General features: G+C 37.0%; 5 protein-coding genes across 6 annotated transcripts; 2 read left to right on the plus strand and 3 right to left on the minus strand.

The window, feature by feature from the left end:
- Positions 1-7636: 7636 nt before the first annotated feature.
- PPP1R15 (Protein phosphatase 1 regulatory subunit 15) lies at positions 7637-13146 on the minus strand. The gene is made up of 3 exons (XM_071591545.1): positions 11281-13146; positions 10832-10963; positions 7637-8446 (listed from the first exon to the last, which is right to left on the minus strand). The coding sequence occupies exons 1-3, from the start codon at positions 12754-12756 to the stop codon at positions 8231-8233; spliced, it is 1824 nt and encodes a 607-aa protein (XP_071447646.1). The 5' UTR covers positions 12757-13146; the 3' UTR covers positions 7637-8230.
- Positions 13147-18685: 5539 nt separating this feature from the next.
- On the minus strand, positions 18686-30615 carry LOC139693424 (transmembrane protein 185B). The gene is made up of 6 exons (XM_071591562.1): positions 30335-30615; positions 29856-30032; positions 29568-29775; positions 25262-25522; positions 24996-25119; positions 18686-20163 (listed from the first exon to the last, which is right to left on the minus strand). Exons 1-6 carry the CDS (start codon positions 30370-30372, stop codon positions 19916-19918), a joined length of 1056 nt encoding a protein of 351 aa, XP_071447663.1. The 5' UTR covers positions 30373-30615; the 3' UTR covers positions 18686-19915.
- Positions 30616-30743: 128 nt separating this feature from the next.
- RpS3A (ribosomal protein S3A) lies at positions 30744-38393 on the plus strand. Its single transcript, XM_071591563.1, has 6 exons — positions 30744-30859; positions 31127-31230; positions 31580-31776; positions 32500-32625; positions 37925-38086; positions 38214-38393. The coding sequence occupies exons 1-6, from the start codon at positions 30798-30800 to the stop codon at positions 38352-38354; spliced, it is 792 nt and encodes a 263-aa protein (XP_071447664.1). The 5' UTR covers positions 30744-30797; the 3' UTR covers positions 38355-38393.
- A 4081-nt stretch (positions 38394-42474) lies between these two features.
- Positions 42475-55502, plus strand: LOC139693405 (F-box/LRR-repeat protein 3-like). Its single transcript, XM_071591535.1, has 6 exons — positions 42475-42589; positions 46370-46571; positions 47954-48254; positions 48373-48508; positions 50388-50640; positions 53224-55502. The coding sequence occupies exons 2-6, from the start codon at positions 46379-46381 to the stop codon at positions 53979-53981; spliced, it is 1641 nt and encodes a 546-aa protein (XP_071447636.1). The 5' UTR covers positions 42475-42589; positions 46370-46378; the 3' UTR covers positions 53982-55502.
- Positions 55503-56688: 1186 nt separating this feature from the next.
- LOC139693406 (uncharacterized) lies at positions 56689-70414 on the minus strand. Of its 2 annotated transcripts, XM_071591536.1 has the most exons (7): positions 70150-70414; positions 69459-69583; positions 62191-62357; positions 61137-61334; positions 59130-59325; positions 57264-57371; positions 56689-57181 (listed from the first exon to the last, which is right to left on the minus strand). In XM_071591536.1, exons 1-7 carry the CDS (start codon positions 70297-70299, stop codon positions 57070-57072), a joined length of 1056 nt encoding a protein of 351 aa, XP_071447637.1. In that variant the 5' UTR covers positions 70300-70414; the 3' UTR covers positions 56689-57069. The 2 variants fall into 2 exon arrangements, with proteins under 2 accessions (XP_071447637.1, XP_071447638.1); XM_071591537.1 differs by lacking the exon at positions 61137-61334.
- Between the last annotated feature and the right edge of the window lie 73765 nt (positions 70415-144179).

Below are 144179 nucleotides of genomic sequence, written 5' to 3' on the forward strand. Positions count from 1 at the left end.
GCAGTAAATTACAGATATACGTGTATTCCTGAGGATAAAGTGGCTGTAGCAGATGAACTTAATGCTATACAACGTTAGTGCGACACTTGGCAATTATAATTAAACTTAAAAAAGTGCGTAGTGATGACTTTTTGGAAAAAGAGCAGTTCCCTCCCGAAAGCCTAGTGCATCAGGAGTACCAAATAGAAATAGTAGACTCGATTAAATACTTAGGCGTTACCCTCACTCACTCTCCTAGGTGTTACAAATACGGATGATATGTGAGCAAGCAAAAAAAAGATGTACATTAAAAAGATTTAGGATTGATAAGAAGAGTATTGGAAGAATGTGAGGAAAATGCTTAAAATAAATGTTATCTACGCTGATTAGGCCTCATTTAGAATACGCTGCTAATATTTGGGGTCCTTATGAAGTTGGATTGATCACCTAATTAGATCGCGTGCAGCGTAGAGGACCTACAAGGGACGGATGAAAATTTCTTGGCCTGACAATAAAAAACTGCGATCTTGAGTTAAAAAATGATATTGTTTTTCTACATAATCTCCCTCGACTTCAAAATACTTGGTCCAGCGTTTCTCCAACATCAGTATTCCTTCCCGTAAGTGAGAGCCTGGAAGACTGTGAATATGTCCATCCACGGTCCTCTCAACTCCGCTTTGTAATAATAATGATGTCGACCAACAATGTACGCATATTTTCATTAGATATCAATTACGCTTCAGATAATGCGGTAGCCCAGCGCATGGAGTGCAGGGCTATTGCCCGATGGACCCTGGTTTGATGCATCTGGACCCATCTGAGCACCCTCAGCTTTACCCAAGTCTGGTACATTTTTGGGTACCAGAACTTCCTGAGAAACCATAAATGGCTTTTGGTATAAGAAACTTTTTGACAAACTGAACTAGAACATTAAGGACTCGTAGAGCTACATAATCTAAAGGAAAGAGGTGTAAGGCAGGGTTGCGCATTATCACCATTGTTGTTCAACGTATATGTGGAGGAAATGATTAAAGAGGCACGGGAAGAACTGGAGGTAGGAATGAAAGTCGGCGGGGAATTCGTAAAATCAGTTAGGTTTGCTGATGATCAAGCTCTACTATAATTTGTCAGTTAGGCAAGGGATTGCAAGCATTGCTGAGTTGATTGGTAACTAAGTGCGATTGATATGAGATAAGAATCAATATATAACGATAAAACAAAGATTATACAATTTTAAAGAAAGATAAAGGCAACGCTAAACATTAAATATGAGGACAAAAACTAGAACGGGTAGAACAGTTTACGTATCTCGGTAGTGTTTTGGACCAACACGGTCAAAGTAGTAGGGGCGTACGGAGAAGAATTGCGCTAGGCAAAGAGGCTTTCACAAGGAGGACGGAGTTGATGACAGGAACGTTGAGTAAGGATATTAAGAAAAGACCTGTAAAAACTTTGATATGGAGCGTAGCTATGTACGGCGCGGAAACATGGTCATTGAAGCAGGAGGATAGACTTAGATTGGAGGCTTTTGAAATGTGAGTGTGGAGAAGAATGGAGAAGGTGAAATGGACCAAAAGAAAAACAAATGAGGAAGTAATTGGTATGGTGGGCGAAGAGTGGGGTTTGTTGGGAGAAATCCTATGGAGGCAGGAAAAATGGATGAAGGGCGTTTTGACTGGCTCTGGGATGTTGAAGACTGTAATAGAGAGGAGAATATAAGGCATACGAGAAAAGGGTAGGAACAGGATAGGGATGTTGGACGGGGTGAGGGGAGGAAGGAAGTACTCAGAGATGAAGAGGGACCTGATGTAGAATAGGTTGCTGGATTGTGTTTTGTTAGTAGTCACAAAATAATTATTTGGTAGTTGTGTATATCCAAAAACCTAACTTAATCGGTGGATTACCTTATAATAATAATCTAAAGGAGACTGAAAAGAACTACAATGAAATGAGATTGGTATACGCTCAGCATATTAGGAGACGGAAATGATCAATCGTTAGTGAAGTAGATGTGCTAAAATAAGAGGGTAGCGGGGCATGAATTCTTACCATCGCTTTCAGTATATTATGAATTTATTGAGGTAGCAATAAAAGATGCATAGAGAAAGAAAAAAGGCGATTGATTTCTCGATACACGGTGAAGAAAAATAACCCATCGGATCGAGGACGAATAATTGACGGGATCTAATCTCCTGTGCTTGCAGAGAATAAAGGAGACTTGCAATTCAAGTCTTGGTGGAGAAAAGGTTGACAAAGTACAACCTCAAAATAAACGAATAAAACACGATGATGACGGTTTGAAATCAAAGCAAAGAAGATAATATTCTAATAAAACTACGAAAGGTCACACGTACACAAGTGGTAGAATTCCGCTATGACGGCAGCAGGCTTAACAGCGACTGAGGTATCGAGATGGAAATACAAATATATGCAGAATAACTCATGCGAAGAAGACTATAGGAGAAAATGGCACTAACTTTCCGCCAATTTAACAATTTTCAAAGGATGATATTCATGCATGGCACAACAACTTCTCCAGGAGTCAAAAAGCTCCTCAAAACAGTTCTTCTTCTATTTATAACAAGCTGCCAAAAGTCTTAGTCCCACTCGAATTTTTAAACAATTTAGAAAAACTGAAACACTCAGTGAAATTGCAAGCGTTCGAAAATATTCCGGAGAACATTCGAATTGCTGTCCAAGTAGCCGATCAAAACCGCAAACTGCTGGACGAATACTTTCAACCTTTCGACCATGCAGCACAGAGACTGGGAGTGGAAGATAGGAGGATCGTATTTGAGGCAGAGCAAAGCGTCAATGCAATCACCTACTCTCCCCTAGATCCACTACAGGCGAAAGACTGGGCAGCATTATTATTAAGTTCTAAGCGTTTGAACAAAGCAAAAACTCGTTTGTAATTCGTGAATAGGCAATGAAATATTTGGAAACCGGACGCCGAAGGCCGTGGGTATTCCAAATCCTCCAATAGACATTAAAGATATTACTAACAACTGGCTAATGGAAAGCTTTTATGGAATCGATAATAGCATAGAGGATACGCCATAAGCTTGGAAAGTATTCTCAAAAATGGAACGGGGCCATACGAATTCCTCTTCGCGAAAGGTGTGAAGAAATGCACATTGCTGTCTAAACTCAATGATCGTCTCGTAATTAAGACGGAGAAATTTTTTAAGTGTATACAATGCTTTCTAAAGCTGTAAATGCGATTAATAATAATTGTTACCATTAGACGAAGAAATCCGCATGTGCGGTAAAAAACTGCAAAATTAAAAAGTGGATCCAGGTGCCTAGTGATAAATGGGACAAAATGTTGAAGTGTTTTTTTCAATAAAATATTTGAAACGCTCGTGTTGTGAAAACATGAGTGAAAAAAGTATGAAACTTTTATGCTTTTTTGCCTTATTTTCTTTATTGTTTCTTGTTATGTATAATGTTAAGTCATGAATCAATACACATTACACCCTATACCGTTGGAAATAAATTTGAATTTTTTTTTTAATTTTCAAACACACTTTGAGTACGATGAGAATAGAGGTTAAAATTCCCACGTGTGAATATTTCAATAGGAGCGGGGTGTGGAAGCAAAAGACTAGCGAAGGGAAATGCACTTGCGCAATGGAAAAGTCAAAATGGAGGTTGGAGGAAGATTTGAAAAGTGGAATGAAATATACATCTACTATATACTCCGGTGTAACATTTTCAGAACACATATCCAAACCTTAAATAAGGGCATTTTTTATTCCCCAAAAAATGAAAAGAATCATTCAAAAGATTGTGAAAAGTATGTTCGTTAATCCAACGGACTGTGAATTCAAAGCTCGTTTGAACAGACGGAAGAGATCATACTGATGAAGTATTTTTTCAACTAATATAGTACGCTGCAAATCAACGCTACGGTGTATGGTAGGGGTTGATTTGTGACACAAAATATACGTAATTTTCCCTCCTAACGCAGTCGGATAAAGTTACTTTGATCCCTCATCTTTCCTGGAAAAAATGACATGTTAAATCTATCTGTTCTAAACTTAATTTCTATAACTTTATTTGCATGATCTCTCCTACCGTAGTATGATGGGACTAATAATAATGCATTTTCAACATCATCACTAAAGAGACATCCTTCCAATTTATGCAAGGGGTTTACTCTTTAATATTACCTTCACTCATTTTTTCCGTGATTCTTGAGGAGATACCTGTACGCACGCGAACCCAAAAATTAAGCTGTCGACAAGTGGCAAGAAAAATGAACAATTGATGAAGTCAATTTTGCAGGGGGAAGCAATTATCTCCCCAATCACAATTTATCGACCTCTAAACAATTGAGATATACATTCATTTGTGGTAAATAGAGGCCTTGAAGAAAAGTAGAAGAGATAAATACCTGCTACTCTTAAGCCTATGTCAGCTCTTTCATGAAATTCCTACTCGAGACCAATATTCTTTCGTACGCCAGGTGGTTTTTTCAACCCAGTTGCAGGTGCACCATAACGCCTGTGGAGAATGGGAGTTTCCGCGTGAAACGGAGGCGTACAAGAAGTCCGTTGGAAAGCGAATGTGATTTATCGTCATTAACGTTTCAAGAACATTTCGTCCTCGCCATTGCAGAAAGTAGGCGAAGGGGATAACCGAAGTGTCCGTTTGTGAGCCACTAGCGAGGTCAGCGTTGGAACGGAGAAGCTGTAACCCATATAACACTAATATATAATACGCAACAATCCAAAACAAAATAACTATCTTGTCAAAAGTCTTGCAAATGAGATATATTGTAGATAAGATAAAAGAGAGGCTGATTGACATTAAGTAATCAACTAATATTTGTACGTATTAATTACCTGCATTTGCTAGACAATGACAACATGCAAGTAGATTATGAATTTAACCACTAATATTTCACTGACAATAGACACAATTGGGAAAGGATTATGATTCTGTACTAATTGGTTTAGAGCTGAGAATGATGTTTCTGTGCTGAATTTGGACACAAACAAATCTGCTTTGTTGCTATGCATTTTGACAATTTCGTGCACCACATTACAGGTGTCACATGCAGATTCCTTTTGTCAATAAAAATATATGGTCATAATCGCCATAATTTCCAGTATTTTTAAAGAGAATATATTGTTGGAATAAACATACACATATGCACTCTTGTTCACTATTTACATATAACCTTTAGCTTCATTACTTTCTTTGAAGCAAAATTGATCCAAATGCCATGCATTCTCCTCCGAGAGAATTGTCTGACTGGTGATTTCAACTTGCTACTGAAATTATGACCCTAAGGTGACAGAATGGTAGACGATAACTCAGGCTGGCCTTACCTCTTGCATTGAAAACATTTGTGGCATAATTTAAGCAGATCTGACCCAACAAAAATGCTAAATTTTCTCGAGGACTATGGATTCTCTCTTAGGCTTAAAGGAGTATAAGTTGTTTATCAGTTCAAATTCAACCCCTCCCTCCCTAGCCACCACTCCACACTGCAACACCAGAATCCAAGTAAAAAACTTATGGATGCATCTCTATTACTTGACCAACATTCTCCAAGTATTTTTAAAACTATCCATTTGGAATAGTTTTCCCAAGAAGGTAATTGATTATCTAGACTGACTATCTTTAGTGAATAAACAAAATTTATCATGGTTTTCATACTACATGCATATGTGAAACAAGCTTTTTTCACAGAAACATTGTTTAAAATCCAGAAATGTCATTGAATACACACGCTGCTTTTCTGTTCAGCAAACACTTAGGTGAATATAAGAATATTTGAACCAATGAAAATAAATGAAGATTAATATTAAAATAAAATTCACAATATCTCAGGTCATATAGCTCACCTAATATTAAGTTCTACAAAATGTAGAAGATGGCAATTTGTTGCAAAAGCAATAAAGAATAGAAAAGCTCAGAGGCTAGTCTGAAATCATAATGGGATTAGCCGCAGTTAACCATTCTTTGGATAAATAACTATTAATAACTTATCTGCATCAAGTTAGTAAATCCAATGCATTAAAATTGTCATTTAACCATATCCATAATGTAAGCCTGAGGGACATAACTAATTTTGTAAATGACAAACTGGGTTTTGAATGTTTTACAAATAAATTGGTGTTGTCTCTCAACAAATCACAATTATTTTCGATATTATTCAGACATTTCAGCAGCAAGTCAACAATTTTTTTAGGAACTCTTTGATTAAAATTAACTATTTTAATCTTCTAACATTGTCATTTCTTTGATTTATCTATTCTTCAAACCCTTTTATTATGATAAATGTGCTGTTGATTGAAAATAATTCCATACTTAAAAGAATGAATAAGTTTTAAAGCATCATATATTATTGGAATGCCTCATGAACCCTCCAATATTCCACCCTGCATTTCGTGGAATTATTACCATGTCAAATAGGATTGTCTCTCCCCTGAATTTGCTTAGTTTAAAGTTATTTGCAAAAGGAAATTGCAGTCATGCATTATGCAACCATTTTGATACTGGATGATACTCCTCTGTAATTTATTAGCCAACACTGTGACAAATGTTATAATGTGCATTTTCGATTCATAATAACAACCAAAGAAAAACCCATTGGGCAAGAATAACACCTAAAAAGTGAACACAAAAGACATTTCATAGCCAAATAATACATTATTAACACTTGCATTATATTACAGCCACAAAGCTTACGCATCTGATTGAAAGTGATTCACAAAACGTATGAAGGTACACAGCCATATTTTACAGGCAAATAAATTAAAAGTGGAATCACATATGGTCCAAATCATTGGCATTGGAAGATTCTACTCTTTAAAATTTCAGAATTTTTATCTGTTGCAAGAATTTTATTGAACACCCAGGTTTGCCAGGACTTGATTTTAAATAGCCTGAATTTCCTGCCAGACTGGTAGCAAGTTAGAAATAAGCAATTAACTTGGATTCTGAAGAGCTTATCAAAATGTACTCCTGCCATTTTTTAGCTTAATTACAAAGATACATTCAGAGAAACTGCGGGAGATGAGGCAACAGTAACTTTTTATGAAATCATCCGATAAGTGTACATTACAATGCAATAATTTCAGTGTGTAAAAATAATTCACCTTCACCAGGATCCCAGTCAAAGCGAATGATTTTTAGACTCTGAAATTGTTGCATTGTACCAAGATATAATTCAATTAGAAGTTCAATTGCTTGATTCCATGATTCACTGCGGTAAATTATTTAGATTTTCGTTGTTTCATTTTGAATCAATGTACCGCTTAGTGAAGAATTGGTAGAATGGGGATATTCCTCACATGGTAATATTTCTATGGTGTACAATTTTAATTTGGCAAAGTTTCATATAAAAAAACTGATCAGTCAATTAGCTGAGCAAAAAAGTTAGAACTTGTTAATCTGCCTAGGGGACATTAGCTCTTCGGGAAGTCCTTGTTCCAAATACACAGGCGCATGGAAGAGTATACATCTGAAAAATCAACCTGATTTCTTTATGATACTAACTTTGAGACAACTGCAACACAATGATTGCAGAACATTATAAAATCCAATTGAATTACTATCCATAACATCATAACAATAAGAACAAATATTCCTTTAAATGATGGTAAATCATTGAAGTCATGTAACCAATTAAAGTCTTGTCAATATTATTTATTTAAAATGTTTACTTGCATCATTTCTATTGCATACACAATAAGTTTCACAAGTAATCCATCTATGGTAACCATAAAATATATTAATTGATACTTTGCATAAATACATATAATATCTGGCGGAAGTGAATATCACAGGTAAAACCCAGCACACTGCTTTGAAAAACTTCACCAATTAATCAAAATAGCCCATCTCACAGCCCATAAGATATTGAATCAAACACTAGGTGCGGAATAAAAAATATCATTTTCAAAACTATTGCATTTTACTTTCAATCACTAGCTATGTACAATAAAATCATTTTTCATTTATATAATGAGGAAAAACTTTAAAGAAGCAAGAACTGTATTTGTCAAAATGCAGCTTCCCCCTACTCCCTAAGTCAAATATTGTGACACTGCTAATATTTTCAGTTCAACTAAGCCGCCAACACTTTAGCAAAGTATGGAGAATGTTTATACCAATATGGTATCCTCAACCATGGCAAAACAATTTAAAGTTACAATGAAATAAACAAATATATCAAAAAACAAAGAAAATGTATCCTTTTCAAGCACCCAGGTTTGAAATGAGGTATATCAGTTTAAAGATCGTAGAGACGTGATGCCATGACTTTGCTTCTGTGTACCGGATCCAGGATTGCATTCAGCACTGGTGCCACAGATGCAATTCGACCACTAAACCGAGCTCTATCTCTGGCATGTACTTCCCATGGCCCTCGACGAGACTCCCGGTAAGCATAGCCCCAGGCTATCATTGGTCTTATGACAGCCAAATCAGATCCCTCAGCAAAGTGGACCTAGAGAATTAAACACACAACACAATTACATGTTGGCCTATAATTCAACAATGCTAAATTAATGAATCAATTTTCCAAATACTTTAAATGTCTTAGGTACCAGGCAAAGGCTAATTGGTGAAACTGAAATATTATAATCAATTAGAAACCACAAGAGCATCAATTTTGCAAAAATGCCACTTCCCTACAGAATAGGTGTGGTCAGATGAACATGACATGAGGAAGGGATTGCATAAGGTGTGGTATGCCTTGGATAACAACCAAATTTGGCATAATAGCCACAAAAGAAACCATAACAATTTAACTTTCATTCTTCAGCATATGGAAGTCACATTCAAAATTTCAAAACTACTTATGCAGTCCTGGGAAAATTTTGTCATCATATTACTGCAGTAGGGAAGAAACTAGGGTGGCATTGTGACATGGGGAATTTATTATTATTAGACAATATTATATACAGTCAGCGAGTTCTTAAGTTTATACAATGCATTATCTTTCTAAGAAAAGATATACTATCAAATGTGTGAAAAACAAACATATGTACATCAAAATATTTAAAATTCTGAGACCTTATGTGATATGGGCTAATTAGATATTGATTTCATATCCAAATAAAATATAACTTAACTTGGCTGAAATTGGTTATAGTAAGATTGTTATCAGTATAAGTGTGTCCACTAATACCCAAGTATGTTTGTATAAGCAGTTATCCAAACTTTCATTTAACACACTTGATGAATTCATTCTTCTTCCAGGAATTTCCGTGACGTAGGTGAGTTGATGGGCAACTGTTTCGCCCCAAGTCCTTGAGGCATCTTCAGGTCAAAGTGATTTGCCGAGCCAACAGAGCTCCCGGCCAGCCAGCGTCTCCTATATATGGCAGCCAAATTGCAACGTAAATCACTTCGACCTGAAGATGCCTCCAGGACTGAGGGCGAAACAGTTGTCCATCAACTCACCTATGCCACGGAAATTCCCGGGAGAAGAATGAATTCATCAAATAGATGTTGCAGAAACCTTAGGATTAATTTAACACACTTGTGACCTACGTTTTTCTTACACTAAAAACTTGAATGAAAAGAGGCAAAAAATTCAGCCATTTCACCATTACTCATGTTTAAATGTTATTTTATGAGAAAAATAATGAAGCATTGGATAATAAAACTTCAGATTTCCTGAATTATCTCAATAAAAATTTTACATTATACCATTCAAAACTTAAATATCCTTAGTGATCAACTTGACAATGCATCTGAATATTAAATTGGATTGATTTATGGTTCAATTGCATGTTTTGGCTTGTTGTTGTTATTTGGTATCATGCGGAAACACATTCTAAAATGGATACAAAAATTTTACAGATACAAGTCAATCAAAAATGTGAAAAGCACTGTGGTGAATTATGAGTGAATTGTTTGTAAAAAGTCCAATTATCCATTTCATAGAATGCATAAGTATACTGAAATACTATCCTGCCATTAATCACATTTTTTTCCACTTAAAATGTTCTTATTAAATAATTTAGCAGCCCATTACTACCATTATCAATATGCATTGTTGCACGTTTACATGAAATACATTGTATTAATGTCTGGAATTGTACATTGTAAATAATTTACATCCATTCCTTAAATTGATATTTTATGGTAATACTTGTGGAGTATGCATTTATAATGGTAACTGTTTCATGAAAAACTTTTCTCAGTTCCTTTTGTTTGGTTCAATGATGACAACCAGGTAAACATTAGGGAATGAGCATTTATAATTTCATTTTAACCTTAACACTACCAGCTTGATGGCATGATTGTGACATTATTGAAGAACAACTGTGTGTGCTGATGCGGCACGATTAGACCTATGTGAACAGGGGCTACATAGCATCATTTTATTTAAAAGCCTAACTAAATGGAATTTCACAAAAGGAGATTGTTACATATTCTTAAGAATTCTGTACATTATTATTTAACATATAATAGAGTGACATTTAATGAAAATGAGATGTCATAATTATGAAATTCCTCAGTAATTCCACCATTTTAACTACTGCTATAATCAATAGTTTTACTTCAATGTCTCCTTCAACTTCCTTTACTTGTACTCAAATCAATTGCAGATTAATTTCAGAAAGCAAATGACAATAACAAATGTGAATGAAAGGATGAAGACAAATATGAATAATGGCTCAGCTGAAAAATTGGAATGTTTTCAAAGGTAGAGTACTTTCTTAATAGTAAATACAGCTGCTTCTATAAAAGTATAATGCAACATTACCCACTAGAAGTGAATGATAATAATGGATTTAATTTATGGCATATCGAAAGAAATTATATACGTTACAAGTAGCTCATTACTTTGAGTTAAGTAATGAGAACACAAGAAGCTCACCGTTTTCTTTTTTATCCTTGGCGATTTTTCAGGTGCACTTTGAGTAAAACATGCAGTCCAATTGCAGTCTTCTTTCACACACAAATTGGTAGCAAGACAATCAAATCTCAAGGGTCGTTCCACACCATCGAGCTGTTAATTACAAATAAAAATATTATACACAAAATTGAATATTTTGCACTTTAACACTAAATTGTGTCCCTGATTAATTAACTGTATCTCTCTTATTCCAATAACATGTACACATGAAAGTTATTTCCAGAAGTAAACAACGAATTTGAAAATTTTCCACTAAAAGCTTACATGTCATAGATGCAATATTTACATCAATGCCAGGAAAAAAATGACGCAAGACAATAGTTGAGGGCACTAGATTCACACAGACGGATAAAAGAATATGCACATATTTAAAGATTATGATAAAGTAAATTTCATAATAACTTAAATACCTCATAATCGCTGTTGTCACTCGAACTACTGTCATCATCTTCGGTTTCACTTTCTTCCAAAGAGGAATTATAATCGACGGGCAAAGGCGACGATGCAGCCAAAGCAGTATCTGGACATTCCTCAAAAATTACGAAGCTGTCCTCACTATCCAGGGAACACTCAGAAGGGTGCCTTCCTCTCAACCCTTCTTTCAAGCAACCCAAACGAATTGGATCTCTCTCTTCCATGGTCCAGGTGCATTCTGAACCTGTGTCAGTTTTCAATTCTTTGGTCAAACTGTCTTTTATACTGCTTTCTTCTGATGTATCACTACTCACACTGCTATGCATATTAGACGGTGTAGCTGATGGTCGACTCTTTTGAAATTTGACTCTCTTAGATCTCCAGTTTCCCTTCCACCTGGTGTCACCGTTTGATACAATATCGTCCGCCGATGTATTTATGCACTCTACATTGCCCTGACAACTCGCAACCTTTTTGCCTGGAATGATCTTGTTCCTCTTCATTCTAGTGTTCCACATACTCTTCAAATTTTGCACTGCTTCACAGCCAGATTTGTTTGGTCGTGCCATTCGTTTGTTTGGAATTATCTTGGCAACATCAGCATAAGATCGCAATTGGCCGCACTGCAAATTAGTCTGAAAACCTTCAGGAAGATCCGTCTTCGGGCTTGAAATTACCATTGTGCATGATCCAGTCCGAGCACTTTCCACTTTAAGTGCCCCACCAACTACAGAACTATACGTCCCCTTCAGAGATGGTAAGATATTCTCGCATGAATTTAAGGTCCCTTTTTCAGGTTCGGGTATCACAGCCTTGCACTCAATAGGGGCAACACACCGAGTGTTTTGGGGAATTCTGTCTGTAGCATCTACTAAGCTGCTAACTCTAAGATAAGGAGGAGCACACTTGGTAGAACTGGAGCAAGGAACACTTTCTGAGCCACACACACTTTCTTTAAACTTTTCAGGCTGCGCGTTCTTAGCAACTGTACTTGAAATGCAGCCATCAGAGAAATTTAATTTGCTTTTGGGTTCAACCAAATTAGGTTTTTCTTTAACTAGACTCATCAGTTCTACAAATTTACACACGACAGCATCCCAAATCTGGCTCGTGTCTCCAAACATTGACCTTCCTGCATGAGTTTTACTTCCGACAAATCCACCGACGATGGTTTGCTGACTTATGGATATAGCTACTGTGGGTCCTTTAGGAAGCATTATTTTAGCGGTACCTCCTTTGCTGAGATGCGCTGACTTTTGTACTAAATTGCAATTGGAGTTATACTGAGAACATACCCATCGTGTGAAGCGGCAACTACTAGGAGTAGCATCAAACATACTGGATGATTCACTTTCCATCGGAATATGAATGGGCACAGAATTGTCATACGCTTTACTTTTATATACAGATAAAGGCAGGTCCATTTTAGAATTTCGCCGCACAGGCGAGGTTAAACTAAGTGCGAAATCCATATTGGAAACTTGGTTACATCCAATTATATGTAAAACCTAATTTCAAAAGATGCCATATAACATATGTATCATAAATTTACCTCTAGAACAAAACAGTGATAATTATATGTCATCTTCAAGAATTAGTCTTCGACACAAAGTGGCAGTAGTTTCCCTCCCAAACTTGTCAGGCCTTCTAACGAATGAACATGATGAATTAACGTCCGTCAAGTTGGTTAATTCACCAAACACAAAAATGCGTTTGCCATTATCTCCTGTTGTGAGGGGAAGATCACAACTACTTCGATGAACCTTATTATCCGCAATAAACACAGACTTCTCCATTTCACACTGTAAAATCTCAACACAATTCAATATACAAGTCAGCCATTTTCACAAGTAGATCGAATCAAGCAAATCAACGTAACAGCATGAATCACACTCCTATGTCACAATGTATACTTCATAATTATCACATTTATTTGAAATTGTCGCTTTAAAAAATAAAATAATAATTTTTATATTAAAAGTAAATTTTAAATACAGGTATCTTAGAAGTATGAATATAGGATTTTTAGTTTGTTGCATCAGATCGAAGTCCTATTTAGGGTTGAGAATAAACGACAAATATAGCATTAGGTGACATCTAACGGGCTGTAAGGAAACCGATTGTAAGATGGTGTACGCGTGCTTCGAAGGTGTTTAATTTAAATCCAAGAAATGAATACACAATTATAAAGGCAATTCAGGGAGATCATGGGATTCTTTCAAATCAGAAAACAAATATATATTGAGGAAATTTATTAATTTTTATCCTACTTAATAAAACTTAGTCTTTAGGTTTAATATTTAGAAATATCTCGAGCCGATAAGCAAAGCGTATACATTTCGTCAACAACTATTTAGGACCATTATATTCCTCTACTAAATCCACGATAGGGGTCAACGGAAAACAAAAACCCTCCACCAAGTCAAGCCAGTAACCCATATGTTGCGAAACTGACTTTAAAACAAATTTGTTATAACTTGGCTATCTGACGAATGTGCCCTGTTAAGTTTCATGGGGGGGTCAACATTTGGCCACGAGAAGTCCTCTAGTTCATAAAATGCGAACACAATATGACGCATTTCCTAGCATATCGGTGGTGTTATGAATCCTCCTCAAGGCACAACTTTAGTATGCGAGGAGTGTAATTTTTCTAAGTTGAGACAAAAATATCTGCAATCATCTGTGGCTGATTTTGCTTGCGGAGTTGTGTGAAGTCCACTTATCATGTACTTTTCTTTTATGGATATCCATTAAATATCAATGCATTGTTCTACATAATGTGGAAAAACTAATCTAATAATGAAGTAATTCATCAAACATGTGAGGGAGTTAATTATAGAATGAATACACCTAGTAATTGCTCCTTGCGATGCACCATGTAAACCTCTGTTCAAAAGACTTGGTTTATTCCCAGTACCTTGCATATTTATATTTAATATCATCTTGCATGCAACGGGTAATATTTCTCAGTACAAGTCCAACCACAATTACCATAGTCACCAGACAAGGACCTGCAATGACCTGCACCAGCCATTGGTCAGAACACACAATACTGCTCATAGGCCCAAAGCAATGGGCTTAAGGTTATTCAATAAAGTTCCCCATGAAATCCAATATGAAACAAAAGTACCTATCTTCAAGAAAAAGCTGTTCTACCTATTAAAAAATAATATGTTCTATTCTGTAACTGAATACCTGGAATAGTCGCTAGTCATTCCTTGGCAGAACTCTAATAGCTGAGTTTTGCAAGAGTACCCTTTTCTAAAACCATATTGGTGACTGAAAAACCAAGTCTCACTCTCCCACAAATCCCAGAGATAATCAGCCATTATCTTTTCTAATAGCTTGCATTCAACTGACGTCAAGCTTACCGGTCTATAATTATCAATTAGTGCCTTATCTCCTCCTTTGAAAAGTGGTGTAATATATGCCTCCTTCCAAGCATTTGGCAGGGTATTATTGTTTAAGGTAACATTGAATAAATGATTAATATAATTTGAAACTAAGCTACCACCCAATCCCAATTTAAGCAAGTCAATTGAGATACCATCTGGCCCTTTTGATTTATTTGCCCTCATTTTCAGATTTTTTAAATAAATTTCTGCGCTCGTCGTTATAATACTTTTGGTATTTAATATTTTTTCGCCTCCTTGTTGACTCAGAGATGTATCTACTGAATCCCTTTTGTTTACCATCACCTTAAATGCACTTGCATACCAATTATTAAATGCATTAGCCTTTTCCTTATCGCCAACGATTAGTGTTCCATCCTCTTTTTTTAAAGCTGTTATGTTTTCCCTGTTGCCTTTCCTCCTCCAGAGGTACTTATAAAATTTATTTCCATTATCTATCCCAATTATGTCCTGTAGGAAACTTTCTTTGGCTATTTTCTTTTCCCTATTTAATTCAAGAACTAATTTTTTTTAAATATGAGCCATTCCAAGCTCTTGTTCCGTTTTTGTGAATCAATCTTAGTTTTTTCTTCAAGGATCTGATTATTTGTGTATGTATGAATATGCAAAAAATCTCTGGACAAATAAATGTATTATTATTGGCTAGACTGGAATATCATCAATCCATCATACATTTATGGTTTTTGGGTTGTAACATTTCAGTCTTTTCTTGGTGACATTACAGTTACAGACAATCATGGAGCTCCTAATTGATTTGTATTTAGAGAACTCATTTTATTATCTTTGAAAGGTAAAGTTTTCTGTAATTAAAAATAGAGAAATATTCATTAACAAAATTAGCTAATGCATTCGAATTATTTATCCTGCCACCATTTCCATCCTTTTAATGTTAAAAATTCATTGGCTGGCTGAACTCTTGTCAAGTTCTTAATTCAGTATATACCATATTGCTTTATTTTATTGACAGAATAAGGAATTAGGTTATTGTAATGTGAGGATTTTTAGTATCTTGAGTAATGTCTTATAATCAGCTTGGTAGCCCAATGAAGTCTCTTACTACTCTTTATTGTCTATATACATACCTGAAGGATAAATAACTTGGAAATCTTCATAGAAAATTTGGCATTGCCTGGGAAACATACCTGATTGGAATTACAAAAATATTATTTCATCCAATAAAATGATGCAAAAATATATTTTCGATTTCTGTAATCAAGTGACAGGACTTTCATGACTAAATTTTCTTTCAATGTCTATGCCAAAGCTTTGTCTCTACATTTTTATTTAATATATTTTCACCCAAAGTCCATTTGAATTTATAAAATACATAAGAAATTATACAATTTTAGAACAAAATTAACAGCTTAAGCAGAATTGTACGCCAAATATTAGGAAGTCAGGAACACCCATGCATATTCAATAATTTTTCTAAAAAAGCATGCTTATATGGCAGCACATTGACACACAACAATCATACAATTAATAATTTACCAAATATTTGGGTTTCCACATCAATTCTAAAATCTCTTGGGATGAACACATGAGTACTTAAACCAGTAAGCTAAGCTCGGCCTGCTTTTTAATAAGGTCCATTAGATCCACAGTTTCAGTGGCTATTCTTTGTGCACTAGACTATGGTGAATTTTATTCTCACGCAGCCTATAGTATCCTTTACTGGGGTTCATCATCTAAGGCCTTGGCTATTTTCAGGGTCCAAAAAAGAGCTATTCGGCTAATGAGTTTTGCAAAACACAATGCCCCTTGCCGTCCCGTTTAAAAAATTGGATGTATTGCCAGAGCCATGTATTTATATTTTTCATGTAGTAGTACTTGCAAAAAGAAATATGAGTATGTGAAAAATTGTGATAACCACAAATATTCTAGTAGGTAGAATGAGCACATTTTATATGTACATACATAACATGCAGGTGCTGGCCCAAATTTTACGGGCCTTCAACTTTATAATTAACTCCCAGCTGAGATTAAGGCCCAAAAGAGTGTGGCTGCATTTAAAGTCAATCTACTTAGGTTCTTAAAATTGAAAATGTTTTATTCATTTGATGAATTTCTTGATAATGCCTGATATGTGTCTTGTATCCATGTATGTGTTTTGCTACTTTCCCCAGACGTGTCTTATATCAAGTGTAACAGTTGCAATAACTTGATTGCTGGACAATTAAAATGGATTATTATTACCACTATTAGTACAAATTGAAATAAATCTTTTTTAAATATCCAATGTATGTCCCTTGAGGCAGCTAAGTACTTTAGAGTAGTATAGTGTTTCAATTTCACAGTTAATGAATAATGTTTCTCCATAAAAAAATAGCCTTAACAGAGCAAGAATTTGAATTGTAATTGATGTTATTTCATGTATTGAGGGATACATTGATCAGTTATTTGTCACCTATTTCATTAAACCCACCTCACCTATCACAAGTGATCTCCAGTATTACCACCACACCATGAAGAAATTCTACATAAATAATTGTACTTATCAAATTGGACCCTCAATAGTTGATTTTTTTAGTCTTCTATTTTATAAAATAACCCAACTTCAAATAAAGTATCATGAAAACGTTCACATTTTATTCCATAACTTTATAATTGATAACAGTTGCCCAGTTTTTCCTCGGGTGCCACTCACGAGACAGAAGTGCACACAAGATGTTTGTATGATGGGTTTGAGAATGCTCAACCCCATATAATGTTGTTCGTGAGCAGGTTCGTTCACCGTTGAAGTTACAGTATGAAGATTTTCTTTTGCAGGTTATTTCTGTAGATGAAATTTGGCTACATCATTTTGATCCTGAGAGCGAACAACAAAGCTTTACGCGCAGTTCTCTGGCATTGCTAACTTAAAAAACAACCAGAGAGGTGGATTCTGCTGGTCGTATCATTCTTTGATACTCAGGGAATGGTGTATCAGCATACTGTACCAACACAATACAAGACTGTAAATGGAGCATACTCTTAAGGATGTTCTGAAAATTTTCCTAAGCCATACCATCACTAAAGGCCACATTTCATAACAACAAGCTGGATCCTGCACCACGGAAATGCACAACTGCACATTAGCGAGGTTATCACTGAAAATCTCACAACATTCAATGCGAAGTGCATTTCTCATTCTCCTTGTAGCCTCCTGGGACTTTTTCGTTTTCCAATAAGAGTTAACATTCATTGAAAGCATTTTTCATCAACAAAACCAGCTATGAAGGCTACTGAGGGGATTTTGGACTCGTCAAGTAATGGCTTCCAGCATATCTTTGAAGACGGGAAAAAAGGAAGAGAATTACATTGGATCTGATGGGGACTAGTTTTAGAAAAAACACCAACTTTGGAGGGTGAGTAAAGTTGTCCCCACAACAATATTGATCATTCATTACTGAACAGTAATGGTTTTTGGTGGATCGCAGGGTGCTAGGTGTATGAAGAAATAGAGTGAATGTAAGTAAGAATGGCTGGTGACCAACCATGCATCCTTGCGACGCCTTGCGGGGTATCGTGTAGATGTAAACAGTCCTTGTATTTGCATGCAGTACAATATATTTTGCCCGTGTAGCATCCTAAAATGCATGCATCTGATATTTCCAAATATGACTAACACCTCATTTTTCTTAGCAGAGGGGGAGAGCGTATTGGGGAAATAGACAACTGTGAGGAGTAGGGTAAGAGAGGGCATAAGTGAGGTTTTCCTGGCGGGAGAAAAAAAGGAGGGAAGAGGTGGTTTGGGAAAACCTTTAACATTGCTAGTGGGAAGGGTGGGGGGAGAGTAAGGGTAAAGGATTCTGCTGATTTGGGAGAAGTTTTTCATTCATTCAACCTGAAAGTAATTGGAGGAGCAACATATATGTTTGATATTAGGGGATACTAAAATGGCTTTCTAAGATGACTTGGGATTCATTCATGGCATTTGAAAATAGTACGTGGACATGAAGTAAATTCTGATCAAATTTAAGTGTGTAACACAAAGTTACATGTTTATTTCACATAAAAGTTATCATTACACAACAATATTATTATAAATCTTAGATTTTCTCAGTTCTGGATCATATATTGACATCTACAAAAAAGATGTATAAAAAGAATGTTACTTTAAAATCACCATTACACAAGTTAATGCAGATACAGAACTCAACTGTATTAAAGTAAAATCATGTCAGAATAATTCGACAAAGCATACTGACATCTAAAAAATTCATCTACTCACATTGCCATAATAAATATGGAAATAATCAGGGATAAAAAATAGTACATAGTAGAAGATAATGAAATGCAGTGGACCACAAAGGGTGCCAATTAATGTATAACAGATATCAAACAATGGTTGATGACCCACAGTTGTCACACTCTTAAATATTTCACAGATACAATAATTGCTATATATTTATTGATTTCAAATGCTGGCTTTTTATTTCTTATACTTCATAGACAGATCTTTGAAATTCAAGAGTTTTTTACCAATCTTTGAAATTATCTATATCAGCATTTTATCAACATAGTAAGAGGGAATCTGGCAACTGCAAGTGAACTCAACTATCATAAAATTAAAAGATGATATATAAAAATTGAGCCATTGAAATATGAACAAGTAGGACAAATCATGTATTTAATCACCTTTACTGTTATGTCATAAACTTTTTGCTATGTACACATTGAAACAAGTATCTAAAACTAACAGAGTCATTGGATTATGAAGATGAGTCATGAGAATTATTTGGTGATACATGTATGTCAATTACATCAAATTTACACCGCATTAAAATTCAAATACAAAATAATTTTCAATGTTTTATGAATTTGGAACACATTATTATGATTATAAAAATATTCGTGCAATATTTGCAGCAAAAATTATGTAAATTAGCTGCAAATCACATGATAAAAATACTTGTTAATTATCACAAATACATTATAGCAAATTATTAAATCAATTGCCAACATGGATGAAAACTACTACTCTTCAAACATACAAAGAAATATCTGCTTAAAACATAGCAAATAATTAGCGTTTGATGTGTTCATCTGCAATAAAAACATTCATTCATATTAGCATAGCACCCAATAAGCATAAACCCTGTATTCAAGGTCTAGACACAATATCATTCAACCATATTTTCACACCGACAAAAATCTTGCAAACTCTCACGTTGTAAACACAATAAAACGAAAATTTCATTAAAGGTAATCCTAATTCACAGAATAAATATATTAACTAATCAGGCATATCTATTGAAAGGACAGGCACCACAGGTTTTAGGTCAGCTTTCTTCACCCTCTTCTCAGATTTTCTACTAATTTGACCAGGAACATCTTGTCCATTAGAAGTAATGCTACCATTGGCACCTGCTCTTCTTGCAGCCTCATTGCTCTGAACATTGTAAGCGATATTGCCATACTCTTGAAGACAAGGGCATACTCCAAGCAGGAACTGACAGAAATCCTTTCTAATACCGAACCACCCTGATAAAGTATTGAAAAGCTTAATTAGAGCATATAAATCAGACTATACAAAAAACAACAATATTACCTCACAAATTAACTAATTATTTCAGAAAGATCTTTCCTAAAATTTTCCCCAAATGAAAATACGCAGAAACATTTTTATGTACAATAGATTTTGACAATATTTTTGACTCTCTCATGATAAAAACATGGCATAAATTGAACTACTCAAACTTTTGCATATTATTCATGGGCAACTAAAGCGATGTTCATTGTTTATGATGGTAGTAAGATATTAGTCGGTTTTATTCCCAAAACACTCTACAATTATTCATTGGGTGTTGACTATTATGTATACCTCATACATATAACCAAATTATTACAGTGGAGTTTGGATAGTGTTACTAGAATATTTGAAAAATATTTGATAGTCTGGTAGTTCCTAAATTTTTTTGTGACTCCAATATAAAATAGCTTTCAAGTATGCCATATCAAAAGCTATTGAATACTTGTATTAATGACTCTTCTTTTAAACAACTGGTTACAAAATGCACCCAACACTTTATATGATGACACTATAATCAATGTCTAATAATTAAGACTGTAATTGTCTTTTGAAATGTTTAGAAAACCATCACATTCAGAGCTTTACAACCTTATAACCCTACAAAAACAAAAATTCCCCAAAAACCATATTCTATTGATCGTACTTGATAAACTTGCCTTTTACTAAAGGACTTCAACAAATAGAAAATTATAATTTTTTTACAACACCAAGCTGACACTGAAACCTCTACATATAAATCATATCAACCACACAAATCTATTTCTTCCTTGAACAAATTCAAATTACAAAACCTGCTTTCCTTAGGCATAGATACTATCCCAACCCTTCAGAAATCTGGTATATACCATAATCAATAACCCACACTCTGCAACAAAATATAAATTTGACTAATAAAACGTCGACTCCTCGTAAACTTCAAGGAATACATAGCACTAGCACAATAAACCAGAAAAATCAAACATCGCCAAACATCTTATAGAAAAAAACCACACCATATCTCCTGCAGACTTACATCTTTTAAAAAAAAGCCCCTCCCCCCAGACCATATCCTTGACCCATATGAATGAATTTTCATATGCAAATCCGACAATAGTTTAGATTCAGATGTAAGCACCAGTGTTTCTCCCTTTTTCAATTATTCTCACTATTTAAATCTCCCCTACCTCCTAATGATCACCTTCTGCCTTTTTTCACTGTGATCTGTAGAGCAGTCATTCCAAAATCACTCTTTGCTTCATGATGATGGCCTTGCAATTGAAATGGCATTGCAACTCTTGCTTCTCCCTCTTTCCACTTTGATCCATCCTTAAACACCTGGCCATTACAACCTATCCTTACTTTCCATTACATCACATCCCTACCCTGGTGATATATCTTGTGTCCTTCCCTTTCACACACCATTTTCCATTTCAATCCTCACCTTTCCCTCATTCTACTCCTTGTCTCTTCCCACTTCGCTACCGTTAGCCAATGAAAACCCATCTACGTAATCCTATACCTGATTTAGTTGCCACAAACATGTAACATTGGGTGTGAAACAATGACAGCTCTAACGTTCCATATAACAGTAGTCTTAAGAGCCGGTGTTGTGCTTCTCTATTATGGCCTCAGATAAGTTAAATACCTAATTAAATTAGTTTCAAGAAAAGCTTAAAAACTTTTCAGAAGAATGTTAATCAAGTAACATTACTTTTTTGGCCTATGAAGTTTAAGATACAAGGCATATTCATTAAGTAAGGGCCGTTTGCTTATAGTTAAATATTGGCGCCTCAGAACACAGTTTTACTCCTGCAACGCCATCTGTTTGCTTTGTTTCGGTAGTTGTTTGCTCGTCCATGCATGCAAACAATGTCTGCAACAATTGTTGATCCCACCAGCTGTGAAGTGCGTTCTGTCATACGATTGATTCTTGTATGCAAAAGGATTGTCGGCTGCTGAAATTCATTGGGAGTTATGCCTAGTTTATGGACCTACAGTTATGAGTGAAGGAAAGGTAAGACAATGGTGCCGTGATTTTAACAATTGACAAACAAATGTCTATGACGAAGAGCGAAGTGGCAGGCCCAGTATTCTGACCAATGAAATTGTTTTGCAAGTGGAACAAAAACTGCAATAAGATCATCGATTGACGATTAATGGCCTAGCTGAACAATTTCTTCAACTTGGACTCACTACTGTCTACAATAATGTCACGGAAAACCTCGGATACCACAAATTGTGTACAAGGTGGGTACCAAATAAACTCACCGACCACCACAAAGAGCAAAGAATGTCCAGTGGACAGAGCTTTTGGGCCCCCCACCGTACAGTCCTGACCTTGCACCTAGCAACTACTTCCTCTTCTTTCACTTGAAACAGTGGCTCACTGGACAACGTTTTGAAACCGAAGAGGAACTCAAGAACGGCATTGTCAATTGGTTCAACTCTCAGGCAGCAAGCTTCTATGCAGAGGGGTTAAAGAAGCTGGTGCAGCGGTACGAAAAATGCTTAGAAGTGAATGGCGATTATTTAGAGAAGTGAAGTAGGTTTGTAGCTAACTCAAAGTGCCAATAAAATGTGTTCCATATGAGTATATTTTTTCCTGTGACCAAATGGTCCTTACTTCATGATAATGCCTTGGAGTATAATAACTCTCAAAAATTTGACATGCTTGAAATGTACACTTAACAATTGCCATATTTAATTGTTACCATTAAACTCATTCCCTTTGAACTTAAGTAATTGAATAATCACAACCTTCAGCTGAAAATTTGATGTCCCATTATTTTGCATCCAATATTTAGTAAATGGTCATAATAGTACACAATCAAGTATAATTGTCATTTGGCTTATCTGACAACTGGCTAAATGAGATGATTCACAAAGAGTCGTTATACCAACCCCATATCGCTTCCCCTATATAGGTGAAAAAAATCACACACTATGAGTTTCAAGTTGCAAAATACTGATAGATATATGCTGTTAATGCTTAATCCTGAAACAAAATAAACTGAGTGTTTAACTGTACAAAGGGTACTAACAGGGTCATAACACCAGACTTTAGGCAAAGATAGAAACATTAAATAGTTTCCATCTATTCAATAAAATCTATCATACCAATATGAGTAATGATTAATAGAAAATTAGTTTGATGAACATATGCAATACATTACTGAAAAATAAAATTGCAAAGAAAATACAGCATGGGTCATCCATCAGATATTTCCAATCTGCACCTTCTGGAATTTTCCTCGGTTTGAATCTTTTTCTGGCAATAACATGAAACCCATCATTACATGTGATGATTAATGATGCTACATGAAATTGAAATAGTAGCTCAAAAGACCACATAATTGGAGAAGACACTAAATAATATTTACAATATTTCGAATGGACATGGCATGATTATTATTTCAAAGAAAACAAAGATGATGATGATTGGAAAAGGAATACACCCAAAATATGAAATTAGTATTAATAAATAAAGTAAATTACTAAAAAAATAAATTATTAAATTAGTTAGTTGAACAAGTACAGTGGAACCTCATAAAATGAGCATAATCTGTTCCCTGATCTTTCTTGTTAAGCTAAACATTCATTTGGTGAACCATACCAACGTATTATGAGCAATGCTCCATGCAAACCTCTCTTCAAAAGACTTGGTTGTTCACCAGTACCTTGCATACATATATTTAAGGTCATCTTGCATGCAAAGAGTAATATTTCTCAGAACAAGTCCAACCATGATTACCATAGTCACTATACATGGGCAGGCCCAGAAGTACCCGACCTTACCTAGAGATGGCAGTAGTTGTTTAAACAATATCACTGTATTAGAAAGTATACAACTTATAAAGCATACATTTCAAGTTGGAGTTGGTTAGTATTTGTTTGGCAGCCATCAATAGTGAACGTTTTCAGTGAATTTGTGAAAATGGAGAAAATTGGTCATCGTTATTTGATACAATACTTTTATTTGATAGGCTTCAGCCGGACCAATATAATAGCTGAACTGGATTCTACTCTGCGTGAGTCTGCTCCTTTATTTACAACAGTCAAATATTGGGTAGCAGAGTTTAAACGAAGCCATACGACCTGTCAACACAAGCATCTCATTGGTTGACCAAATGAGGTGACGACTACAGAAATGGTGAAGAAATTCCACCAAGTGATAATGGATGATGGTCGACTGAAAGTACGCGAGCTAGCAGATATAGTAGGCATTTCAAAAAGTGTGGTACATCGCATATTAACTGAAATTTTGGACATGAGAAAGCTGTGTGCAAGATGGGCTCCACGTTTGCTCATTGGGAAGTGGGCAAAAGCAAGATTTTAAATTCACTCTCATAATACCTTAAACTTCAAAAGTGAACCTTGCCATTAGGCAGATAATCAAGCTGTATGCAATATGACTTGATTCAATGGAGCACTAAAACTCATAATCAATGCTACACCTGAAATTCAACATTATTAGAAAACCTAGATATTGACCTTGCTAAAAGAATCTTACTTAATTTTTCCAAGCATGACAGTATGAAACTGAGAGCAAATTCACATAGGCAGTGCATTTATAGATTAAAAAGACATAAGAGTGTGCAAATTATAATCTGGTTCATTTAGTATACAAGCAAGTAAACAATTTAGTTACGTATAATACTTGAATTCTTTAATAATATCATTATTTCTTGAAACCATACAAAGTCAGTATGATAGTCGAGAAATCATAATGCTCTAAATGATTATTGACTGACTGACACCTATTTGCAACCCAATCTCATCCATTAAGCCGAGTACCATTACTTACATCTATTTCCTCCTTTGGCTGCAAAGGACATGATAATGAGTGTGAAGTATGATATAAATAAAGGTGAAACAACAGCACAGTAACTCAAAGAAATGTCTTCATCCATTTTGTTAGCCAACAGGACCTGAAAGACAATGCAAGGCTTAATTCAAACATGTAACGTAGCCTAAAAATCAAGAATACAATATGTAAACATCCTGCTGCTGTATGGAGAATATGCTCAACAATTATAATTATCATAATGGTACCGAGTTTCATACACCCACCTGAAACACCAAAATGGGAACAACAAGGAACGTGTAGGCAAGGGCTGAATGAAGAGAAGCAGAACGCTGTGCTGGTGATGCATGAGGAGTCCTAAGTAAAATGGCTGCAAATACAAGCGAGTAGAGAACACCCACCAGGCAGAGGCACATGAGAACCCAGAGAGGCACCAAGGTCACCTCCCATCTCCAGCTTACCAAGCCATCAAGCCGCAATGCACCAAATATGAACTGTAATACATTGACAGAGCAGAACAACTCGAGCTGAAAGAAGAAAAAAACTAAATTATAACATCAGGAAGTATATTATAGGAACATGCATTAACATGAAATTCAGAACAATTATCATTACACATTTATTCTTCCCTCTAGCACACCCAATCACTAAGGTTTCTCTGATGACGTTAGCAGAGCATTTTTCATCATAAACGCACAATTCATAATACAAATTTCAAGGACAAGGAGGCTTTTAAAATATGCCAGCCAATGGACTAGCTGGTTCAGCACATTTCACTGTCAAAATGATAGTTTAATTTATAGTTTTTATATTAAAAACATGATGAGTAAACTTCGTGGGCATTTCCTTAGCAGTAGCTTGTAGCTACGTTGAACCAAGATGCAACTCTAATAGATTTTTAAGTTTAGTATGATTCCCTTCAAATCCATTTGTTTATCACAACCACTGCATTTTGAAAGCCTTCATATTCCAGTAGCACTATGGCTTTCACCTCCATCTTTGTCACTAGATATTCATATCAATCTGGGAAGATATGAACTTAATACTATGACCGTGGTCCTTAAATTAACATTCATTGTCAGCTTTCCTGAGTATTAAATGGTGATAAAGAAGTCTAGTGATGTTTGTTAAAAATAGAAAAATAAGATTAAGTGCCTGATAGTATGTAGATTATATAGTGATGTATATTTTTTGCATTAGTAATTAATTACAAACGGAAATAGATATGAGGAAAATAGATAGGATCACACATATAAAATGAACATAGGAATGATGGGGAAGGTGCCATCGAGCAGATCACAAGTGCAAAAGTTTCCTTGACCGTGAGTTGAGCCACAGATCTTTTCGACTTGCTGAGCCGATGATCTTAACCGCTTCAGCTATCGAGGAAACATAAATTACACTGAAATCTGTGGTAGGTTTATGCAACCAACTCCCTGATTCTTTGGTCAGGAGATGGCATTAGGGAGCTATTTCAACCACCAAAGGAGAAATGGATGAGAACACAAGAGGAAAGGTAGTAGAGAAAGCAATTTCAGTTTCTTTGATGGGACTTATTTGCACTCGTGATCTGCTAGATTCCACCTTCCTCACCATTCCTACGTTTGTCTCTTATGTGTGTTCTTATTCCTTTTCCTCATATCTATAGCCATGTGAATGCATAATTGTTCACCATTTGGAGGGTTTTTGTGCTTGAATGTGCAAACTTTGAAGTCTCTTGTGTTTCTGTCATTACTAATCTTGAAATTTCAACTTTCTTTTTTGATTATCCTTACTTCACAAAATAATATTCTTCAAATGTAGAAAAGAATTTGAAATTTTCAAACTAATTTCGAATGTGCTTCCTCTTCACACCTTCCAATTGGTTTTTCTGAAGACGTTTTCAAGGTTTAAAACTAGAAAAATGATATGTAGACAGCTTTAGTCATCATGTGACAACAGAGAAACGTCAGACAACTAACTTCACTTCTTGAAATATCTGATTAAAATGCACAAGATATAAAGATAGGTGACTGAGGAAACATTAATTAAATTGCTATCTGCCGATGAAGTATCATAAATCCAAAGTATTACATGTCGTAGAAGGATCTCATGATTCTCTGTTTATTAATATCACTGTACAAAATGGTTTTTGCATGTTTTTTCATGATGATTGGGGCTGTTTAATTTTCCACATGGACGGATGCAGTATCACTGATGATTTACTACCTGTGGCTAGAGAAGCTGGGAGAATTCATAATCTGGAGGTTGTCAATGTTTCAAGTGAGACAGGAGAGGATAAGCAAGTGAACATCTAGTCTAATGCCAAAGATGAGTTCATTATGACTTCAGAAATCGGGGTACTTAAAACATGCAAGCCATGATTGAGTTGAAAGTATTGGCACATTGTACCATTCTACCAGTACAGCATGTATGTTGCACCCCATTCACAACCATAAACATGAGCAGAACTCTATTATTAAGCAGTAAATCAAGAGTTAACTGTATGTTCAAGTTGTATGCTCCTGGTCAGAAGAGGCAAAAACTAGACCCACAGTGTAAGAAAATGAAATGCATATGCTGGTTATTGTAATATGATAAATGAATTGTCTCAAGGATCTCAGAGCTCTAGAAAAGTTAATGACACTTAAATGTTGTTTACTCTAAGTACATCTTTCCAGGCAGTGAGAAAAAGCATACAGCTTCAGTAGGTGGTGATGCCAACTTAGAGACAGTCTTAGAGGAGGTCACTAATGGTCAGAATGGGAATTGCAAATCTAAAATATCCAACTCATAGGCTAGTACATTTACCTTTGAAAAAGAAACTAGAACAGAAGACTTTAGTTTTAGATTAAAGGAAACACTGGAGAGAATGCAGTATGCAAGACCAGATTAGTGGCAAAATATTTTAAGCACAAGTAAGGCGTGGATTTCTTAATACATGAAGATAGTGCAATGTTAAATTCATAGTTGAGCCCATAGTAATAAGTCAAGGAAAAATGACGGCAGAAACAATTTACAATAGGAATCATTTTTTCCTTCTACAATTCAACATAACAATCATAGGAAACATAATTAATGACACATTGATCAATAATAACTCTAATTCAGTTTGAACTAACACCCCCTCCCTCATGCTTTCTAGGTGGCTTGAATGGTACATCGTTCATATTCCTAATCATGAGTGCTTTTTAAATTTGCACTCATTTTGAATAGGGAATGGACCATTGGAATATTACAACAGCAATCCTAAAAGCTGAACAAAACACAGGACACAATGAGAGTATGGAAATTCTTGAAAAAGAAAGTAGATGCCATAAAAGGCATTGTGTAAAATGATACAAGCAGGTAGATTATGCTCTGAGTGGTTGAATAATTTTTTTATTGCGCAAGATAAGCAATTAACAGTGTGACACTGACCCACGAGGGTATGCAGAATCAATGAGGACCGGTAATTTCTCACATATGTACTCATTAATGAATTTTTTGGCACATTAAATGATTTAGGTGATGAAGAAATGCTCCAATGCAAGCCAATGACTATGTTTAATGTAAAAGATCTCATAGCCGGAAGAAATGTAGGTGTCAATTATTAAGCTAAAATAGCACCTAAACAAAGGTGCCTCCAGTCTGTAAAATAACATCTTGTCTCCCAAATTTTGGAGTGTAAGAGGAAGCCTTGGTAACTTAACTGGCTAAAGCACTAGGCCAGACATCAAGGTATCCAGGATTGTATCTTGGGTGAGGAAAATTTCTACACTTTGAAATTGTTGCATTTTAATGCATACAAGCGGATGGCTCCATTAAAAGTTACTGTCACCACATCTCCCAAAAGTTATTAGAATGAGAATAATGAGGGCAGTGCAGGGGGTACTTGCTGCAAGGGTGTCATCAGCCTTGCTTTCACTTGCTTCTTGTTCTTTTAGTTTAAGTTCTTAGAGCTAAGACTTAGAGGGGAAAATCTTCAAAGAAGAATGGATTAGTGGGGATTAGGTGTCACATCGACCATGTATCTAATTGCAATTACACTTTAAAAAGTAATTAATGATGCTGACGGTGCTATTGAAGGATAAGTTAAACTTCAATATAATGAGAAATAATATATGACCAATCAAAATTACTTAATACATGATAACACAGCACTAACAGTTGTCTAGCACAATTCATCTACACCTAACACCACCATATTCTTCAACACACATTGTTATTTTTGTAGATAATATAGACTGACATCTACAAATTACGAATCTTAACAAAACCACAATTACAAATACAATAACATTTCACATATGAAAAGAACCTAAAAATGTACGCGACTATTATTACCATTTATAGTTACATTAATAGCCATTTTTAAATTTTATTCATAAATTTAAGCTCTCAAGACTAGAGAGAAAACGAAAGAAAAACATTTTGTCAAATAATGTTAGATATTAGGTTTGATGACAACATGTTTTTACCAAGAATTAAAGATAGGTCATTGCGGAGGAAGCAACAAGAAATCAATAATGGAAAAAAGAAATAACAAAACCACTTGGGTGATCCGTCAGTTACCATTTTGAATGCGCCATAATTAGTAATTTAAAAACTTACCTCAAATGATCTGTCATGTTTCACTGCCCAAATACACACTGCGATTGACACTATTGAAATAAATATCAATGGAATAAATACTAAAATCCATAGATGCCTGCCGGATTCCAATTTATCACAAACTAGAAGTTCAAACATAAGCAATATGAGATGAAGGGCAAGGCTAATCAACATAGCCTTATAATGGACGTACGCTTCCCCTTCCAAGCTGTAAATAAATACAAAGTTTGTCAATTGCAGTCTTGGTAAAAACAGAAATAGAGGGGATGAACTTCAACCAGGAATTACCGGAAATGAGGATGTCTCCACCATACGTAACTTCCAACCGTAGCTCCGGTAATGACCATAAATTTCCAAAACCATATTGGAATAAAAATTGTCCAGTAACTCCAATGAATCGTACCGTCTAGTCTCAAAGCGAACAACGCAGTAAATATCATCAAGCAGACATATACGAGGAACTTGCTGAAGAAAATGGAAAAGTAAAACACGCTATTAATTTCTAGAGGGTTGAGATTTCGTCACACAAAATCATCAGACCATATAATAATTAAAGGAGATCCATAGCCATTGGACAACGAAAAATCCAATACCGTTAACTTGATTTGTTTAAAGGGGTAGGTAAAAAATAAGGTCACAAGTCAAAGGAAACCCAATGCCACACAATTTTACGGTCTTGGGTTTTTCGTTTCCCATTGTTTCACGACCGTAGGTACGCTCATAATTAGTTTACATTCATTACTTGGTCATTCTCACGCAGGTCTTACCTAGGATTAAAATCCTGGAATAAAGTTTGCAAATTCATATCGATTATTCTAAGGAAATCCTTTAGAGAAATACAGCATTCCCATTGGAATGTAGGGAAGTGGTAAATAATTCTTCATGTGCACTGTATATGCCATTTAAGCTTGACGTTCATGCTCAGCGACAACATTAAATGAATGCCATATCACAACTGGTCTGCACCATTACATACATTTGTCTCCGAAAGAAGTCAAAAACGTTCACCCATAATTTTATTAGCAAACACTACCGTACTTCACTCATCACTAATACCTCAAAATCGCATATAATCCAACCGATGTCCGACCATTACGATACTATCACTCATCATTCGATTGTATCGATTCCCGTTGAGTGGTTTTGGGATCGTACTTGTTCGATATACATTGGACTAATCGATTACAGAATCTTTGACGTGCACCACCTCTCCATATTGAAAACGTGACAATGGCGGTAGGAAAGAATAAGGGCCTTTCAAAAGGAGGAAAGAAGGGTGTTAAAAAGAAGATGTAAGTAAAGTAAATTGTCATTCTAGAGTTTCAAAGGTGCTTGATTTTAACTGAGAATGGCTGATGGTTTTCATGAAGGATGGCTGAGGAAACTTAGGATACGATTTTTGATTCCGGCGTGGCCGTTGAGTTTTGATTTCTGTTATGTGTGATATTTCAATACTTTTTATTGAATATTACGTGTGTAGATGCATACGAATTTTTGCAATTTACACGCTTGAGATTATTGATGAACTTTGGTCTCATTTAAACATACATATATTTCAGTGTGGATCCCTTCACAAGAAAAGACTGGTATGATGTTAAGGCACCATCAATGTTTGCGACAAGGCAAATAGGGAAAACATTAGTTAACAGAACTACTGGAACAAGTAAGTGGGCGACCAATATGGTAATGATTTTGAAAACATATATTTGTCCAATGTTGGGCCAGGCTCTATGTTAATTGAAATCTTAATTCAACGACCCTAAGCTTGATATGATTTGATGTATCGTAATTTAATGTGGTGTCATAATCCTGGATGGAATTATGATGGGCCAACATGGCATGTCATGTTCACTTAATTCATGACCCAGCCATTACAATAACCTAAGGTCATCTTTCGCTCTGAACGGCCCTAAAGGCTGGAAAGTCCGCACGTTGTGGATTTTGATGAAGCTTTCACTTTGCTCCCTCATTTTAAGTGGTTATCTGTATTAGACATATTTTTCTTTCTTCAGAAATTGCTTCAGAGGGCTTGAAAAATCGAGTATTTGAGGTTTCTTTAGCCGATCTTCAAAATGAAAATGATGCCGAGAGGTCCTTCAGAAAATTTAGGCTCATTGGGGAATACGTGCAGGGCCGCAACGTCCTTACGAATTTTCATGGAATGGACCTCACAACTGACAAACTTAGAAGCGTGGTGAAGAAGTGGCAGGTATGTTTTTTGTCTAATTGTTTAATAGGCTTAGTTTATGACAAATTCTATTTTTTTGGCTTGTGGAAGTCTAAAGAGTGCACTATTACTATCATGGGTCATTCATGAATGTAATGTATGTTGAAGAAATTGGGTTGGGAACCTCTTCAGGCACAAATTTTTCACTCAACTTAATACTTAGATATGCAGAACAGCACTCGCATCCATGAAGGAAGTATATTAGTGCAATACATAGAGTTTTTAAATTGTTTTGAATTGTACTCGATAGGAAGGTATTTAAAAATATTTCTGCCGTGCATTAAAATATCAATTTAATGGTTCAATAAAATTTTGAAATTATGGGACAGAATTTTCGATTTTCGCAGATAACGTTTCACAATGTAATACAGTAATCCTAACGGTTTAACATTCACTTGCTCATATTTGTCATGAACCACTAATTGAACCCCTGATTAAATAATGAGAGATTGGGTGTACTTTGGTAGACCAAAACTGGCAAAAAATGATGGGCCGTCATGTATGTAACCTTTATTAGGTTTTACATATTTGTGGAATTAAGAAAATAATATGTCCATGTCCCTAATGGTCTCATGGCATGTAGAGTAAGGGAATAATTAAGGCCGTTAAAGTTTTTTTTTAAAGTTCAAGTATGTCATTGTTTTTTTGTATATTTGAAATGTTCTTTTTTGTGTTAATAATTAATTTTTCTTTCAATTTGATCAGACATTAATTGAAGCTAATGTTGATGTGAAAACCACCGATGGATACCTTCTGCGTGTGTTTTGCATTGGCTTTACATTGAAGGATTCAATGTCACAAAGGAAGACTTGCTATGCGCAGCATACACAAGTAAGTAGTTCAAGCTAAGCATCATTGATTCAAATGACCTCATGGTTTGCCCCAATCTGTTTTCTTATGAATAAAAATGGGAGCATCTTAAAGGCAACTGATAACAAGTATTTGCTGCTGGTTGTTTGAAACTATGCATTTCTCAACAACTTAAAGTTTTTGATATTATCAAGCATTTTTTTCATTATACATATATGCACTTTTTGATGCAAGTATGCTATTGTTATAATTTCTACCATGCCTTATTTTATGAAACTTTTATCATTTCATTCTTTTGCATCTTGAAATGTATTGGTCCAACCAGTTGCAGAAAGTGGTGGTGCATATTTGATTAAGGAGTTATTCTATTTGATTAAGTTGTAGGCATTTTTTCAAGTCTATGGATAAAGTAATTGAACAATTGATGAATATATTTTCCCTCTATGCCATTAAATATTCTTTTCTTTTGAAATTTAGAAACAAACTGAAATTAATAAAGCATAGCGATGCAAGAACAAGACCAGTATTTTTTTTCTCGTGAGGGCTCAAGCAAGGCAGCAATTTTTTTTAATCCTAAGATTAATCTTCTAGGAACTCAATTTCATAATCACAAATTGGCAATTTTTTATTCTGTATTAACATGCATTTGACTTATATCCACTCCGTTACCCAAAAGAGGCCAAGCCAAATATACCAGAAGTTTTATTCCAAAACACATAGTTAGTGATGGACCACTGCCAGCAATCTTCAAGTACTGTTAATAATATGGGTGTGGTCAATACAATTTTCACCCATTTTTCCTACCTCCCAAAATTTATCCCTTATACTCCCAACATTCCGAGCAGTACCTCATTGGTTTTCCTTGCAGTCTATTCCACATTCTCTGTCTCTCCACACCCACATTTCAAAAGCCTACGATCTATGTCTATTGTCCTACTTCAGTGACCATGTCTCTGCACCATGCAAAACCACTCTCCACTCCACAAGTTTTGAACAGCTATTTCTTAATATCTTTACTCAACATCCCTGTCAACTCCCTCCCCCTTGAGAAAGCCTCTTTGCCTAGTGCAATATTTCTTATTGCATCGTACTACTTCGACAATTTTGGTTCAAAACAATAATGAAATAGGTAAACCTCTACCTGTTCTAGTTTTTGCCCCCCTCTATTTTGTTATCCTTGGCCTTTTTCTTTGTGGAAAATCACATTACCTTTGTTTTATTTTTATGGATTCTCATCCTGCATTTATCATGCTGCATTACCAATTCACTCATCAATGCTTACAACCTTTTGACTGACTGACAAGTGAGTGCTTGGTCATCAGAGCTTTTAATTGTGATAAATGAATTCCTCGCCATCTTTCATCTCTATTTCCAGTTCTTCCCATGTCTCCTTAATAATTTCCTCCACATATATGTTGGATAGCACCGGTGATATTGGACAACCCTGCCTTATGCCTCTCCCTAACATTGCCTGTCTGGACTCAGTGCCGCACTTGCACATGAGCATTCTGAGGCATGAATAGATTGTGGATTAGCCTCCTGTCCCTACAGTCCCAAACTATTTCCTGCAATACACTCTTTAGTTTTTCCCAATTCACTCTCTTGAACACCTTTTCAAAATCTACGAAACAGGCAAGTACGTACTGATTGTTTTCTATATTCCTCTTGTTTATCAATCTCATTACTGCAATGGCATCACGTGTGTCGCTCCCCTTCCTTAACCAAAACTGATCATTGCCTAAGTAATCATTTGCCCTGCTCTCCATGCTAATGGTGATGATCGTGAGAATCTTAGCTATGTGGGAACTGAAACTTATTGTTCTGTAGTCCTCACTTAATGAAGCCTTTATCTTTTTTGGAATAGGAATTAACACTTATCTCACGAAGTTTTCCGGCCAGATTCCTTCCTCATAGATTCAATGAATTAGTCCATGTAGACTCTTCCTCCTAAAATTTTCTAAACCTTTACGTAGTTCAGCAAGAATGTTGTCAACCCCCACAGACTTACTTGATTTCATCTCCCTTAATACCTTTTCTATCTCATTGTCGGCTATACCTGGACCTAAAGTATCGCCATCTATGCCATATTCTCTTTCTATGTCTATACTTGTTGGTCTAAGTTCTTTACCATACGATTCCTCAATATATTCTTTGTCTTTTGTATCCCTAATGTTTCAGCTATTGTCTTAACCCAATTTATTCCTAACTATTGACACATCTTTCCTTCTTACTTCCCAATAGTGATTGAACTTTTGCTGTATACTGCACGAATTTCATCCTTGCTCTGCACTTTCTCCATTTCCTCACACTATGTCTTCCATCTTATTTCTTTTGCTCTATTTGTTGCCATCTCAATTTATTATTAAACTCTTAGTACTTCTGTCTGCCTAACTGTGTGTTTACATTTTTCCATGTCTTTTTCTTTCCTATTTTTCTAATCATTTCATTCGGGAGCCATGGTTTCCTTGTCCTTTTCCTATTAACAGTTGCTATAGTTTCTTAAGAGACTTTTAATATCCCTTTTTTGTTATATTTCCTTTTCCTTGTTAGTACTCAGCTCTCTTCCCTCATTCATGATTTTCTCTACAGCCTGCAGATACTCCTTCCTTGTCAATCCATTTAATGCTTCTGTATTCCATTTTCTAACCTGCTGTCCCTGCCTAAGCTTCTTGAAATGGACACTACACTTCATAAAAACTAAATTGTGATCAGAGTCCAAATCTGCTCCTGGGAAGCTGTGCGAATTGATCACACCGCTGCTGAATCTGTGCCTAACCATAATATAATCTAACCGATACCTTTCTGAGTCACCTGGCATTTTCCGTGTATATTTACGCCTTTTTTGGAGTCCAAAACAATTGTTTGTGATGACTAACCCCTGTTTCCTACTGAGCTCAATTGCTTTCTCCCTACAGTCATTCGTCGTACCTAAACCGTAGTCCCCCACTATATCACCATCTCTTCCTTCGCCTACCGTCGAATTCCAATCCCCCATAACTGTCAAATGTTTCCCTGCAGGAACACATGCAATTGTGTCCGCAAACTCATCGTTTATCCCATCGACCTCTTCTTCCTCACAATTGCTGGGTGGCATGTATACCTGAGCAATAACTAAGTTGGTCTGTTCTGCTTTTATCTCTACTAGTAATATTCTATTTGTTGTTTCAATGCTTCTTCCTACCTCTTCATTCAATATTATGGCAACCTTTCGTAGGCTCTCGTCCCTGCCGCTGAATATTATTCTGTAATTATAACTTCAGTAGTCCCCACTAGTGTTCCTCCTTGCCTCACACAGACCTAAAATATCTATATTTCCTGTTGCGATTTCTCTCTCGCTTAATATTCTCTATTTTTCCTTTCTCAACATTGTCCTAACATTCCAAGTTTCTATTCTAATTTGGTCTTCTGCTGCATATTCTGTTATATTGGTTTTGATTTGCAAGGTTTTCGTGAGATGAAGACCTCAGATGCCTTGCCTCTCCCACTGCCGGGTACGACATAAGGCCAATTGGGCTGAGTCCTGTAGTAGCCAGGACTGATTTTCTATTTGTTGTCCATCAAACTCCTGGGAATAATAATTGAGGTGGTTTCCTGTTGCCTTCCTTATTAGTGTTTTTAACGCGATGCCATCACTCAATGGCTGCCCCACTGGGGTCAGATGCCTTCGCAGCCTCTTAACTGAGGAATAGACTCTGCGTAGACTACCTTTTGTCTGGCTCCTAACCTTTGGTCTATGTGGTGTAGGTGATCCTGCCAGGAGCAATTATCATTGCTCCTGCCAGCACAGCTCTAGGGGTCATCAGAGCGCACATGCCCTTTCACCATGCCTAGGTTGTACATGGGAGGGACAAAGGATATATTTGAATAATAATTCAAGGCCCTAATATATTTAAAAGCAATAAACAGGCTAAAGGTGACCATGGAAGTGTCATAAGATAATGCACCGAGATTTGGGTCACTCTTGCATTGACAAAAGTCAGGGACTTTTTTGCTTTACTAGAGCATTTGGTTAAGTAGTTCTTATAATTATGGGAAATGATGATCCTCTTGAAATATCCCAATTTCATTTTATTGAAGGTAAAATTAATATTTGGCCTAAAATCAAAATTAATACTGTGAACAGCAAGTTGGAGAACAGCCCAAGAAGGTCGACATGGTTGCATCTCACACTCTTAAATATGTGTAAGCTATGTTATTTAAATCTAGAAAAGGGGATTATGCCCGAGAATTAATGAAACAGAAAATAATTGTAATTGAACTATACGTGGATTATCCCAGATTACCTAAAATAATTAGAATATATAAGAACAGCAGATATGTTGGCTGAAAAAAGAAAAGATATTTAAAGCCAGGACTTTATACTTATACAAACATGTTCATGTGTACTTGGAAGTGAAGAGGAGGTCACAGTTGTAGCAATAATGTGCGTGAATTTCACTGAAAATTGTTGATACACTTAGAATCCTGGCAAGGGTAATAAATTTAAAATATGAATATTGTGCCACGATTTTAAATTTGATTACATCCACCTACGTTCGTGATCTTCCTCTCTAGTCTGCACATTGGAGAGGATGAGGTGCAATAAGCCTTATTTTGAGAAGTAGCATGATTAGGGACTTACAATAATTGGAAGCTCTTCAGTTGTGGGGTCTCCAGGTTTTCTAGACATGTGAGAGAAATTGGCATTGTAGAGTTTTAATATTTTACTCATGGTTCCCTAATTATTATTCCCGTTTTGAGGGATCTTAGATGCCACCCTCCCTAGAGCCCAGCATCAGTGACACAACCTCATCGATTGTTTCCTCTGCTTGATCATTGATTGAGGCAAAACTGTAGTAGAGTGAATTGTTTGTATGTGGGTGTGGTCGTTGTGTAAATTGGTGTAAGTTTTGTGGATAAGTGGATGCAAGTGGTAATGGTGCTGGTGTACACTGTATAATCTCTTACTCTTTTTATGGAGTAAGTCCCTGATAAAAAGACCAAGGGTCTGACTCCATGAAAGTATTGACAAAAATGTGGTCTATATTTAGTTATTTAAAGTTCAGATGTTGCCTTGGTATTTCACTTGGTATCTTTTTAGTCATAATAATTTAATTTATTTGCAACATAGTGTATTTAATTGATGATTTTATCTCTGATTTTGCCTTGGTATCTTTTAGCCATAGTATTTTAATTTATTTGCAACATAGTTTATTTCATTGATGTACCTTCTCTGCTCTGCCAAGGTATTTATCATCGTGACAGAGAAATGATAATATTACTATTGTTGGTTTTTGAATATTTGTTCCGGTTAGTTAGAACATTTTATTTATTTTTGTAGATACGAGCTATTCGTAAGAAGATGGTTGATATGATTCAAAGTGACATTTCCAAGAGTGACCTCAAGGAGGTGGTAAACAAGTTGTTGCCTGACTGTATCGCTAAAGACATCGAGAAGGCATGTCAAGGCATATTTCCTCTTCATGATGTATTCATTCGCAAGGTTTGTATTGTTGATCATATAATGTATAGAAGTTTTGAACAAATTTCCTTTGGTGAAAGCCAATTATCTTTGTTCAGGTTGTTTTGCTTTGTGTTATGTAAAACTTATTTTATTAATTATTTATCAGGTGAAAGTCCTCAAGAAACCACGATTTGATTTGAGTAAGCTTTTGGAACTTCACGAAGAAGGCAAGGGCACTACAGATGAAGCAGGTGCTAAAGTAGATCGTCCAGAAGGCTATGAGCCTCCTGTACAAGAAACTGTCTAAATAATTGTGAAATTCTTGGAAATAAATATTAAGAAAATATTGATGGTTTTCTTTTTCCGCTGAGAATTTTTTATCCTTTTTGTTCCAAAGATTGAATTATACTTAACATGTGCATGAAATGTTTGAATTGCCTAAATTTAATACTAATATTATTCATTTATTACGATGTAGGTTTTTTTTTAAGTACTTTCCTTTTGTTTTGGGGGAACAGATTTTGGGCATCAACTTATTCCCCGGCTATAGTTAATGTCCCGAATTAACACCAATATGTCACATGGTAACTAGTGAAGTGGAAACTAAGAACTGTAAGATGCCAGCGAAGCATTTTATAAGCTTTTAATCAGCATAGACATGTTTGTTTGCTATTGTTTCATTACTTTTAGGGTCAGTGTGCTTGGTCATGAATTTGTACCCAAATTACTGTTAGTATATTGTACTTCTGTATTATCTAATTTTGCCAAATCCTAATATTAACCAGTCAGGGATTTTCCTATCTGAAGGAAAGACTAAATAATAATTATTTGTTCGTAAGAATGAATGACTTTCTTTCTGTGAGTTAATAACTTATATGTTAGTAATTGTAATTTTCATTTTACAAGTAGATACTGGTACAAGGTCTTTCCCAAAAGTAGTAGGATTGAATTAAAAAAACCTACTGCCAGTAGGTTTTGCGCACCTCGAATGTCTTTTGGAAGATGACCCCAGGAATGCTGCTTAAACTCCCTGGTCATAGCCTGTTGTAACGCGACCTCTTAGCTGTGGTGATGTCTTCCACAAGGATTTGAGGCAGGGGAGGAGAAAGAATTCTGTTGGGGCAATATCAGGACTAGGGTGGGTGAGACTGGGTCGTGAAGCTCTTGGCAGATCTACATGCAAGTTTACTTTAGTTTGTGCACAAGCACTCTGCATCAACTTGGCACATGCTTTTCTCATACCAGTTTTCAGTCACAAGTTGATGCACTTCACTTTAAATGATGCCAAGTTCATCAGAAACAATGCAAACATCTAAATCTGCGATCCCTGTCCGATAAAACCTTCGCTTATGCTAGATTATCATCAGTTTTTGAGGTTGAAGGGTAGTGAGTGTAAAGCAACTTCAACATCCTATCTACCCATGGTGTTATCACCATAAGCTGCCTTGAGCATGTTACAAGTCTTCTGGTTACAACAATTTTCTTGCAAAAATTTGATGGCTTAGTGCTGTACATTAACTGATTCATGAAGGAGCATAACAAGGTCACATTGTCGAGGTTTAGCAAATGAACAATCCACAAACCGAAAGCTGGGAGCCTCCAGCCTTCCCTGTGACATGGCTCCGTTGAAACTAGCCAGAGAAACAACTGCCTGTATTTCTGGGGAAAAAAGAGGCTTTACTATTGGGACCGAGCTCATGACTTCCTAGTCTTAACTTTGTTTAGTAATATATTTCTAGGCTTGGCACTTGTTTGCTTCTCTGGTAATCATACCTATTTACACGTATTTTCATTAATTTCTTAATTCAGTTTTTGTTCCTGTAATTAGTCATCCTGTTTCAATTTTTAATTGTGAAATTGTATCAGGGTGATTAATGTCCAGCATTTTGGTTAGCAACGTTTATTTTTGCTGCTACAATTTCTACCCTTAATTTAGCTGCTAAAGTGTTATTCCCTTTTTGATAAGTATTTAGAGTATTTGTTGAATTGTGCCCTGAAAAATGTTATTTTAGTAGAATTTGTGGGGTTTTTGTCAATTGACTCTGCTTATGATTAACACAAGGTAGTATGCATGCCTGCTAGTGCCGTGTGTAGTAGAAGTACTAAAGATTGAATCAAAGAGTTACTGACTTAGATATTGGAAAGGTACAGGGCTTGTCTATTTTTGACTAAAATTTGTAAGATGCCACACCTTGTCATTTAGTCTAATTAAAGGTACTAATTTAGTTGCAATTTGCCTGGATATCCTCCTGCAATTCATTTTCAAGATTGTCCATTGTCTGCCATTACTTAACATTCAGGTATATAGTTGGGACTGTCAGCAGCTCATGAGGGATATTGTCGGAGGTGGATATTTGTTTACAATTTGCCTTTTTTAAACTTACAGGTGCTATACCAAGAAAAACATAGCGGTCATGTAAAGCATTTATTTGCTTCTATTTCACCGGATGACTCCATTGATTTAATAATTGACTGATTTTACCTCTCAGACAAACTTGAATTTTTCAATTTGAACGTGGGCTCTATTTTAAGTGGCTATTACCCAGGGTGACTCAGAATTTTTTTCTGCAATGTCACTATAAATAAGCAGCTTGTTGACTTGAATTAAGTAAGTGGTAGAAGGTCTAGATTTCTAATTTTATGTCATTGGGTTAAATCCTCTGCATTTGCCCTGCCCCCATGATTTTATTTACCTAGCAATTGGTTACTCTGTTATATAATTCTGGAAATCACACAAGAGCCGAAAATTGTTGGTATTTTCAATTTTTTTCGGTTGATAGTGACCTTTTGAATTGTGACAACATAAGTCAAGGGTAGTGGTACATGTAGACTTAATGCTAGTCTTTTATCTCAAAGATGAGGGTTATTATGTCTATTGGGATTTTGACCCTATAATTGAACCAGTCTCATTGCTTAAGACTGATTTAGTGAGTGATTATTTAAGCGGTGACAATTTGAACTTCCATTGCTATTGTGAATCTGTGCTGCAAGGAGCCTCTAGTTGTTAAGTGTTTGTTAGAAGTACTTAGATGAATGTGATCAAGACGTGATTGATAATTGGTGTTAAATTCAAGGCTGAGCAGTATCCACTCCGGGAATGTGTGTGACTGAAGGAATCGGGTATCACAATATCCATTTTGTTTATATGGCATAACATGTTGATGTTATGTTTTACATTTTACAAAATACCACAACGAGATGGTGCGGGGGCTAACGTACTGGCTTCCCACCCAGAGGGCGCGGGTTCTAATCCCGGCGGTGTTGATTATTTTTCAGAGGTATCTCGATCCCTACTTAAGGTGCTTTTTGGAGGGCACTTTGAGTGAATACGCCGTCCGTTGGATGGGACGTTGAACTGCGGACCCCTTGGCGCCTTTCGTAAAGAGTAGGCTAATGCCGACGCCGGGTTTCTCTTCATCCTTTCCTGTCCATCCCCTATGGCGCAAATGACCTCGGATGTCGGCCGCCTCCCCTAAAAATTACTACTTAATTTTGAGCATGTTGGTAAGAGGGTGTGTTAAGTAATATGAAAGCCCGTTGCGTCTGTTACAGTAGTCAACAATTATGTGTTAGGTATTATTTCTGACTTGGAACCAATCACTTAAGTATATAACAATCCGGCACACTAACCCGCAACAGGCGGCTGAGTTATCCCCTAACATATTCTGCTGACTGAAGTGCGTTATGCACTGAATTATTGATTCTTAAATTTTGTACGACTGTAGGAATGCTATGAGTGAAAATTCAAATGAATAAAGTTGAAGCCGTGTATCAAGTCGAATTCACCCCGACATTTTCAATTTTTTGGAACTAGGGGCTCGTGGGAAACTCCTGGGTAAACCGAAGTAAAATATGCGGAGTGCATTATGATCAGGTATCTTCGACGTTATAATCAAATTTGTTCGGTCGCTGCTTTCAAAGTACACCAGTAAAAGTATTTTCAAAGTACACCGGAAAATATTTTCAATTGTCAGTCGAGTAAAATTTAAATTGAAAACTATGACGCGGGTACTTAGTGCATTATTTTTTGCGCAGCAGAGGAGGGCATGGGAAAATTGTTCGCAAGTCATACTGTTGGAGGAGAATGAATGGCAGGTTAAATTTGGCGAAATTAGGGTATGACTATTGGAAGTTACTAAGGAGAGCCCTCGATCGTTGGTTCAAGTTTTTGAATTTGCGTCATTGACATACGCACGTTAGTGGTATAAGTGCTAAACCTTGAAGTTGCTTCATTTTTCCCGGTCACCCGTGAAAATTTCAGCTGTCTGATGACGTACGGTTGGTACGGTTTTCAGAGCTTTCACGGTTTACACGTGCTGAACTAGCACGTGTGATTTACTTCTCCTATTGATCTGCGCGCGCAACTTAATGTGAGAAACGGTCTTGGAGGCGGTCGAGCTGCCCGTCAGTTCCACGGGCATCCTCTTCGTGTTACGGTACCAGCAACTTGCGCTCGGACAATTCGAGGCATTTGGAAGAGAACTGGCAAAACGTGCTCTTTACTTGTCATCGCAGTCTTCATTTTATACACATCTGAATCCGGTAACTTAACTTTTTTGTGAAAATCCAATTGACATTTTGGTTTTCAGGGAACCAGGGGTCATTTGTGATATTTGGTTCCAAAATCGATCGTTTGCTGGAATCGGATCTCTTCCCGTGTCTTCCTTAATTGCCGTTAGTTCCTGGCGGACTACGGTATTAATCACGTGCTGTCGGCGCACGTGCCGCGCCAATCATACAACATAAATTCTTAAATACGGCGAAGTGGAGGGGTTTGAAGGAGTTGCGCATGGGAGATGATTTGAGTTTATTATCACGGTCCGCAGTTCACCTGCGTGTTGGTAGACGCTAGAGCACGATGCCATTTTGGCCAATATCTATATCGCGTGGTGGTGTAGTTTTTTATTTGCTCTAACTGTAGTAAATTAAAAATAAATAGACAACTTAAGCAAATTTGAAGTGTGTCGAAAGTATTTTAAAATCAGGACACTTTGTAAGCAATTTTTAGTGCTCTTTTATTTTGTAATTTTTAGAACTAACGAGCGTAAAACATCAAGTTACTTTTAAGGATTTCACGTTGACTTGCATCTCCAATTTGGGATGAAAAGGGTATGTGCTACAATTGCAGGAATGAAATGCAGGAATAGTTCTGTTAAAAAAGGTTAATTCATTTCAAGGCTAGAGGATTTTTGTGTGGCAAAGATCATCATTTACGTGCTTCAGTCTACCGGCTTTAGAATAAACTTCTAACTAAACTACGATTGAGACGGTTTGCGCGACGCTAAAATTTCAACCACTGAGGATTTCAAGAAATACGGGCAGGTTTACCCTGCATTGCCCAAGCATATATATCCTTCACTTTTTGTAGTGTCATCTGTTTTATTTCGGAAACACATTCGGCGATAGTATTTCGATTCGAGATGACATATATACGTATTCATGTTATCGTAAATATTCATTCTTAAAAATATGTAAACTTAAAATCTCTTTTCGTGTCATGCCTTAGTTTTTAATTGATCGATCGAAATGTTATTCTGTCTAATAGGTACAGTTTAATTCACCAACGTTCTCACTCCAAGAATAATTGGAGAATTTCTAATTCAAAGTTGTAGTTCGCGAATGGTTTTCCGATATGATAAATAGTTAAGGGGATAGTACCGATAGGGGCAGCAAGTGACGCGAGGGAAGGCGTTTGCGGCCAAGGTTTTCGGGCTGCCTGGAGTAAAAGAGCAGTTTTAAGCTACTTGTTGCACAAACCACATATTGAAATTTTGCGTTGGGCTAATTATTTTTTCCGAATATGAGCCCAATAGAGTTTAATTTTTGTAATATGCTGATGCCAAATCAGTTTTTCCCCGTTTATTTGCATGGTTAGTAATCGGACCTTGTATATGAAATGTGTTGCGCTAGAAGCGCAATAGGACAAAAACGCGAATATATTGGGTACGTTTTCCGTTTCACTCATCGGGTGAGTTCCAAAATTCACCGGCAGTATTGCTTGACTGTAGAATACAAGTCGTTGGTGCCACTGCAGCAGTAGGTTGATACTCCGTAGCCCTCAGTGGTAGTTCTGTGGTACTGATGCCATTATGGCGGGAAGGTGATGTGCCAAAACGAACGACCAAGATATCAGCATCACGTTATTAGTTTTTGTTTACTCAATACTCTTCACGATTGGCAATAATAATCATGTTATTTTCAAAATGGCTTATTTAAATAATTTGCAAACGCATTTTGTTTTGTATAGAGGTGGATATGAAAATATTTGAATAATCGTAATTTAGCGCATCATATATGTACACAATTGTGTAAATCGTTAGAGATATATAAGGTCATAACAAATTTTGCACTCATGTATTTTACATTAGAAATGAACGAATAAAATAATTTTATATCGTGGTTCATCTTAATATCTTTCGTTTACATCACAATACCGCTTTTTATAGATCATCTGTGTTAATATCATATTTGATTGGGAATGCCATAGAAACTTATTAGTCGGGTTTGGAATATGGGCCCGAGGGACACAACATATTGGGATCTAGTGTAAATGTTACGATATTCAAGGTTTGTATGCGAGGATCATTTTTCTTCTTTGAGATATAACCTCGGCGCGTGGCCTATATTAATAAATATTTTTTACTAAATAGCAGAGAGAAAATACATGCACTGTTAATTGGGGACTACGTGAGGTAGGAATTGGCAATAACAAGAGCGGAAAACATTCTATTTTTTGCAATTTTTAGAATTAGTCGTGAGTGGCTTTTGTTATTTCTCGGCAATAGTTCCATGGATTCTTATTTACAATTGTATACATCGTATGAAGAAACAACTATGTGAAAATCAATATATTAATAATACTTTCAATATTATTCGTAAAATTAAGGAGCCGATTCTTAAAAATTGATACGTATTATTTTAGTTAACGCTCTAGTACAAACGCAGAACTTAAATCTAGGAAATATTTCACGATTATTTTTATTAGCTACGCCGTCTCTATTTTCGGACGCTTCTGCTCGTATCTTTACCGCAAAATTACTGCCAGTAGGTAGTAATAACGGCAATAGATTTCACGGCAAGAAACTTCACCACTATAATATTCTGAGCAATAGCTGAACGGTACCACCAGTTGATTTTGGGACGAATTTGTGGTATTGGCGGTGAATTTTGGAACGTACCCATTGTTTAAGCTACGAAGTTCTTACGAAAAGGAGCGCCAATTTAAAAAAGTAATATGGAAATCTCTCACTTGGTAGATGATGTTGACGTGAATTCATGCAACCAAAATCTCTGGTAGATGCGATAATTTATGGGCGTCCCTAAAGTGTCACGGGGATCGGGATGGCCCGGTAGCTAACGAGCTGGCTTCTCATCAGCTCGGGTTCAGCAGATATTTTTCATTGGTATCCCGACCCCAACTTGAGGTGGTTTGTGGAGAGCACTTTGAGTGAATACGTCGTCCGTCGGATGGGACGTTAAGCTGCGGCCCCCTTGGCGCCGTACGTTAAGAGTAGGGTAATGCCGACGCCGGGTTTCTTTCCAACCTTTCCTGTCCATCGTAATGGCGCAAATGACCTCAGCCGCAGGTCGCATCCCCTAAAACTAATAAAGTATTTTATGGTTTGTAGAATTTTCTTCTTTTAAATTTTTGTAATGTAAGAGCAAACTTAGCTTCATGGCTTGAAAATAGTATTACTAGGTATTCATAGCTGATAGTTGATTCTGTTTATACAGATACATATGTAATTGAAATATAATGAAATATGAATTTGAGAGCAATGTCTAAATTGGACTGTCTGGTAGATGATTTTGTTTTTCACACTTGAACACAGGATTGAAATTTTGTGTAAAAATAAGTAAGTCATCAAAAGTCATTCATTTATTCAATTAAGGTCAGTCCAAAGGCATTGATAAGTACTCTAGCTATAGAATAAACTATAAAACCAGATAAACACTTTTTTTGATCAAATTTGTCAACTCTTCTGTTTATAGGTTCAAATATAACTTTGAGAAAATTCATTATATTGGCTTTTTAAAGTACAGTTTGCAAAGAAGCGACCAATCATACTGTTGCTTAGGTTCAAAAAATTTATTCAATATTTCCTAAGAATGGAAACGAAGTTAACTGCCTTTATGGCTGTTTATGTTTTGCAAACTTTTGGGGTTCAATTGGACCATAACTGAGATTTTATTTGAATATATGTACAAGTGCTCCTCTGCCCAAAGGTGCATTAATATGTTTAAAGCCATTGTACTTTAAGGACTTCTATTTTACCCAAATTTGTTCTGAAGGTGATAATGATCTGATTTCACGATCCTAAGCTGATATATATGGATGAAGTCATTTTAAGAAATACAAGGCCATCAAGAACTGCTGCTGCAACAAATCACTTACGCAGCAGAAAAATTAGAAGCATGAAATTCAGCCGTGGTTTGTCTTCAGTGTATCCTTTAAGAGAAAGGGGAAAGACGTGGAGCAATATCCCTTTAGATATTGCCATTCAGGATGATAACATGTACAATGGTAAGTTACCTTTATGTAATTGCGGAAGCTGCAAAGGAACTCATAATATGTTTATTATTATTATTAGCAGTAGTGCTGACTAGGTGTTTTGGATCGAGTCTGGTACTGCCAACATATGAACCTGTTCTTTTAAGCCGTAAATAGTATGATACAAAGTATCAAATCCAGACTACAGATCACAATAACAATTTTTTGGCTCTAAATAGTTCCTATCTCCCTTAATTCCATCCAAAATGCCTACTCTTTTCCTCCTCCTACCTCGCTTTCCCACCATTTTACCCTATATTACCATCTTCAGTTCTCCATTGCCTCTTAGTATCTCCTGCATCCATTTGTCTTGCCATCTTTAAATTTATCTGAATAGTTCTCCCAATTTCTTCCCTATCTTGAATTATTGCATCAGTTTCAGTTCTCCATCGATGCACTGGAAGAGGAATCATTTTTTATTCACAAAAATTATATGCAATAGAATCATTGGGGCTGAAATTAAGTTATACGTATTAGTGGCTGATATACTTACTAAAATTCAGCCACCTCATTGCATAGTTTTATTCAGTTGCCATATGTTATAATGCATGGTTTTATCATCAGGTCTGTAATCCACTTAGGAATTCCCTGAAAAACAGTCACATATCATATAAATCACATTCTTACTGTTGCGTAATTGTTTTAGCATATAAAATTATCATATTTGGGAGGTGTACTTATCTTATTAATTATTAGGAGCATAGACATTCATAATTACCTTTATTTATTTATGATCAATTGGCACACAGGCATCATAACATGGTTTTACTGTTTATAGTTTGTTTTTTGGATGTGTGAAAATAAAATTAATTTTAAAAGTATTCATGAGGCATATAAATTAATGTTTGGTGAGGGAAAGACTCAAAACAACAGGATGAGGGAAGTACAAGAGAGAGGGCAAACAAGGGTGAGTAGGGAAGAAGATTTTGTATTGATTTGCAAGAAGAGCAATACAACATTGTTTTCAAGTGATTTGTTGGTGCACTCATATTTCTCAATGTTAAATCATTGATCAATATAAAAGCACTAGCTATCTAATTTAAAAGAGACGGTAAGAGATGCCACAACAGTAACAATGACAGAGTAATCTACTATTGGATATTAAAATGGAACAAATCCAAAGTGTAAAAACCGTCCTGGTCAAGGTGAATAGTTTTTACACTTTAAAATTGTCACACTAGCTATTAATTTTCCTTCGGCTTGATTATTAAAACTGAGTCAATTTACAAATTCGGGAATTATTTAACTTTGAGAAATTTTGTTGTTATAAACTCACATATTATCACACTCTTCTTATGATGCTAAAGCAAATCAGCATATCTAATTGTGCATGTTCTTTTCTTTCCTTTGCACAGTTTTAGGTCCTATCCAAAGCTGCCGTAGATTTTCGGCCATAAGACAGCCATCATGTAAGAGACACCAAATTTTTTATGTGGCAAAATCAGGAAATGAAAAGAGAGGGAAAAGAAAGACAACTGACCATTATCATTCAGCGAAATGGTCTGCTGTGCCTACCGAAGCACTGGTTCATGTCTTCTCAAAGTTATCTGTAAAAGATATAGGGCGATCTGCTCAAGTTTGCCGATCATGGCATCATGCTTCTCAGTTTGCAGAGCTATGGCAACACTTTGAGTTTGTCATTGGAGGTACAGATATGTGAGTTTAAAATCAAACCCTTAACTTTCTTGTGTTTAATGAGACTGGAAGCTATATGGAAATATCCTCTTCATTGGGAATATTGTTGTGCATTCATATGCCCTGGTTTTTGTTTTAGGTCCTCTTCTCAGCCTACTAGCCCTGGATTAATTGATCATATAATTTCTCACCATTCAAAACATCTTAAGTTTGTAGTTTTCAAAACTGATACCTCTGCAGAGTCTACTAGAAGAGCTTGCCACATTTTGTCTAGGGTGAGTAAAATAGTTGCATTTATAGGGCATTTCACTTGCCTTTCTTGTTTGATGTAGTAGAATTTCAGGGACTGAGTTGAAAAAAATTGTCTTCTCTGATATCTATTTAAGATTTTTTATTTGGCTAACACATACCAAGCAAGCTACATACATGTGTATTGTTTTAACATACATCTCGAGAACTCAAGAATAACATGAAGTTGTAGCTGTACTTGTAATTAGTAATAATTAATGTGTTCAGGACATGAAATATCATCTTTGATCATACAATCCACACAAATAACCCCCACATTTGCCATTATAATGTATAATAGGTTAACTCATTTGAATATCAGCCATTCTTCCATCAAAAGTCTTTGGCTATGGTCTGTCATAACACTGAGTTACTATTGGTGAATTCAACCACGACATTACCCAACCAAGATCTACTTATAGATATTATTGCATCAATGAGATAAGCAGTACATCTCTCTCTTCTACTTTCTCAAGAAGATTATGATAATGTTCTTAGTGATAAAACTTGTGAAGAAGGCTTTAAATTATTTTACTCTGCATTCTTATTCCTGTTCAATTATTCTCCCCATAGTCAGAAGAAGAGTGCAGGTAAATAAAAATGTTCAAAATTAGAAAGAAATTATTATCATAGATAATAATTGAAATGTTTTAAGAGTTAATGAATGCAGTCCCTTGTGAACAAAGAGTAGAACTTTTTTGAGGGTTGGGCTAATTTCCTCTTACAAAAAAAACCTAATCAATATCTCAAAAAACTTTCATTGATTCCTAATTTAATTGAACCTCAAATAAAACTAAAGTGGCTTGGGAAATTGTTAACAGTCAGCTGGGAAAATATAGGGAACAAAATATTCCAATAGTGCATAATAGCACTGGGTCTCTGACCACAGATCTCAAATCTGTTAGTGATACAATCAGGGAAAATGCCTGCATTTTGCTAGTGACATTAAAGGTAACCTGAATCAAAACCAATATCCAGAATTCAAATACAGTGTCTGCCTAACAAAGTCATCTTCAAGCATCTTTATCCACCCATGTAATGAGAGGGAAATAAAATCTGTTCTACAATGGGGAAATAGCTCCTCATCAGGATTGTATGTAGTCTCATGTTCTCTTTTATTCAAGCACAAGGACCATTCAATTTTACCATGCATACAAGTACACTTGATTGATTGGTTTTTAAAATATGGTATTTTTCTAGAAACCTAAAAGATAAGTCTAGTAATTCCAATTTATAAACTTCAAGATGATAAAAATGCTATAATTAATTAAAGGTATTTATTTAAAAGGTTATATCTTGACTTTCAAAATTTAAAAATTATTTGAACAAGTATATCTGAATAGGCTAATACCTTACTTAGAAAACAATATACTTTTTTTTTGGTTTTACTTTCTTTCCAATATACTTTCATCCTCTCAATGGAATTACCAGAAATTAAACACAAATTAACTCTGCCTAGGCTGAAGGATTTTTCTTTTGTAAAACTATGCAACTATTTATCATTGATGTTCCTAATGCCATGCATTTTTATATTTTGGTATTTGAGTAAATAAACAATAATTAATATGTGTATGCTCTTAAAGCTTCATGCCTTTGAACAGTAATAATATTCGTCAATCATTTTGGAATAAGGAAGAAATGATATTTTACTGGGATGCCAATTTTCCTGAGAATCTCCATTAGTGGCATGATTCAAAAATTTACTTTATTGTTTATTTAATATTAATTCATTATGTTAAGATTAGTAAAGGTGTGAACATGATGACTTAATTTAATAACTTGTTCTCTAAATTTAAACTTAATATTTAGCATTTTTTCTTATTGATAAGTTTCATCAGATATAATTAAAAGACTCTTTCTCTACAGTTAGTAGACTGCCCATTGAGAACACTGGCATTGGTTACCTCAAGTAACTCAAAGCCATTTGTTGGCGTGGATTACACATCATTTGCATCAGCAGTTACAACAGTGTTAAATAAGTCATCTCATCTCCTTCAATCTTTGGCCATTGATGCTGCACCAATTGATGATCTTTCTCTTCAAGCTTTGGCCTCTGTATGCTCTCCTAGATCTCTTCATCTTTTGCAAATGAAAGGCTGTTCACGTGTTACACCGCAAGGTAATATAATATTAATAATTAAGAATAGCAATGTTTTGTTTGGAAAAATACAAATATTTTAGCAAGTAACATGCATTCATGTAATTTCATTGTGGCATGAAGGCAGGTACTAAGAAATAAAGCAGGACATAATGAGCAGGAGAAGTTCATATAAAAGATTATAGTGGTTTGTTGAGCATTGAAAATCTATTTTTAATAAGTAAATTACCTTGAATGAAATTGACCCTGTTAAACATGTTTCGATTGGACACCTTTGTCTTCATTTTGTATGACAAATTTTTTATTTGGGCTTATGATATTGTTCTCTCTCTCTATTTATATACATACACACTGTAAATGAGGACTAACTTGTTTGAGCTTTATAAATATAGAACTATGAGAATCAAAGTGGTTAGCATTAACCCTCTGCAGATTTCAGTGTAATTTAAATATCCTCAATAGCTCAATGGTTAGAGCGTTGGCCCGGCAAGTCGAAGATTAGTGGTCTAAGTCCAAGTCAAGGAAGATTTTTTGCGCTTTTGGTCTGCTCCATTCCACCATTCCTGTGTATGTCTTTTTTATGTGTTCCTATCCCTCTTCTTTATGTCTGTATATTTGTAAATGAATGTGTTCTTGCCACTTGGTGGGTTTTCGTGTTTGAATGTATTTGTATAATTTAAATGAAGGATTGAGATAGCGTTAGCCAAAAAAACACAGAAAAACACATACAAAAGGACACACATATTCCAGAATTTCTTTTCTTCTTTCTCCTAGTCTGTAAATCCTCAACCCAACCTGTCTCCGGCTGAATCCTCAGAATTAACAAAAATAATTAATAATCCAAAAACATATATTGAATATGTACAATAATTATACAAATATGTATATGCATGGAATTGTATGGTAAAGAACTTAGACCAACAAGTATAGACATAGAAAGAGAATATGGCGTAGATGGCGATAGCTTAGGTCCAGGCATACTCAAAAATGAGATAGAAAAGGTATTGAGGGAGATGAAATCAAGTAAGGCCATCGGAGTAGGCCTCAGGGGGTAGACAACATTCTTGCTGAACTACGTAAAGGTTTAGAAAATTTTGGGAGGAAGAGTCTATATGGACTAATTCGTAGAATCTATGAGGAAGGAATCTGGCCGGAAGGCTTCGTGAGATCAATATTAGTTCATCTTCTGAAAAAGGTAAAGCCTAGATCATGTTAGGATTACAGAACAATAAGTTTTTTTTCCCATGCATCTGAAGTGGTTCTCACGATCATCAACAAAAGGATAGAGAAGAGGGCAAATGATTACTGAGGGGATGATCAGTTTGGGCTTAGGAAGGGGAGAGGCATGTGTGATGCCATTGCAGTAATGAGATCACTATTCGAGAGAAATATAGAATACAATCAGAATGTGTTTGCCTGTTTTGTAGATTTCGAAAAGGCGTTTGAAAGAGTGAATATGGAAAAACTAATGAGAATATTGCAGAAAATAGGAATAGATTGGAGGGATAGGAGGCTGATCCACAACCTGTACACGGCTCAGACACGAGTGGGGGACGGAGAGTCCAGATGGGCAGTGTAAGGAAGAGGTGTAAGAACGATGTGTAAGGCAGGGTTGTCCATAATCACTGGTACTGTTCAATGCATATTTGGAGGAAATAATTAAAGAGGCATGGGATGAACTGGAGATAGATATGAGAGTCGGTGAGGAATTCATAAAATCAGTTGAGTTTGCTGATGACCAAGCTTTAGTTTGTCAGTCAGCCAAGGGATTGCAAGCATTGCTGAGTGAATTGGAAACTCAGTGCAACAGATATGGGATGAGAATCAATATTAATAAAACGAGGTTATGCGATTTTCAAGAAAGAAAAAGGCTAAGCTAAACATTAATATTGGAGGGCAAAAACTAGAGCAGGTAAAACAGTTTACATATCTTGGAAGTGTTTTGGACCAACATGGCCATAGTAGTTGGGATGCAAGGAGAAGGATTGTTCTAGGCAAAAAGGCTTTCACAAGGAAGAGGGAGTTGATGACAGGGATGTTGAGTAAGGATGTTAAGAAACGACTTGTCAAAACTTTGATATATAGTGTAGTTATGAATGGCACGGAAATGTGGTCACTGAAGCAGGATGATAGAAGTAGATTGGAGGCTTTTGAAATGTGGGTGTGGAGAAGAATGGAGAAGGTGAAATGGACCGAGAAGAAAACAAATGAGGAAGTGCTTGGTATGGTGGGTGAGGAGAGGGGTTTGTTGGGAGAAATCTTATGGAGGCAGGAAAAATGGATGAAGGGTGTATTGATCGGCAGTGGGATGTTAAAGACTGTAAAAGAGGGGAGAATTTTAGGCAAACTATGAAAGCGCAGGAACAGGATAGGGATGTTGGGTGGGATAAAAGAAGTACACAGAGATGAAGAGGGACTTGATGTAGAGTAGGTTGCTGGATTGTGTTTTTTTAGGAGTTACAAAATATTTATTTGGTAGTTGTATCCACCAAAATCCTACCTTAAGCAGTAGATTACTTCATAATATAATATGTATATATTTTATGCAGAGAACATTTACATATTCGGTTTTATCCATTTTTTTCATGCTTATCTATCTTTCAGGGTTACTGACTATTGCTGACCACAGCAATCACTTAAGGGAACTCTCACTCACCTGGCCTTTGCTGAGTGAATCCCTGATTTATGCTCTATCATCCAAGGAGCATACTCACCTAAAATACTTGCGCATAGATGTGCATGCTTTGTGCTGCTATTGCCCTCACATTAACTCATCTTCTGATGAAAAGTGGAAGCCTCCTTCAGCAGATTGCTGGCGAGCCCTTATTAATCATTCACCTGATTTAGCTCTAGTTATTCGCATATTTGATGGAGATGAGTTGAGAATGACTTCAGGAAATGAGCCTAGTTATCAGCTTCCATATCATGCAGTGCTCTCTCCATCCAGCAACTTTTTTTCTTCATATGTGCCTGTGACTCATCTTTACTTTGGAAGTGTTGCTCCCAAATCAGTTCTTGCTGGCATTGCTTGTCACTGTCCACGCCTTCAAGAACTTGTGGCTGCTGGTATTATATGTGGCAGTTGTGAGGAAGGTGTCCAGTCAGGATCATTACTGGATGCAGAACTGATTGCTATAGCTAATGGGTGTCCACAACTATCTTCCATTGGCCTGGGAGACTGCGAAGTTTCTTGTAAAGCCATAGTGGAATTTGCTAACCGTGTTGGCCCTCGTTTATCAAGGCTGTGTGTAAATGAAGACTCACTTGTTGAAGAAGGTGAAATTGATGTAGAGATGACGTGCCAATTAGTATCTAAACTCATTGGACAAGAATGGAGTCCAGAGTCACTTCCTCTCTGGTGATGCATGAAGATAATGTTGTTGGATCATTGTATAAAGACATGTACTTACATAGGCTTTTGGACATTTAAAACTTTTGCCTTTGCTTGTGTCTATGCTTAAAATGCGGTGACCATAATTGATCTCATAAGGCCTTGGTTAATATGGTGTGGTTATTAGGAAAGTGTAGTGAGTGTAAATTGAAGATGACATTGTATGTTTACTGGGTTTTCAGACAATTTTCAAATGTTTTGAATCGCACATTTTCATGAAAGTAGCATTTATTATTAAGAATTTCATTGGTTGATTGATTTAATCATATTAGAAAGTGGAAATTATATGATACCTGACAATTAATTTATTACTTATGGATACTTAATGAAATTTTATATCATAATTATGATGCTTGCAGATGAAAAATACAGATAATGATGATGATATCACCCATTAGACTTTTTGGAGTGCATATACGCCTATGAGTAAGTTGGTGAGCACTTACCATTATTACTTTTTGATCATTTAATTGTTTCTTATGGACAATGGGGGTATGTGGTTAGAGCGCTGGGTTATTGAGTGGAGGATGTAGGATCGATTCCTGGGAATGACTTTGGGCACCCTCAGCTTCACCCAAGTTGTGTGCTTTCTGGTACTAGGTTTTCCAGGGAAACCATGGGTTGTGCCAGGAAAGGAACTGGACCCCCTATACTGATGTGTGAATGTCACATGTCATTGGACTAAGTACTGGGTGAGCTCTACCCTCACATATCAAACTAACCTTTTGAGTTGATAACTGAGGTGGTGGTCATAGAAAATGAAATTATTAAGGTTTTAAGACAGAAGGATATGACATGCACAGTGATAATAACCTACTTCACCACCTCATTTCTTGTCATCTAAGCTATTCAAAAGTGTGTAAGTGGACGCCTCAATAGCTTAACTGGCTAAAGCACTTGGCCGGACATTGAGGGATCCAGATTCGAATTCCAGTCAAGGCGAATAATTTTTGCACTCTGAAATTGTTGCATTGATATTCAAAAATGGTTGCTGTAATGTTACTTTTCATTAAGAGCATGCATTTTTGGAAAAAAATATGAAAGTATCGCAAGTAGGTACTATTGTATTTACAAAATCTAGGATTTTTCTTACAGCATGTAAAAATACAATATTTTATTTTTTTTTAATATTGCAAAATCTCAAAATGTTCAAAATTGTTGTACCAGGTACCTAAAATTTAACTTCTTGGCTCGTCTATTTTTTAATGTGGATTTGACAAGGATGAATTCCAGATTTCATTGAATAAAAATGTTGAAGTGCCACCTTCAGATACTCTCATCAATGGACTTCTAAACCATCTTGATCCATTTTCAAAATCTTCAAGGCATAACCCACAAATGTTTTTTGAGTGAGTGGCCAACCTGTTGAAGCGAGAATTGGAATGCATCCCAAGTAAACCATCAATTTACCAAACTAATATCATTAGTTAGTAACACATCTACTGCCATGGTAATCTACCAAATTCAAGAATGTATAATTTTATGTGGTCTTGAAAATATTATATATTTATGGAGTAATATATTTCTTATTGCTGAAAGTTTTTTACTCAACATAATTTGCCCTCATTTTCCATTCTAGAATTATAAATAAATGAAAGGACTAACATTTATTTATAATGAATCGGTTCCATAAAGTTACACCAGAAACCATCAATTATTCTAGAATTAGCTAATTTAAATAATAAAGTATTTTCTTTCCCTTAAATCATCAAGTATAATTATAATGTAATGGATCTTATCATTAAGCTCTTTTTGATCCTTTGGAAGATATACTTTGAGTATACCCTGATTTCTGTTCTCTCTTTTGGATTATCTATTGAATTGAATTGTCTCTTAACTTAAGTTCTATTGTGAAATTATGGTATTTTAGCAGTTCTTATGAGAATCAGTTCTTGCAGATACTAGTACTAACAATAGGCCATTCATTCTAAAACCACTTTTCATTCAGTCCATCAGAGAACCACTAAAAGTATTTGGAGGCAAATTTTACAACTTCAATGGTATCAGTTGTGGTCCTACTAGGGTAGTTATGAATTTCATTGTGCTACAGCTTTAAATTTTTCTGCATAATTAATTTTTATGAAAGTCTATTTTATGATAATGTTGGTTCAGCACTAACTATTATGGGAAGAGTCATCCTCAGCCATACTCTTAAAAATGGGCAAAGGATGGGTGAGAGAAATTAGAGAGGAAAAAGAAATAAATAATTCAAATAAAATAAAATGACATAAGGAGGATTTAGAACAGTTAATAATTAGATCAAAATATGATAACGAAAAACGCTATGTCTAAGATGCTCTAGATATCATTGACCCTTGCCTTTATCAAGCACTCACCAGTCAGGGGCTTACGAGAGATTTATCTCTGTGCCAGCGGCCCACCAATGGCACGTGATAAAATAAAATGAATGCAAATTAATCACACACTCTCTAGCTTGTATATACTATACAGCATTGGTCCTTGCTAGTCTCAACCACTCACACCCACTCTGGGCTTGTGAGAGAATTCTCTGTGCACCAGTGGCCCACCAATTGCATTTAATTTTCATACATCTATATCAGATTGCTCATTACAATATCTATTGGGAAACTAGCATTCCTCATGGATTTTAGAATAAGCCTATAGTCTCAAATCATAGGATGCTAGTCTCCTTTTACATAAATTCAGAATTTCTGGCATACTTTTTTGTTTTCATTGTATTATTATCAGGAAAAACTAAATTATCAGGACACAGAGGTTTTACATTATAAAACCACAATACAATATTGATTTAACAAATAATGTCAATTTTCATTGATAGAATGAATATATAGTATCTTGTCATTACCAGTTTTATCAGTGCTAGAGGAGCTATTAGTTACATCTTCTTTTATCTGTTTAAGCAAATATCAATTATTAGTATTACTATCAGGAGATATTTGGACCTTGGCCCATAGATAAAGTGCTACAATAATTGGCAGCAATATTTTTCATTATTCAATTTTTTTAACCACCAGTATGGGTAAAAGTTTGATATAGCCTTGATGTTCCTCCTTAAAAAGACCTGAAACTCCCTGGAATTATATCTTAAAAACTCCTTTTGAAATTTTCCCCTGCTTTAGTTTCTCAAGTGCTTCCTGGTGCTGATCTAGTCCAAATGTTTGAATACCTAATGTTTCATAGTCCAAATACCTGAAATAAATATTACTTTAAGCATAGGTTATTTGAAAAAGCAAGTTTAATTGCATGTATGATAATTTCTTAGTGACATCACCTTTCGCCAAAAGCTTCCAGAAGTGCCATTGCTTTATTGAAGCTAAATGGATTAATGTTGACTCCAATAATTGTGATCTCCTTCTTATAGATTTCAAAGGGAGATAATCTGAAAGAGAAGAAAATTAATTGCTACTTGCATATTCACACTGATTCTGATGCTCTAAAGACTTTGATCTATTAATCTTGAAAAAAATAGACTCTTAACAAATGTTTACTTAATAATCTCATATAAGGTGTCTATTTTGGAACAATGTACTCACATTTAAATCATAATATATCAGCCTAGGTATTGAGTAAAGGCATAATTACTGTTCTAAGGGCTCTGGGTTATAATCCACGTAACACTTCTGGAGGAGTAATTAGTGTATAGTGAGGTTCATAAGTGGATGTATAATAGGTCACATCATACTATGCCCATTGACACTTGAAATTTGCATTTCAGGGTAATGGGAGGGCACTTCCTTTCCTTGTGACTCTTGGGGTTTCTCGGGAATATGTTGGTCCAAATAATCACAGACTTTTGGTGAAATTGAGAATGTTTAAAGACATAGTATGAATTCAAATTCAGACCCTTTGGTTAGCAGCCAAATTCTATATTCCTCAAAGTTACAAATCACCCATGCCTCTGGACACCTACAGCTAAATAAAAGATTTGTGATTCTGTAGCTACCAGGACTTCCTGGAATATCACACATCTTGTGGAAAGAGAAACGATATTATTCCTATGCATATGTTTGAATACCCTTTCCAATTCTCCATCCATAGTCCATACTTTAGCTGTCCATTTCATGCTATTCCTTACAAAAAAAAGAATACCTACCCATTCCTCTTGTCCACTCAACTTAATTGTACTCTCTGTAACTTCTTACTTCACTCTGTTACATCCTTTTTGGAATAATGGATCGAGCAAATATATTTTGACTGCCTTCCATTCCTTTTTAAATGCTCTCATTAATACTTTGAGAATACATCATCTTCCCATTCTCCATCCAAATTGATGGTCACCTAAGCAGTAATTTGCCAAATTCTCCATTCTTTTGTGGATGGCTTTGTCTTAGTACTCCCTTTGCTGCATGTGAAGTAACTCATGTTCCAATTATATACAAACACCATTATTTTCTCTTCTTTCGGGATCAGGATTAATTTTTAGCCCAGTTTGCTGAAATTTTTGAGCCATTCTATAGAAAACCTCTTCCAACTTCATCTTCATTACCCACATTCCTTTTTTTATCTCAACATCTTGGATGTATGGATCTTAGCTATCCTCATTAACATCATGATACCTTTCTATATCTAAACTTACTATGTTATCTTAACCGTTATGTTAATCTAGATTTTCTCACACCCTTTTCTGACACTCCCTTATGATCCAATATTTTCTCCAAAAGAGTATACAATTTTTTCCATTATTAATTTTTTGACAATTCTTTCATCTTCATATGTGGCATGCTCATTTTCCTCTGATTCAGTACCTAATGTCTCAATATTTTTGAATTGTTCTTTCCACAATGTTGCCTTAACCTTTTGACGAAACACCTTAGTTTTATTGTTTTTATCCAGCTACACAGGAGGCAGTGAAAATATGCCTGTTACATTAATATTTGCTGTGAATGTGAAGAAAGCATTGCTATTACATAATGTGGATTGGGAGCCATTAGGAAAACAGATTATGCAAACATGAATGACAAACTGGCATAAATACAAATAATTCATGTCTAAATCACACTCAGAAGGAATGGTTTTACCTCCACATACACACCACACTGATATTGGTCCTGCATGCAATACCTGTATGTATAACTAAATCCATTATGGAATTATCATGAAAATCCAGTTTGTATATAAAAAAGTAATAAAACTTTACTTGATTTCTGATTGCACCGGTGCCACACCAAATATGCACATCCTTCCTCCATTACGAAGCAGGTCAACTCCTTTTTCAATGGCTCTTGGATTTCCACTGCAATCAATGCACAAGTCAAATCCATTTTTCAAACAATCATCCTTTTTTGGAAATTGAGTTTGCAATTGCTCGGGTGTCACTGTGATATATCCAGTTCCTAATAATAAAATAAATAATTAATTTCTTTATTTTTGAAGACTTCATTATTACTATCATACTTATGAATAGTTGATGAATGTAAAAATGGTCATATTATTTATATTTAGGGTTGAAGCATTAAGTATGACCAAAAATTGTTCATTATTAGAATTTATGAATTAGAAAAACTTCATTCAATCATAGAAAGAAAAAAAAGTAAAATGATGGAAAGTATGATTAAAATAAGTATTTGAGGACATAATTGGTTTAAAATGTGTTGATACCTGATGAAATATATATAATAAATATCTATAATATAGGTAACTCATTAAAAATTAGCAAAGAGGAGAAGGAAAGGAAAAGAAAATAAAAGCCATTATAAAACATATCAGTTAAAACCACAAAGTTGGGAATTCAGCACTAGAATAATTAAATTTTAATGTGGAATGATATGTGCTTTCTTAGGGTAAAGATGGTTAGATTAGGTAAAATACCAAGTAAGTGCTTGTGAGAGATTGTCTTAATCTAAAGTGTCAACATAAAGACAGAATCTTACAAGAATATTGTCCTCTTACCTCTGATGAAGTTCCCCACAGTATATTTTAATGGTAAAATATGATTTGATCGTAAAAAGTCAAAAGAAAATTAATATTATGTATAATAGAATTGATATCAACGCTCATCTGATTACTATTGTGAAAACTCTTGAAATTTACACATGATGGACATAGAAATTAATATGGAAGACAATTTTTGCTAGTTATTAGGAGCACATCACGCAAATTTATAATACACAGTGAGAAAATACTTCATTAGATTGTGAATAAATGCAGAAAAACTTGTATTATTAAAATTAGTTTCAGTTAACCATGGGAAAGTTGAAATATTAGGTCATATTGTTACAATATAAGAATGTCCTGTGTGAAATTGAAAATAATTGTAGTGTTTTCGATTATATACCTGCAGAGAAATTTGAATAAGAATTGTTCTCATGGATGATCTGTTCAGAGGGCACACAATGGGTAGATATTTTAACACACTTCACAAACAATGATCATGACTTTAAGTGCCAATGCAACTGTAATGAATTTTCCAAGCCTTTATATCTATTTCAGGCTATATAATTAGGAAAGTGACTGGTTGATTCTTGTTAAATTAATTTCCAAATGATGGATCCTATAAGCATATGAAGGCTTGTACAATAATGCTACCAGGGCAGCAGCTCATGGAAGCACAATCACCCTAAACATCAGTGCTGTGGTGAGCTCTTAGCTTACTTTATATTTTTTGATAGAGTGAAGAGTCGAGAAGTTGGGAGATGAGGAGATCTGTGATGTCGTTCATTAACATTTGAGTAAGGAGAGTGGATAGAGGTTGGTATTATATAAAAGGCACTTGACCAATGGCTATGGTAATTGACCAAGGTGACTTTTGATCATTGGTAACAATTTTTAGTATCTTTGAAGGAAAAAATTGGTCTACTTTTAGTCTGCAGGGCTAATATTCCAGAGTTAACAAAATTTTAGATAATACTATGACTTTGAGTGATGATGCAAAGTTTTATAAGAGCCAATTTTTGTTAAGACTAATGTGAGAACTGTTAATGACTTATAAGGATAGATGAGATAAACTAAACTCATATCTCCATGATCTTAGGATCTTCCAATGCAACCATCCAGGCTTTTGGAAATATTTTCAGGGCTACGTATATGGATATGTCAAGATGGGAATTTAAAATTCAGTGGAGCATTGTTGATAAATTGATCTAATTTATATATAATGAAGAGTGAATATTAAGTGTTAAATGAAACCTTCTTGATTAGTACTCACCAATTTTTTGAAATAAGCTGCGCCTTTCAGATTGAGGCTCACTTATAGTAACGTATTTGTACCCCTTTAGATGGAAGAGACATGCCCAAAGATTTCCAATTATTCCTGCTCCAATTATTAATATTTTACAATCTGGAGATACATTTCCCAGTCGATCCCATCCATGAGATATGCATGACAAAGGCTCACACATAACAGCTGGAATTAAAATGAATATTCTGAGACTTAGGTAAATAACAACTGAAGTTGGTATTTACTTTTGATAGAATAGGCATGAAGGAATCCGCAGTCAAATGTACAATGCATTAATTGGTATGGATTATAATTATAATTACAAATGTGCAATTGAAAATATTTTAGCCCAGGTTTTAGAATGAGGAACAAGTTTAAGAATCCCAGCACCAATATCAACTCCCTGTATCATACATCATCCATTAAATTCTGCCCAATTGTAACAAATCAAGTAAGGTGTAAATAATATACATCAATGAAAGCCTTATCAGTATACAATCTCTATTTGAAAAAAAACTGCTAATGTTCCTAATGCCGAAGCCTTAAACCAAAGAGGATTTAGACATGCCATCTTTTTGACCTTAGGTGTACAATGAAAACCAATCTTAATAGCATAATATGGTATAATTGCTTCATAATTACTCACATAATTGCACACTACCAAGATCCACTAATTCAATATTAACATAAAAGAGCTAGTCTGAATGGGTATCTCATCTTTATGGCAATCTTTGAAGACTTTCTTTTAAGACTAAAGAAAAGTTACTGTATTTTAAAATAAACTTGAGGTGTTTGACCTTTGATTTATTATTGCAGGGATAAAATATAAAACTTTATCAAAGCTTAAATTGAGCTGATAGGTAGGTACCTACTATAATTATCTCCTGAATAATTAACACATTTCCCACAATATCATTAAAATAAGTCACTTTTGAGGTAATAGTCTATTATAATAAAATCTATATCAGGTAATATTTTTGCCAAATGGAAGTAGAGTGAGACTGGTGAGAATTAGAAAATAAATTTTTAAACTGATATCTACCTCTCTGGAGAGGAATGTTATTTGGCAGTTTGTATACTTGAAAAGCAGGAGCTATACAATATTCTGCCCAGCCTCCATCTTGGAAGATACCAATTGTGTTGTTTATTCCTCCAGTCATGCATAGATGATAACTTCCATTTGTGCAATATCTACATTTATTGCAGCCACTGTAATAAAAATGAAGTTTGCTAATTTATGCATAATTAGTATATTTACTACCTATTTAAGGGGCTTGGAGCGAGGCATGGCATTTGCCTCACACTTGTGGAGGATCTTACGTTAGTTTATGAATGCCTACTAGGTGTGAACATTGTCATTATGAATTTAGAATTTCATCCATTATTTCTTCACCCCAAGCTTAAAATATTGAAAGTGGCATAGTTCTATCTATAGGTATTTGCCATATAAGTATAGGTATAAAGATGCCATACAATTCATATGTATAGCTTGTATGATGATACTATATTATTATTTTTATCATCCTTCTAAAGAAGAAAATCCATTTTTAAAATAGATACACATATACTCACAATTATATAAGTCTTGGTCGACATACCCTTCTCCTAAATTTTCAATATTTGCTCAAAAAGAAAGGTACCATTTCTTGTGGCATGAGTGGTAAATATGATAGTGTATTCATAAATGTCAAGATTGATTTAAATGAAATCTCAAACAGAGTTACAAATAGTATTTTAAACTAAATTTTCAGTTCATTGTAGTCTAATGTTTGGACCATATGCACTTTCACACAATGAAAATCCTGAGATGATAGCAATCTAATAATTAAGAATATTTTAGATAAATGAATGGATATAAAATAGCAATCTAATAATTATGAATATAATTTAGGAAGCAAAATTGAGGATTTTCAATAGTACGGTGGGGAATGATTCAATGAAGTAATAGTAGCCTACAATTGTGCAAACATTTTGTACAAGGGTTTGACAAGGTTGGAACCTATTCACAGATTTAAGTATAATTTCAGTATGTCATGAAAGCTCCAAGACATTGAGCTGATTAGATTCTTAAAGCCTGGATTAAGGATTTATGAAGCAGAAATCTAGACACAGACAATGGAAAAGTTTTCTCAGCACCATACTTTGCTGCTGGTTTAGGAGGTAGTTTGAGATTATGAGTGGAAGAGAATAGAAAAAGAAAGGCTGTGTAAAATTTTAGATAGAGGAGTGCAATACAGCTTAGTGTCTACAATGAGTTAGCTGGTTTACTCCCTGTGTTAAAGGTCATACAAATCATGTTTTGAAGAATAAGGGGCCAGTTGATCACTAGTAGTATGGTCAGTATGGACTATCATTATAAATTTTTCACTGACACAATTTGAAGGGCACATCAGTCCCGATAACATGTATTTAAACCTTGAAAATGTACTTAATAAATAAGTTAAATTTTGATGAGGCTATTGTCTTTTTATTTTATGCATTGAGCAACTTAAAAGTTAATTATTTTGAATGATTCGAGGATGAGATAAGCTATTTTCCCTGTTCATCAAAATAACTAAGGAATCTACGGATCAAGATGATACCTCATAGGCTTGGTTTTCAGAGAAATTAGAAGGGATGAATGGAAATAAAATTTTATGACAATAATTATGACTCCACACATTTTTAGGTGGATTTAGGGGTGAGTGAGGATTGTTTAATAGTCAAACCTGACTATTAAACTGACAGCAATATATACATTATTGGCGAAATTATGTACTGGACACAAACTAGAAGAGAAAAAGTGTTGATGCTTTTATAATATGTTTCAGTTACCAAAAAATATAATATTAGTACTATTAGAGACCATAAATAGTGATACATTAATATATACATATTACATGCATTAGATATGTGAATTCATATATTGAGTGATTTTTGGCATTTATATATAAATGGATGCATCAATATTAATTTTAAAATGATTAATGTTTGGGCAATACTAGTGTAACACCAAACATTTTCATCCAATTATTTCCTATGGTAAACTATCTTGTGGGCCTAGTATTTTAGATTTCCATGTTTCCCAGAATCTACTATAAGAAGCACCAAGTCTTTCTTAAATTGTATACTTATGATTTAATTCTCGCTTGATATTTCATGTAGAACAAATGAGTTCCTGATTGTACTATAATTACTTCCTGGCTGAACTTGTATATTTGTATTTATGCATATACCACATATTCTCTGGTTAACTGATTAATTTTATGCATCACCTTCTAAAGAAAAATTTGCTTAATGAGAATTTTCAATTGGTTAAATATCACCCATTTTTATTAAGATTGATAGTATTACTGTAATGGTGAGAAATCATTATACTTATACTAAATAGGACTGAAAAAATGAAATTTTGTGTGACATTAATTAGCACATATACTGACACATAATATTCTTTAAATAATAAACCCTGCATGTACAACAATTTCTCGATAAATGCTCTTCCTTACACTGCAGCTGTTTTTGGTTGTCTCTCCTATAAACAGTGTTAGACTGACCAGTATAATAGAAGTTTCTTGGTAGCCTATTGCATAATGGGCTCATATATCTGACATACCCTCACATAAATTAGCTGAGATATGGCTCATTCAAATTCTGTACCTTTGGTAATCAACCCACTCATGCCTGTATATGCAAGGAATTCTAACTGCCAAGCTGAAAGGAAATTCACAGCTCAATCTTTCCTTTTATGCCATGATCACATTGTATTTCCTTCAATGGATAATGAATGCACCCAGGGTTACACTTACCCTGTTATAATATAACTTCCAGTCATCAATTGGAGTAAATTTATCAGGATTTGTTCTGAGGTGTCTAACATAATTGAATGATACAACAATTTCAGAAAATCATTCGCCTTGACTGGAATTCGAACCCAGATCCCTCAATATCCGGTCGAGTGCTTTAGCCTGTTAAGCTATCGAGGCGTCCTCTTAAACTCTGAAATTTTGGGGCTTTTAAAGGAACAAGATGTTGTGACGAAATACCGTACATACAATGTCACAGGCATTCGTAGTCGTGCGCGATGTGTCATAGTCCTCGAGGTTAAAGCCAACTTTAAACACTTATACTGTTTACACCTTGACAATTTTCAAAGAAACTGTGGGAGATGCCGCAACAGTAACTTTAAATGGAGTCATCATTGAAATGCACATTAGTGAATGACTCCGTTAAAAGTTACTGTTGCGGCATCTCCCACAGTTTCTTTGGAATAATTGAATGACTTTATAATTTTTTAGTATTTCCTTCAGTAAAATATTTTTCATTATCATTTCCTCCCCAACATTAATTAGTCTGGAAAATTTCTTCTAGTTTCCTTAAGAAAACCTTTCATTTGCAAGAGAAGTCAAACAGAAAATCATATTTGAAAAATTACCATATAGCTAAAAGTTGGAAGAAAGCCCTTGTGCATAATTCACTTTCATGATAACGTAAGCAGGCAACCCAGGACAACAGCAGGGTAACTTGCCCTGTTTATTGTGGAAAATGTAACCCCTTGATATGATTTGGTATAGAAAACAAATTAAAACTTTCAGATCAAATGAGCAACAAGTGACATTATCCAGTTTTATGATAATCAAGATGTTTTATATCAAGTTTCCAATGTGTATCCAAAAAGATACTTGAAATAAATGCATGCTATTTTGGGGCCACAGTTATACCACCTTAATGTGATTTCATAGAAATAAGTACTTTTTCTGAGTGCAGCAGCAGATCTAGAAAGCCTCTTAAATAGGCATAGGGGTATTTACAAATGTAAATAAAAATAACGTATAACCTATTCATTCAAAGAAATTTGTAAATCATGTTGAATTTTAAACTGATCACACTATTTTAGAGACTGCAACTCAATGTGCAGTTGATCAATTTTTGCTTGTGGGCAACAGGTATTCAAAATTAGTGTTAGCCATTTAAATAATATTGATTTTGAATGTATACAAAGCAAGAGGAGTAGCTCATGGCCCTCATTGCTTTAAATGTGGAATTCATTAAAAGCTTGAACATTATTACTGGTACATGATAATAACTTGATATCTAAATAGTTAAGCACTCTGAATTATTGTACACACCCCTCTCTTTAGGGATAGAGAACAAAATAATAATAATATTACTAATATGTAAGTAACTACACCCTCACTAGTAAACCACCTTCAGGTTTATTAACATGGCTTGCTTTGGCTGGTTATTCTCATTCAATGAAACACAAAATCTCCTTTATTATTACTAAGATACTTTTAAAATTTTGATAAATTCCCCCCCCCCCCTCCCCACTTCATACTATCTCACTTTTCTACCCTTGTTCTCATCCAGCTTTCTTAGGGTGTTATTGCTTGCAGTCAGTGATAAACAAGTCAAAGGTTGGTGTAATTTGTAGCAGTTATTTTGCAGTAAAATTACAGATTTTTAAGGCCAATATGCTTATTAGACTATTAAAAATGAGTTATTAAATATCCATGAAAATGTCATTTTACTATGGGTATATTTAGTGACTTAACTTTGTGAGTCTTGATGAGTTTGTAAATTTACCAAGGTGTAAATGAACCTTATCATTAATCTTTATAGGCTAAATTAGTTGCATTTGAATCAGAGAGCCTATTTATTAATGACACTGGCAAACACTACTTTTGGCAGATGGAAGAGGGAGGGTGTTTGTTACATTAATTTATACTTATAGTACAGATTATTATTTTATCATTTGGTAAGAACCGGCTAAGGTAGGTTTTGCATGAACACAACTACCAAATAAATATTTTGTAACTCCTAAAAAAACACAATCCAGCAACCTACTCTACATCAAGTCCCTCTTCATCTCTGTGTAATTCCTTCCTCTCTTCATCTCATCCAACATCCCCATCTTGTTCCTGCACCTTCCTCATTTGCCTAACATTCTCCTCTCTATTATGATTTTCAACATCCCTCTGCTGATCAATATGCCCTTCATCCATTTGTCCTGCCTCCAAAGGATTTCTCCGAACAAACCCCTCCCCTCACCCACCATAATGAGTACTTCCTCATTTGTTTTCTTCTCGGTCCATTTCACCTTCTCCATTCTTCTCCACACACACATTTCAAAAGCCTCCAATCTACTTCTATCATCCTGCTTCAGTGACCACATTTCCGTGCCATTCATAACTACACTATATATCAAAGTTTTGACAAGTCTTTTCTTAACATCCTTACTCAACATCCCTGTCATCAACTCCTTCTCCCTTGTGAAAGCCTTTTTGCCTAGAACAATCCTTCTCCTTGCATCCCAACTACTATGACCATGTTGGTCCAAAACACTTCCAAGATATGTAAACTGTTTTACCTGCTCTATTTTTTGCCCTCCAATATTAATGTTTAGCTTAGCCTTTTTCTTACTTGAAAATTGCATAACCTCGTTTTATTAATATTAATTCTCATCCCATATCTGTTGCACTGAGTTTCCAATTCACTCAGCAATGCTTGCAATCCCTTGGCTGACTGACAAACTAAAGCTTGGTCATCAGCAAACTTAACTGATTTTACAAATTCCTCACCAACTTTCATATCTATCTCAAGTTCATCCCATGCCTCTTTAATCATTTCCTCCACATACATTGAACAGTACCAGTGACGATGGACAACCCTGCCTTAAACCTCATCCTAACACTGGCCATCTGGACTCTCCATTCCCCACTCGCACCTGAGCAGTCTGAGAAATGTACAGGTTGTGGATTAGCCTCCTATCCCTCCCATCTATTCCTATTTTCTGCAATATTCTCATTAGCTTTTCCCAATTCACTCTATCAAGTCCTTTTTCAAAATCTACAAAACAGGCAAATACTTCCCGATGGTATTCTATATTCCTCTCGATCAGTGATCTCATTACTGCAATGGCATCACACGTACCTCTCCCCTTCCTAAACCCAAACTGATCCTCCCCTAAGTAACCATATGCCCTACTCTCTAACCTTTTGTTGAAACTACCACTCTAGTGCATATAAATTATGCTTTTAATTCTGTGCATAAAAACTAGCATCAGTAACTACTCCCTTAACTCAGACTATCAACATCATTACACCACGGGAAGGCACTACATCCATCATGGCGATATTGGAACTTCAGCATTAAAAATTAGGACCCAAAAATATGGGAATCAGATTATACATATAGCAAATTACCCTAACGTATAAAGGATACTAAGGGAACTACTACATTAAAACATAAATTGGAAAGATATCTACAATGTAACATGTTCTACTCTGCTGATGAATATCTCAACAATATTTGGGATCATTGAGTCCCTACTTTCACTTTATAGCAATGCTATTATTCTAGTTGATATTAATGCTCTATGATTTGAATGGATATTTGTGTGCATGCTACATATAATGTGTGTGTGCATGGTACATTTTATGTAATTGTTAGCACTATTTGAGCCTGTATGTATTCTACTCAATTTTAACGTACCTTATATCATGTACACTATACCATCCGCCTGGTATTTTGTAATATGATCTTTGGGTAAATTAAACATTATTATCATAAAGTCAGGAGTTTTTTAAACACTTTGTTAGAGGGATGAGTACAAATTAAACTAGGTTTATCATTTGAAGGAAATATTTTCTCATATAAGAATTAAAGCAAATTATTTCTCATACTGTTTGTGTAAGTTATGTTACATATTTGAAATGAATAATGTGGCAATCTGTTGTGCTGAGTTAAAAATTCAACATTGGCTTAATTCACAATTATGACACAAACCAGGAAAATATTAATCCAAACTGCAGTAAGATTAACAGAGAACTCTGAAATATTTTAAAGAAATGGCTTGTAATATGTTCATTGTGACCTATTTCTTTGATCTCCACCTGGATTCCTCCCTTGAGTATATTGATGCTGTACGCGATGAACACAGAGAGCATTGCCATTAATGTACCTCAGCCTTACCAGAGAAAATAGAGTACAGTGATGCTTGCTGATTACTATAGAGGTTACCAACAAGGTAACTGTATTATGCTCAAGAGAGATGTCTCAGATGTAAAACATGGAAAATTAACAACTCTGACATTATAGATGGCATGAATAATGCCATGAGTGTATTAATACATGGAATTCCTTTCACATTCAACTTTGGTTTTAATAGAAACACCCTGATTGATGAGGAGACACCATTTACCTATCAATTTGAATTCCATATGAAAAACCATATTAGGATTGCCCTCATGTGCCAGAAAAAAATAATTTTCCTGATAAAACAAATCAATGGACATTTGAATACTTGAATTAAATTTAAATGACTTTACTTGCCTGTTTGGATCCACGACTACATTGTCTCCACGTTGAATATGATCAACATTCTTTCCAACTTCCGTTACAATGCCACTTATTTCATGACCAAGAGTGAAGTCTGTATCCTTGCAAGGAAATGTGCCCTTTAGGGGAAAATATAAGATTTTACTAGCTTATATTCCACAAATCACGAGTAGACATGGGCCAAATTTTGCACTTCAGTTGGATACCAATACCTTTTGTTTCCATTCATTTTTGAAGGAGTATTTTGAGAGAGGTTAAACTGTGGTCTAGAGCAATGTTACTACTATGCTATGTACTATGGATCAACACAATGAATTGGGCATCAAATTACTGTGCTTAAGTATTTGAAAATTCTTTAAATTGAGATAGATACTATCAGAAAATGCCATTGACCAAGTACTTCATTAATGTCACCTTTCTATAATTGATTAATGAATAGAAATCGTAATAATACTTGAATAATGAGTAATTTATGTGATGTGTCTTTGAATGAATGATTTGAAAACACACAGCATGGGATAAGAAGGAGACAGATGTTTTTCAAATAAAAAAAGTAAAGGTTGACAAAATGTACTATTTTATAAGTGTAATTTCAAGTAAACTCATGGCTACAAAAAGTGAATTTTGCGACGGTTCAATCCCAATAAATAGTTATTGAAAGTAGATTTAAAAACCGAAATCTTACCTCGGCTATGTGAAGATCTGTGCCACATATTCCAGCGAAAGAAACTCTTAGTACAATATCATCGGGAGATATTGCTTTGGGGATGTCCTTCAGTACACTATTTAAGCACTTTTTTCTTGGATCGAAATTTAATGCTTTCATTTTGCCCATCTTAAAGTGTGCTGTTTATCGCTATTTATTCTTGGACCGAAGATGCTACTGCCTCAGTATTGCGATGCACTGAACACCGGGCCTCGACTTTCATTGATATACCAGCGAGAGCGAAGTCTAGTCCCAAGGTCAAGAGGATATCATGATTGTCTTGCATCACTTGTATGAACAACGGAAACCCTGTTACGATCTTCAATGTGTTGACATTTTATATTCGAATTTTTCTTGATTTAGGAGTTTTTGTTCGAGAGAGATTATTAGTTTTTAATAAACGATTAAATGTATGCATTTAATTCCATTCCCCTTTCCACGAAAGCCATAAATCGGTTTTGCGGCGACCATGAAAACAATAAAACAAATTTAACTTTCAGAGTATGAAGCGCGTAAATTCATTTGCAGTCGCGTGCGTACGTGGGGATTTTTCGGGGCATTCCGTATGTATGCTGGACCATTATGCTCGTGAATTACCCTCAAAAGCTAATGTAACAATGCAAACCTTCAAATAGTGCGAATTCGAAGGTAGGTTGTTTAAAGTTCATACGATGTAACCGTTAAAGAAGTGGTCGTAGCCACAATTCTAATATCCTGGTTCACAGAGAGAAACTGAATTCCACTGTTACAATTTTAAAATCGTGAACTCACCTTGCATTAAACCATTGGTATGAGTTGGTGGGGCTTTTAAAATATAATCAGCAATAAGGCCAGACGAGGAATGCCAGTACAGGTGACTAATCGAAAGTGTGACTTACACTCGTGCATGATCCAAGGCACAACCGTATAACATTAATGATGCGTTCCTTTGACAAGAGCTTATTTTTTAAGACAGAAACTGCATTTTAATAAGAGAACTATATGCAAAGCCGACAAATGTTCTTTATTGATTCTAGAATTATCATGTGACAAAGTCGAAATATACTGATTCTGATTTTAGTTTTCTTAACTTAAAAATAACGGCAAAACTTCTGTTTCGTGGTGTGTTCTACGCTTGTCCTTGAAGTAGAACAGCTGTTCGCCAGCGAGAGCCTTCCTGCAACCCTACGTTGGCCGCGGGTGCCTTTCCTTACCATCCTGATAGTTCCTATTCATATTTTATTAACCCCTCCCACTTCAATTTATTTTCCGAATATCGTGCCCCTATCCTCTATTTATTTTTTCTGTGGTTTTTAAAAAAGTAATGGTAGGTAATGAAATGAAATTGTGTAGTTGGTAATCAACGTAGAATAGTGAAATAAAAAGTTATTATTATGTCATATGGTAAAGTATCTAGTTAAATGATTTTTTTTTCATCAAGACATTTTTCTTTTTAACTACAACTGTAATAATATTAAATATTAACAAAAAAGAAAATTACATATATGTAATTGAAAAATATATACATAAAGTTAAAAATTGGGAAATATTCATATTTAAAGTAAGACAAATTATTATATAATAGATTTGAATACACATATTTTTAATTAATAGTGGGTTGTGGTAGACCAGTGGGTAGAGCGTTGGACTGCTGACCGGAGGGTCCCGGGTTCCATTCCCGGGCAAGGCACTCTGGGCACCTGCTTCCTTATCCAAGCTATGTGATTTTTCGGATACAAGATCTTCCTTGGAAACCATAGCCGGCACAGGGAAAGGAACCCCTACCCTGATGTGTGAATTTCACACGGCTTAGTACTGGGTGAACTCTGCCATAAACTACCAAACCGACCTTCTGGTTGATTACTGTGTTTATGTTTTTTTTATACACCTACAGTTGCCCAATTTTTAGCTTGCAATCGGACTGGTATGCCACCATGTGAAGGTCATCCACGAACATTGTAATTTGGCAGAGTGACCTTTCCAATAACACCTCGGCAACATCCAAACAAAAACTAGTTATACTTTTCTTCTTTTTTTGTTTACTTTCGAGTATAAAGTATAAGAATTAAACAGTGCATTATCAAAAATATAAAAGAACATTTTTTTATATCCTTTCATCAACTTTCTCATCAACGGGAAGCATGCCAACTGCTGGTCTTGTTTGTCCACACCTCACATTCCTCAATTATAAATCGCACTGGCTGGTTTTGAAACAATATCTTCGCTACCATCTCTCCAACTCTTCTTTTCAATGCTCTCATCGTCACTTTCACATACACAATTTATAATTCTTTTATTCATTGAAGGGTAGTTTTCACCACACTATATATATATATATATATACTATATATATATATAAATATATATATATATATATATATATATATATATATATATATATATATATATATATATATATAAAACAATCAATTGTTGGTGCTGGTAATATTGACAAATTATCTTTAATCCTCTTTGATCCTTCATTGTCTTACGTCCATCGGAACTCAACGGAGCACGTTTTTATGTAGGCAACAATTTATTCATGCATAACAATAGAATGCTGTTCATCGGTTAGAGTTACCATTACCAGCCCTTTATTTTATTGAAATCCAATTGCCGTTATACATTTCTGTGTGAAGAACCCTAAGAGCGTATGCACCAAGTTGACGACAATAGATTGAACAGTTAAGAAAAACCAGTAAGCTGCGTCTGGGAGAGCTCCCGTATTCATTCTTTGTAAATTTACCACAGAGTTAAGTCTGGTTGTTTTCACAGGATTCAAATGAAACTCATCCGGCGTAATCTTCCCCAAATTCGGCGTTTACAAATAATTTTTGAAATTTGGGAAGCGCGCTACCCAATTTCACGGGTACCAACACGTTCTCGCTGCCGGAGATTGCCCCCGTTGGCTCTACATTGAGATCTGTCAGCACACTGACAACGGTGAACTTGATCTTCCTTCATCCAACAACAGCTAAAATATTAGATGCCCTTCTGAGGCTGGCTAGGACAGACTGAATAGCCTCAATCTTCTTAAAATATTAGTTTATTCTTCGTCTCCCAAGTCGATTCCTCCGCACTAATTATCGCCAACTATTCCACAAATTAATTTGATGCTAACGGCAGATGTACTGATGTGGGATTCCGCATACCTGGAATATATACCATACGTATACGTAAGCAATTTTGGCGCTACATTTCCTGTTGAGTTGACCTCTTTTTGATATTCAGAGTTCCAATTCTGAAGAAACACATTTACGAGACGTGTATTAAACGTAACAGTGGCGAAACCGGCAAATGATTTCGGAGGAAAGAAGGGAATAGGGGTTAATACTGATTGTTTGTTGACAACTGTACTATACTCGAAGAGTTTTTTCTTCTCGTGAAATGGTTTAACATCAGTAGTGTGTTTGATGACCTCGTTCGTGTCCATGTTCTCTCTCATTCACACAGCGGATTTTTAATATTTTCTCGGGATATTCTTGAATAAAACTGAAAATTACATCAGGAATAAATTTTTGTCTCTTGTCCTCAAAGTATTATACCCTCTCTGGTCTGAGCTGACCATTCTAGTGGGAATAAAACTTTGATGGGATTAAACGTCGAATTATTGCCACATATTTTAATGTAACCATTTAGCTGGATTTCACTTTCATCGCCCAAAATTTATTATACATTTATGCATCATGCTTAAAGCTCTTCCTTAAAAGGTGGCACCAAAAGTGTCTCATTCCGCATAAGTTTTCATTTTAGTTTGATGGAGCACATTAGGATCAGAAGTTATAATTGATTCCGCGTCCTGATTTGTCAAATTTGCTTGTTTTGAATATTTTTGTTTTGTGCGAATATTGTTGAACTTATCATGGTGCCTAGAAATGAATTCCAATGGCTCCCCATAACGGGCACCAACATATATTTCCTTGTGGGAGAATATATGTTGGTGGTCAAAAAGTCAGGAAATTTAACTTAAGTGTAGAGACCTAAATATGCGTATGCATTCTAATCCGAATAGAGGTTCATTGGGGGAAAATTGAAAGGGATCAGTTGACCTTCTAACTGTAAAATTACGCACAAACACCATGACCAAACTTTCGAAATTTTAATTTTTTCCTCCTTCCTTTCCTTTCCATCCTTTTTCCTCATTACTGTTTAGTGGCATCCACACGTATACCTGAGCAATGACCAAGTTCGCAGTAGCAGTTTTTCTGGGAGGCGACCGACACCTAAGGCCATTAGCGCCATTAGAGATGGATGGGAGAGGAAGGGCGAAGAGAAACCCGGCGTCGGCATTAGCCTACTCTTGTCGAAAGGGCCGAGGGGTCCGCAGTTTAAGGTCCCATCCAACGGACGTCGTACTCACTCAAAGTGCTCTCCACAAAGCACCTCAGGTAGGGATCGAGATACCGCTGAAAATATTAGTGGGAAGCCTGTGCGTTGGCCACCGCACCATTCCGATCCCTCCAAGTTCCTTGGTTCTGCTTTTACCTCTACTATTCCAACCGTTGCTTGCTCTATGTTGACTACGCTTCTTCGTAACTTTCTATTCAATATTATGGTAACCCCTCACTGGCCTTCCTCCCCTTCGCTATATATTACTCTATAAATATCACTCCAGGAATCCCCGCTATACTTCCATCTTACCTCGCATAGACCTAAACTATCAATGTTTTATCTTTCAATTTCTCGCTTTATGTTCTCTAATTTACCTGTCCTCAACATTGTCCTAACATTTCAAGTTCCTACTCTAATTCGGTCTTCTTCTGCATATTCTGTTTTGTTGCTGCTGGTTTTGCTTTGCAAGGTTTTCGTTGAGATGAAGATCGCGGAAGCCTTGCCTCTCCCACTGCCGGGCACGACACAAGGCCAATTGGGCCGAGTCGCGTAGTTGCTAGGACTGATTTTCTATATGCTGTCCATCATCAAAGTCTTGGGAATAATAATTGAGGTGGTTTCCCGTTACCTTCTTCAATAGAGTTTTTAACGGGACACCATCACTCAATGGTCACCCCATTGGGGCCAGACGCCTTCGCAGCCTTCGTAGTGTCACTCATTATATTTTAAGCTTCTGTATATTTGGAACGAATCAGTGTGCGGATTGGCAATGTAATTCCATATTTTATATTTTGGTTGAAGTATTAAAATTACGCCAATCCTGCTACCCCTGGTCAGTCGTCTACGCTTAGAATCTTTTTCACTTTGATTAGATCGTGAAGAAATTAAAGAACGACTTGGAATACGTGTGAATTAATATTTGCCTTGTAGAAGATACGAGGCAATGTAATTGAGAAAACTGACACCTAGGCAAAAATAATAAAATGATATTTCTGCACAGGATAAAACTAAACAGACCCTAACCCACATAAAAAGGCCAAAAATAAAGACTAAACAGATTCCAATATATATAAGAAATTTATTGAGTGAAGTGTGTGAAGTATGACAAGTGGTATTACTGACAGACTGGGAGAGATTTCAAGATGATTATTAGTACTTCAGTATCATTAGTAATAGGAACTTGGAAAACTCTGATCCTACTTCCCCATTAACAAATCACATTCTGGAGACTTCGCACGAGGGCAACTTTGCAATGGATCGACATCACATAGGAAAAAAGTCTCGAGACTTAATTTTTTTTGGGAGTGTTACTATTTTCAAGTCCTAATCTCTTAGAAACTAAATGCGTGCGTACCGGGGAAAAGGTAGACATAGCCATAATACAGGGTTCGTCCGGAAAATAAGTGTACTGAGCTCAGGAAAAAAAAATTATTACACTTTTCATATCTTAAGCTAATATTCCTCAAAATAGGACCCTTGTGAGTCGATACACTTGTTCCAGCGGCGTTCCCATTCCTGGAACGCTCCCGCGAAGGCATCATCGGGAACCTCTCGAAGACTCGTCGTCGACGTCTTCTCTGCCCTCCACGAACATCTTGTGCCACCGAAAGATCATGTTTCTGGACATGGCTGACTCCCCGTAAGCCTGGTTAATCATACCGACAGTTTCGGTAGACGATTTCCCAAGCTTTACCGCAAATTTGATGGAATAACGCTGCTCCAAAAACTTCGGCATCGCGTTCCGTGACGTGGGTCGAGCGTGGAGGTTCGAGTTAACAGAGCTCCTCACTCGCGCGCCTGGAGCGGCGCGCCCAGCCCAGGAGTCAGTACACTTATTTTCCGGACGAACCCTGTATAACTGACAGTCTCCGTTTAAGGTAAGTTTTGGACAGACACATACTAGCCTCAAAATTACCTTTCTTCAATTCCGCCCACATCCACATAATACCCCGCAAGCTGCCGCAAGGACGTGTGGCGGACGAGGTGTCAGGTCACCACCCGTAAAGGACAACAAAACCACATGCAAAATCAACACATCCATGCAAACCGACACCCACAGTGGCGTGTACATTCATGCAAAAACCCGTTCAACTCACACGCCTGAAAATACACATACTATCTACTAACAAACAACTGCACCTTGGTAATAAAACATATCCAATAACGTGCAAGCTAAATTTTGACTCGTAAGAAGGCAAAATTTCACTACCGCATGGACATGCAACATACAATGGTCTCAGCCCCCAAGAACACAGGTCTGCGACAGCAATGCTGCAGCTCCCCCCACAGAGAGAGACGTGAGATGGAAGGGGAATTTTAAAAACAGACAAAGCAGAGCAGGCAATACTGTAATGAGTACTAAATTATTTAATGGCATCCTAATGCGGTCATGCGGGAAGGGTTTGGACAACAAAACACACGAGGTTAGTGAAAGTGTATGCAATTGAGTAGAACTAATTATTCCCTAGACGCTGTGGGTGGCAAGTGGAATTTTTACTATCTATAACCCTATAGTTGCTATCCCGTATTGCCCGTGGGAAAAAGTTCTTGAGTCTTCTAGTTCTGGCATTTATTTCTCGAATTTTATACAAATACATGATCCAAGCGATTATTGTATGTTGGAGTGCGAATAATGAGCGAGACCTTGGCGCTGAAACACGAGGATCTGAATTTATTTTGTAGGTTAAATCTAGAAATGAATCGTCTTTCTTCTAATGATTCCCACCCCAACTCCCGAAGCATTTAAATGACGCTTTTCGTTTTATCATAAGAATTTCTACCTTACTGTCTGCCTCCTTTATTCCATACAACCTGCCGACTTTTTCCTTTACCCTACCCCTTATGTTTAATATACGCATTTCTGTCACAGTCTTCAACAATTTATTGCCAATCAAAATTCTCTGCATCCATTTTTATTGCCTCCTTTGAATTTCACCCAACAATACTCTTCACTTCCTCACCATTTGTGATATATCCTCGTTTAATTTCCTTTATGCCCATTGAAATTTTTACGTTCTTCTCCGGAACCGAAGCTTAAAGCTTCCAATTATCACTGATGATATTATGATTACAATATATGTACTGTGTCTACCCCTATCATTTTGCCTCAACGACCAAGTTTCACAATCATACAAAACTTCGCTCCATATCAAAGTTTTCCTTACTCCCTTCTTCCCTAACTTTCTTCTCCTGTAAAAGCTTCTTTTCCCAATTCTAATTCTCCTATAAGATGGTAACGTGTAAAAGAAGGAATAGAAAATTGAAGACACATTCTTCAGTAGGCAAGGTACCTACTTTCCGTGCATAGAAATTAATTTCAATGGTACTTGTACAGCCCTCAGAAGTGTAATCTAGTGGTTTATATTATAATAAAATGTAGCCATTGCTTGCCTCTGAAAGGTAAAAATATGTAATTATAAATGATATTATACCGTTTAAGGTAGATTTTGGAAGGACCAAGACTGAACAACTAAACATTTTTTTGCCTCTCTTAACAGAATATAAATTAACATATGACACAGAATTAACCCTTCTGATGACATAAACCCTTCAATAAACGTCTTCTTCCTTGCTACCTTCTTTCCCTCCAGCTTGCCAATCCTGTTCCTCCCTGTCACTTCCTTGCTTGCCAAAGTTTTCACCGCTATCACAGTCTTCAACATACCATCGCCGCTCAAAATGCCTTGCATCCACCTTTCCTGCCTCCTTTGGATTCCTGTCAATAACCCAAAAAACTTCCCACCTCAAACCATTCCTAACACTTCCTCATTCGTTTTCCTTTTTGTCCATTTCACCTTTTTCCTTCCTTTGTTGAAGCACGATGATGTACGCCTAGAATGGAGGCTTATGGAGTAATATATAACCCGTATGATAAAATAAAAGGTCCTTTTTAGTGATATGAATATTAAAACTAAAGAAGAAAAGATTAATAATTTAGTGATTACGAAAAAATAACAAATCTGTCATAACTATATTAAACTCACGCATATTTGTATCTGTATGAGTGCGAATAGAAACTGTATGGTTCGTTAATTCGACTTACCTTGTTTTGCAACGGCACGCAGCCCATTTACTGGTGCCTATCACTTAATTTGGGCCAAAAAATGGTTCTAATTTTTAATTTGTGCATATAATGTTTTTTGGGCCTACGAAACACAGGATAATTTACGACGAAAGATAAAATCTTCGTTCAAGTTCTTCCCTCATAAATGCTACGAATTTGTTCATAAAAACTCTTCCTCCAACGTTCTCCCAAATCTATTAGTAGTTTCGCGGGAATGTAGTTTTTCCCCACGACCTTATTTGATTTCAATTCCCTTAATGTCCTTTCTATCTCGCTATCAGGTATGCCTGGACCTAAGCTGTCCTCATCTATGTCATTTTCTCTCTCTTTGTCAAACCTTAATGATCTAATTGGTTTCGTGGAATATATGTGTTAATTTATAGGCGCAGCCTTATTTACTGCGCGTATCCAATGTTCAATATTTTTCTTATTAATGCACAGTTGTAGAAAGCGAGAAATTGTTATGGTATTTCTCTAATTGCGTCTAGCATTGTAAGAAAGAAGGCTCAATCTCTTTCAAGCCCAAGGAATACATGGTAAAATTGGGATTCAGGCTCTTTGTTTTTAATTTAGAATAATGGAGTGTATTTGGTGAAATCAATCCACTGCTATTTTTCGGTCAGCTGCGAACAACACTGGTACAAAAATGAGGATATGATTGCCTCACTGTGGATAAAAAAAAGCTCGTGTAAATATGAATGTGGATACAATCCAGTCAAGGAAATGAAACGAATCAGAACAATAAGTCATCGTGACCGAAAGAGCAGAGAAACCAAGAAATTTTCGGAAAACCTTTTTATTTTGGAAAACGTTGAAATTTCCAAATGTAATCGAATCGGGGGAGTGGTGTGGGGATTGGTCGCAAATGAATCAACTTCCTGGCCATACCTCTTGTTCGAGGCAGATTTGTGGTACGTACGAATGAAGTCGCGGAATAAAGTAGGCTCGGACAAAATAACCTTTTCGTTAGGTATGGCCGACCAAAATGCTTCCACTATGGCGCTGTGGAATCCCTAAACAAATGACTGTAATTTGGGAGCAAAATGGTGCGGATGTTGGCGGCATTCCGATCGAGGGAAGCGGTTAACGTCTGTGTGCATATGTGGAGTGAGGGAATCCACCTCAATCACGTGCCTCCATCTATTTGCTGCAGATTCGGATAGCCAACGACCCCATTCTCCTTCTCTCCCCCCCTTTCCTCCTCCCAAAAAGGCCTCCTTTCACTCTCGCCCTCCCCCTTTTCGGTCCCCCCTCCCAATCCTGGCGAACTGACCAATAGGTTGGCAACCATAATTGATAGTCCTCCTCGTCTGTAAATCGGCAACACCCTATTACGATATCACTCTTCTGCCTTACTCCTCTCCCAATCACTACCCTCTGGAATCCCGATCATTTTTCCGGATTGCCAGCGTGCGCCATGGGATTTAAAAGTTTCCCGATGACACCTCAGACCAGTTACCTAGAAATATAAAAGAATATACGAAACAATAATCTTCAAGGGAAAATGAAAATAATGTATTTAATCACACGTAACGTGATGTGTTCTCCTAAGGTTAGTGGAAAACAATGTGATTTATTTACACTATAAAAGCACAATAATTTTTGAAAATGGCGTAATTCGATCGATCACCCCTCTCACGACCAAACAGCAGGAGCAAATACGGTAAGTTTCTTTTATAAAACGATTCATGGATGAACAAGGCTTAAGCTATGATATTTTTGATAAATAACTATTGAAATTAGTTCTGTTCATATAATATTCAAAAAAATTATGAAATCCATGACTTTAGTAAATCTAGTTTTCTTAGGCGAACTAATCGAACTAAACTAATCTTTGAATATGTTTTTCAATGCTGACTTTTCTACTTATAATAATGTCATTTTTTACCCTTCGGATTTCAACATTCCTATTCCTAAACGATATTGCGTTACATGTAACGCATCGCGAGATTCATATTTTATCTTATTTCCTACTAACCAATTTGAAAGATGAATAAACCTTTCCTACACCAATATGTTAGATCATATTGGGTGTAGACCCAAAGAGAAACATTAAGGTCTTGCGATATGGTCCTAAAATATCGGTATGGAATTATTGTTCAATATATTTATGATTCTCACTTTATTTAAGTATAACCTATTAAAAATCAAATTAACAGAAATATATTTCGACAACTGCTCCAACATTACTTTTATTCCCCGAAAAACAAATTGAGAGCCTTTTTAATTAGTATATGAATTATTCTACCCCGCTTAAGTTTCTGGTCCCGAGGTTCATTTTAATTTTATAATTTTAATAAAAATATACAACCCATTTTTATTACCTCCCGTGAGTTTTGCGAAAAATTATTTGAAAATATTTGTACCGGGAAATTGGCATAGTATATATCGTTTCATCTTTCGTATTGTGAGCGGTGGAACTTTAGCAAGTCGTTATTACCATATAATTAGAATATCAAAATTATTAAATATATGTTTACTGTTAGGCCATTCCATCAATAATGTTTCTGTAAATAGTTTATCCCTTTTTACCTGCAAGTATTCATGCCCTTATTTTTGTTAGAAAAACTGATAACAGAGGAATTGCACGGTCGATATATTGTTTAGTTTGCACAGACGATATGTTGCTTTTAGTTGCGTTTAGTTGAAGGTACGAGGGTAGGCTGAAAAATAAAGCTCGCATGCTTGTAGGCCATAAAAAATGACCTTCAGAGGCACTCCTGGCGGCATGTGGAAGTAACATCCCCCCTCAATATGCATGCGCAGGTTTGAGGTCGTGAACTTCCAGAAGCGGAAGGATGGAGACGTACTCTAGTGCTATGTCAACGCGAATTAAACAGCGTACTGTTATTGAATTTCTAACTACTGAAAAGTGACTCCTACTGAGATTCATCGTCGTTTAAAGGCTGTTTATGTTGACGATGCTGTTGATAGGTCTACTTTAAATCGAAAGATAGTAAAATGTCGTGTTTGCGAGCCTGGAAAAGACATATTTGTTGGTGAAACACGCAGCGGATGTCCGATCACTGCCACATACGATAAAAATCGCAAACTCGTCGCAGATTTGATTAAAAATCATCTGAGAATCACCCAAAGCCTATCGCAAACTACTATATATCGGTCGAGTTTGCCGCGTTAAAGGTAGTCTGGCGCCGATAACCTTGCATCATGACAACGCTCGTCCACACACCTCGCGCGCAATTGGAGATGCTCTGCGAAACCTGAAATTTGAACCGATTCCACACCCTTCTCACTCCCCCGATCTCGTGCCTTGCGATTTTTATTTTTTTCCTCAACTCAAGAGACACCTCAGACGATGAATTGAAGGCAGCTGTCAAGTCCTGGATTCGAGAAAAGTCGGAAGAGTTTTTCAGTGACGGAAAGAAAAAATTTGTTACACGTTGGAAGAAACGTGTAAGCCTTAACGGTGACTCTGTTGAAAGAAATATATGATTTTGAAACTTAAGAATTGTGCTTTAATATACCTTTTACCAGATCTTGCAATTTTGTTTTGTTTGTAATCTACTAGCATGTGTGCATTACTTTTCAGCCTACCCTCGTATTTTTTACCATCGACCACCTGAATCCATTAAAAGCAAGAGTTACTGGTATAATATATTAAAAAGTATTTTTAAGACTTGCTTGGATTGCGTTATCCTGTGTTAGTAGGAAGGATAATTTTGCAGAAAGTGTGGTAATCAAGGACATCATGGGATTTACCGGATTCCTAATATGTTTTCTTGTTCACTCCCAGCACAAAATCATCCTCAATTGCCACCAATGGTCTTAGACAGACTACAGGAGGCGGGACCATCTATCATTAAATGCATAGCTAAGAGGGTACTGTGTAGAAGTTTCCTCAATGAGGACCCATGTGCTCCTGACCTTCTGATTCTTCAGATCCGGATGGTGCAGAGGATCTGAAAGTCAGATGACCTTGTGACGACCACGCTTAGGGTATTTCTAATGAAATCGTGTCTAATTCCCCTAGCTCTAGAAATGGTGTCCTGGAAAAAAAGTATTGCATGTCTCAAAGTTTTGTAGAGAACCCCCGTATAGAATATGACAAGTCCCTCCCGCTTCTTCGCGCCATGTACGTGTAGGTGTATTCACGACCCCCGTTCGCGCAGATAATGTTAATCTTTGAATATAAGTTTTGGCTCAGTGTTCGCTGCAGTGATGCACTCTGATAGTGATAATTTAATAATATATTAATTGATTTATTTATGGATATCTCTATTCACCCTCCCATGGACTACAACCTTGACGTGGTGGTAGGGCTTGTGCGTTCAGGTGACCCCTAGAGCTGTGCTGGCGGGAGTAATGATAATTGCTCCTGGTAGGGTCGCCCATGCCAGATAAGTCGAAGGTTAGGAGCCAGGTTAAGCTAATCCACGCAGCGTCTGTTCCTCAGTGAACCGGCTGCAAAGGCGTCTGATGATTAGGGCGGTAATTGAGTGATGGTGTCACATTGGAACACTATTGAGGAAGGCTACGGGAAACCACTGCAATTATTAATCCCATGATTTTTATGATGGACAGAATAGAGAAAATGAGTCCTGGAAACTACGGGACTGGGCCGGGCCAGATAACATTTCTTTCTGACCTTTTCATCACATTTACCCAGTATTCTTCAAAAAATTAAGATTTAAATACTCTGTAAATCCAAATGTTTTTAGCTTGTCCACATATTCCCCGTATGTGTTTCACCCAGGAAAGATCGTGAGTGAGGGTAACGCCTAGATATTTAATTGGGTTTGAACATTCCATTTCGGTGTTCCCAATGCAGTAGGCATTCTGGAGGGGATTTCTCTTTTTCCAAAATTCATCACTACGCACTTTTTTAAGTTTAATTCTATTAGTAGTAGTATTCAGGGGAGGCGACCGACGGCTAAGGTCAATTGCGCCATTAGGGTTGGACAGGAAAGGGTTGAGAGAAGCCCAGCGTCGGTATTAGCCTACTCTTAAAGAAAGGTGTTAAGGGGTCCGCAGCTTTACATCCCATCCGACGGACGGCGTGCTCACTCAAAGTGCCCTCCACAAAGCACCTAGTGATCGAGATACTACTGAAAAATATTCTACGCCGCCCATATTCAAACCTTGGCCCTCTGGGTGGGAAGATAGTACGAAAGCCACCGCATCATCTCGATCCCCGGTTAATTATCGTTGACGAGTGTCGCACCTGCGTTGTATAGCATTTAGGTCATCTGATAAAGTTGATGTGCCCTCAGGATTACGAATATCACGATAAACCTCTACATCGTCGGGAAATAAACGTATCTTACTAGTGACCACGGAGCCAATGTCGTTAACGTAATGTAGGAATAAAAGAGGTCCTGTAACTTCCCTGGGGAGCACCTTAAGTAACTTTTACTGCATTTGAGCTAATTCCATCTATGTATGACTTCTCTTCGTACCCGACGACTCAAAGAGTCTTTACTCCAACTCAGGATATTTTTATCTAAGCCATATGCTTCTAGCTTTGTGAGTAGTTTACTGTGAGGTACTTTCTTGAAAGCTTTCTTAAAATCTAGAATACCGCATCCACTGGAACATTGCTCTCTCCCGAAAGAATAATATCATGAGCAAAAAGCGCAAGTTATGTCTAGCAGGATCTACCCTTTCGGAAACCGCGCTGCTTTGTTATTAATAACTTCTGACTATCGCGGTGTCTCACGATCAAAGTAGCAACTACATGTTCCATAGCGTTGCATGAAATGGGTTGGAGGAAAATAGGTCTGTAATTGCTAGGTTCCTCCCTGTCTCCTTTTTTAAATATTGGTTTTACGTCAGCCGTTTTCCAATCTCTGGGAACATTGTACTATACTAGCGACTTCTTAAATATGATTTCTAGATACGGTACAATTTCCGACACTAGATCCTTAAATATATTAGCGGATATTTGATCGGGTCCGGAAGATTTAGTAGGTTTAAAAATTTTTCAGTAAACGTTCTATTCCATCAAATGAGCTTTCAATTTTGGGCATCGGTTGGCAGGTACGATTTGGTAAGCTATCGGAGACATTCGGTGAGATACGGTCAGGACACTTTAAAGGAAGGAATTTAATAAGTTAGTCTTTTCTTAAACGCTGGCTACTATTTCGCCTTTATCATTTTTAAGTGAATTAACTGCGGACTTATTTCCTCGAACCTCTTTGACGTACGACCAAAATACTTACGATTTTCTTTCAAATTTCCGCTAATCTTTTCCTTTTGAATTCGCTTAAACCTTTCAGAAATTCCTTCTTTGCGTTGCCCCTAGATATCTTGGAATCAATCGTATGAGATCTCATTTCTTTTCGTCGCTAAATATATTATCCCTAATATTTTTCATCTTGGCGTGACATAGCCTTTGATGTCGCAATGCTTTTCTAGCATCCGCATTGTACGAGGTACGATGCACCATCTATGTTCCGTGTTAACTTTTATAAATTTATTGGGAATAAACTTGTTAATTTTAGGTCTATGCGAGGTGAGATGGGAGTATAGCAGGTATTACTGGAGTGATATACAGCGGAAGATAAGAGAGCAAGATATTAGACGGAATGAGGAGAGGAAGGAAGTATACGGAAATGAAGAGGGACTTGGTTGTAGAGTAGAAAGTTTGGTTATGTTTACAGGAGAATTCCTTACTCCCTTGTCAGTAAGTACTCGTATACTGCCAAGGAATATTTAATGGCACTGAAACATAGTTTACGACCTTGATTTTAAAATGCATATTTATACAAGATAAGGTCGCGCTCTTCCATTTACACTCCACAATACCTTGGCTCACGCGGTGTATGTCTTGTCTATCAGGAAGCATGCATTGGAAGGTAATGACTGGAAAATTTGCCAGCTCTTATTAGACCTACGTACCATATCCCAAGGGCGAGCCAATAAGTTGTTTTGTGTGGAAAATGAAATGGGACCTTACAAGATTTTTGAGATAAAACTTAGTTTAAATTCATCTTCATCTAATTCATTTTATGTTATCTTCTATCGATACAACCTCAAAAAAGTCAATGTAATGGAAATGTTATTACATCTCATATTATATTTAAATTCAGAGTTCTGTGACGTAAACAGGCTGGAGTTAAGGGTCTCCACCTCTTCTTACCAAAACTTTGCCACTCATACCCATTAGGGATTAATAATTGATAAAAAAGCAACGATCGCAGGGTTAATTCTTTCGTAAACGAAGAAAAAGGTTACAATTTACGCATGATACTAATTATGGTTGGAAATGGCTACTAATTATTGCATTGTTGGTGGTATTAATTATCTGGTGGTTATTTGAATGGCCGTTTGTGCGATTGCGTAAAATTGGAAAGGCAGTGCGAGTAATGAGTGGGTAACGAATGAATATGAATTAAGTGCGCTAGTGACATGGACTAATAAGAACGGAGAGAATAGAATGAGGCTGAATTTACAAATGGGTATATGAAAAAGATTTAATGGCTTTAGAAGAATGGGCGCACCTAAAAATCACGGGTGATTATGGCTTAAAATACTCAAGAAAAGAAATAAGAATTCTCAGGACCAGAAGAGCATAGAAATTTATAGACGTGGCAGTAGCAAAAGATATCAGTAAGAAGTGGGCAGCATTGAAGAAATTATTATAGGGAATATGACTTCTCAAAAAACTTAAAATATGACTCATTTTGATATTGTCTACCTCAAGATGCATACTCGTACATGTGTGTACATAAGGAATATGTAATATTGTATAAGTGCTTTACAGTACAACGCCCAATTTGAAGAAATTTGCTGCACCTGAGCTACTCCTTCCCAGGCGAGATGGACTAAACGAACCATTTCAGCGTGGTGCTTTAGAGCGAATGGCCTTTTAACTCGACCCTCTCATTCCGCATGCCAGAAGGCAAATCGTACACTAAGAGCTATCACGTATATACTACAACTATAAAAAAATACACTCTCCATTTTGTTTTTGAATGATTTTAACGACTTTGTACTCTTAAATACATTATTGCAAAAGGACATATCCTATTAACTTTTTAACTAGCCAAGTTTTGACATCATTATAGTTGAATGTCTGTGGCCGCGACTGGATGACTCATACAGACCTGTAAGAGTACCTTGGTATTCATATAAATCGCTTGAGAGATGGAGTGGAATGGTATTTAGAAAAAAATTCTCGATGCCTCGGAGAATGCGGGCTGGGGCCATCGGTGGGGGAGTTCCTCACCTCAGTACCATCCTATCGTGCCTTGCATGTGCAGGAGGGGGCGAAAGGACGGTTTTTTTTCGTCATAGGCGGATGTGGGTATTGTAAGGATGGGGAAGGAGGGTGCAAGGAAACGGAGCGTACTAGGTAAGGATAGGTGGGCGGGGGAGTTGACGCGAGGGACGAATCGTCGAGAGCGTGACGTGTGCTCAGCTCACCGTTAACCTTGGCGGCTTACGCACGGAATGCAGCGAGCACGTGACGCGTGCTTACATAAAATCGAAGTGATGCGTAGCGGCGCGTGATATTTGGCTCCAGCAGTCACGAGGAGTGCTCCAGATTGCGAGAGTGAAGGGGTTCGGCTAGAGGGCGGTTGGTGGAATGAAGGGATTTTGAGGGCTCTCCGAGGAATTGGAGTGGGTGTGAAGGGAATGATGAAGAAACGGGTGAAAAGGGACGAAGAAAAGGAAAACCAACGGAATGAAATTTCGATAAATGAGGAATAGTGTACTGGTAGGATATTTAGGAGAATCGGGTGTTATTAATGAATAGAATTGAAATGTCAGTGAGTCTATTGAAATAGATTACGTAATACGATAATTATTATTTCAGAGCTACCCCATGTTATACTTCGCGAACCTACCTAAGAGGAGTGTAAGAGGGTGTTAAGGATACCCAGGCCTTTATTGTGTGATTACAGAGACTAATTAATTTGTTCCATAAATTATTAAGAAAAGGAAGAGTAAAGGAAATCACGCTATCACTTTAATTTTTTTGATTGTTTAACTGTAGTTTTGTTCTGATCACGCTTTGGGTGGAAGAAGAATGAATATCCATCGACATCCACCATAATGGGAAAAATTTACTTTAATGTTTTTGGATATTCCATTCCTAGTATTTTTGGGGTGCCTTCACGGTCGCTGAGATGTTACAAGTAATGTAATTTTCTGGGTTCTGCTCCGTTATTAGAGCATTGCAAGAGAAAGCTCTTATTTTTACAGATAGATCAGCCTCTCTAGATCCTTCAAAAATGTATTGCTTTTCTAGATTCTTTCATAGGAATATCGAATGATGTGGTGACTCACATTTAGTTAACCCGAATTAGCATATGCGACTCGTCTTGATGGCTTTCTGCTCGCTCGTTATTCTCAAGGATGTATGATCTAATCCAGTTTATGTATTGGATGTTATGGCTTACGTTTTTACGTAATTTCCTTATGGTGATTGATTTTTGACATGGTCATAGCAACTTAAAAGCTAAGTTTCTGTTGCTAGAAATCACAGTGCTGCGAAAGGATGTGAGTGGAAATATAAATTTGACTTACTGCAGTATTTGGCGAAAAAATAAAATGCTACTAATTAACACTGGTCATTCGCAGTGTCTTGATTATTCATGTTGCATTGACTCCAAAATTGATGGGGCGATTGCTGGGGATCTGGTGTGAATTTTCAGCATTACTTAGTCTTAGCAAGGGCAGTGGTACGGTAAATTATGGCTCAATACACCGTTCATCAGGTGGGATATTCAACTGTGCATCCCTCAGAGCCTCTCAATCAAACAGAAGTCTTCAATTCGAATTGGTATGATAGGTGAGGCTTGAACTCACCTGGTACTATGCCCCAGGGTGTTTGAGTTATCTCATTCAGGACAGGAGGCCTGTTCCATTCCCGAACCGCTTACCGTTTCCCGGCAAGTTTTGATAATGACATCATCACACAGAAATTATTTAGACAGACGTGTTCGGGGACATCATGCGACTTTGAACCCAAAACCTTCTGATCAATAACTGAATGGCCAACTTTTATTTTTGTTACTTTAATCGATTTATCAATTTACAAAGTTTAGGATGTAAAATACTGTCTTGAAAATCTTCGTCACAAATATCTATCATGTCTATAATACATTCGTCCCAATTCCTGCACCATCCCGATAATGGGAAGATTTACTTCCACCATTGGTAACAAATTGGAAAGAGAAAAGGAGACTAGGAGCCAAGGAAAATGGAATGCTCCGATAAAGGCCATTACAAGGTCAGCAGAGTTGACACTCGGAATAGGGCTGATGACAAGTGGCCATGGATAGCGACAAAGGGCAGTGAACTGGAAGAAAGGAGAAAATGCAAATAAAAAAAAACAAATACGATGGTGAACAAGACAAGACGTTGCGGAAAAAAGTAAGGGAGGTGAAGGAGTCGAGGAAGGTCAATACGAATGTCAAAAAGAACGAGGAAGATTAGATTCATGGCTTTTGCAAAGAACGGAATTTTCGTTCTTTTTCAGGCTTTTTAAACATCGATACAGCATATGAACTAGTTTAACGATTCCGGAGAAATGAAAAGGGTATAAAATAACATCAGAGTTGCGAATAACAATATGCTGCCAGAGAATGACTATTAGGAAATAGATGGGAGGTTTACAATGATGATTATGCCATGTTCGTAAACTTGGAAAAATCGGATAAAAGACGAAATTGAGCTGGACGGAGACGCCCTAAGTCCTCGGTAGGGAATTTTATGGAAGAAAAGTGACGGGATAGTGAACCGAGAAGAATTTAATTGTTGTGACACCGAGTATAACGAAGGTGGAGGAACACGAAGAGCACCGAATCGTGTGCAAGGCTAAATACGTCCAAAATACTCACCGGATACCTTGAAAAAAATAGAAGGAAAAATTCAAGACACAATTCGAAAACTACATGATTGGGATAATAAAAGAACAGACAGACGAACGAGGCCATAATCTGTGTAAAACTTCGGGTAAAAAATAATTCAATCACAAGAGCCAAGCAAGTAAATGTGCGTGTCATTCATGAACTTCGAGAAGGCATTTTAGACTAAACATTTTTAGACTTGGACGTTTTTCACAAAACCAATTGGAGTAAAATACAACAAAATAATAGTAGTAGTACTTATTAGGAAGGCCAACGAGAGCGGAGGTCATTTAAGCCAGAATTAGAACTGGCCTACTTTTAACGCAAGGCGTCAAGGGGCCTTGAAGCGCTCTCCACCTAGTACCCCAAATTAGGATGCTAAGTGGAAAACATGTAGTTTACACATCGAGTAACATAGAGGTACTACTGAAAAATTACTGCCATCGAGTGCTGAACCCTGGACCATGGTTGAAAGCCAGCTGACCAACCACCGCAGACCGTAATCTTCAATCCGATCCCCTCACAAGAGTACATACTTGAGAAATGCTTTGTTATAAAAAAACTCTAATACATTTTGTGGTGAATCTTTTTGATTGACTTCATCAGATATAATTTTCAATTTTTTTTGCTTTACATATTCATGTGTTGCAAATAAGATCGAATGAGTTTCTTCCATGTTTCTTCAAAGACAGCGGGGGACACAGTAAAATTGAAAAAGCAGGGGATTAGGAGTCATCTACTTTGTGTGCATCACCTTTGATATCACAAGTAATTCTCATAGACGAAAAATAACTCCAGCTATCTACAAATGGCCAAAGCCAGGGCTTGAATTTGAACCCTCCCATCTCAAGCCGAACTCTTAAACCACTTAAGTTACGCAACTCCAAGAATGTTATCAGTTATTCAATATGTTCGACTTCCACCACATCACGCCTGAAGCTACTCAATTTGTTATCAGTTGAGGATAACCGTATCCATTGAATTTAGTTACATGCAATGCCTGCACTTACAGCCACGGAAAATATACCAATTAGTTTATAAAATCATGCAGAAAGATAATGGGGAGCGTACCGTAAAGAAAATACTTTGAAATGATGGGACGAGAGTTTCAGTGATTAGCGAAGGGATAGAAGACAGTGAGATAGGGAATTTGGTCTAGGAGCAACTAATGACCACGGTAAAAACAACGCAGTTTTGGAGGAGAAAGAATCTTATCATAATTTCATATGCTTTAAAAACTTTCATGGGCAGAGACTCGTGGCTACTGCCAGGAGTTATAAGAAAATACTAATTAGATTACGTATATATTAGAGATTTTGGAGGCTGTAATCGAGGGAAGAAGAATGCCAACCAAGGGTAAGAGGTAAGGGGGAAAGAATAATATTTTTGAAAAAATGAAGTTGGCTCGGAAACATGAAGATGGAAATTGTATTGAGCAAAAATTGTATATGTAAATATTGTATATTTACGAGCATTTGTAATTAAGTTTTGGGCACTACTCTAAACCTACGATGAGTTGGTAGCTCACGTAATATAATATAATTTAAATAATGTCCTAAATTTTTTTATTAATGTGACTTTTATTCACTTGTTTTCTGTTACATATTATATAGGTGGCTGAACTTAGTACCTTATTTTATCTGAAATGTTTCCGCAACGGAATTAGTTCTATTAATTAATGTTTTAAATTCATTTCCGCGCTTTCTGACACCTGACATTCCGAAGCTGAATTGTATGCTCAGTGTAGTGATATCGCCTCGCTCATGGTCTCTATCGATTTTTAAAGGTGTTAAAATTCTGCGAAGTCCGTCACAGACAATTTATCATCCGCTAAAACTAACAGATATGGGAGTGAGCTCTCGCTTTGTACCATCTCTCCTCTGTAAGTGACAAGTCCAAATGTTCTATAATTTGTACCATTGTTAACGGTTCCTTTGTTAATTCCTGGAGACCTAGCTTACTAACCTGAGCTTAGAATGACCTTTGTCAGGAAAATCCCTGTTGAATTAAATCGTTATCTTGTCAACTCACCTAATTTTCAAAAGGACTAATAAATTAGGAGGCCTTCATTGTTCAACCTTTTCTGAAAAAAGTGAAAAATACAGCTATAAAACGTAAACTACAGTAGCACAGGAAAAATAAATATATTTTTCGCTTTATGAGAAACTGCTGCATGTATGATAGCACAAACGGCTACCTAGGCGAAGGTAATTTTGGGATTGTAAAAAGGAAGGGAACATGTGACTCCATTTCAGTGATTAAAACACGTAATTCTAAGGGATTTAAATTATAAATGGGAAGTCTTTGTATACTTAATAGAGTTTAATAAGGCGATCTGTGGCGTAGAGTGGACAAAGCTGCAGAAGTATTGCAGTATATAAGAGTATACTAGAAAGACTTTTTTGAAACCTATGTGTGAACCATATAGTAGAAGTTTGGGAATCAGCGAGAGAATAGGGCTGGGCAGTAAAAGGAAGAGAGTAAGACAGGATTGTCTTTTATCGCCAGTAATTTTTTACTGACGCGTTGAAAATGTTCACGGTAATATGGGCAGGGCTTCACAGGGGAATTTAAGTTGGCGGCAAGGTGATTAAGTCAGATTTGCAGATGATTAAGCAGATGTAGTAAGAAAAGACAAGGGATTGCAGGTATTCTGGAGTGCTTTTAAAGACCAATGCGAGAAGTATGTCATAAAGATTAGTGGCAAGAAAGTAAAATAAATGAAATTCTTGAGAACAGTTCACATATCTGTGCAGTATTTTGGAATAAAAAGTGCGTAGAAGTGGAAGGATTAGGAAATTTTGCATTGGCCAAAGAAACGCTTACAAGATAAGAACCGGCGACAAGTACGTTGAGTAAAGACCAAAAAAAATCCTTTGCAAAGAGTGCGACGCACATTCCGTCGGACTACTAACGGAATACGAGCAATTTCGGGCGGCACGTGGTTGGCTCAACATTGAGGGATATTTAGCTTTTTCCTAGAAGATGACTCGTGTCCTCGTGCCAAATAATTGATTTTTTAAGAAATCTGGTCTCTTATGATTCTTTTAACATATAAATAAATAAATAAATAAATATATATATATATATATATATATATATATATATTATATATATATAATGTATCATTATACAAATTACCTCTTGAATTTTATGTTATTTTAATATTGATAATACTCTTAATTGCTTCCATTTCGAATCTTTCTTATGAAGGTGTTGGGCACAGGAGTCTAGAAATGTTTATTTTCTAGGCCCCAAAAAAGCCCGAAAAAGTATATTAATATACTTTAAGCACTAAAGTGGAAAAAATATTCAATTTTTTAAAATTTCCCTTTGGTCTCTTAACACCATATGATGATTACAAGTACTGCAATAAATAATAGCATTAGGAAAGCATTTCTATGCATTCATTTTGAACATACAAGAAATGAAAAGCTATGAATGTAAAGTGTTTGAAATTTATTTGTTTCTGAGAAAATAAGTAAGGCCATGGGTGAATTAATGGCGACCACAGCAACAGGACTAAAAAATGTATTTATTGAACAAAAGTTTTAATCAAAGAAATGAGCTCGATACCAGTGAGTTCGTTGTAGCCAATGATATTTCACCCCTTATTGTCGGATAAAGAGTATGCTGTAAGTATCAAATTGGACGGTTCTACAACTATTATTACCGTTTGATAGGTTGCCCTCATGTTCAAATTTGACACCAATGTATTAAAAATTAATTTACGCTCTCCTTAAGGTAGACCATATTTCTTGAGTCCCTTCATGCCTACTCAGCTTTAATTCCTCTCGCTTCGGTCCCGTCGATTTCTTCGCCTCTTTCCTTTCGCCGTTTCCCTCAATTCTTTCCTTATATATATTTTTTAAAATGCTCGCTCCACTTTCTTCCTCTCCCCACTTTCCTTTCAAATTCATTCCATCATCCCCACACCCCTTGCTCCTCCTGCCAGCCAGCACTTTCCTCTCCCACTCCCTTCCTGTCAACGCTCCTGTGTTCCCTTCCATTCACCCCCCTCCCCCTCGATTCTTAACGCCTCGACACCTTCTTCGGCACCTTTCTCCCTTCCACATTCTGGGCAGCGCCTGGCACCCTCTTCTTCACTTGTCGTAAACGAGCGTTGCTCGTACGAACGCCGCCGCCACCGCTGCGCCGAGCCGCCACTACCACCCGGCCTTCTAATCCGTGGTCCAGGAAAGCCTTTTATAAGAGCCTCCACACCCGGAACTTGTGGTTTTATTGTTCGAACGCAGTTGCCGTCTCCCATCGCCCACTCGAGAAAGATTTTTTAAAAAGTATAACGCAGAGCGGCTTGGTTTCTTTTCATATTTTTTACCCGCTCACCCGTCTCCGTAAAGTGAAATTTCCTGCTACCACTCATTTCGGGCGAATTAAAGCAGTTGGGGAGGGAATGGAGAAATAGGAAGTGGGTTGTGAAAAGTGCTAGGGATAGGAGGAAAGGAAACCATCGCGGGATGGGGTCTTTCATTACACTAGCAATATATAGTATGTGCGAGCTATCTGAAAATTATTTAACCATTGGCATTTAACATATGTACAACATTCTAATTTGAAGAATGCGATAACAGCATTATTTCTTGGGTTAGTCCATGGAAATTAAATCTGTATACCGTTTATGTCTTCGTTTTTAAGTTATCATTAATATTTTATGATGATCCAAGAAGTATTACGATTTCGATACAGGATATGACCCCCCAGTAGTGGGTTTCACGTAGATTGATTTTAGCATCAATTCCTGGCATTCCCTGTCTCAAGGAAACCTAACGTTTAAGATTTAACTGGGTTCTAACTTTCAGTGAATTTTAATTCTCATTTGATTTCAAGGGACCAAAGAAACTTGCCAAAATATCGTCTAGTTTTCCATGCACAAGTAAGAACTAACAATTAGTTTTTTTGTCACGTCCTTCTTTTAACATTTTAATATAATTTGGTGCTTTTCTATTTAACAAAGTATGTCTGTATTCTGCAAGGCGCCAAGGAAAAAGGGAAGTAAGAAGTAGGGCAATTTAATAATTTCAGAAAATTATTTCTTCCTTACTGATAGGCTAATTAGAGTTAAAATATTATGTTATTATTCAGGGCAAATAATTCAATCAGAAATACTCATAAATATCATTTATGTTATTTCAAAACGTAGAATGGTCTACTTGCCTTATGTTAGTTCCACATATCCTGTTTGGTCTTATAAGGGTTAACAGACAGATAGATGCATACGTGCTCATAACTGTCCGCTTAAACGGGGTCTATACTCATTACCACTGGGATAGTTTGAAAATAAAGTTACAATTTTATATTGGACACTTTTCCATACTTTTCGTTGAAAATTTCAAGCAGACAAGTTGAAAATATTTTTATACGACATTGAGATTAATCAAATTTCGAATAGTACCTCTCGCGGGACATTTATTCAAACATTTGCATAATTTCGCGATAAACCATTTTGCTGCAAGCGACCTCAAGTTTATTCTTCACTACCTTTCGTGAAGCGACTCCGGAAACTTGTTTCCTACTGAATAATCTCTCTGTTATGTCGTGTTTCCCGCTCATTTTCCCCCATATCTCTCCCTGTATCCTCTGCTCGGGCCAGTGTGGTTTTTTTACCCCGCGGGAGTTCTTCGCTCGTTACGAGACCGTGCAAAGGTAAACCGCGGTTTAAATTCCACGAAAGGCTTGTCCACACATCGTTAACATCCTTCATCTCTTAACATTTCCCTCGTTCACTCGTACAGTTAACTGGTGCGCGACAGTGTATGCACAGGGCACGGTAGCAGACTTAGTGCTCGGAGAAAAATTTTAACGATGACTTGCGACCTTTTTGAGTTGACGTGGGGATTGGCAAGGAGATCAGAGGCAGGATCCGGGGCTACGGGAGAGGAGTGGTTAAGAAATAGGGTCGGAAGTGAGAGGAATTAGAGGTGGAATAAAAAGCAAAACAAGTGAGCGGATGGAGACGGCTATTGTTCAAGAAACGTTGCATTTTTGGAGATGGAAGTCCAATGGTTAGGATATTGTAGGCTTTGCGTCAGCGTTCACATATTTTAATATAAATAATTGTTGTTTTCTCTCGAGTAGTCATATACCTTCGCCACTAGAGACCTTCGGAAAATGTTTTGGAAGTGTTCATAACGCATCTGTCAAACTGGTACATTTCCACTTGTCTCAAGTCAGAGTGATCCGATTCATCAGGCGTATTTAACTTTTTTCTCGTAGATCGTGTACTCGTCCACATTCACCTCAAATCTGGAATTAATTTCTTAACATATACATTTTTCATTCACCCGTCATATCAGACAATGTGACTCACGCAAGGTTTCTGGCATGACTTTCTTCGATGATTTATTTACTCCCAACTGTGATCATATGTTTATATTTTCCGGAATGTTGATGGTAATCTTTTAGCGCACGCATTACAGAGGCTCGTATGGCCATTGAAAATACATGCGCATGTCCTTGGGCTTCGGGTTTACTTACTCGTCGCCGTCTATCTGCCATAGATTGAGGTGGCTTGTTTAAAAGGATGTTTTAAAAGGGGGAGACAGTCTGTGAAAGGGAAGGACAACATTATTTAGAGATAAAGTCTAGCGCAAACTGTGTATATTTGTAAGTGCAATGCTATATTTTCAGAATGAGGGGACTGAATTTTTCAAAATAGATATTTCAGTCGAATGGTACTCACCGGGAGGCCATATGGTTCGTATTCATGGTCAAGTCTCGATTTCCTCTGTCCCCGAAGGCCAATATCGTAGTTTCTCAAGACAAAGGAGTCACAGGGACCCCTATGGCATCAGCCTGTAAACAGAAACGCACCAAGAGCAATACGAAAACGCGACCATTCGGTAGCATTGCAAGAATGAATAATCAAACACCCCTTAACTAAATAAAAATACTGAAATAAAGCATTAATGTAGAAAAATGACAAATACTAAAGAAAATTAGGTTTGGACAAGGATATTTAAGTTCATATATACATTTAGGCCTATGATACCTACCTGCTTCAGGTACTGGTAGGATTCAAAAGTCTTTGAAATACTACTTAATTAGAAGAAAACTTTTACTTTAAAAAGATGATTAATCACAAAATAATTCTGGAGCTGGTGGAAAAGTTAACAAATCTAAAATATGAGTTCAGAGGATTTGTACTCCTTCATTGAAAACCGGAAATCTGTAAAATGGGTTATTATAAGGATTTCTTTGGTTATATTATATTCCGAAATAAATTGAAAATTTGCTTGGTCCTTTAGAGATCACAATAACGAACCTCTCACGAAAATAATGGTTAACTAAATAATGTATTGTCAATTTGGATTATCTTAGAAGTACGTATATCGTGGAATTATATTCTCTAAGACGCGTCAGGATACTTTTACTGAAATAGAAATGGGTCATTATTCTCAATGAAAATGATTTGAATTCTTTAGTTTGAAAATAAATTTTCAACTACATGCCAACTAAAAGTGCTCGTAAAGCCTAAATAAAGAACTGCAGGCTATGCGTCCCACGAAACGTACTATTCATATACTCTAAGGCATTGTACGATTGCTTTACATACTATAATATCCTTTCTTCTTGTGTCCATTTCTCCTTTGGTGAGTGAAATAGCTCCCCAGAGCCACCTTCTGGCCAAAGAATCGGAAGAAAAGGTTGCATAAAACCCCAGGTTATAAGATAGGATTTCAGTGCAATTTATGTTTCCTCGATAGCTAGGACGTGCCTGCTTTTACCGAGTGTTGGTTTTTCCCCGGCGACTGAGGTCTTGAACGCCGGGATTTGGAGAGCGGCACTGCCGGACTCCGTCGGAGATCGAGGTTCCGATGGTGTTTTTTTTCGTGCGGCGGTTGACCGCCTAGTTATTCAAAAAGCGTGAGGTTTGACTCTCGTCTTTCTTCCGCTGGTAAGGCCTTGCTTTCGTTCTGTTTACCAGTTTAACACTGACCTAATCTCCTGGTGTAGATCTTTTGCTACCACCGGGTGCGTATAGCGGGGGTGGGACGAGTGTACACGAGAGTTTTTTTCTCTCTTTAGTGTTTTTTCTTTTGGCTGCGCTTTCCTTTTTTGCGCAGGTGTGCTCAATTTGATTTTTTCAAAACGATTGTACGTCGCGTAAACACGCTCGCCTTGAATGTTGAAGAGAAGGCGAAGTCCCCTACTTCGTTGGAGGCCCACCTCTTCACGCTAGAGTCGCTGGGCCTCACGCCCGAAGAGATAGTGGCGAACCGATTCGGGTAAAATCCGCATTTGGTATTCTTGCAGTTGGCAACCGAAGCTACAGTGAAGAGGATTCTAGATAATACTCCTCAAAAACTACCGTTTCCATCCTCAAGTGACCAAAGGATGACAATCACTCTCGACGAGACTTCCAGCAGGCCTTGTAATGTCTGGGTTCTTTTTTTCCCCGTGGAGACCCCGTTGGAAGACATAGTAGGCGAGCTCCAACATTTTGGAAAAATCCATCGCTCGTGGGAGGGCGAGAAGATGGTGTGCGTACTAACGGGCACCAGGGTGAGGTGGTGCGGATAAAGGCCGAGAGGAATATCCACTCATACCTTTACATCGGTGGCAAATCGGGCCGTCATCATCTACGAGGGTTCAGCGCCGCACTTGCGCTCGCAGCAACCGAGGAGACCACGAGCGCAAGGCTTGCCCTCGGGAACAGGGAGGGAACAGTCATGTGGAGGCAATGGCGATGGAATCCAACCCGAACGCTATCGTGGAGATGGAAGTGCACAAGGTGGCTGTGGAGGAGAGGGCGAGGTCGCGGCTACTCATCGAGGGTGCGCCCCCAGCTGCTCCCGCCGGTCCCCCCCATCCCCCTCCACTTGGAGAGAAATTTCAGAGGGAGCGAAAGTCGTCAACGGAGGGAAGAGAATTTAAAAAGAAGAGGACAGACGACACTGAACTCCTGGTTTTGAACATCGATCTAGCTGCAGTCCCTACCACCTCGCCTATTCTCACTCGACCACCGGCCCACGTCTCCGTGTCCCCGTCAAAAGAGGACGGATCATCATTCGTCTCTCCTTTCCCCGCCCACGAAACTGACGCCTTCTCCCCACAACCCTAGCATCACTTTTTCGGGCTTCCAACCCCCCGAAAACCCCTGGTGACAGCAGGGGAGGGTGCATCTGATTGCGATCGTCTCCCATTTAACCGGCTGACCCTTCGACCCCTTATTATGGACAGTCAAGGAAGTGTATCACCGACCCCAGAAGTTGACATATGTACAAGTATAAGTTTTTTGGCGTCGAAAATTCCAGATACCCCATCGTCCTTTTCCATTGGGATAGCCAAGGTCCCGGCGGTGTTGGATATTTTTCAGAGGTATCTCGATCTCTACTTGAGGTGCTTTGTGGAGGGCACTTTGAGTGAGTACGCCGCCTGTCGGATGGGACGTTAAGCTGCGGACCCCTTGGTGCCTTTCGTAAGAAGTAGGCTAATGCCGACGTCGGGTTTCTCTCCACCCTTCATCCTTTGCTGTCCATCACCTATGGCGCGAATGACCTCAGCTGTCGGTCGCCTCCCCTAAATACTACTACGATAGCGAAAGCGGCGACGACCGTCCCAGGGCTCCTTTAGAGGCGGGCCAAATCGACCCATCTCCCCTGATTTTTCCCAAGCGGGCCCCTTCGGCAGATGAGCCCCAATTCGCCACCCCGCACCCCTTAAGGCCACCTCCTGCCCCGGGACGGGCCCCAGCTGTGCCCTCTCGAAGAATTCCTCCCGTGGAACGCTGCCGAATAATCCTGCTCTTTGTGGACACCACGGCTGGCTCTTCTTCTTCGGACGAGGTCGGGGGATGGGATGCGACGACAACTTCTGCCCTCGATCCGTCGACCCGTTGGACGAATCGCCCCGGGAAACGGTGAAGCACTCGTCGCCCGGGTTCGAGCCGTGACGGGGCGACGTAAGCCAGCGACCAGAACTCTGGTAAGTGATGTTCAGTGCCCATAGCTGTCCTATCCTTTCACTGATGACAATTATTTCGCTAAATTCTCCTGGCGTATAGAGTGCCATTAAAATTGCAGTCCTCCAACGTTTTCCACGATCTCAGGGCTGATGTAATCCTCCTTCAAGAGGTAAAGGAGGACATAGTCTGGAAAGCGAACGCCTTTCAGGCTATCGGCAACTTTGCCGAGTGTCAATCTGGCACCACCCCCCTCGTCTGAAACGGCATTCCGTTCTCTTACGTTCGCCTCCGCGCCTCGGGCCGAATTACGTCCGTTATCGTGAATGGCATTCACATCGCTAACGTTTACGCTCCCTTCGATGAGCGCGCGAGAGTTATTTCGATGGAATTTTCCGCCCCTATCTGTATTCCTTCTCGGGGAAGGTCATCTTGGTTAGGGATTTCAATTCCATCTACCATCAAGAAACATACTATCCAAGATTGGGCTCTCATACTGATGCTCAACACCATTGGAACGATTGACGCAGTGCGTTCTTTCTGCACCGGTCCCGCCCCTTTCACGCGATCAGGGCACCACTCAGACGCGAATTAACTACCTTTTTCTATCGGCATCACTGAAGAATGATGTGCAGACAATAGACACCCTTTCGGTGTCCTGCTCTGATCATTAAGCGCTGATCATGAGTATTACTTGTCCGGACATAACCTCGGCCGCACTCGCCCCCCGTAGTGATACCGTGTGGCGCGTGCTGGAGGACGCGGCTCGCCGCGACTCCATCCACCCCCGGGTATGAATGGTGATCGCGGCACTTATTCCTGGTGCAGACCTCGCTGTATGGTAAGATGGTGTATTCAAACCCCTCATTGTTACCCACAGCAAAAGGGAAACTTTCGAGCGGCCCAGAGAAAAAAATCACCATCTCCTTTTACCGCCAGGCTCTGGAAGAGCTGCCTAAGGAAGTTGCGCCGGAGAATTTCCACGCTCAAGTGTCGTCTCTTGAAAAAATTATGCTCTGTCACGATCTCCAAAAATACGCTCTCCACGAGTGTGAAAAAGAACTGGACACGGACATATGGGGCCCTCTAACGCTACCCAAGCTTCGGCGCATCCGAGCTTAGGATGAAATCCAACTCCGGATACGACACAGACAGAATCCCTATCAGTCGGTCTGCCGCCGGCGACACCGACCTTCTAAGGGAAGCAGCCCGGCACTGCCGAAACATTTTTAACAGGTATCCTCCGTAGAAAGAGGGAGACACACTCCTCTCCCCAGAAAGAGGGGAGAGAGGGAGTGAGTCTCCCTGTCTCCCCTCTTTCTGTGCTGTACTCAGTTCAAAAAGTCGATTTAGGTCGAGATGAACTTTAGAGAGACTGTCCAGTTCAGACAAACTTGGCTGCGTCTCCTGTATGTTCCCAAGAGGCTTAGCGCCCGGCTTGGATGGCCTCCCCTTTGACTTTTATTTAGCGTGTTGGGATATGTTTGAACCAGTTTCAACTCATCTTTTTAATCGCATTTTAAGTAGCGGCTCTCTGACTACAAGGTAGCGCACCGCCGTGATAACCCTTACACCAAAGATGACGCGCCCCAAGTCGTTCAACGACGTCCGCCTTATCGCCCTTTTAAATGCGATTTCAAAAGATTGCCGCATGTCCTACGCTATAGAATGAAGACTGTTGCCGACATCGCCTCCTCTCCATTCCAGTACGCCGTGTCGAAAAGGCGAAATATTTTCGATGTCACACTCTAATTCGCGGCGTTTTTTCCTCACCCTCCTGTGGCGATCGTTTTCTATCAGTACTCGCCATTGAACTTGCAAAAGCATTTGATCTGGTCCGGATCGAATAGATCCTAACCGTGCTCAAGAAGATGGCCTTCCCCGAGTACTTCATTCGTGCCATCTCAACGCTGTACACCGTACCGGTGTACATTGTACCTTCTAGGATTAGGATAAAGAATGACACCTCGTCACCCATTCCTGTCAGTGACTCAGTTCGGCACGGCTGCACGATGCCATTGCTGCGGTTCGCTTTTGCATTAGACCCCCTACTTAGACGACTGCAGAGCAGTGGAATCGGGGTACGCCGTCACGGCGCCGTCTGCCTGGGCGTCGCATACGCTGACTCTCTTCATAGGCAACCTGTCCCACATGGCTCTCGCCCGCGACATCAAAACGTTATATGAGAATGGCGGTCTCTTCCTTAACAACCGAAAATCGAAGTTTCTACTGCTGAAGGGCAAGCTTTACTACGTGATTGAACTGTTTCTATCTGTATCAAATAGTTTATTGTTTCTTTGGTAATGTGTATTACCTATTTTTCTCGAAATTAAATATTTGTGATAAAGTAATTGGTAATAGAGTCAATGCTCTGCAAATACGTGACTCTGTACAATTTCTTTCATATTCACTTAATTGTAAATATAAAAACACGGAAAGCCCTGATCGATAAAAAAGATTAGCCTCGGCTAACCACAGTTGTATGTAGCCTAAAACGTTTTTCCATTTTTTTATCTTCAGAAAAGAATTCCTCTTTGCATCGGTGAAAATGATGGAGTTACATGGAAAGTGGATCAAGGATGAGTAACTCCCTGCTTCAATTGCAAGAGTATGCCTCATAGTGATTTCATAAGCCACTGGAATTAAGATTTTCTCCCACTGACGGCAATCGTCGAAGATAGTATAATAAATATGTGAACCCCATCGACACACCTGTTTTTGCGAATTTCGAATGTCAAGTTGCTATTGTATTCTGAGGATATTCATTTATGAAAAATGAAATACTTGTCTAAGCCGGCAGAAGCCATTGTGTTGTAGATGGTCTTTCAGTTTGCCATAATCACTTTGCAAAAAGTGAACACCATGTTTGTGTTCTGATGAGATTTTTAATTAATGGTGTTTGAGTCCCTGCAATTCAAGTTTTATGAAATGAAATTTTTTTCTCAAGCCCATTTCGACTTTTTTTATTTGCTCTTTAGGCAGTTCCAGGTGTTTAGAGATTGGGCCCATGTAATGGGTTAACTTTAAAACATACCTATTATTCAAATGACTGTCTGTGCGATCGAAGGCATAGGAACTCTATTTCGATAAATATCTTCCCCAAAGAAAATTCCCACCAAATATTTTTCAGATATTTTAAACAAGTACTTTTTTAACGTTCCGATTCTTTGATTGTGGCACAATTGTGCCTCTTTCGTGTGTCCTTGAACTTCCTCATTTCCCTACATAGTCCCTTTACTAAGCTGGCCGTATTTGTTTTGTGTTCTTGCATAATTGAGAAGTGAGATATTAGCCGTTAATTAGCTGTGAAATATGTTCTTTTTTATATTTTGTGAAAGTGTTCTGTGCAGTTTGGGAAAAGTGAATATCGTGTTTCTCCTGCATCGTCGTTTTGTGCGTGTGTATGTGCTTTAGTGTGCGTCACCCAAACAAGTGTCTTAAGAAACCACCTGATGATAGGAGGATTTGCGTTTCCAGTTGTTGGCTGATTCATCCAACTTCTGGTTCTACTTTGGATGGAGAGTGGGAGATTCCGTAAACAAAGGTAAAAAGAAGGAGATAAACATATTTTTCGTTTCTTTCGTTGACAGCGGTAACATTAATGTTAATCAAATCTTTCGGTGTTTCCTAGGGTCCATTAATTTAACAAAGAATATTTTTTACCTCAAATTCCGTGAAAATTACATTAATACATGTGACAGGCAACTTACATGAAGCTGAGAGGGTATCATATTGAAGAATATATAAGGTTCATTTAATTTCCTTTTTAATTCCAGGTAGGGGCAACGCTGGACGACGGACAAGATTTGACCGCAGCAAAGGTAGGGATCGTCCCAGGGGCGTACCCTTTGCAGAAAAAAAATCAGTAATTAATGAAAAAGGGATTTTTGAAATAAACTGTTTTTTATTCTATTAAAATATTCGTTCCTTTTTTGAGATAAAATGATAAAAAAAGGAAATTGTTCTCAGTCGTGACGACAAACCCATGTCTTTACTACTTAAAAGGAGGATACATTACAAATGAGTTTTCTTACGCGATTCAATTTCATTAAAATAATTAAATTTTCAAAAACTTCATCTATGGATTCTATAAATAGTCTCTAAACTTCCAAATATTTTAATGATTTTTCTTATCTTGGGACCAGTTTCACTATAATCATCTATTTTTTCGTACATTTATGTACCTTTAACCCCAATTCTTTAGATATTTTGTGATTAAATGAAATGATATGACCCTAAGAAGTCATCTGCTTTTAAAGCTAAATGGATTTCACTTTTTATGGAAACAGAAACATAGAAGAGAAAATAATGCTGCGGATAATTGTCGGGAATCAAATGACATCTTCCAGCATTGCAACGCAAGAAATGTAAGAGTGGTGCTTTGTCCACATAAGACTATCGCGATGAGAATATTGAATGAACTACGTATGTTCATACAGGAAAAGTAATGATAAAGTATCAGTTGGAAATCTTTCAACCCTAGGAGCCTGGGACGTATTCACCAGAGAACAAGAAAGAAAAACATTTGGAAAATGACGAAAGGAATAAAAATCCATAGAAAAACGTTTAGCTGATGCAATATCAGATAGCCTAACTTGATGGGACTTCATGATACATAGGTAAGAAAAACATTCTGCAATTCCACAAAAATATAATTTTAATGCAACCGTTCTTGATGCAGATTATCATCAGATGTCAGATAATGATACGCTGCATCCAAATTGGTCGCAGCAACGTTATATTTTTCTTGGAATAGCAAAGTGTATTTTTTCTTATGCAAGCAAGGATAATTGGATTTGAAGGGCAACTTGAAAGGTGGCAAGCAACTCTTTCTAGATCGCCGAGAAAGTGTGCATGGAAATTGCAGGGATGAAAAATATTTCAAATAGGCTATATCGGAATGAAGCAGAGATTCATATTCGGGCCAATTGATGGAACTCAGAAGATCAGGCTGCAAATTCACATGTTGGCTCTATTAAATGATAATAAACTCTTATCTGAGAAGGGAAATACAAGAAATAAGAAATGGCGAATGGCAGAGAAATTAAAAGTAACTTGGCTGAAGTTGAACTTTCCATAGGGGAAGAGAATGATTTTGAATCAATCGATGGTTGTGGAAACTGTGCTAGTAGGGGAAACTCAATTATGGGAATACTACTTTGTACGCATAAAGTGGAAATTACATCTCCGGCATAACGAAATACAAAAAAAATAAGGATTCGTAACTGAACGACGGCAGTTGGACAAAAAAAAGATGCATTGGGAAAGTGGAGCTAAAATAAATTTTGAAAATAAGATAAAATGGAGAGGTCGAACGACTTCTGAAGAAGTTCTCTAATCAGTGGATGAGGGATGGTACTAATTGAAGGCCATTATATAAGGAAGAGGAAAAATTAATTGACACCCTCTAAGGCAGAGTAGTTTACTGGATACATTCAAAAGGAATCATGTAAAGAAATAACTACAGAGGAAGAACAAAAGCCAATTTAAAGGGAAAACTAATGGTAGAATCAGAATGATAGATTATGAAAGAATTAATTGATGGTCTCAATAACTAGGTATTTAGAGAGTTGCTAATAATCACTCATAGATTAGATAAAATATGGTAAAAATGGGTAAATAGTTGAGGTGTCAGAAGCTGAAAAAGTTAGTTTAAATGTATTCTGCTTCGAAGGCGTGATGTAGGTGAAGGTGGAGCAATGAAGAAACAAAAAGATAAAGCATTTGAGTGGAGATTTCTGCATCTCCATGTACATCAATACCCTGCAAGCCAACAAAAAGGTGTGTGACAGGGGATTTGCTTCTAATCATTCCAAAGATAGATGATTATCGATGAAAGTGTTCACCTCTAACCCCTCCTGATAAGGGTTGGCATAGTTTGACAAGAAGGAAATCCTTTCCATTTATTTTGATATCTTCTTATTTTAAATTTCTTAACGTAAGAATGTATTTAGGTGTATTACTAACTTTGATTAATCAAAATTGTGCATATCCAAACTTTTAGCAAAAAAGGTACAAAAGCATGGGCAATGTTGTGGCGACTTTGAATTCAATAAGTAGTTAATTACTTGATCAGCCAATCTAAATTTCAATCAATTTTTATTGCATATTAGCAATGTGAATGTTTTGGTTACGCTTCTGGTGTATATCCTCCCGCAAATCGCTGTTTTTTTAGACCTCCTATCTTTTGTTAATTGTACTTGCAATGTTTTTTCATGATTTTTATCACATATCCTTTCTGTTGGGTGGTAGGGCCGTAGTGAGCAGCGGTCACTGGAATATTTTCTCCCTTCCCCCGTTCTTTTTCAGGTTCCCATATTTATGTCACTCATACAGATAAGTGCGAAGTCTTTTCGATAATTTTTTAGAATACATACCGTCTGTAAGGTGGTAGGAACACAAAGAGATATCGTCGTATGATAAACTTCTGCAGATGCGTTGGGTTATCTTGGTGAAAAGCTTGCGTTTGTCGAACAATTTGGATGTTAGTGAGTAGGATGCGAAGTAAGAGACTTTGAAAATGAAATATTTAGCGCAATATTTTATTCCATGAAAAATTAGGAAACTTTTTTTGAATGTATACTGATGTTTTATATGGAGTATATTAGTTTTATCTTTATATATATATATATATATATATATATATATATATATATATATATATATATATATATATATATATATATTAAGATTAAGCATAGTGGTCCAAATTTAGTATAATTAGTTAATGTTAAATTTTATTTCTAAAGTTATTTTTAGAAAAAACAATTCATAATTTTTATCCATGAATATGTTTGCAACTAACCAAAAAGCCACAAATGTGAGCTTCGAGGTGGTTAACACTTTTTTCAGAAAACCTCCAGAGGAAGATTCAAGATTTTTATGTCCCTATTTATTACATTCTGTTCATGTAATGTGATCAGAACAACAATAAGTCTGATGCATCCAAAGAAAGTGAAGGAAATTTGTCCATTAGGGATCAATTATACAGTTGCTGTTGGATAAACTATATCTAACTGGAAAGAGGGATTCCAAGAAAATAAACTTCCATGGTAAGTATTACTTAGTAATCTATTGTGGAAAGCATAGTGAGTTAGTTAATATAAGGAAGGCATTTTGAAATTGCTTTAGCTTTTAGGAAATGCTGAATGAAATGTTATCACGATTAATAATTTGATTCACCAAAAGTCTGAAATAGAAGTTGGTCATAATGTGCTCGTATATTCTTCTTTTTTATTTTCAATTTTGATCATCAGTAATCATCACATTAAAGAGTACCGCAACACACCTTCTTTTGAAATCCTTCTCGATCTAGATCATTTTTAACTCACCTCAAGAGTGCTGAAAGTTGGAGTTTGCACACATTTTCCTTCATTTCTTCTCTGATAGCATTTTTCTAATTTCTCAGAAATATTGAATACAAAAAAATTCCAACATTCAATCCCTCGAGAGTTACTCAAGAACGCGTTCCCCGGGGTTTTCCATGGCTATAGCTTGCGACATTTCCCTCACACCAATCTTCACGTTTCAGAGCGTTACGACATCCTTTTAGCATGGGAACGCAATTATTGGCCGTTGTTAATTTGCACTCAGTTGATACGTATTCTGCTAATCACAAACGCTCGACTAAAACAGAAAAACAGAAGATCGCTAGGCAGGGTAGTTTTACAGGGAATCACTCAGTGTAATAAACCACAAAGATTTCTGTGGCTAGTTATTATAATTTCAGTGGATGGACTCCTGCGTTGAGAAAACTTTCCATTTAGACTTTAGGATTGTGATGGATTTTATCCCATTTGGTTATCCCAAAGATTTGGTTACCTTTTGAGCACTATTTAACTGTTAAAGTACTCTCTTGGCCATCTTTTTCCCCAAAGGAAGTATGTGTGTTAAGGCCCAAACCCGTTTCGAGATTTGTGTATACCGTTTCAGGCGTTAGTAGAAGTAACGCACGAGTGATTTTCTCGTACTTGTGGTTACTTGTGGTTTACTTATTTTTTTCTACAAAAGTCATGGTATTATTGGAGTGATAATAATTCAGAACAAATTTTGCTAAAATGTTCGACTACTCAGGATGAGTTGATGCATTAGTTTCAATCAATACCATTAATATTGAAACCCAAACCTAACAGGGACTTTGAAAGAGTTGAGAATCGGCAAAAATTGGTAACGCATAAGTATTTTCTGTCTATCCCGCGAGCAGTGTATTGCCCTTTTCATAATTACCCTTATATTGGCCGTATATTAATGTGAAAGAAATATGGCCTAATATAATCAACATAGGTAGTATATACATTAAATTTAAGTTTCAGAATCCGAACTTACTAATATTTGTACTTTTATTCACCTCTTAAATAACAAATAACGCGACTCATTGTCTTGAGAGAAGCAAAACTGATTTGGAAAAAATGGATATTTCTAATCACGTAAAAAAAGTCACCAGACGTGATCATGGCCCAGAAGGTTTATTCTAAGAGAAGGGATGTGATTGAGAAAAAGAGTAAGAATATCGGTCACGCCGGAGACATTCAATCAAGTCCATCTTGCAAGTATATAATCTATATGGTCTTAACATGCGTAACGTTGGCACTTACGCCGGTCTCTGATTCTCACTCGGCTTTTCCAACTCTTACTACGTCCATTCAAATCGCTTGATGAAATGAGGCAATAAGAAGCTCATTATCGACTTTCCTAAAGGGAACGGCCCAGGCTGGTCGAGCATTCAAACTGCCCTTGGAAACCCTTTATGGGGAAAGTTGACGAAAGTTTCAATAAGATAATCTGGCTTATTGACGGAAGACGAAAGACCAATTCCCAGAAGGTGGGTTATATGAGGCACCTTTCATTAAGGTGATTTAATATTCGAGCAGAAGTGGACATTACTCTTATAATGGCCAAAATGAAGGAAGTGTGAAATTTTGGTGAGACAAATCGACTTTTCTTTCGTAGTGAAAGTCTTTCACTAGTGTGGCCGAAACTTCCATTGAAATTATTGAATGCATACATTTTAAGTATGGTCAGAACCTATGAGTTTCATTTAAATATTTACTTCTTTTCTGCCCGAAATCTAATGGCATGCCATAGAAATCTAAATGACAATGCACGTTTTTAAGTTAAATTCTAATTGCCGCGTGTCACAACGCTGTTACGACAGCTGTAACTTAAAAAAGTGCGCAGTCATAAATGTTTGGAAAAAGAGCCATTCACACCCAAACGCCTGCTGCATTGGGAACACCGAAATGAAATGTGTAGACTCAATTAAATACGTACCTAGGCGTTGCCTTCACACACGAATGTCCTGGTTTAAACACATACGGGGAATATGTAGACAAGCTAACAAAAAATAAGGATTTATTTGAAGAGTACTGTGTAACTGTGATGAAAAGGTCAAAGAGAAATATTATGTGTCGTTGGTTAGGCCTCATTAAGAATATGCTGCAAGTATATGGGATTCTTAGGAAGTAGGATTATTGCCGAATTGGATCGGGTGCAGCGTAGAAGAGCTAGATTTTTAAAACATTGCTATGATAAACTTAGTATCGTATCCAAAATATTAGAGCAGCTAGGCTGGGAATCACTCACGGAGCGAAGGTTAAATTACAGATTGAAGCTCTTGCATAAACTGGAAGGAGGTCTCTTTAGGAGTGATATTGAAAATGTATTATTACCCCATCGTACTACGGTAGGAGAGATCATGCTAATAAAATTAGAGAGGTTAAGTCTAGAACAGATAGATTTAAGCTGTAATATTTTCACAAACGATAGGGGATCATAATAGCATTGTTCGATCGCAGTCGGGTCATATTCGGGTAAAATTATTCTGGTGTGTATTCAACCCCTGCCATATACCCTGGAGAGGATTCGCAGGGTATATATAAATAAACAGATGCTCCGCAAAGAATAAGTATTACTAATATTGAATAGCTGTGAGTAATGGATAATTGAGGATGAGGTAGATATTTTTCCATTCTCTTTCGGGAAAGCATTGGCGATTAGGGGTTCAGATATAAAGAGCACTTAACAACAGTATGCACACGAAAAATTGAAATTCTACTGTTATGTTTTTGAATCAAATAAGTTAATAAAGCCTGACAATCGATTTCATCGACGACTTTATGCGACTTATGAATAGGGATATTAAAGCTTGAATAAATGGTTTATTTGAAGAGGATGCCTTCCTTTGAGAGTGGGAAAAACCTAGAGGTCTGTTACCTTACTACCTGTATATAACCACAGTAATCAACCCTCAGGTTGATTTGATAGGTGAGGGTAGAACTCAACCTCGCACTAAGCCCTGCCTTGTGTGAAGGTCACAAATCTGGGCACAGCAGCCAATTCCTTTCTCAATGTCGCCTGCGGTTTCCCAGGAAGATCTGGTACCCGAAAAATCACAGTTTGTGTGAAGCTGAGGGTATTCAGCGGGCTATCGCGTTCAGCAGCGATACATTTACCCACTAGGATACCACGCCTTTTGTGCCTTGTAGGGGCGTGTTCAATTTATTACCTGCAGACCCGTGATATTTGATGAAGTTGAACAAATACGAATTTATGTATCATAACAGATTATTATCTCATTTTTATTGGTGTTTAACCATTAAAATGTGGGAAATTTGTGATATATATATAAGTAAATTTTTATTATCCCGAAAAATCGGAGCTAATATGGACTCTAGTAATGAAATGTAGTTAATCAATAGCTATATTCGCCAGAAAGAAATGCCATGCACCAAAGTACAATTCAACATGTGAGGTTTTTTAGATCGCTCGAAAAAACTCTGCAATGAATGTGCTAATGTGCTAAAACTCTAATGATTCGAATGTTTCTGCAAAGTTTATGATATCTTATTGTGTTAAATCAGTTATTGGTGCGTATAGTTAGCTGCAAGTTTGTATTGTTTGAATTTCAAGCAATTTTACATGAATGAAAATTAGCAATCAATCATGATTGTCGAGTCTAATTATCCTCGAATTCCTTTGAGGAGCAAATTGGTAGCAGTATGAACTACTCTGCCCTAAAACCTTTATATCTGCATTATTTTTCTGTTCGTCACTTTATTATGCCTCCCTTCTTAAGTCCCACGCCATAATTTAGATTGGGTAATGGTTAATATATATTTTGCTATAACGTAAAATAACGTTGTAAAGAGTTAATGAGATGCCGTATTGCATTCGATCCTCCTCAGCATGCGTACATTATTATTCTATTCATAGAAAGAAGAAAGGGTCGCAACCACAAACAAATCGAGTGTGATATATCTGAATATGTCGAAAGTGAAAAGGAAATTATTCTATCATAATCAGAGCTAATAAAGAACGGATAATCCCTTATTTTATCGAAAATATTTACACTAAAATAATGCTATTTGGAGGAAATTAGTATTGATATCAATCATTTGAAAGAGACCATGCTATTACCTAAGTTGTAATATCTTATGGGATTAGTACCAAGCGAACGCATGAGGATATCTTGTGTATTTATCATGCCAAGAAGTAGAAGCTATTGAATAGATAGGCGTCTTATTCGAAACCTATTTAGGAATCAGATTAGCCAGGGTAACCGATCAGTCAAGGCAGCCGATGGAGAATTATTCAAAGTGATATGCAGGTAAATAGAGGGGGCTGTCCGCTATCTTCCATTCTTTTCAATTATTGGAAATATACAAGGAGGAATAAGGCCGTATTGGGGGATAAAATTAGATTGAAAACTATTTAATTTGTGAAATTTGCAGTTAAAAAACCAAAGTTAGCCAGTCAGCAATGGGATTGAGCTCAATATTGACCGCATTACAGGGTGCAAGATTAAAGTAAGATTCATGCTAAAGGTAGATAAATTGTTCAATGGAGAAGGATTGATAAAACTAGTTGGGTAGTGTGTAATACAGTGTATGTAAATAAAGTAGTAATAAAAAAACTCCGTGATGGCGAAGGCAGTTGCAGGGTTGAGAAAGCGGTGAATGGGTATGATTATTTATGGCCCGCGTGATAACAGTGAGTTAATGAATTAATTATAAGGAAGGAAAAGGCATTGTTATTCAACAGAAATAATTCAGTAAACAAAGAAGTAGTTGTGGTAGTTTTCAGGGGCTGTCGAAACTGTAACGGTAAAATAGCTATTATGTTATGCATGTTTGACTACAAAAAATATGAAGTATGTAGATACATACTTGCTTTCGAGGCTCATGGACAGTAGTCCTGCAATATTACGTGGGAATACGAGTAGACGTAAATTCTGCCTACAAATTGAGTGTTTTTTAGTCTAAACCAATACCAGAAAATAATGTCATTTCAAAAAATTACTTTGGCCATGCAAAGGAAAGCCAGATCATTATTTTCAGTCTGTTTCATTTGTTTTATTTTTATGCTTTCACCCCAGTATGTCATTACTCGTTAATCAACATTATATGGAATTTCGGTTTAGATTCATGACCTTTGGACTTTACAGAAGACGCTGCTACAGGCTGCCATTATAGACTTTTAAAGGCAGCTGATATTCCATTTTCATTCATAGCTGCGGCTACCTGGCTATTTAACACATCTATCAACTGGTGTCATAACTACTGTGATAACAGACTAAGGATTAGTTGATTTTGGAATATTTTTCCTCCTGCATAGAGCCACAGAATAATTCCCAGGATATTATTTTTCTGTAATCTTTAAAATTTTATCTTGTTACAATCATATTTCACTTGCAATATTATTTGTACACCATTATTGTCATATCATCTTATTTTTATTGCCGTTGATGTACAACGGAATCAAATTAATTTCACAAAGTTAATTTAATAATGCAGATGCTCCTCTAGACGTCTTTTGATAGTTGCGAGCCATCCTTCCAAAAATGAATATAATATATGATTGTGGTTAAAGTTAAAAGGATTCAAGATTTGCAGGTAAAATATTTATTTTTTGTATGAAAATTTTGTGGCTGCTAAGTATAAAACGAGTGAAAAACTCAACTTTAAACCATGCACCTCGAAAGAAACTACAAACTACTCGCTCCGTTTCTTTATGTACGACCAAATATACGCCCCTCCCGGTAATTTAAAAGAGAATGCCTTATATTTCAGCCGGGGAGAAATTGATGGAGTAATTAAAATTAGAAGAATATCTTTGCTGTACGAGATTAGATAGGTTTATATTTAACTGCGTATTCCGATTAAATTATGAAAAAAATTATGGCTGCCTCCCACAGAGCAATCTACTTATCCGCAATTAGGTTTGGTCGTGCGCCGCCGTAAAATGGCTGCTGAGAAAGGAGAAAAGGGATGAGGGAAGTGGTCGCGCTAGGTAAAAGGGCCCCAGGATGGGGGTATTTGTGTGCGTGTGTGTGTATGACTTGGGAAAGGGACGGAACGCCGAGCATAGGCGAACGACGTGCAAGAATGTCATTGCATGGCGGAAATTAATTAAACTGGGAGAGGTGGCGGCAAAGGAAGGGGGGCTGGAGCGGGCGAGGCACGAGGAAAGAAATGCAGAGAAGGAGAGAATGTGTGTGGGTGGGAAGGCGTGAGTTCAAGTGGCTCAGAAAGAGGTTGGAGGGGTTTGGGGCGAGGTGAGAAGTAGTGGGCGCGGAGGTTGACGCAGGATGAACTTAAAAAAAAAACTGATGGTTGGCCAGGAGGGAAGAAATGGAAAGGGTGGGCAAGAGTGTGAGTAGATGAGAGGGTGAGTTTGGGTTTCTTATTGTCGACACTGGGGTCCTAAATGGATTGAAGGAGGAAGGGGAAAAGTTTTAGACTTTTTTCCGTCCTTGTTAAGTTAAAGGTCGTAGGGGATTAAAGGGTTTCTCGGGGGTTTAAAGAGAAACGGAGATGACGGGGAAGGCGCGGTTAAGTGGGTGCGAAGGATGACAGTAGAGAGAGAGGAAATTCGAGGAGTTAATGGGAATCAAAGATGAATTAGAGGCTGCATGGGCTTAGAGGAAAGAAGAAGCGTACGAAAATCGAGGCGTAACAGGGGGAAGAGTCGAAAAGACAAGCTAGATGATGTGTGCATTGCAAAGCGACGAAGACGTTTGGCATCAATCGGCTATTAATTTCTATAGTTACGTTGTATATTATACTTTGCCGCACTCCTTTATTTATAATAATCTTAAGACCAGGTTTTCCAAAGGCATTCAAGGAAAAATTAAAGCTTGATTAATATTTCTTTACGAAAGAAATTTAGTCTGTTTGTTTGCGTATGGCCACAAATGCATCCTCCCTCATAATTTAGTACGTGTATCTCTTTAACCAGCCAAATAGGTGTATTAAGGGAAAAGGAGGCATACTTTTGCTTCATGGGGATACTAACGTATATACATACCGACATATATATATATATATATATATATATATATATATATATATATATATAAAGAGTTATTCTACTTTTCACAGAGTAATCATCATATTACACTTTGTGAGAGGAGATGACCTCCTCATCTACTTATGAAAGCCTTATTGTCGGTTCAATTCAACGTGAGGACCACGAGAAAACATAGGTAGCCATCTGCAAACCATTGAGGAGGCTTTATCATGGTGGTGTACTGCTTTTTATGCGAACCGCGAAATTTTGACTAAAAATAATAAGCGGCATTTAAAATTTCATGCTGAAAAATCTTTATTTGCATCGAAGTAATAAAAAACAAATTTTCTTAAAAATTCAAATGGTTGTTTCTAAGTTACTTTATGTACTTGCTAATTTAAAAAATGAAATGCGATAGTGAAAAATGAAATCATTTATATATTAATATTTCTTAAAGAGATAGAAAAATGCTAGTTGTGAACCACTGATCTACATAATGTGTTGGAGTGGGCTATTATTTAAAAAAACACAATTATATTTTGTTATACGAACATTTCTGAAAATTTTATTCCGTTAAAAATCCAAGCACTTTACGCTCATAAAGGTACACATACTTGTATGGACGCATTTGCGTACATATTGCGCATATTTTTGGTGTATGGTTTTCTAGTCTTTGTAAAATCAGTCCGTCTGAAGTATCACTTGTAGAATTATTCGATTCACTCGGAATATACTTTCCGATAATTGCTGAATTGAGTAGGTAAAATATAGTATTACATATCATTTCCCTATTTACATGGCCCAGTTTCGACATGCTTGAAATAGGCTGGTCGATTTTCTGCTTGAGTTTATTTCATAAGTGATACGTTCAGATGGGACCTTAAAAATGGACCTATACGGAAACCTGCTGTTGGTACCTACTACAAAAAAGAGATGGAAAAAATCCAGGTTGAGCTGTGAAAAGATAGGAAACGCTCATGATATTTTTGTGAACAGTTTGTTTAGTTTCTTCGAATTGTTTTGTATCGAGGAAAATTTAGATGGAATGAATGTGAGGGAATGCGTATGGGAATGAATATGAGGACAGGTATTCGGCGAGAGAAATTTACCCTTCTCTACGCGGATTATAAAAACGCACCGGCGATCAAATCTCGCTAAAGTACTTAAAAAAAGAGATTTAAGAAGCAGGAAATGTGAAAACGACGTGGTTTATGGAGACAAGTAAAATAAACCCCCGAAGTCCTCGGAAAAGATCTTGAGAAAAATGGTGTCCCACTTAAAAAATGCTCCAATGCGGGTTAGGCAAGGTAAGAAGTTCAGAGCAGCGCTAATGAGGAGAAAGATAATTGTGTGCGGTGGCTGGATAAGGGGCGACCGGCGGAAGAGAGAGTGTGCAGGACATGCGGGAAACGAGCAAATAACAGCTGAAGGGGAGGAGGCGTAATCCAGAAGTAATGAGGGGATCGTTCTTAGAATTAAGCCTCACGGAGGGGGGATTAACATTCGCTTCTTGAGCGCGAGAGAAAACGCGGGCAAAAATATGCCCGCGATGCAAATGATAAAATGAAAGATTTGTAATTTTACTGTCGTTAAGAAATGCGGTCGCAGTGAACTTGGATGCAAAGAATGCTCCCGCCTCGGTTGTTCTGAACGTTGAGGACTTTAGTCAGTGCCTCTTTACAATTGGCGAAAATAATTTGATTTTTCCCCTGCGAAATATTCACCACTTTACCTAAGATATACTATGAGAATTTAAAATATTAAATACTGCATATAATATTCTTCCTTATCCATTATTCGGAACTAATTGGTGGTTCTAGATTAAATGGCTTCATCATTATATTTTCCCTGGACTAAATCTACAAATTCGTTACTGGCTTTTTTGAGATGCTCTGCTTCTTAAAGAGAACCTCGAGTGAAAATGGTAATTGCATTCCCCAATAAATAACCCTTCATTTTCTAACAAATTAATTGTGGCCATTATCCTTGATGTAATAGGTAAAATAAAGAGAAATTAGCAGCTTCACTACACAGGAATAGTCAATTCGTAATCGGTATCATATATTTTATTTCGCATTGTTGCAGGTGTTTTATAATCGATATGCTACTTGGATGATTTTTCTAAAATATTTTAATTGCAGCTGAATGATAAATATTTTCCTCATCACATATGGAAAATAATACCTCTCCGATCTTAATATTAACATATATATTCAAACAAGAAAGCCCGTAACATGGTGAACACATATTCATTCACATGGATACAGATACAAGGAAAAGGGATGGGAACGCATACAGGTATGAAGGACGTACATAGGAATAGTGGAGGAGGAATCTAGCAGATAACTAGCGTCAAAAAGTTTCCTTGACCGGGTCTGGAGCCAGGATCTTTGACTTGATCGGCCGATGCTCTTTTAAATATACATGTATATATATATATATATATATATATATATATATATATATATATATATATATATATTCAGTTCTGTCCCTCTCTTCCTTGATAAAGGTGGTCACGACCACCGAAAATTCGAAAAATAGCGAGTCTCTTTTTTGTGTGTTTCTGTGTTTTTGTCTGTGTCCACTAGTGCTATATATATACATTATATATATATACATTATATATATATATATATATATATATATATATATATATATATATATATATATATATATATATATTGGTGACATATTAGACCCACGGATCTCAGGGTAAATTACGTTTCCTCGATAGCTCAAGTTGTAAAGAGCATCCGCCCGGCAAGTGGAAAGATCCGGTGTTCGAGTCCCGGTCAAGGAAATATTTTTACTCTTGTGATCCGTTCGATTCCGCCTTCCCCACCTCTATTGTGTTCGTCCTTTATGTGTGTTCCTATCCCTTTTCCTTATATCTGTTTCTATATAAATGATATATATATATGATATATATTTATATATGATATATATATATATATATCATATATATATATGATATATATTTATATATGATATATATATATATCATATATATATATATATATATATATATATATATATATATATATATATATATATAACGATTGTACGGAAAAACTCACACGAGCGGCACGATAATGGGCTGACACAATATAACACAAATAGAAAAGAATAGACACATTTAAAAGAACACTCACACGGTAAATTGTTCAATTGGTACAATTTACCGTGTGAGTGTTCTTTTAAATGTCTATTCTTTTCTATTTGTGTTATATTGTGTCAGCCCATTATATATATATATATATATATATATATACTACCTTGATCAAAAATTTCCCGGAATTTATTCAGAAAATTAAAAATACAAGTTTATTCATCTAAATCTATATTGTCCCCTTCAAAGTAATCCCCATCGACTGCAACACACTTATGCCAGCGCTTGATCCAATCCTCGAAACATTTTTTATATTCGGTTTTCGGTATGTCCATCAGTGCTTCCTGCGATTTTTCCATTACTTCCTCTCGGCTGCTAAAACGCGTTCCCCGTAATGGTTTTTTAACTCGATTGAACAGAAAGAAGTCACAGGGAGCCAAATCAGGTGAATTCGGTGGCTGTTGGATGGTATTTGTTGCATTTTTCGTCAAAAAATTACGAATAATGATAGCACTGTGCGACGGTGCGTTATCATTGGTGCAAAATCCACGAGTTTTCTGCCCACATTTCTGGTCTCTTTCGGCGAATTGCTTCACGCAAACGTCTCATAACGCCCAAATAATACTCTTTGTTTACTGTCTGGCCTTCTGGCAAAAATTCATGATGCACTACACCGTTGTAATCCATGAAAACCGTCAGCATTGCCTTCTTTTTTGACTGAAAACGACGTGGTTTTTTTGGTCTCGGCTCATTTGGTGAACGCCATTCACTTGCCTGATGTCTGGATTGCGTGTCGTACTCATAAACCCACGTCTCGTCTCCAGTAATGATCCTTTTGATGAATGTGGGATCGGATTCAGCCTCGCAAATCATGTCTTTTGCGACGTTTACACGGTCTCTTTTTTGCATGAAATTGAGGTCTTTTGGCACCAACTTTGCTGCTACACGACGGAAACCCAAATCATTAACCACAATGTCTTGGGCGGATCCATAGGCAATGTTCAAGTCCTCCGCTATTTCTCTGATGGTTAATTTGCGGTTATTGACCAACATTTCTTTTACTTTATCAATTTTTTCACCGACTTTCGATGTCGATGGTCTGCCACTGCGTTCATCATCTTCGATTGACTCACGACCACTTCTGAACCGCTCGTGCCACTGGTAAACGACCGTTTTTTTTAGAGAATCGTTGCCGAAACACTTTTCCAACATTTCCAACGTCCGTGCGCCACTAAATCCGTTTTTTACGCAAAATTTAATACAAGTTCGTTGTTGCAAATTTAAATCCATTTCTGCAATTGTAAAAAATCGCCAACACACACAGAGATAGATGTACTCTTGGCTACGTAACTTTGGCAAATGTCAAGTTATGACACTAAGATTTAAAGGGAATATCAACAACAGTTGTACCAATTTAACAAAAAAAACAGAACTCAAATCGGAACGATGGGAGCGCCACACGGTGGTTATTCCGGGAACTTTTTGATCAAGGTAGTATATAAATATATATATATACTCATTTATATAGATATATGTACACACACACACACACACACACATATATATATATATGTAATAGAGTGAACGCATGTAATAATGTTTTTCATGCTTGATCCATTTATTGGACGGCCATCAGGGCGAATACTATTCGTTAATTACGGTGTACTCCCAAGAGAACTATTAGGCCATCGGTATATCGTTTCAAGCATTCAAACTACGATTGATTTAATTATCCAAGTTGACAGCTCTCGTTTATAATCATAATCATAGACGCTCCATCACAGTAATGGGTGCTTCATTGAGGAATGGTGCATGTAACGGGGGCAGAAACCTGTTCCAACTATATGACTGAGAATCTCTCCTCCCATAATCACACGTCTGTAGCCGTATTTTTGTAACGTGGACTTAATAGGTAATCCCTGCTGCGACATTCGCAATGCATTGTAAAATATGGGAGCTAGACAGTCGCGGATGTCGGCCATTACCACATAAGATAAATGCCCTATGGGGTACTTTGTACCGCCCCAAACCGTTCACCAGCACTTCCATTAGTGGCCGTGATGTTGGTTCGCAATGATTTGCTGGTTTCGTTTCACTGGTTTGCTGTCTCGCTCCTCAAATTTTCACAAGTCACTCTTCATCGTGCACCTATTTTAGTGCGACATATTTCAACAATTGTAAGTGGAGAAATTTGAAGCTCTCATTCAGTTTGTAGCATCTCAATCCTGAGTAAATATTGTCTCTCTCCGGAGAGATCTGTCTACCCCTTTGTCACAGGCCATCTGAGCAATTTTCTAAGATTAAAATGGAATCGAATTGCTTGACAACCAAACTTAAACAAACCATTTCCGTTGAGAGACATCCATATATTTATGAAAAAATGACCGTACTTAAATTCATCACCTGAAAGCCATGGTTATACGAATCAGCGTTTCTCCAAAGCTGTCTCATGTAAGTTCACGGAAAATTTTCGTGGGGTTGGAAAAGTTCAACTTTATTTAAAATTAGAGAAGTATTTTACCTTCGTTATTTGAGTCTGCAAAGAAACTTTTTGAATTCTCGAATTTTTACACGGCCTCGAGCTGTCCGGTTTTTCGCCCGCTCCGTTCAGCCGTCGGGCCGCGATAGGCAGCTCACATGACGTGAACCCTTACATTTATGTGAAAATGTTGATATTCGTATATATGAAATTGAAAAACGTCCCTGAAGCTCACCAGCTACTTGTACAATTCATCAAGTATTCTTTAAATAAAATCAAAGACTCATGTGATGTTAATTTTGGAAGGCATAACGCACGAGTACGCGATGCCATCTTCTCGTCGGACTTTGGCACAACATATGCACTGGCATGCGTTCTTTTTTGTTTTAACTTTCGAAGTTCTGTAAAAAAATTACATCATCTTATCACCTAACTTCATCAATACGTTTCTCTTGTTGCATATTAATTATCACTAGGTAAATAAGAGAATCGAAATAAACACAAGTATACCCGGGTCGATCCAAAGTTTTATCACTTTTATTGAATTTTTTAGAGGAAGGAAAATACTTTTCTGTAGGCAATTTTTGGAAGTAACACGTTGTGCAGGTGTTGAGTCGTTGGGAAACCTGTGAAGATATTAGTGATAGTTTTGGCGTGCGAATAATTCGCCAATTGTGCGAATGATAAAGATCCACCAAGAGTATTATTGTTTTATAAAGTCTCTATCGAATCCAAATGCGTGATTAGATGTCATTAGGACAAAGTACTAGCGTTTAAATATCAAATAACTTTCTTCCTGTGCGAAGGAAAACTACTCCTTGAATCCTCTGTTGAACAGGAATTTAAACTTATCCCATTGTAACATTCAACTCTTACTATACTATGCAAACTTTTTCCATTGTAGTTTCTCGAATGATAACATTGAACTCATGATAAAAGTCAACTACACGATTATATTAGATACGCCTAGAAATACGCTGTAAACATACAATTTTCTCGAAAATTGCTTTCTAAGAGTAAAAGATGTACACGTATGTGACTGGGATTTTACGGATTTGATAACTAAGAAATTTGTATGACCAGGACGAAATTCAATAGAAATAACATGACATATGATATTTATCATTTTGCAAAGTGTAGACGAACTGGCGGCATTTGGAACGCCCAGTGTGTTAACTGACTTATTAGTAATCATTTTATAGATTGTTTTGGTTAAAACTTAATGATTATCTCTTTAATTTTTTTTCTCTTCAAATTATCGGATGCTATCGGAATGCAGCTGCGTAAAAAATAAAATTTTCTGCAAATTTTGTTAATGAACATTGTCGATGATACCTTTAATTACAATTTGTCAATTTACCATAACGATTGTTAGAAATTTTCAATACGAGTCAAGAAATAGTCAAAGATTCAAACGCGATGATTTCCACTGAGAGCTAGAGTAATTCATTACTTAGAGATTGAATTTAATCTACGTCATGTATGCGGGTAGGGAAGTATTGAATGTGGTGAGCGTGAGTTTACAATTGAACGGAGTTGGACTCAAAAGCAAATGCCACCACAGAAAAGTGTCTGATCAGGAAATTCAAGCATAAAATACGTATAATTTTTTCAACATTAACGAACAATGGATTAGCTAACAAAAGATCAACTTTAGCTGATAAAAAATAACTAACAGTAAATATGCGAATGATATTTCACAAACAGGTTTATGTGCAGACGATGCTCAAGGGTTCCAAGTATTGGGATGTTTCATTTACTCATTTTGAAGAATGTTAATAAAGTATCCGTTGAGAGATTTATTGAAATAATAGTTAAAATTCTCGGTAGCATTTGTCTGTTTCAGTTAATTAGGTATTGTATGAGTAAAGGAAATAGATAAAAAACATCAGAACTTCCTCCTGAAGGAAAGCAAGCTTTCAGGAGATAAACTCGATCCTGGCTGACACGCAAAGCGATAGCTTTTCAAATGACGATGAGAATAAAGGTTAATGTTTCCTTATTTATCTTCCACTAAAATGCACGCTTTCAATTAACACATCTATATTGATTCAAATGTTGATGGTGTCGGAAAGAAACTTTATTAATTCGCCATTTTTTGCTATTGAGAAATGAGTTGATTTCTGCAGAACAGTACTTTATGATTTTAAAACATTTATTTAATTTGTTAATATTGCTCTATCGGAAAATTAATCGGAATGTTAAAAAATTAATCAACGCTAAAGAATCAAAGAAAACTCTTTTCAGTATATTTATTTCACTAACATTCCTTTTCCCGAAGAGATTTGAGTATCCAAACTTTTTTTCAGAAGTCTGAGAGGTTTCGGAAGTCTTTACAAAATAATCCTCTGCAACGGAGAAAAATATGAAAAATGCAAAAATTAAATCTAAACGAAGGGGTCAAGGACAGTAAAAAGTTTTGAATTAGGAAAATAATGGAGAGAGACCCAGTTCGTTGGGTCCACAAACCACACCGCTCGAGATCGGCCAGATGCCGCCCAGCTGGACCTCTTTTCCACCTCCTATTCCCCGGCGCACGCGGCGGAGGCACGAAGAAAAAGGAAAGACGACGAGCAGCCGGGAAATTGGGTTAATGGGTTGCGAATTCTTCGGCTCTTTAGTTATTAAAGGGCGATCAAACTATTTGCCTCCCTTTTCACTCCATTGTCGCCCTCCCTATAACATCTGATTCTCCCGTTTCCCTCCTCACCCTCCCTCGACTTGCCACCTCTCCACCCCTAACCCACTTGCGTCTCCTCTCTTTCTCTCTCTCTCCCTCTTCCCCCATCTATTCCCTCCACCTAAAAAGTCACGACGGGGAAAGACAATCCCTTCTTTCCCTCCTCCACCTACCCACAGGACTCCCCCACATTTCCTGCAGCATCTCGGCAGAAGGGCTCTCTTCCGAAATATCGGCACAACTATCGACCCGCAGGAAGCATTCCGAAGGACTACAGAGGTTTTGGGCGGAGTAGGTGGAGTGGATAATGGGGTGAGGGGTTTGACCGGGGAGAGGGGAGGGGTTTCAGGCCCGTGTGTGCTGGAACCACGGGCCACTCCCGCCAATCCTTCCTCACGCTCCAGAAACCTTTCCCCCCTTGCACCCTTCCTCCTCGCCTCGCCCGCATGCCCTCCTCTCCCTACTCCACCACCCTACTATATCACTACCTCTTCCCTTTCGATCTCTTGACTACCAACCCTTCCATTTATCCCCTTCCTTCATTTTGGAATGAGAGAAGGAGAGAGGGAGGGAGCCAGGGAAGGGAGAGAGAAAATAGAAAGAAAGACATTCAATTATTCAAGGCGCCGGCCGTGCTACGTAGGGGGAAGAGAGTGGAAAAAGAAGAGCTGTGGGAGGTGGGGCGAAAGAAGAAGGGAGAGAGATACGCAGTCTTGAAAGCGGGCGAGGGCTAGTGTCATTATGCTCGCAGGGTGGACGTAGGGCCGCCGAGAGAGAGAGGTGGGATGGGTGGTGAATGTAGGAAAGGAAGTGAAGGGAACGAAGGGGGTAAGGCGGGCGGCGTGAGCGATGGAGAACCGTAGTCGGGTTCGTAGTGGAGCGGGAGCTTTCTAAGCATCGCGTTAGGCGAAAATGTAGTCAGCATGGATAACTCCGTCGCTTGTCCGAATCTTTGTACATTCTGAACAAAATTCCACCTTTATTGATAAACATTATCCTGGTGGAGGTGAGGAAATAAAAATTCAATGGTGAGAATGAATTCTAAATCTTTCACAAAAAAATGTAACTGATTATTTGAGATAGTAGAGGTATTTGTACAGTATCTATCGTACTGGAGTAGCATTTTGCAAAATAATTATTAGCTGATAGAAAGAAAAATAGTTGATATCTTTTAGTACAAATTATTTTTGTTCAAGAATCCCTGATAGACCTACAATGGTAAATATTATGAACAATCTTTTAGTATTGTTTTAAAATTATTACCTCTCATATTAATTTGTATCTAAAAATTAATAATATATAACCATGGGGTACCATTTGGGGCACCAATCGACTTAATTTGCTTAATAGTTGTGAAGTATCAGTGAAATCAATGGTAGAACGCAATTTATTCATTGGTCATTACTATTAATTTGGCACAAATTAGTGCCAAAAATTAGCTAACATTTGATTATATCCGATAAATTTTTATGTTGCTCCTTACCCGGAATGGTAAATTCAACACTTTGATGTATTGAAGGGAATAATAGAAGGAGGAAATGGTGCACAGAGCTCACACATTGATATTTCATAGAAAAAATTTAAAAATAGCAATTGGTACGTAAATAGAGGAATTATTGCTATGCAAACAGAATTAATATTAAATTATAATATCCGATGCACCTCTTTTCCTCGTTAGCTGGTAGTTAAAAATATTGCGATAAATTTAACATTACGCCAAAATTGTAAAAGGTACGGGGAGTAGGAAGTGGCGGTAAATATATATCGCATTTATATTTTATCAATCAAAGTTAAAATTAGCGCCCGGTAAATTTACTCAGGCAATGAAATCTGATGTTGTTGTTAGATTTTTTATAGTCTTAACTGATCTACGTGGGCATTGCAATCCAAAGGCAGATAGGGTATAAGGCTGTTTCCTTACCGATGCTTCCGTCAAGATCACTACGAGCGGCTTCAGTAAAACTATCCTCTTTATGATCCTGTTTGACTCAAACTGTTATCCTGAAAACTTACTATTTTATTTGTTCAACTTCTTTAAGCAATCTCAAAGACATTGCTATCCTCTTAGCTCTATAATTAGGAACATATTTATTAAAAAGTCGGTAAATCCGTAACTCAAATATATATACTTGAGTAAAAATGAAGGACTTGTAAACACGTGGGTCAAATTTTAAGTAGAGTCCGTTTAATCATAAAAAATCTTTTCAGAAAAAACCTTTCTTGCCGGTTTTCCACAAACCTGCTTAACCTTTCTACATAATCGCTGTTTACTTCTAAGCACTTTTTCGTAACGCTGCACCTGCTTCTTTAATCCCTCAGCATAGAAGTTCGCTGTCTAGGAATATAACCAGTTGACAACGTACACCAAGCCACTGTTTTAAATATAAATAGAGGAAATAGTCGCTAGGTGCAAGGCCAAGCCATTTCCGCTTTCTCGATAGCGCTCTCCAAAAACGCTCGCCCACTCAAATTTCTTTGCTCCTTGTGTCGGTCGGTAGCCATTTCCAGCACCCACCTTGCACACAATTTGTGATATCCATGTTTTACGTAACCCTAGTCTAATTAGTGGTGCGTTCAACATGATAAAATTTAACGGCCAGATCACTGATCCTCAATTGTCGACCGGAGCTCTGCTCTTGGTCAACTCGTTGAACGATTTCATCTATCTGGATACTGGCCCTGCCGCGCCGCTATTCATCATACACATTTTGGGTGCTTATTTTTAAAGTCTCAACTCTTCATTACTTCACAAGATTAAAAATTCACTCATTACTTAAGGTCCATAAACTAGGTGTCCCTTTAGAATTTGGGTAGCTGATGATCCATTTGTACCCAAAAATTGAACTACTGCACGCACTTCGAAATTGGTATGAGCAACGATTTTCGCGGACATTTTTACCTACATCCACCAACAGGCACACGACTTCCGAATAAGAATAATAATTTAAGTGGTTTCGGAAGCAATCAATTCTGCATGGGTAAAAATTTGTTCTGACCCGCCAATACTTAAATATAAGAAAAATGCCCTTTTCGAATATGCTTCGTAAGTTAGTTTTCTTTTCAAATAAAAAAGTATTCTCTTTCGTCCGACAATTCTTGTTTTATGTAATGTGTAGTTTTAATGACAAGGGTATATTAAATCTATTTCATTTTATTCAAAATAAAGTTACAGGTGCCCATATGGTCGTCATTATATCTCAATACCTGTAATAGTGTTGCCCTAAATGCACTATATAATTTATTTTTATAATACGATGGCCACATGAAAGTTAACAAATACATAGACCGCAACGCAAAGACGGCTTGTGAATTCTCATCTCCAATAGACGGTAATCGAAGTTCAAATTTTTTGGATACTTACCTTTTCCGCCATTTACGTGACTCTGATTTCCGACAGTACGTCGGGAGATTATGATATCAGTGTTTCCTGTACTCTTTTACGAAATGGAAGGCCTTCCTCATTTTTATCTCTTCTTACTTGCTCAGTATTTTCTATTTGATTCAAAGATTAAAAATTGTCTTAATCATCCTCGCTTAAAACAAAACGAAACAATCTGTACAACAGTTGAATATTCAAGTCCTCATACTTCTGCCTCCCTCCATTCCGCCCGAAATGCTTATTCTGTTTCTTCCCCCCACCTCACTTGCCTAACGTTCCCACCTCTATCACGGTCTTTGACATTCCAACATTAATCGAAATACCTACATCCTTCTTTCCTACCTCCTTTTAATTTCTCTCAACATCCCTCTGTCCTTATTCTCGTACCATGCCTTATTCTCGTTTTCATTTCCGTTCATTTTATCGTTTTCCACCCTTCTTCAAGACCAAACCTGAAATTCTTCCAATCTACTCCTATCATCTTGCTTCAACAACCACGTCTCCGCACCGTCCAAACTACGGTCAAATAACGTGATGCCAAGAAATGTGGGGGTGGCCAGGGCATACCATATATTCCATTCAAAATCTACTTCAAATGATAGGCTACCAAATAAAAATATCTCCCCAGTGTATCTATGTATCGTTTACATATGTACGAGACATAAAAAATTTCAGACAATTTCAGAAAAAAATTTCTTGTATCTTTGTTAGGTCAGTAACTTTTCAGACAACTCATGTTTATCTAATTCATTCACCTCTTTCAAATCTACTCCCTCATTTCAAAAAGTCGCTCTCTTCTCTCTTCTATTCCATGTAATCCTAATTCACCCACAACACGCCCCTCTGGTCGTCCATAGAGTTTGTCGTATTATGCTCATTATAATTTTTTGACCTCAAGCCCTGCATTTGTAAGTCTGCTTTGGGTTCTAGACCCACTCGAACGTTCCCAGTAATTCAATCACTATTTTAGCTAATGCATTTTTTAGTTGACTTTCATCGCAGAAACCTTAAGTGCCTTACTTTCCTTTCCCCTCATTTATCAGCATGGCATCTTATATAAAGTATTCAGTAAATTTTCTTAATGATCACTCTCTTTGAGACATTTTGTAATTATTTTTCATGGAATGGGGTTATATAATATGTGAGGCCATCATCTAGTTTTCGTTAGATAACTTTTGCACCGGAGCAAATGGTAAATTTTATTTGCCCTTCTCCTCGACACTTGACTGAACTCTGAACACTTGACAAGAATGCAAACAGGAGAGAATGAGTAGGGGGAGGGCAATAAGCTTGGTTGGTGTGCAAAGTCGGTGTTCTCCAGCGCGTGAGAAGAGTAACTGCGATGAAATGATGAAATGAAAGTGAGCCAGTTTTGAGCACCGACGTTATACTCCCCGTTTCTATAGTTCTCTCTCTCACTCACTGAAGAGTCCGAGTAAGACGTTGAGGGCTATTCTCCGACGCAAGAAGCGGGTAGGAAAGGATGAAGGCGAGGACAAGCCTAAAGGCGAGAATTGGGAAGTTATATGTAGCCTTTGTGTAGTGCTTTCCCCAGTTTGTATGCCTCATGTGCGCACTGCGCTAGCTTACTTGTTCTGTATAAGAGTTGCATACACGATTCGTCTCTCAAATGGGGCACTGGGGCATGAGCATTCGCCTTTGTGATATTTTTAATGGAACAGTTTGCTGCCGTTAGAAGTTTTCTTTGCCGAAGATGACGACATTTATCCATAAAATATTTCTACAAATCGCATATGAAATACGCATTTTTTTAAAAAAGGATTTAACATTTTTGATTGGAAATGTTCAAAACATGAAAACAGCTATAATACATCAACAAATGTAACACATATCAGCTTTCGTTTCATGTCGGACCTTACTTGTGTTACGTCGTAGTAAATTTAAGGCTTCAATTAAATGATTTTCTCTAACTTATGCGTGCATTATTACTATGATATTATGGACAATGATCTTGGATGGTTGTAAAAAGTTCTTATCAATATATGGTGAAAATTTATCATCATATCGTCGTAGGAAAAGGATATAAGAGATAAGCGATTTTATTACTATTTTCAATTAAAGCGTCAAACATCTAAGAAGCATAAATTCAATGAAGCTCAATCAGCCATAAAAAAACTAAAAAAATGGCTGTGTGAAAAGGTAATACGATAGTGAAAGGAGCAGTTCCTTCTGATTGTCTGAATGAAATGCATTATCCTAACGAAAAGTATTATCAAATAGGTGTGAACTATTTTGAGTGGCTGCAATGTAATACTCAAGAGTGTAGTATTAAAGACAGCAAGAATTTTGTCATAATATTGTACTGTCACGATATACATAGTGACTGAAAAGGTTTTATTTAAGGAAAAAACTATCGGGAATTCAACGATTTCAGAGATATTAATGAAGTTCTTCGATAAAATTGTTTCCGTCTACAGAGCGCAATAAAAGTTTTCCTTTTCATCATTTGAAATTTTAGACAAAATTTAAGAGAAAAGGTCGTTTTACTGTCAGGATGGTTCTATTAGCTAAATATCATATTGGATTATGATTTCACAGGAAATCAAAGGTTGTAAATTAAAATATTTGATTTAACAGGGAAAAAATGGATGAAATGCGAGTTCTTAAGCAAAGCAAGAACCGACCAACATGCCCTGTTTGAATGGTGGGTCCGGCACTCAACGAATGACTTGAAGTTAACCTCAATTCACCGTGTGGGCTACTAAAAATCTGTTGCCCTCTTCATGATGTCCAAAATACTTTTTATATCCCTCTTCTTACTGGTTAAATAGCGTTCCTCCTTCTATCACAGTATTCTACATTTAATTAACCATTTCTTCTGAAAACTCTTCTTTTCCTCTGCTTCCACTTTTTTTGCCATTGTTCTCAATTTTCATCTCTACAAACGTTCCTAAAAATTATTTTGAATTTGTTTAATATTCAGTACATTTTCAATCCTTATTAGATATATTTGCGTCCTACGTAATTCGCTAATGGTGTATCCTCAAACAACAGGTTTCGAAACCACACATCGCTATACTTCGTATCAAAGTTTTTACTGATCTTATCGTTAACTCTTTACTTTCGAAGCATCTTCTTCTCTTTTTGTCAATATTTCTTATATTTATGCATCTATATTTATCATTTACTGACCACTATTTAGTTAGTTTTGGAAAATATTAACCAAATACAGAAAATGTTCAATCACACCGATTTATACCGCCCTAATTTTATAAGGTAATCAGCCTTTTTATTTCTTTGGAATCTTATTATTATTATCATTTCAATTTGATTAGATTCATCGAATCGATCATGTAACGGATTTTGTAACAATACTGCATACCTTTGGATCACAAAGTAACAGGAGGTCAATAAACAGGGACGCACCCAAAAGTGGTAGGACTGATTTTCTCTGGCGCGAACGGAGCGGTGGAGAGAGGTCTGCCAGGCAGGGTAAGGTGAAGGGGGTTCTTAGCAACAGACCGACACCAACCTCAGTCGCCTGCGGGCTGTCGTTGAGTGAGGACAGCGTTTTTAGTGAAGCAAGTTTTTTGTCCGCTTCGAAAAACAAAATGAATCTGAATTTAGAGCAACGTTATTCCGTGAGGTTTTGTGCGAAACTCGGGAAGACGGCAACTGAGACCCTCAATATGATCAAGCAGGCTTATGGGGACACTGCCTTAAGCCGTTCAACAGTATTTGAGAGGCACAAGTTGTTTAAAGAGGGTAGGGAGCTCGTTGAAGGCGACCATCGCTCCGGACGGCCGTCGACGGCAAGAACCGACACGAATGTGGACAGAGTGAGGACACTGCTGAACACAGACCGACGCTTAACCAGTGAAGAAATTGCAGACCAGTTGGGTCTGTCTACATCCAACGTCCAACGCATTATTTCGCAGGATTTGGCCATGCGTAAGGTGTGCGCCAAGATGGTGCCGAAAATTCTGCCATGGCGCGCTCGTCATCAGACAGCTCCTGGCCAAATACGGCGTTGCCACGTTGCTGCAATCGCCCTATTCTCCCGATCTGGCACCACCGGACTTCTTCTTCTTCCCCCTGATGAAAAGACAGCTCAAGGGACGACGTGTTGACTCGATAAAGGCCGTTCAAGAGGCTTCGACGAGGGTCATCGACGGCATCCCCAAAGAAAATTTCCAGCGGGCGTACGGGGAATGGGAGCAACGTTATACTAAGTGTGTAGCAGCTCAAGAAGCATATTTTGAAGATTATTAAGTCGATGTAAGTATATCGTCAATAAAATCCTTGTAAAAAAAATCAGTCCTACCACTTTTGGGTGTGACCCTGTATGCTATTTGTAATTTGTTTCTTCTATTTTTAGTCCTACTCAATACACATTTTTTGCAATGTTTTCATTGTAACTTAAAAAGTGTGGGGATAACAAACCCATCTTACCCTCCTGTCTTTTTCTATCCATACAAGATTATCCATTTGATACACTTAATCAGTCCAGGCTCTTGTAAGATAGTTGGAATAAAAGTTTAACTCTTCAGTGTGTCCATGCTCTGTAGCGTCTTCTTTAACTTTATTATTTTTCCTCTTTTGAACGTTTTCTCAAGCGGAAACATTTATTTCGGTAAATATTATCATGACTGTATTACTATGTTATTCATTTTCTTTCCCTTCTTAAATTTGGGAAGATTTTTTTACCCCAACAGTTTTTGTACGTATATTTATTAATGATTATATAGAATATTAATGATATATAGAATGTCCTAACTTATTCACACAGAAATTGGAAATCATTACACGTAAGCGTACTGATTTCCTTGGGCACGTTAGTGTTTTGTTGTTAGTAGACTGGGTTTTATTAATTATTATCCCCAAATTCTCTGAACCATCTCCCGTCTCTTGCCATTGCTCTCGCTCCGCGCATTGCTCTCAAGTTCTAATTGCTTCCTTGGGAAGATATGTTGGAATAGCTGTTCTACGATTCCGAAATCCTTTTCCTCCATAATATTGTCACGAACTACTATTTTCTTTCTTTTATATTCAAATCTAAGGGTATACATTTCACTTTCTCTCTATCCTTCGAATTTAAAGATTTAAAATATTAAGTTTCAGTTATTAGATACAAGCAATTATCAAAATATTTATCGGCTACCGCTTGGCAAGTGATGACGTTGTTGTTAAATTTGGACCGACCTAAAATAAATTTTAATTGATATTATCTTGTGCCTCTCAGAATTCGTTAAATTAATATATATTTATATATGAAGCTGTTGGTGCTAGTGTTTTGGTCCTATTTATTATTAAATATTTATCCTGCATAGCATGTTATTTTATTCGCCAAGGTTATATTATTTTCCGAAGCCATACGATGGGGTATCGTAAGCTTTCAAAAGTTACTAAAGAATAATCGAGATAGAAACTCAATTTTTATTTGTTACTCCTAAGACTTTTCTACATAGTAACCAGAGAGAGTTAAACATCTCCTAACGCTTCTTGACATTTCTAAGGCCACCATTGTAGAACTCAAACCATTATGCCACCTCTTGAATGACGTCATTTGTGTTGTCAAAGCTCCGACCCTGCAATGGTTTTTCGAGTTCTGGGAATAAGCAAAAGTCGGCTTGGGTGAGCTCGATAGAAGAGGGCGGATGTGGCAAAATTTTAAAGCCGCATAACTTTGTTTATTATGCCCTTTACCAGTGTAGGTCTTCGTGAATAATTTTCCACACACTGCCGTAACCAAGGTCAGTCTCATTGATACTCGTTTGGATGATTGTTCTTCGGTAATAGGATGAAGTCCTCCACTTTCTTCACTGTGGCAGCATCGTCCGTGAGTGATGGTCTTCCACTTCTTGGATCGCCTGTAAGGGACATGCGGCCAGTGTGAAAATTCCTTTTCCACCTCACAAATGTTTCATTTAATGCGCTTTCATTTCCATGAAGAGCCATTATTTTATCGTGGATTTACCACTGACAATGTAACCTTTAAAAAGAAGGACCTTAATCACACTGCGGGCCGCTATCTTCTCCATTCTGCGAGTTACTTCAATCTACGGGTTCCTGAAACAAAACAAACTAACATTAATAGCATATATATTATGATAATAGCAATAATTTACAAAATTACGTACACATGAATAAGTTAATATGTAGAGTAAATTTTTTCGGATATCTTAGTTATTTCGTATTCTTAATTATTTAAATATGATACCCCCTACGTGCATCCATATGCAACTCCCATTTCTCTCTTTGCCTACAATTACAGTCATACCCCAGTTTCCCAAACCCGGATCTTTTATCTAGTAAATTTAGATTATTATCCCAGTTAGATAATTTCAAACCAATTACTGCTCACTCACAGCGACTGCTTGCCCGAATGTGCACGTAAATTTCAACAAAATTTCTTTGCTCTGCTTTTATCTCGACCCATAATATTCCTCCCGGCCATAATTTTCGCCCACTATGTTTTTAGTTCCACTCTCCCTAATTTTGTTTTCAGTTTTTAGGCTACCACAACTTGGAACTCCCCTCAGGTTAAATTGCTGTTTTAAAATCGCTGAAGTTTCCCTGTATTTCCATTTCAATTTATACAAGCTTATTGCAGCTATGTCCATTTCTTTCAAGATGTTTTCTTGCGTCCCTGTCCTCAGCATCATCTTAATATTGCATATTTGTTATTCTAGCATCTGTAATATTCTTCTATCTCCTTTCTACTGCTGCTGTTTTGCCGCGCAAAATATTTTTGTGCCTCAGAGAGTCGTAAGAGTTCTCAGCCCTAAAGCGGCCTATCAACACTCCCATCTATTGGGGACCTAGGTAAGCCGTTACCGGAGTCGTTTCTTCCTCCTGCCGTCTATAAAGTATCTAGTGTTTATTTTCATTTCTATGTAGGGACATATTTTATATTTGAATATTATTATAATTAATGAATATACTTATATTTACCGGACTCGAAGAACTCCGCTTTTTGGTTTCGAAATATCCCCGTTTTTTCTTTATGATTTTGTCATAGCCTGCTGTACCACCTACGTGTATGAGTGTATGAATATAGACACATGAAGACGTAGTTCATAATATATTGCCATTATATTTTTTCTAGGATTCATTTATTTTATGTTTCCGCCCATAGTGAATTTTATAGAAATAACTGAGTTTTCCTTGGCCAGAAGTATAGATAGCTGCTTTTCTTGAATACTTTTTATCTTTCTCCAAACCTTAATATCTGGCGTGGAGCATGATCAGTCAAGTACAATACTATCCCAGTCCTTCCGCCAAGTCGAGGCTCTAGTCTGATAAAATGAACTGCATCCATATGATGTCGGCATTGGACTTATTTTGATGTAGCCGGTTGATTACTTCATTTAATAATTACATAATAAGTTACGTTATATAATGAGCTGCAAATAATTTGCCTTTAGTATTTATATTTTAAATTATCGATCGCCACCTATCAAATATGCGAATACTTAGTTTACTTCACCTATCTGTCTGTTGTGGCTAGAAATAACCCATTTCATATCTCTGATTCTATACCAATGGCAAATCATTAAAACTATGTTTAACCTTTTCATGAAAAATCCGTTTTCGTCCAAAACGCCTCAACCCATCATAGTAAAGTTTAGTTCACTTAAAATTATGACTGAAACCATCGAAAATACTATGATTAAAAGGTAATAGGCCAAATCCACATTTGGTTCTCTGGTGACCATAAATATTCCAAGAAGGACCCCATATCGTAAGCTCCTTCCCTTATACCTTACTAAATGGCAAGATCGGGGAAAACCTACCCAGCCAGTCGGGCACATGAAATTCTCTGGAAATGCTTGTTCATGAAACAACCACGCAATTTGGAGACACATTAGGGAGAAGAGGAATGGTTGCATAAAACTAACACTATGTGTAGGGGCGCAGAAGGCAGAATAGCCCCTCTTCACTAAGTGTTTAGAACATGGGCAACGAGGAGGTGTCGGTGTGAGTCCTCTACAATTAAATGCTCCGATGAAGTTCGGTGAGGTCACACACCACTTGCATGCCCCTGGGTCACTCAAACCCCTCTTCCCAACCTCCCTAACCCTCCCTTACCACGTCTTGCTCCCGAACCACGTCCCCTCCAACGTTTTCTTCCCGTTTCTGTAACATCTTCCCATTTCCGCCGTTAATTTCTTCCCATGCCGTCAAATAATCTTTCCGGACGCATTAGAGTTCTCTGTCCAGTTTTTGCACGTCGGGAGGTCTCGCGACCCTCTGCTTTTCCTGCCATTACGACCGTTTTCCTCTGCTACACCTCACTCTTCTTTCGTCTCCTCACATTCTCTCTCTACCTCTTAACTTGCCCACCATCTTTTCCTTCCTGCACCTACATCTTCCTCCTTTCCCATCTCTCTCTCTCTTTTTCTCCTTCTCGCTACTCTAAGCTACTCCTTACCTTTATTTTTAACATCAAACCCAAAAGTTCTCCGTCCTAATTAAGGAGCGACTTCCTCCCTTGGGTGTTGTCCTTTTTTTTCTCTCCCTCCCTCGCCCTTTCCCTACAGTTTTCTTCCCGCAGAAGTTAAAGAATTTAAGTTTTGGAATGGACTCCCTTTATATGTCTCGGTGTCCATTCAGCCCGAAACTTCGTCCGTGCGGTGTGCTAAGAGGGAACATGGCGTGCCCGTGGAGTGTTTCGGACCGAAGTTTGGCTGAAAAGGGATACATGCTCGTCGGAAAGTACGGTCTCAAGGACTTCAATATTTCCTGAAATGTAAGGTTCTGTTTAATATGCATCATAAATGTTTACTTAAAAAAAATAAAAATTCATATCCTTTCGTCCGGGAGACACGGCAAAAGCCTTTAAAAGAGTTTAAGGGGGAAAAACGAGTCGAAGACGGTGGCGATTCTGAGATGGTAGGGAGAAAATCGAGCTCCTTGGAGGTGGAATTTAGAATTAAATACTAATTTTAGAAATTTGTATGGTAAACGTGGACTACTTTCTGTCTGTGTGTACGATTGAAATATGATGATGTGGACTCAACATTCAGGCGGTGTGATTGCATGAAATCACTAGAGCATTGAATGCAAAGGTCATAATTATCGTTTGAATATTTTTTCTGTCTGGAATTCTGAGGATTTAATGATCGTTTATTATTTATTAGGAAATATTAATTCCAATGAGATTCAATAAAATCTTAAAGAAAACCTCATTTTCCGTATTATGTTCGCTTCACTCTAAGCTGGTGGTCGACTACTTTAATATTAAGTAAAATATTTGCATGCTGAGAATTCTCCCTAATATGATGTCTCAATTAATATATTTATAGGCTTTATTTTCACGAACCACCCGGGCAAGTTGCTTCCTCAAACCTTAGCTGATAGCATTATCAATCAGCTAGTAAGGCAGCAGATGGACTGATTACCTTCTAACCTCTACTAAACTGAGTAGCGGTGATAAATGCATTTTTATTTTGTAAAAGAATTTGCATTTTTATTTTGTGAATTCTTGAAACTCACGCTGCAGGCTTAATTTAATAAATATTTAAATACAAGGATAATGGTAATTAATTAAATTTTATATCGTATATTGAGTATTTATAGGGGAAGTATGAAGATTTACGCTTATTCTGCATGCATTTTAATTATTTACTCCATAAAAGGACCAAGAGTTAAATTTTATGCATTTAATCGGATTTCCAGAATTCGTTTTTATATTTGATGACGGTCATTAGAAAGTGACTTCTGTAGTCCTAGTTAACTAAATAACTTTCTACCTAACAAGATAAATAGTTTTATATAAAATTTTCATCCAAATTATGCCACTGAATATTTATTCGGGGAAAATGATTTCGACCATAGATTATCCTTCGCATGAAATAGTGGAGTATTTATAAAAATTTCATTTATTAATTGCCTAGAAAACGACTTAATCTTTTCTGAGTTCAAAAAATGAAATATCGAGCCTGGTAACTCCTACAAAAATGCTCAAAATACTATACAGAAACCTTGGAGATTTGAAACTGAAAATAACCACGAAGAAGACCAAGATAATGGCAATAGAAAAGAGAAAAGAAATTTTCAAAACTGACATAAAAATAGACAATACTACCTTGGATTAGGTCATTAATATTTGCTACCTGGGGAGCATTCTTAGCAACAAAAATACATGTTGGACTGAGATTAAGAGAAAAGTAGCTTTGGCAAAATAAGCGTTTCAAATTAAGAAGAATCGCCATATCAACAACCACACAATCATAGAAACCAGAAAAAAGTTCATGAAAATATTGATTTGGAGCGTATTATTATATGGATGTGAGGCATGGACAATCAAGAAAGCGGAAAGAAAAAAGTTTGAGGCAATGGAAATGTGGACTTGGAGGCAGCTAACAAAAATAAGCTGGGTAGAAGTGAAAGAAGGATTATCGCTCTTAAGAATTAAGGAAAAATTAGAGCAATATTAATCGGATATTTAATAAGGAATAATCAATTCCTTCAGAACATATTTGAAGGAAAAGTTGTAGGGAAGAAATCAAAAGGACGTCCCAGAGCAGCTTTCTCCAAGAAAATGGAGCACAAGTTGGACTTCAGAGAGAGAGGCCTAGCCTGAAGGAAGCAGCAGTGAATAGAGAGGCGTGGCTTTGCGACAAGGTATTGCCTTTAGTGTTTAATTATGGCAACTCCTAAGATGCTATAGTTTTCTTGAAGATCACGGTCGTAAGTCTATTTCCAAGTTCGCACACTTTTATAAAAAATGCTCGGATGAAAATTTGTTCCAAACACTTGAAATGGTAAATAATTGATTTTTAATGTTTGTGTTATAAGTGTACAATGCGAAATGACCATTGGTGCTTTGATCGGATGTCGACTAGGATCCCTTTTTTTAAATGTCATGCTTCGAATATCTAAATTAAGAGAGAACTCGATAGCGTTAACGTTAATATTCTCCCCTTTGACTTTCTACCACATCCTCATCAGCCAGATTTATTTCCCAGAATTGTCATCGTGACATCGTCATTTTTCCTATAACGGTATCAAAGTGGAGGATTAGGTAATGCTGGGAATCTTATGGGTATCCATCTGTTAGATGTTGATACATCAGGGCGAAATCTTTCAATCGCGGATGTTATCAGTCATTTCGGAGAAACTCATTTCCACTGCACATCTCGAACGATGTTCATTGATTACTAAAATGAAATCTCTTCCGATACTATGAGTGCAATTTCTTGAACTCTTTAAGGAATTATTGAAGGGCCCATTTAAATTATGAAAGATATTGTGCTTCCCCGGCGCATTTGTCGAGCGAAATCCTTTCGTGTCTTCTACCGGGTTAGTGCCTCCATTGCTTCCGACGTTTCAAAAACCGAAAAACTACTGAAGCCAGGGGCTAGAGTTTCCTGATCGTCTCAGCATGGAGGCCAGACTTCTTCATTAGGGCAATAATCTTCCTGATTATGGTGTCAGTAGAATCATGGGGCAGGCTCCGTTAAGCTGTAGTTTTCGCCTTGGTCCATTGCGTGACCGCGGCCTATTGCCTTTCCAGCCGCCAAGGCTGCTAAGGCGGGGAGAATTCTTCTGCCGTGCCAAGACGATCTAATTCCTCCCTGCTCAGGGCAGACCTGACCTCTTAGTCGCTTTTAGGGCTTATGCTGTGTTCAAGCTGGCCATGGGGCGCTTATGATGGTCCCACTGCCAGACTAGGAAGTCGGCGATCTTCCGTATGAGGGGCGCCTCCGATTCCGTCGCTTTCTCGGAGAATTTATCCCAGATATTTGGCAGAACGATGTCCAGAGGTTACAGCTTCCCGTCTTAGTGCTTTACAGAGACGCGGTCGTATCGACCGCGTCCCAAGATGCAGGTAAGAGCAGAGTTCTGCACCACTTGAATCAAATGAGACTCGATCGCGACTCTCCTGACCATACCGGCGCTGCGTACGTGATTACGGGCAAAACGCACACACGTTACAGTCGACGCTTCTTATCCATTCTCAGGACAGGATTCCGTTAGGTTTAATCTAGGAGAATTTCTTGGAATTTTAGGTTGTAAGCTTTGGTTTCCATTAGTACCGTAGCATTGTCTTTGCCCGCCGGACAGGATGGTGATATCCTTCCTTCTTGCGTAGAGCGTGGAGGGCAGCTTGCTCTTTTCTCGTGGCATTGGGATTAGGTGACAAGGAACTTTTTAGTACCGTAGAAACTTCGCTCCTCACTTAATCGGCTGCATTTTCTGTGCTTTTCATGATGTCACTGTGGGGGATTACACAGAGTGCAGGAGCGAAGTTGAGACCCTTGGCCAGGACGGAAGAGCTAGCTTCGTTGATGCTCTTGTCCATTAAGTTTATCACAAGGCGAACGCGGTCTGTAGGAGAGACACGGGCCTTCTTATTGGGCAGACTGCAATACTTCTTCTGTCTCTCCTTGTCTTTATCTAGTATTCTCTAGGAATGTATCTATGTGCTTCTCTGAGACGGACAACTCGAGAAATCAGCGAGCGAGCGAATACAGCGTTAGCCGAAATCACGCCATCAAGTGGGACGAGGCGAAAATACTAAGCCGCTCGCGTGGCTGTTGGGACAGGTTGGTCGAAGAAGGTTTTTAGGACCGCCTCCAAAAGAAGAATTTCAATTAGAGTTTAGGTTTTCAATTATATAACACCTGGAGACCTGTTCTAAGGCGCATAACAGAAAGCAAACTAAACACTCGTTCAATCAGGAGGCGCCAAGATGAATTTTGGTCTACAGACCAATCAGGAGAAACTTGATCCCAGGACAAACCAGGACGAATATACCGGACAAAAATGGACGAATAGACATTCTGAAGCCCTGAGGATGATATTCAAGTCGATTTTCGAAACTTCGGCTGTAATGGGGAAACTAACATGAGGAAGACCGGAGAGGATTTCACTCCACGAAGATTAGTCTGGAAGAATTTGACTAGGCTTTTATCAAAAGCTTTCGCTTTAACGGCTCTATCAAGGAGGAGACCCTCACATGAGAGTAATCTAGTTCAAGATTTGTGAAAGAATTTTTTGTATTGCTGACTGTGGGCGCTAAAAATCTATTTACTTGCAAATTATGTATCTTTACTTTCGTTGGCCATCAAATGTTTTCCTAACCAGTTGAGGTGAAATATAGTGATAAAACTTAGATAAGTGGGGAAATATGTTTAATATCCCTCGAATTCAGTTCCATTTAATGCTATGCTAATTCAACTCTGCGTTTATGGCTACTTTTTCTGAGTTATTTCTTGTCTAGTTAAGAAGATTGCATTATCATTTGGAGTGTGTATTGAAACATGGACGATTTATAGACACTACGTGAGAGGTTATATACATTTCCACCTATAGAGAATCATTTACTTTTAGCAGAGAAAAGTACAGTATATGGTAACACGAAGTGGTCATTTGTTTATTATTAATGATTAGGAATCTCTGGCAGTTGCCTAATTGAGTTGAGTGATCGCTTGAAACGCTTTGATTAATTTTATCTATTCCTAAGACCGCAAAAAATATGAGCTAACGACGTTGTTTCTCTTTCGAGGTTATTCTAATATTTTCCCATTTTGAAACAGTAATTATGGAAACCAAAATTTAAGGTTGAAAATATTTTAATTCCCATCCGATTGAATGTGCTAAAATGTATTAATCTACATTACAGAGAATATAAATGGATTAGGGTTTGCCTAAAATTAAGATAAACAGGTTCTATAAAACATTGCTCATGATTATATGCTACGAGTATCTATAGTTATTTATTTTCATCCACGTATGAGATAAACGCTGAACAATACTTAAAACCACCGATTCCATCTATTAGGTTAAGGATTGAGAGTTGCTCTCCAATATGAGGTTTTGTTCTGAAAGTGGATGTAGGTTCTTCAAATAAGGACCGTAGGCTGGGAAAAACATGTAATCGTCCTTTGAGCTCGTCCGTAAACCTAGCCTCTTGAGTAAAGTGCCCTATTCAGTGCTGTAGTATTCCTGCGTGATGCGGCATGCTACTTAGTGCCGTGACTCATCTACTGTACCTGAGTACTAGATAATAGCAACAAAAATACCTCTAGGTACCAACAGGAACATTGCTTAGCAGCTCTCTCGATGCGAGTGAAAACGGTGACAAATAAGTCGGCGCAAAGTCTGATTTAAGGCGTAGTTACTTTAACACTCGTAATTTGATAATTAGCTGTGAAAGGCAGCCGGAAATCATATAAGTCTACTAACAAGCAGCGGGTCATAAAAATTGTCATATTTTTATTAACGAAATGCATGAGGGATCCCTTTGTAGTAATAAAATACAGGGGTAAATTGTCTTTATTTTGAATCTCTGGCCGGAGAGTACTCTGGAGATAACAGCTATTTGTAATCCGTTTAATCGGCACTGGCATGATTCTATTAAGCAAAATTAGAACTTTTGCTTATTTTGGCAGAACTTCTGGTCTCTGAAGCTATCTCTAAAGTCCGCCTTATTGCTTTTGCTTTGCCTCAAGAGTCCCTTGTGGTCATGCATTAGTGGCTCGTATTAAAGTAATCCGAAATAAATCTGAAAGCTTTGATGATGACACATCATAAATTTTTAAGTTCGGTTTCTAACGTCTAAATAATTAAGTTAGCTCTTTGTGACGAGGCATCATGTTGGTTTATGAGTAATAACACATTTATATTTTAATGGCGACGGCCCAAGCAATGAAGTCACTCCTTTATTCATAAAAAATGCTCTCCTTCCTATATTACTCACGGTAACACGACTTTTGAATTTACTTTCTTTTTGAAGTACGTATTTTTCAGAAGTTATCAATAAAGTTTTTCGTTTATCTTTGTCAATTATGTTTGCTAACTACTGACATAATTCAAGTCAAATATTTCATTTAGGAAGGTGATGATAGAAGCTGAGGAAATACGTAGAAATCAGGAATACATTCAATACTGAATTTACTCCAGGTGGTCTGAGAATGCTCAAAAAATATTCTTCCAATTTCCGGGGAAACAGTGAATATTTTCGTGGGTACCATGAAGTACTTCAATACCCTGCTATCTTTTAAATGAGCATAAGTAGTAATATCTCACCAATTTACTACATTTCCCGATCTGTTCGAAAGGTTACCCGTTTGCAAATTATCACTGGTGCTCATTGAATGAGAAATGTAAAACATATAATACGTATTAGGAGTTAAGCGAAGGCGTAGGAAGAGTTAGTAGGAGAGTTAGTCGGAGAAACGAATGAAGAATGGCCACGCTAATATTAACATTATGTATCACGACTTATGATGAATATTACGATCGTGGCTGATGATGAAATGAAAAATGGAAACAGAGGAAATGTGGGTGACTTTCAAAAGAATTCAAAATCTCGTGAGAAAACGATTATTTCTTATTGACATTATGAAGTCAATAGGTTATTGTGATTTCAGTACAAAGAGGAGTTGTTATTCCTCCAGAAAATATTTGATGATCTTTTTATTCCTTTTTGAAAGATGCATCAAAGTGCTTACATAAAAGTTATTCTTCATCGGCTGAACTAGTTGTAATATATCCCAACTTTATCTTCATTAACGAATATTTGCATGCGAATGATATTCAAATAGTTCCCTTTTGCAATAGTTACTAACGCTTTAGCTCGGGGATAGTAAACTTCTTGGGAGGAGCAAAATATTTGCATAATTCTTGGAAAAATAGCACAGTCAAATTGATTCCTCCGAATTCACAATATTACCCTTGAACCACCCGTTTTTGCCCGTTTAATTCGTAGCGAGATGCCGTGTAAAATATGAGCGCATCATTCCTCCTAACCATCTTTTGATACAGGTCTGGCACAATGGTGTGTGATTAAGCGACAATATATGGACAATGTATAAAAAAGCTTAGGAGTAAACCGCAAATAGTTATAATTCCATAAAAAAGGATGTATGCATTAAAGATCCATGAGAAATACTAACAGCATTAACTTAATGAGCATAATGCATCGTATTTAGTTTAAGTGACTCCCGTTCAAGTACCATTTTATCGCAAATTCGCATTTTGTTGAATTGAGAAAATAAATTGTTCTCCATCATGAAATAATCCAAAACATTATGATTTTTGAGGAAAAAGTATATATCCAGCTCAAATATATGAAATACGTATAGATTTGGGTTTAAATAGGTGGGCTGCCAAGGGCCGTTAACTGGTATGAACTAGTTTACTCCCAATGGTAGTTTAATTTATTAGTGATCCCTCTGCAATAGCTCTCATTTCTAGTTACATAAATATTGCTACGAACATTCAAAGAATTAATTGAAAAAATGCTCCTGGTCTAACTGCTGAATAGAAACCTTTCGGAAAAAGCAACTGGCATGCATAAGCAAAATTGAAGGTTTGATTATTTTGAGTAAAAGGCTGTGCTCTCTCTGAGACTTTCCGCGGATATAACCGATTTGTTTCATTTATCACTCGCCTTAATTCTTACCCCATATCATTTCATATCTTCCTAAATAATTTCCAATTTCATTTTTATAATTATAATGAGTATATCAACAGTTTCTGATATTCCTTCTTGGCATTCGCTCTAGATATCTTATAATGAGTGATCTCATTCCTTTTGTTGCTATAGATTATTATAGGTATTCTACCGGTTAAGATTTTGGATGGACACAACTACCTAATAATTATCTTGTCTCTCCTAACAAAACACAACCAAACCTTCTACTCTACAACAAAGTCCCTCTTCATCTCCGAATACTTCCTTCCTCCCTTCATTCCGTCCAACATCCCTATCCTATTCCCGCCCCTTCCACCTTTGCCTAACATTCTCCATTCTATCACAGCCATCAACACCTCACTGCAATAGTATCTCCTCATTTGCTTCCCTTTATATGCACTTCTTCTCCATCTTTTTCCACTCTCACATTTCAAAAGCCTCCAATCCACGCCCATGATCCTGCTTCAATGACAATTATTCTGTGGCTTACATAATTGCGCTCCATGTCAAATTTTTGTCGAGCCTTTTCTTAGCATCCTTAATCAACGTCCCTGCCATCAATTCTCTCTTCCTTCAGAAAGTTTCTTTGCCTGCAATGCAATCCTTCTCCTTACGTTTCTACTACTTTGACCATTTTGGTCCGAAACACTTTTGAGATTCGTAAACTGCCAGGTGCTCTAGTTTTTGCCCTCCAATTTTAGCGTGTAACTTAGCTTTTTTGCTAGAGATATCATTCCTAATATTTTTCATCTTTGCTTGACATAGCCTTTGACGTCGTAATGATTTTCTAGCATTTCTATTGTACCATCTAGGTTCCGTTTTATCTTTCAGAAATTTACTTGGAATGAACCTGTTCACTGCTTAGCGCGTGAAGTCATTAATAAATTATAGCTTACCTAAAGTAGAACATATGAAGGTATATGTAGGTGCACTCCCACCCAAAATTTATCTCCCACGCACTTGTGTGGAAGGAAAACTTGGGGATGCTAAAAATAGAAAAAATATGAACTGAAATAGGTAGGCAAGAGGGTATTTATGTTAAAAGGGCCGGGTTTGGTGAAAATATGAGAGTTTGGATGAGGAATGAGTAGGTTATAGGAAAAAAATGTAAGAAATGTGATTCCCAGGGTTAATTTTGTTAAGTGAATGGATGAGAATTCATTAATCAACCAAAATATGTAAGAGAAAATGGTCGAAGAAAGTCAAGGGTGAATTTGTTATGACGAGAAATAGGAAAAGAAGACTCAGGAATATAAGGGTATCTATGAAAAAGGTGAATTTAGGTGACAAAGGCGAAAGAAATGCGCAAGAATCGGGCATTATGAAAGAGTTCATAAATAGTTATGTTTTTTTAAGTGACTTACAAAGCTTTTTTATTCTTGTCTCCCCCTAAAAGGAGCGTAGTGAAGGCTATGTATGATTTCACGTATTTTGCATTAAGCGTGAAATAGAAATAAAAAAAATATTTTGCACAATTTACAACACTACAAGTAGTTCCTGCCAGAACGTCGGAATAAGTATTAATGAGACCAGTTACATATTATTCTTGTATTTAATAAGATTACGTCCACAAACAAAATTCTGCAGTAGTTTATATCTATTTGAATGGAAATCGCTCTGTCACAAAGACTCGCATGATATTCTTCTGTAAGTAAGGTTTTTTTCAAGCATTAAAATTTTACAAACGAATGTATACTATTGTACGTAGAGCGGGCCAGGAATCTCGAGAGTTTTAGAAAAATTACTTTTCGGAAAATGACAGTCGAAAAAAATTCCAGAATACCAATGTGTTTCAATACCGAAGCAAAAAGGGGTCGGAGCCGGTATGAAAGTGGGTTAAAAATAAAAGGGCTGGATTTGTTTTTTCAGTAGGTGTGGGCGCTTTTCGTAAGAGGAGCTTGCAATCAACGTGGAGAGATAAAATAGTGCAGCCGCTTCATCGGATGAATACATTCTGCCCGCCCTCGGGTCAATAGGTTAAAAATTCAGAATTTACGACTGTTTACGTTGGCATTCAAAATTTCACCCATGGGTCATCGCCTTTAATGTGATTTCGAAAACGCTTGAATTTGCATTTGAATAACAGAATAGATTTGCGGGAGCGCACTTCATGTTGTCTTTTCCCCATCGCAACGTTTTCTCCATGTTAAAGCCAAAATTTAACATTGCTTGTGGGATTTTTATTTAAAAAAAAGATTAATCTGGTCTTTTAAAACGGCAGTTCAATAGACCGTGGGGTCGAAAGCTTAAGGTCTTAATCTCATCGTGAGATATTTTGCAGCCATCGTTTGTGAGTATTAAACAAATTATGAAAGATTTCAATGGTCTCGAGTGATGCAAAATTTCTAATATGTGGAGGTGAACGTGCGCATTGAAACAAAAACTGACCTAAGCATTCATTTTGGATTTTTCAGCGTTGATGGGCATTTGCGATCGGGAGGAGTGCTTTTGATTTTTAATCTTGATGGAAAGGAGAGTTGCCTTGGTGAAAAGGGGTAGTTTCCCCAAAACAGGGATTCGCGGAAGGATAGCAGAAAAATATACTGTAATCTTTTATTCTCTATTGCTTG

This window comes from Hetaerina americana, unplaced genomic scaffold (assembly GCF_022747635.1).
Source record: "Hetaerina americana unplaced genomic scaffold, ioHetAmer1.1.p SCAF_49, whole genome shotgun sequence".
Lineage (NCBI taxonomy): Eukaryota > Metazoa > Arthropoda > Insecta > Odonata > Calopterygidae > Hetaerina > Hetaerina americana.

What these genes read in the sequence shown, in the direction of transcription:
- RpS3A (XM_071591563.1), top strand. Translation starts at nt 30,798, where the DNA reads ATGGCGGTAGGAAAGAATAAGGGCCTTTCAAAAGGAGGAAAGAAGGGT. An exon ending in GCGTGGTGAAGAAGTGGCAG is followed by an intron (nt 31,777 to 32,499) that starts GTATGTTTTTTG and finishes CAATTTGATCAG; the next exon opens with ACATTAATTGAAGCTAATGT. An exon ending in ATGATGTATTCATTCGCAAG is followed by an intron (nt 38,087 to 38,213) that starts GTTTGTATTGTT and finishes ATTATTTATCAG; the next exon opens with GTGAAAGTCCTCAAGAAACC.
- LOC139693424 (XM_071591562.1), bottom strand. Translation starts at nt 30,372, where the DNA reads ATGAATTTGCAAACTTTATTCCAGGATTTTAATCCTAG. An exon ending in TGGAGACATCCTCATTTCCG is followed by an intron (nt 29,776 to 29,855) that starts GTAATTCCTGGT and finishes ATTTATTTACAG; the next exon opens with CTTGGAAGGGGAAGCGTACG. An exon ending in TTCCCATTTTGGTGTTTCAG is followed by an intron (nt 25,120 to 25,261) that starts GTGGGTGTATGA and finishes ATTGTCTTTCAG; the next exon opens with GTCCTGTTGGCTAACAAAAT.
- PPP1R15 (XM_071591545.1), bottom strand. Translation starts at nt 12,756, where the DNA reads ATGGATTTCGCACTTAGTTTAACCTCGCCTGTGCGGCGAAATTCTAAA. An exon ending in GTGACAACAGCGATTATGAG is followed by an intron (nt 10,964 to 11,280) that starts GTATTTAAGTTA and finishes TGTAATTAACAG; the next exon opens with CTCGATGGTGTGGAACGACC. An exon ending in CAAGGATAAAAAAGAAAACG is followed by an intron (nt 8,447 to 10,831) that starts GTGAGCTTCTTG and finishes TTAATTCTCTAG; the next exon opens with GTCCACTTTGCTGAGGGATC.
- LOC139693406 (XM_071591536.1), bottom strand. Translation starts at nt 70,299, where the DNA reads ATGGGCAAAATGAAAGCATTAAATTTCGATCCAAGAAAAAAGTGCTTA. An exon ending in CAGATCTTCACATAGCCGAG is followed by an intron (nt 69,584 to 70,149) that starts GTAAGATTTCGG and finishes TTTCCCCTAAAG; the next exon opens with GGCACATTTCCTTGCAAGGA. An exon ending in TAACATTCCTCTCCAGAGAG is followed by an intron (nt 61,335 to 62,190) that starts GTAGATATCAGT and finishes TTTTAATTCCAG; the next exon opens with CTGTTATGTGTGAGCCTTTG.
- LOC139693405 (XM_071591535.1), top strand. Translation starts at nt 46,379, where the DNA reads ATGGATGAAGTCATTTTAAGAAATACAAGGCCATCAAGAACTGCTGCT. An exon ending in GGATGATAACATGTACAATG is followed by an intron (nt 46,572 to 47,953) that starts GTAAGTTACCTT and finishes TCCTTTGCACAG; the next exon opens with TTTTAGGTCCTATCCAAAGC. An exon ending in GTCATTGGAGGTACAGATAT is followed by an intron (nt 48,255 to 48,372) that starts GTGAGTTTAAAA and finishes TTTTTGTTTTAG; the next exon opens with GTCCTCTTCTCAGCCTACTA.